This window comes from Rhipicephalus microplus, chromosome X (genome assembly GCF_043290135.1).
Source record: "Rhipicephalus microplus isolate Deutch F79 chromosome X, USDA_Rmic, whole genome shotgun sequence".
NCBI classification, from domain to species: Eukaryota; Metazoa; Arthropoda; class Arachnida; order Ixodida; family Ixodidae; genus Rhipicephalus; species Rhipicephalus microplus.
This window is the reverse complement of record NC_134710.1, coordinates 139905983-140024281: the sequence shown is the minus strand read 5'-3', so window position 1 is coordinate 140024281 and position 118299 is coordinate 139905983. Positions and strand designations below refer to the sequence as shown.

Genomic DNA, 118299 nt, shown 5'->3' with positions numbered 1-118299 from the left:
GACGTGCCCGTGTGTGACAACAGCAGCGTCGCCTCTCAGGACTTCATGCAACAATGCTGCACGTCCCGTGCCAGCGAAAATTCCGATGAGAGGCCTGATCCAAATAGCGCAGATAGACTGCTACATGCCGGCCAGGCCACATACGCCATGAGGTCATTTGGCACGCAGACTAATGAGCGAAGTTCGTCAGTGGCTTTCTTGCAGAGCAAAAAGTGGCGTGAGAAAGAAAAGACCTTAAAGGCACAGAATGAGAGGTTGCGTTCAACGGTTGACGTGTACAAGAAGGAGCTCGAACGCTTGAAGGAGGAGTGCCACGTCAGCAAATTTCTTAACGTCGTCAGAGACTCGGAGCTTGCGTGCACGAAGGCCAAAAGTATTTTGAACCAAGTGATTAATTATAAGGCCAAGAAGCCTATATGGTCAGAAACAACTATTAGGCAATGTACCATTTTACGTCATGGATGTGAGAAGTGCTGTTTCTGGACTAGAAAAAAATTTGAAGACAGGAATAGTCGCATCATCCGACAGAAGCAACGTCAACAGCTCTACTTCCTTCTGCTCTTCCCGGGCTGTTAGTGGAAGTGAAGTGAGGGGCAGCACAGCAGCTGTCTGTGCGAACGCCAAAAGGGCGCAACAAGTGCTGCAAGAAGCTTGCTTGTCATCGAAGCCTTTTTTGCCGACTCCCGATATGGCAGCCATATCACTTGTTGGGGGCTACATAGCTCGCGTAGTGAGCGAAAGAAGTGCGTGTGAGAACTGTGTGTCTTTAGTTAGGAAAGCAAAAGGAAACTCTGCTGTGGATGGATTGATTTCCCACCAAGACAGGGGTGGCCTCTATTACCCAACACAATAACTCATTACAGTTCTTTATGGACTGAAGAAATACGTGGACATAATGCTGTCAGACAGAAAAGCTCTCCTGAAACCAATGAAGCAGTGTTTGCAGCACAGTGTCAGTGCAATCACAGGCTTGCCTGTGTTGAAATGTAAAAGCTGCAATGATGACCAGAGAGAGGCTTTTGTTAAAGTAATATGCAAAAAATTTATGAAGCCCCTATTTTCAAACCATGCATTAGACATAAGTGACAGAAATGCAGTGGCTAAGATGTATCACAACAAACCGCTGTCACGCAAAGTACTGAAGCTTTGAAACGGCATATATTGGTTCTGTTCTTTGATTTTTTTCAGTGAAGTGATTTCTTTAGACTGCAGACATCAACTGTGATAGCAGTGTCATGGATTGGGGAACTCTTCTTCCACCCTATTCGCTCTAAATTGTTAGTTTCGCTAAATATGCATGATGATGCCCCTCGTTTTTTACCATTGTCATTGACAACAAAGTCATTTTCTGCTTTACACTTTCTTTGACTACCAATATTTTGCATTTTTTTTTCTTCACAGCCGAGGTTGCTGCTATTTTGTATAGCTGTGATACTTACTCCTGTGATAAAATATATACACGTTCCCTTTTTTTTTGTTTACAATTTTCTGGCCATTATGTGCATGAACCTGCAGTGTTGATCTTGCTTTACATCAATGTTATTTTTTTTATGTTGAAGCAATATCTATTCGTATTGCGTTATCTGCAGCACACCCCAGCTCCTGGCAGATAATGCTTAGGCTGGCCTTTTGCTGCAGTGAATAAATATTGTGCTATTGTAGTTCCACTTGATTTACTTTTTATTTTTGTTTTTGACTTTATTTTCACTCTGCTAAGCCCTACAAACCTTAAAGGACAAAATTTTCACAAAGATGAGCGCTGCGAAGCTCCACAGAGTGACTAGCGTAGTGACTTTCTGTGGCAAAGCGTAGTGTCAGAAGCTGGCGCTGCCTCGCGGCAGTCTGGTAAAACACGGTGGCCGCAGGTGAACAATAGGATAGCGGCCGACGTGCCAGGCATCTCAAAGTATAAGAGGCGTTGTATAAGTACACGATTGTGTGGTGTAAAGATGCCTCTTCCCAATGTTCCCAATAAGGCAATATGAGATTCCATCGAAGCCGAATAAATTAAATCTGTATGAGACGCTGGCACCAAAAAGGTTTTAAAAAATTGCTGGAATGAAAATTATTTCCCAGAATTGAAGCTGTACCTATGGCAACACGGAGGAAGGAAAACACAAAGGAAAGAAGTGTGGCAGCTTGGGCTAGTTGGTATGGCATGACGATAGTTATAGCGCGGGAACAAAACGACGTCGTGTCCTTCTTGTCTCTGTGTCGTCGTTTTGTTCCCGCGCTATAACTATCGTCATACAAAGGAAAGAATGAGGGCAGTTTTCTTTCTGTATGTATGGCCAACGCCTCCTCTAGAAAGATGCCTGAGGAATGGCTCGCGCTCCCAGCGGAGTTGGCCTGCCTTCAGTTTTAAAGAATCTCCGTGTGGTGGCGCTCGCGACCGACACTATTATCACGGCGACGGGTGGTACCAGCTGAGCGTTTTTCATCTGCGGCTCCTAGGGGCGCGTCAGTCGAAAGTTGTTCGAGACCTGCAATTGTGCTCCCTAGTTGGAGGCTATGCAAAGTGTTGCGTTGTTGCACCGTCCGCCACAAGTGAAGCTAGCGACCGAGAACATTTTCAAAATGAAGGAGGAAAAGAGCGTGGCAGCTGTTTTTTTTTTTTTTTCATGCGGCAGGCATCTTCCTAGAGGAGGCGTTGGTATGGCAATATGATGGCTGCGGCGGCTACCTTACTAGGGGCATAATAAAGTATCGTCATTCAGCAATTAAGAACGGAGCGTTTCCCTCGCACGCCGAACGAGTTAATTGTGGAAACTTTTTCAGATCACATAATGCTTCAAGTGCGTCTTGGTGTTACTGTTTTTTTCTTTAGTAAGCCTTTAATTGGAGGCAAAGTTCTTTGGAGATTCAATACTTGTTTCTGTGCGTTATTTCGTCCCATACTTGTTTCTGTGCGTTATTTCATTGGGAACAACTATCTTTTAATATAGAAATAACGTAGCTTTTAGACCACAATACCAAAGCCAGTTGGTCTCTAAGTGGGCACTACCAGAAAAGAGCATGTTTCCGACATCTTGGCCTGGCAAAAGCTGGCTTCACTTCTGCTGGCAAGACATTGCGGAAGCTTCTTCACTGCAGCACTTTTTCTTTAAACCTCCTGGCACCTTCCTCCGTGCCTCCTGGACTAGCTGGCACTGGATCACTCTCGCAAAGAGAGAAGATATTTTGCGCCGATCGTTTATGCCTTTGTTTATGTAAGCTAAAAAAGAAAGAAAGCTTGCTCTCAGCTGGGGTGTCTTCTTTATATAAATAATCTTCCCATTAAAAATGTATTCTCTGTTTCTAATTTTACTGAGGTATCGTTGCACGCACGCACACGCACACACACACACACAAACATTTGACATGCTACTTTTTTGAGAAAAACAAGAAAAACTGGCTTGACACCCTCTCCGCTTTGTTCTTTTTGTGGGGGGAGAGAAAACTTTTTATCTCTTGCCGAAAATTTTCTGCATTAAGAAAGATATCTCTGGAAATGCCATTACACATCATTGGATTAAATTTTGCACGTACCCTTGGGCACAGCAACTGGAAAGTATGCGAGGCCGTGCAAGATTTCATTGAACAGTCAAACAGATTTACACAAAAACCTCAATTCCAAAGGTTCTTGGTTAATTGTAGGGAAACTGTGAAATATGAGAGACCAGGCTAAGAAGGACACATAAAGTAACTGCCTGGTCTCTTGTATTTTTTCACGCTGTTTCCCTACAATATGTCGTACCAACATACCCAAGCCAGAATAACTCTGGCCCAAGTATACCCAAGCAACCACTTTAGTTCTTAGTTGACCAATGTAGGCCAGAGAAAATTTTCTTCTATATTAATACTATATTTCTATTTCAGTATGAATTAATTCATCTAATATTTTTTTTCCTCAAGAATAATTTCAAATAATTTTTTGTTGTACAAAATGAGAAATTATTTTCTACTCTAGGATTTATATGCATATATATTCTTCCAAGCTACCCAATTTTGGGCCAATCCCCCAAGGTAAGTGTGAGCCAGAAGTTTAGGATTTGCATCTACAAGTCGGAGAGCCATGCAATTTCTTTCTTACTGCAGCTCACCTTTTGAGAATTTTTCAGTATGAAGCATCTAGCTCACAACAGCTTCCAAAATCACCAGCATTCTACTAGCTCTGCTGATACTGTTACTTCTGATTGGAGATTTTGTACACTTCCAGTCCTGGCCATACACTGTGACTTGTTTGCAAGTCATGTAGCAATGCTCAAGGCAATAGTTCCCAAAACATACAGGGCAGATGGCCAGGATTTGTGATAAGTCGCATGCTAAATATCTTCCTGCTTACATGATTTTCAAGTGACAGATGTTGCACCTTTTGTCAATGAAGCTGGTGTAAACTCGTTTCTCAACTGCAAAGCTATTCCAAGTTCCTGCCATCAGTCGCCCTAGTCTGCCTCTAAGAGCACTCGACGGTAACTGCCATGTGGACAATTATAAAGACCATGTGCTGTATAAAGACAAGTATATGTATGGAGACTATCTACTGGAGGCTAGGACTCTACCCATAGATTGGCAAAAGAAAGTAGAACTCACTCAGACTCGCTTGAGAAATATATCTAGTGCTTTGGACTCGCAGAAACTCGGACTCAATGCAATTTTCCTCGGCCGAATTCACTCAGACTTGCGGCTGGATCTGAGTGAGCGAGCCCAAGCAAGTCAACTCATGAGCGAGATCGCCAACCTATGGCTCTACCACACACAACGAATACAGCTGCACGCCTCGTTGCTTCCGGTGATAACTGTTCGTGCAACAGAACATCATGTACTGCAGCAAGTTTGTCGTGTCGCAGACTTGTAATGTTGCTTTTTAGTGAGACCTATTCCCAGGGTCATTGTATTCATTATACAATAGCAGGAGGAACAAATATACAGGACAGGGAGGATAACCAGTTCTAAAATAAAAGAATTTTTGACTGGTTAAAAACTTTTACAAAGCGTCTCGTACTAGCGAAGACAAAGCAAATGAAATGGCCATGCAAGGAGACAAGTTACCTTTTCCAAACAGATGCTTTTGCCAGTCACTTGAAATCAACATGACTCACATCACTTCTTTAGAATGCTTTTATCAAGGCCCAATCTACCGCAACCGCTTCTTCATCGAATTCCTTGTTTTCTTGCTGCACATCGCATTTTTAGACAAAGTTCTGTGTGCTGTGCACTTCTCAGGAATCATTATGTTGATTGTGCCACTGCACATTATTTGTGCAGCAAAAGTTCAGGGCATGCCACAGCAATGCGATTTTCTGCGATGTCACCTTTGAGACCACAGTAGTTCCAAAATGGAGTCAATTCTAAAATTTTGGCTGTTCTTACCAAGTAAACTGGTGCAATACTTTACAGACAGGATTGTCACTAGACTATGTGATCTATACAGCAAACTTGGTTTGCATTTCTCAAACACTGAGGAGCTCTTGAAAAATTTGATTGGAGCATGCAGTCACTTTAGCGAGCCAGCTAGACCTCAGTCCATCTGGTCTTTTAGAGAAAGAAGCAGCTTGTACAGCTTCGAGACAGGTGTAAACATGTGATCGCATGGTGTGTAGATCATATAGTGACAATCCTGTCTGTGAATTATTGCACCAGTTTACTTGACAAGAAATGCCTAAATTTTAGGAATGACAGAACTGCCACATAAAAGCAGAGAACTGAAACCAAGATCCGAGGTGAAAGGCTACATATACTCCATTGATGAAAGTTAGAAAAATGTGATATACTTTTATTTCTTTTTTTAATATTCATACACAATATTCACACCCACACACACGCACACATATGCTACAAGCAGTTACAGGCAATTTAGTACTGCAGAACTTTACAAAAAATATCACTCCCCCTATATCAAACAACCAACCTCTCTCACACGTACATAGCAAACACTTTGTACGAATTCTAACTTCACTGCCTAGCGTGTGGTACTTAGATGGCAGCAAAAAAGGAGGAGGGGTGGAGAAAGGGGCATAGGAAACGTGAAGGAACGTCATACTCTGGCTTGTGTAATGTCCTTCGGATGTTACCATGTTGCAAGCAAGCACACGTGCACACACACAACTTTTAACCGATTGCACTTTGGGGCACAATGCAATGCTAATGACTGCAGACACTGTGGTTGTGCCAACATCACTGAAGTGTGTCCTCGTATGTGGCACATTCACAGAATTATTCTTCAAGCATGTCCCATTATAGACAAAAGCACTGGAAAACCCACAAGAGGCCAAGCCACGGTGCTCCCGCTGAATAGAAAAAAAAAAACCCCAACAAAGGCCAAAATGCATCTGCTCTTTCAGACTAGTGCCACGATGCATGTGCCACAGAGCACGAGACATTAAGGCATCTTCTGTAGCACTGCCATCACAGCACTATGGTCACATCACTGCCAGATAATGGTGCGTCACATCATATCAGCATACCAATATAAACACTCTGATCAAGCAGGCACTAAAGAAGGAAAGCTAAACCAGCTAGTGGTCACTATCAACAAGGCCTGTGGCAACCAACAAACTCTCAGTTAAGGTTGGAGCTAGAGAGAAAAAAAAAGTGGTTGGAGGGGAAGAGGGAAGTTCGAGCTCTGAATGAACTCGTTATCAGAAATGAATCCAACGACACTACAAACAAATCATAGTAACTAGTGGTATGGCACCAGAGATGAACAAAATTATGCATGTGGCTCACTACACTTTGGGCAAATTTAGTACCGGTTACATTACCAAAGGACTTAATATGCCCTGCTGCTGCTCTGCATCTATGTAACTGAAAATAACTAGAGATGTAATGTGCAAATTATGGCCAATGGGCTCAACGTCTAATGGCGGGTGAAGAAAAAAAAAAAAATCGAGACAACTCTACGAGCTCGGTCCCAGATTTGATGCCAACGAACTAAAAATTCCCTACGAAACTTGTAAAAGATAAGCAGCAATTAAGAAAGAAAGCTGTAGAATGTTCACTTCCATTTTTTATGTACATGTATAAAAAATGTGGGGAGTGACATGTGTAGCGTTTTTTCAAGGCGATTTGACAAACGAGTAACAACATGACTCGATGCACCGACAGAGTGTTCCACTTTGAGAAAGCGAGCAGCTGAGGAAAACGGTGCACTGTCTCCAACGAGAGAGCAAGAATACGCAACAAATTTACGAAAGGCAGCAGTTCTGCTGCAGAACATTTACATGCTTCAGGAGGGAAAGTTTGCCATATCAGAAACGGGGCAACACACAACAGCTTATGGATCATCACAGCACCAACGCAGGTTCCTGGAATTCCCTTTCATGCCTTCTGCATCTCATTTTCTCATTTTTATACAAAACTAGAGAATACGTCGCAAGAAACCATGCTGCTTGCTCATCTTAGCTTTGCCCTGGGCTGCTGTGGCTGGCAATCAGAAGACACGGACTCTTGACCACTATGTTGCACAAACCAAGGCACAGCAAATTTCGTAGATATTACTTGCTGTCACAGCAAGAACTGTTCAAGTCATGCAAAAGTTCATGGCTTATCTAGACAGAACTTATCTAGACACTGTTGCAGAATAGTGCATCCAATACAAAATAATTGACAGCAAGAAAAATCAACAAGATGCCAATAAAAACAACAGTTTTACTCTGCCATTCAATCTTGTCTTTCAGGGATGTGCAATGTGCAACTGCGCTCAAACCTAATTTCTCTTTTTTGTTAGTTTGTCCATGGTGAGATCGTGTGGTTGTCATGTAGTAGACAACAGGTCCAGATTTGGCAGCTCCATTGCAGTTCACAAAGAGAAACGTAGGGCGACAGCAACGTCAGTCCAGAGGGTGCTCGGGGCAGGAGCGGTTCACCTCAAACCAAGCATCAATGCACCTGTAGAAGAAAAAGTGCTGCAATTATGCAGGTGGCTAGATATAGTTTCATAATATGCAGTACTAGAACAAAAAGAACTCTTTTCGAACTAGACTCCAGACCAAACTAGAGCAGCTGTTCTGAACTGTTTTCTTTGAGACATCGTCTGAAATGCCACTGAGCCATCAAGATATCACTACATGGCTCTTATAAATTTAACAAATTACAGAAGCCCAGTGTCAGCATTCAAAGTGTCCACAGGGTAAGAAGCTGCACGAAGCTTGCACTGCCAAACTTGCATATAGTAAACAGCCAGCAGCTACCATGTGCACGTGGCTAGCGTTTCCGTGAAGATAATGTCTGCTTCAGGATGGGTTTGTGCTGTTCGGTGTGTAGAAGAATGCACAAGACGCTAGCCTACGCACATTCGTCGGCTAATGACACTTCTTCCCCGCAAGTTGGCCCATATGTTGTCCACCTAGTTGCCCCATCCAAACTGCATTTCTTTTCTATGGTAAGTACGTACACATGCAAAAAGTACCCCAACTTTTGTGTTATGGACATAATTTTGCCACCAAAATTGTTGGTGAACTTATCAAGAAATGTTGCGCATTACAACATTCCGTTACAGTCTTTATACCGCTTTTACCCAGCTTTGCAGTTACTTCCCGCAATAGCTTCTCTGTTTTTCACTGCAATTCCTAACTCGTCTAGATCTTTGTCTCCTGCCATCGATTGGAGAACTAGTCCAGCAAACATTGCAATATTTCTTTGCCTTTATGTTGCACGATGCCACATGTTTCACTTCGTAGACTGGTACTTCCTTTCCCAGCAATTGCAGAGACATCCAAGAACTTAGTGAAAAAAAAATCTTGCTGACAGTGGGTACAAGTTACCGTAGGCATCCATCTTCTCAAATTCTAAAAAAAAAAAATTTACATCCAAAGACTTTAATGACATTCACACAAGAACGGCTACTTGTGTGGATTTCATCAAACAAAATATTATGTTGGCATGCTATCACTTGATTGAGGCTTAGGTCTGGTATGCCAGACTTACTGAGGCAGACATACGGTAAGAGATAGTGCATGTCACTTAGTTCACCTTCAGGGACTGTCAGCATTTCCTACAAGGAGCTTGTTTGGGGATGGCCCATCACGGTGACTGAGTGCAATGTGTGCTCCCTCAGCTTATACTCTAAACGTAATACACCTGTAAAATTTACATATGGTAAACAGCATACATATGGTTTTCATAGAACGGGTCGACCTACGACGCTGTAGATATGAAATGATGAGCGTGCTGGCATTATTCTACAGAGCATACACGCGGGGTGCTTTCAATAGACGATGACTCCGCAACTCCTCAGCCCCAATAAATGTAAGCGTCAGAAGAACTGACCAAATTATCAATCACTGATAATTCTTTTAAAGGAATCTTCCAAGCCTCCGACTTCGAACTGATCACCGGTGATTGATGCTTTTAATTGTCAATTTTGGCTCGGATTTGTTTCTTGTGCATCAGGCCACTCCAAGTGGTTAGCCCAGGCAACAAACTTTCAGAATCGGTTTGAATGTGCCCACTTTGGCAACAGATATTTCTGACAGACCTCTGCGTGAACCAATGTGAGTGCGCTGTTGGTAAAGCAAGCTTGGCTGGTGCACTTGAGAGAAATGCGCACCGCTCGTGGTTATGCCTCAGCGACATCACGGTCCTTCAAACGAACCCTTGCAAGCGAAATATTAAAACTATGGTGCCATCTTGGCAATCTGCCAGTATTGTGCGGTAATAATTGCCCGAAATTTGAACCAGCTAATCACTATAAAGCTTTAGTTTGGAGTTGGAGAAGATTTATTTCACCTCAACTTATTGCTGATCGTTTGTCACACGTTAACGTGTAGAGGCGGCCCTTGCAGCCAGTTTTCAGCCGAGTTCGGTTTTGCTTCTTTATTGACAACCGTTCAGGGGTTGGTTTCATTTACGGCCTCAAGTGGTCTTCTCCGCCACACGCGCATAGCTGCTCCCCTTCATACACTATCTTAGAACTACTCTGGTTATGTGCGAGGTCCACACATTGCTTGACTGCAATGTGTGGACTGTTTGCAGCCGGCTGCAAAGCTTCTGTTGACACCAAGAAGGCAGGCAGCCTGGAGCACATTTTGGCCCAGCACTATGTAGTGACCCAAGATGTTTTACGACCACGTGTCATTTTCTTTTCCCTTTTTTCCATGGCAGTGATGATAAATACTGTCTGTTAAAAAGCATATAAATATGCTTGGAAGCGTATTTGAGAACGCCAACCGTGTGGAAAAAAGGTCGCTCATGATAAGAAGTGATGCACGACAAACTATTGAAGTTCATTGGACTTTAATTTATATAGGTATTATCTATAGCCCAGACCACTGTATTGGAACACCAGCAAGCTTTTCTTGTTAAAAAAAGAAAAAAAAAGTGTATGAGTGCACCTGTGTCTCATAAAAACCAGGAAATGCTTCACTGCGTGGCACAAGCACTAAATGAGTACCTCGTTTAAAGGAGCACTGACATCAAATTTCAAGATCGAGATGTGCTAATCAGTCGATCTCTTGGTATGCATAGGTCTTCTTGGCCAAATTTGAACGGCATCCATCGCGTGGAAGTTACTTAGTTCGATGTCAAACAGGGTAGAAAAGCTAAGGAGATAAAACGGAAAACAGACTGCCCTGCGACATCGACACTAGGTCTACGTGTTTGGTGTGATACATTCCACAAATATCATCTTGAGTGATGATGCCCTAGTAGCGATGATGTGTACGATCGATCGCAGTGTTCTTATCATAGCGCGGACCGGCGCCGAAGCACTCACTCGTTGCGTCTGATCTTCGTCGCACTGGTTTGAATGATTTCATGAAACTATCAAGATAAAAACCGTCTCTAAAAGAACGGCAAAAGATAAGAGCATGATTAAACGTGTGCTTGTCGATCAGCATGTCGGGGAATAGTTGCGAGTTGCAGGTGAGTTGCAGTCGTCTAGTTCAAAGCACGGAAAAAGCGCAATGAGTGTGTATTTTCATATCACGTGTGTGTTACACATCAACACGACACAGCTATCAAAAGTGGAACAGCGTATAGTCAGATATCATCGCTAATAAGTAACCCGCAGGTATCGTTAAAATTTTAATTCATCTGTAGACTCTGCGTCCATGTAAAAGTGGTAATATCGTGTTAACCGCGAAAGGCTGGATAGGTGGGGCCATCTGGAGGCACACAAAAAAAAAAGAACCTGGCAAGCAAGAAACATATTATATTTCTCCGCTGATGCTCATTCGCAATAGCTATATTGCATTGAACCCTCTGTGCATACCTGAATGCTTTGCACCCCAAAACACACCAATATAGCTAACTGAGATGCACGACCGAACATGGCTGAAGCATGCATCCTCGGGCACCTCTGCAGTACTGCTTGGAACGGCGTCCATTTCGGAATCACTGTTTTGCAATAGGTCGATCGAAGCAAAAATAATTTGCAACATCGCAAATTGCGGGGATTCCAAGCTCCAGACTATCGTATTGAACTCGGGTTGACACTTTGTAGGGCGACGAAAGCAATGCAGGTGACAAGGCATGACTGAATGTGTCCACCTAGCAGACGGAATGTTTACGGAACAGCTGAGCCTGATGTCACTCTTTTCTGTAGAGAAGTGGTCAGCTGTGGCGTGATCTGGAGCTGACCACGAGGTAGTGCCACTGCTGGTGCTCCCAGCACTAAAAATGGCAGGATTTTTGCCGGCAGCTTTGAATAGTGCTAGATACCAGTGATATAAATGAATAAAAGTGATAGTTATTCATCCCTCAGTTGCGCTTTAGGTCGCAAATCGCTGCTACGACGTCTATAGCTACTCGCTGACGCAAAAATCTTCGCATGAGTAAATTTGATGTCAGTGCTCCTTTAAGATTTTTTTGTGTATGTTAATAGTAATGTTGTATAAAGCATTTATTAATTATTTATACTATTCCTGGTAGATTATCTCCCATATGCATATTCTGATTTTTATTTGTTGAATGTCTTTGTAAATATAGTGTTCTTTATTGGAGTCTTTATCAGTTGGAAGAAGAAAATCACACACTCAAATTTTATATATTCCATAACATTTTTCTTCCAGTACAACTTACGTTTTTTTTGAACAAGCATTTTATTGTGCATAAGATGGTATTGCAATGCATGCTGCAGTATTTTTTGAACTGGCAAAAAAAAAAAATATTTCTGAGACCTATGAAAAATGACCAGTTTCTTGTGGTAATGAAAGAGTTAGTGTCGTTGTGGTTCACCTTTTTCAGACCAAATACAAATAATCGTAATTATTTGTTTTCCTGAAACATTTATCTACTCAAGGCTCCACTTTAAATGTGACAAATTTAGTGCATTTGGTTTTGGAAGCACTCCTGATGCATGTTAATGCCACGACTTTTGCAAGGCATTGAAAAATGACAGCATGGCTATTCCCAATTTCACAAATTTTAGAAGGTTTACGAAAACTGCTTATTCACACTGAGCTTGTCCTTCCAATGCACATGCTTGCTGGATGAAAACAGCTTAATATAGGAACTGTACTAAGCTGCCCTCTAGAACTTCAGTGACCCCCTCTGAAACAAATTTACAACTACTGAAAACTTTTTCTTAATGTGTACACTGCACCAATAGGTTGCAATATTTGGCATCACACTTGGTTTTTACCGCTCACATCTGTTTGGATAATTTGGAATTAATTAGAATATTTTCCTCACTCCCAAGGTCTTTGAATTAATGAGGATTTGCTGTATGTAATTTGTACAGTCCTCTGCTAGGCTTTATCAGTGTTTTCTGGGTGTGGCAATGGCACACCACATACCAAAGCTCAAAGTTACTAGAATAAACTCCCTCTCGAATCTCCCTATCACCACCAGCGGAGGAGGATGGGCCGAACGACAGTCGCAAGAACTAGCAGTGCTGCAGTTAGATTTTGCGCTACTCTTGGCGCATCGTCTGCTACGGCGGCGGCTTTCTTGTTGTACTATTATAAAACTTGGACCATTCATCATGCTTCCAGTCGACATTCCCATGTCGCATTTATGAGCTGCTTATGTGGATATGCACAAGGTCACCTGTATACATTAGCCCAGATGAGTTGCCCGTTGCAAGTTGGCTGAAAATCGATGTCCTGCCTATATTGCAGCTGTCTGCATTGCGTTTAACCTCAAAGTGTGTTAGGTTCTAGGTGAATTAGCATTTTCAGCGTAGTTTTTATGACGACTGCTACCATTTTAACCAGAGCCATCTTGCCTAGGTGAAAAAGAGCCTAAAACGTCTGCAAAAGCCTCAAACAAGTTCACTTACTGGAATACAAAAATGCTCTAGAAGAATAGTAGTGATGTTTTCTACTAGCTACAAAAAAAGACATTCTTGAAAAAACAGTACTCATGCTTTACAGTGTTCACCTAGAACTCATGCTTTACAGTGTTCACCTAAGTCTTTGCTACAACTATCACAGTGATGGAAGTGACTTTTTACTTTTTAGAGCATACTTTAGAGCTGAAAAATTACCGTTTTGGAGCAGCCATAAGTGTTTTCAGAGCGGAAAAAATATTAGTTTGAAACAGCTATTGGTGTTTTAGGAACAGACACAAAATTTGCCTTACACAAAGGTTCAAAGCATCTTTGAAGCATCTCGTAAATATTTTATATTATAAAATATATTTCTGTGATAACAATCTACATAATTTTCAAGAAGCAAACAATCAAAAAGATGGCTGTTTGTCAAATACTAATATGTATAGCTAAAGTCAAAGCCAACTGGTAAAGCTGAGCACCATATTTTATAAGTAACCAGTCTGATCTCATAACAGCTTGCACTGTAAAAAATAATAAAGCAACACGTTACATTTGTTTGCTATGTGAGCATGTACTGATGAAACTTTTACACAGTGTTCGTGCAGAGGTTATTGAAGTTTCAGTGTCTAATTTATGAAATGAGTTAAAAAAAGTTCATAACTGTTGCCAAATAAGCAGTAGATAGTCGGTATCAGATAAAATCAATCCTGCTCATTTTCACATTTCCCCACACTAGACTGCAAGTCTAGCTGAAAAAAAACAACTATCAAATGAGCTAATTTTTAATATGCCAGTTCTTATTGCACAAATGAGATTAGAGCCAATAATGCTGCATACTAGTACATACTGAAATGACAGAATACAGATTCTTTCAGTTTCTTTAGGACTTATGAGCTGTATAAACAGTAAAAGTTCGTCATTCTCTCAGGACCATTTCGGAACAGGTTTGGATCAATCACTAACAAAAATTGCTGTTTGGAGCAGCATGGAGCAGCATTTCTCTATTTGTTTGGAGTAATTGGAGCAGCACTTCGATCACTGCTATCAATCGAGAGCAGAGTGCAAAATGTTAGAGCAATTTCGCCTTCTTTCTCGCATTTTGCACCTTTTCAGAATGCTTCCGATTGGTTTTCCTGCAAGAAGAAAAAGTAAGGATATTCTCATCATGAGTGGTATAACCTAAAAATGCAGGGGCAATGAATGAAAACAACTGTATTGTATGCAGTGGCAACCGCTCCAACCTTTCAAGCGCAATCCAAAAGAAGTCGCCAACTACAGTATATTTCATTACAGCAGACTTCCATAGTGAAAAGGATTTTGGTCTGTTGTAAAAGGAGTATGTAAAATCTAAGTAGTACTGTTACAACAGACTTTTATAGAAACACTGAAAGGGTCTGTTATAAGCGGAAAGAATCACGATTCATATTGAATTTATTCTCTACGAGACATAAAACAGTTGATTTTTAGAAGCGAAGCTCCTTAAGGCGTGGGTCTGTCCATCCTCCATTATCCTACGTAGCCACCTGTGGCACATACCCGCTCCAGAGCGGGTATGTGCCACAGGGGATGTGAGATGGGAGATACTTGGAGTGTTCACTAGATGGACGCACAGATAGACGGACATACAGACTAGAAGACAGACGGACTCACGGACAGATGGACAGACGGAAGCACAAACAGGTTGATAGATGCTTCGCCCCACTCATCGTAATTCACTCCGTGGATATGCTGTGATTTTTTTGGAAATCATTCTTCAGTGTTTGTAGCCTGTTTTCTATAGATTCCAAAATATCTTCACTGAAAACTAAGTAGAAGTGCTGTAAAAGTTTGTTGCACCTGCTGAGGTGGCGAAAATCATCGTGGAAGTCTCTCTCTCTCTCTCTCTCTCTCTCTCTCTCTCTCTCTCACACACACACACACACACACACACACACACACACACACACACACACACACACACACACACACATGCACACACGCACGCACGCGCACACACACACACACACACACACACACACACACACACACACAAGAATGGCGTTTTTCAAAATTTTCTAGCTCCGTGACATCACAACTGCCCACCACCATTTTGGGCTTGTCGTAAAAGTACTTTGCAAAGAGCATTCAGTGTTCAAAAAGCAGATGTTTGAAATTCATTTGAAGGATTCCGATTGGCTGCTTCTGTCGTATTGCTCCAGTACGCCTCGCTAGTCTGATGCTCGTTCCGGATACGCCTCCGGGATAGCGTCGCCTGCTTCTTGTGCATCGCGAGGTCATGGCTGTCTAAAATCGCACTACTTAATGACATTTTAGCCCTCGTTCTGTGTTCACGGGTTGTTAAAACACCCGCAAGCGGAAGTTCATTCTTCATATTACGATCGCACACCGTACTCGTGGCGAACACCGCACGTGCTTGCTCGAACCAATTGTCATAGCATTGGCTCATTGGTGAGAATATTCTGCTTATCAACGCATTGAACCTTACGATGAAGACCACCGCGGACAGATCTTTGTATTCGCAATCGAGCATGTCGTACTTTGAAACATTGGGCTGTGCTTTCGCTCGAAGTCATGTATAGGCCTAACTCCAGCCCGAACTTGGCGGGCAAGACCGTCGCGCTAGCGGATATGTGAAAGCGAAGCAGATGTAGTGTGTTTCGTCGCAAGCAACAAATCCCATCGACCGCTGGTTCCTTAGAACCGCTAATCTTGCGCATCAGTAGCGGACCCCAGCCATGCTCGGCACGCACCGAGCGCTCGGAACAGGGGTGGCAGCTGCCAGCCATTTCGCACCTCAGCGCCCCAAAATGCGAAATCAAGTGTGCTGCGCACCGATTTTTGGTCGCCGTAGCTAGGCATAACTCATCCCTAACAGACCGGAGATATGTGGCCTTCGTTCTTAAATCGGTACGTCGATATCCAAGGTACAATTCTTGCCCAGAAAGTATGCCAAGCCATGTTTGACGTCAGAAGTTATTGAATTTGGGATGTCCGCGGTAGAAAAGTCTGCTGTAAAGGAGTCCTGACCACCTTGCTGGTATCACATTTTAGTCAATTACTGTATCCGAATGCCCGTTGTACCATAATCCGTAGTAAATGAAGCTCAATCAATGGAACAAATATAGAGGTCCACATAATGCCGCAAATAATACCGTATTTACTCGATTCTACCGCGCCCTCGATTGTAACGCGCACCCGATTTCCACCGCGGAAAAAAAACAAAAAAACGTAAGACATCGATTGCAATGCGCACCCATTTTTCTCGCTGACCTGCACGATCACACCACTCGAAAAAACGACTCCTTTCGGGAGCGTCTTCCATTTAAATATGAGGTACGGGCGAAGCTTGTGCCCATCTGACGTGTAACACAGCATTACCGTCACTGTAGTTTTACCGTGGACCGATGTCAGCACGCAAACTTGCTTCGCCTCCTTCTTCTCGACGGTTGTGGTGCCAGGCATGTCGAAGTAAAGAGGCGTCTGATCGGCATTCCCGATTTGCCCAAGCATGTAGCCGTTGTTGCGCCGCAAGTTTAGAACGAACCTCCGAAAACTGTGAAGCTTTTCATCGTACTCCTCCGCAAAACTTTTCGCATATGCATGTTCCCCTTCGGAGGGAAAAGCCTTTCCTCTTCATAAAGTTAGTTAGCCAGCACCTGCTCGCTTTAAACTGGCTCCGCATTAGACCTTTTTCTTAGAGCAATTGCATAGCCCGCACTTGGAGCAGTTCTGTCGTCACGGGCCGCTCGCTGCTCAAGCACATACTCACCGGGCAGCTCTTTAATTTGCGGAAACCGACCCTGCTGTGGTCCACTGAAGCCTTTGCGTGAAGCTTTGCTGTCGACAATCTTCTGCTTTTGTTTCCGCCGGTCCCGCACGCACGTTTCGGAAACTCCGAACGACCGCGATGCGGCCCGATTTCCGTTCGTTTCTGCACACGCGATGACTTTTCTTTTAAAAGCGGCATCGTGGTGCACTTGAGTTTTTGGAGTCGGCCCTTCCACGCCGTCGATGCTAATGCACTACTAGATGAACTCCTCAGCACACATACGAAGTGCCGCACATGGGAAACACATAGGCAGAAATGGCCGACGCGCCACGCCGACGCACGTAGGGGCGGCCGTTTTGGATTTGCCGATGGCAATAGATTGACCGTAATTTTTTCGTTCGTACTCGATTCTAATGCGCATGCGATTTATGAACTGGCTTAACCGGAAAAAAGGTGCGCGTTAGATTCGAGTAATTACGGTATGTGGTAACCGAATGTCTGTTGTAAGCGGATTCGTTGTAATGAGGTTATACTATGCGGGGCTTTTGTGAAATGCTTCTAGATAGCTTTCTCAATTGCTTTTAATGTAGAAAAAAAAAAAGACCGCATAAGGGATGATGTAAGCAGCCTTCTTGAAAACACCTCATCTGAGTGAGTGCACTTTCGTGTCATTTGGGTGTGGCTGCCCCAGGGGTACTTGTGACTAACGCTAGGCACTATTTGTACGTTGTCACTTATTCAATTTTTCTGCGAATGTACCCCCGGATGTAGTACACTCATAGTGTGTTACTGGTGGACTATGCTGCCCCATGAAGAAGCGACACCAACATTTGCTACACCCTGTTACCTGCTGTAAGGTTGAGAAATGGTAACGCTGCAATTGAGGAAAATACCTGCTGCTGTGATATAAAGCGAATGTAACAAAACATGGTCACTGGTAAAAGATGACCACTTATATACGATTGTGTTGGTTCATAAAAAAAATATATTTTAAAATATAAATATCCACTGCTTTGAAGACAGCGTGACAGGTGACAATTGATCGAATGTCAATGCAATGCAACTCTCTAAGTATTGACAGCGTTGTTCATCGCGTGCCTTTCATCTTGCTGTTCTATTTTTGGCGGCTCCTAAAAACAGGGAAGTAGGCATTCGAGAGATACCATGCGTTTTTTGGGGGGGGGGGGGGGGGGGGGATCGGCACCTTGGTTATGAACATTTTGGCTCTGATACATGGAGTAGAATTGCTGGGAACAAGCGTAGAAGAGTACTGGACGCGAGCTCTCACTTTCTGCGTGAGCTCAAAACTTATTGTCCAGAAAAACATGACGGTAGTCCATTTTCATGTTGTCATACTCAAACTGAACGTCAAAGACATTGTGTTTGGCAGTGATATTTCTATCTTTGTGGCGCAAAGTTTGCTCCCACCTTTTGAATTGCACCAGATTTCTTCGGAGGTCTGTCAAGATCAATATTAAACGGTTTATGCTCTAACCAAGAACAAATTATGGCATGCAAAAGATTTACTTCACCACCGGATTTAAAAACTTGGCTATAGTAACATGGCTCAAATTACATTGTCAAATAAACTAGTGTCTTTTCATTTATAGTTATAATATTTATGCACTGTACATTATTTAAACTCGTTTTGTAGAAATTCCAATGTCTGTGTATTCAGTTGTGAGCGAGAAAACATAACCTTGTCTGTGACACACAAAATCAAGAAACCTGCCAATAAAATAAATAGTTACCCCCGAATGCAGAGATGTTACTTGGCTCGCGACTTCAACTTAACTTGAGCAAGTCGGTGTGAAGCAAGCAGCAGACTTCAAAACGTCCAAGTCAGCCTTCGCGTTTCATAGATGCTCAGGCTGTCTTGCTTGGTAAAGTCAAGAATGAGCTTCAAAGCAGAAACACGCGGCTCGCCTGCTAACGAGGGTAATAATGAAGTTGTTCGCGTAAGGCATGCATTACAGCAAAAAAAGACCACACATTTTAAAATAACTATAAAAACTAAGGGCCAAAAGCATATTCTTGCCATTTTACGGCTAACGAGCGGCACGTGGTGCCTGCCGCCACAGCGATGCGCAGTGTTGCTTCTGTAAAGCGTTCGTTGCCCGCTGGTTTTAGTGGCCACCCAAATGTGGCGCGTTACTCCACGGTTGCTTGTTTGGAGGCGAAACAAGCATCGCGTTAGGTTCTTTCGTCGTTTTTTTTTTTAATCGAATGCCACGGCATGTATTTGTGCTGACCTGGCTCACGAGGTGACGCGATTTTCACGGTATTTGCCTTTCTGTTCACCCGTGTGCATGCCTGTAGTGGGCTAGGTCGCAGTTATTATGAAAAAAAAAAAAAAAATAGTTCTGGGAACAAATGTGATTCGTATCCTTTTGTTGAGCTTGGTAAACAAGAGAAAAAGGGGGGTCAGGACATTGCCCTCAGCAGAATTTTGTCTCGCGGGGTGCAGCAATGTTTCGCTGCATGATGGTGAAGGGGATTGAAAAAACACATAGGGGCACCTCTTTTTATTTGTGTGGAATTTTACGTAGCGTTGTGCTACAAGCGATGCTTTTCTGAGCGAGAAACAGTGCCCTAGACGGGACGTAAGGATAGACGAGGCACACAGACACAGCGCTGAGTCAATTTTGTACCGAAAGAGACGGAAAATGTCGTCGTGTTTTAGAAAAACAGAAATAGCATTTGCGGTTACGGAACACTTCGACGTCGTCACCACCAGAGCTATTAATACGCACGTGTGTATAGTCAACACAACCTGTAACGCCAGGGAACTCAGCCACTTCATAAAAGTCCCGCATAACTATAGAAAGTGCGGCCGGCTGTGGAAAGCGCACCAGCATCGCATATACAGGTGCTTTGTGATGAGTAGCGTAACTTTTCCTACTGCACGGCAAACTGTCGACTACGGAATGCGTACGACATTTCCGGTGACTGTTTCGAATGTGCCAGCGCCTTAAAATCCGAGAGCCATCAGTAGCTGTAACACTGGAGGCACACGCTGTCCTCCGTTGTCCCCACTTTCACGGAGTGGCAACATACCCAGCAGCTGCCGCACGGCGTTCTTCGTGGATCTGTATCGAGCTTGGAATTGTTCCTCGTCGTACAACTCCATCGGATTTCCTCAGTCACGTAAAGCGGGTCCAAGAATCTTCGGCAGGCAGTGCGCCTCAGAAAATGCTACGCTTATGGCGAGGCAAGCAAACTCAAAAGCCGCCACCCTCCGCGCGACGTCCATTCGAGAGGTGGCCATGCTGGAATAACGCATGAAGTCGCTTTCAAGCTAGCCCTGCAGCTGACTTGAAACTTGTCCTGACTACGACCGAGCCAAGCTGCCTTCAAGTAGTCCGCAAGTTCGAGAACGATTTATGGTGACCGGCAAGACTGTCTTGAGTCAAGAACGAGTCAAGTACGAGTCAAGTAACGTCTCTGCATTCGGGGGTAAAGATCTGTAACATAAGTACGAATCGAACCGAGGCTCTCTGTGTGGCAATCAGGTGTTCTACTGCAGAGGCACGCCAATGGTTAAAACTGATTAAAAGAAAAAAAGAGTGTCATGTAGTAGAAAGAATCTCTTTAACACACGCAATATTTAGTGGTAGAAAAGTAGAATTGTGCCAGGCAACAAAACATGTGAAATGCACAACTATTGGGTGTTTTGAAGGCTCCCCCATTACAAAGCGCTCTAATAGTTGTTTGCATGTTGCCTTAAGCACGCATAGAGGGCCCTTCGCAGATTGGCGTAGTTCGCACTTTACAATTGTACTTTCAATAGACATCCTACGATAGTTTGAAAAGCCCAGCGTTGCACACACAGTTGTTTGTTCCGTCATTGCATGGTTGAGGTATACACTGAGACCGAAGCTAGGCTAGTCATTGAGAAGATGATTCGCACAGGGCTCGGTTATACTATCGCGGCCTACTCTTGAAGGCGAAGCTTTGTAAATGCTGTGTTTGTAACTGTTTTGTAATTATTTCACACAGCATACTATACGTACATAATACTCAATGGCGTCACCTCTGCCATATCTGCCAATTGCTGCCGCACGTAATAATAATAATAATAATAATAATAATGATGATGATGATGATGATTATGATGATGATGATGAATTGAAACGATATTTTTTACTTGCATAACTATATGAACTCACGGGTAATATGCAAGGCTAGAGACGAAATTTCCTTACGATCGTCCGTCACAGGGCGAAAGAGACGGCGGGCTACATATATGAGCTTCTTTAGCTGCTTATAGCAGCTTTTATCTTGGCCCCTGCCCCTGTGTAACCATGTTTACAAAAAAAAAAGAATAAATGAATAAACAAATGAATGAACGAGTTGTGTGAAGCAGAGTCATCATTGCGGTCATGGCTGGTGGAGCTCGGCGCAAAACAAGTCCGCGTACCTCGCTGTAGATAAATCTGCTGCTCCTCAGTATGAAGCATACATGACAAATGCGTTTTTGTACAAAAAACAATGCCATGTCATGAATAGCCCAAGAAGTGATGTGTGAATACAGCGTGCCATTCACAGTAACCACTGGCCATCGCCACCGCCGATCACAACAATTCAAGTAACCACTTGCCATCGCCACCGCCGATCACAACAAGGGCGCCGCGAGAGCAAAATCGAACTGCAGTGCCACTAGTTCTTGCGACTGCCACCCGGCCCCATTCTCTGGCGAAGCTTTCAAACTGAGCTTATTCTGGTAACGTTGCCATAGCTTTCATGATGGCACTCACTGCTTAGTGGCTGTAGTGAGCCAAACAACACAATATCTTCCAGCAAGTATTTAGATATTTGGTGTCATGCGAGTTGTAACAACACTGCAACAGCCAAGCACATAGTGGCAAGAGTACAATTCTTCAACTCTGATCACGCAGGACACGCACATGTAGTAAGATAGTAAAACCATTCTTTGAAACAATGCTCCTCAGATATGTCATTGTTTACATTAAGCTACATGTAAATGCCACCATGAGAGATTAACAAAAAAAAGGTGCAAATAAGGTCACCTCTTGTGGTAGACGCAGAGACATGGTAGTCTAGCAATGATGTCCCCTCGTTTAAGCTCCTCCAGACAAATGACACACTCTCCCTTGTCTTCTGTGAGCACATCATCTGGGGGCAACAAAATGATCCTGCATCAATGCACTAGTTTGCAGGATTCAAAGCTGAAATTCAACTTGAGCTTAATATAGCCTAGGAGAGAAATTAGATATGGTCTCAATGAATAAAAAAATGCAGTAGATTAAGAAAATGTTCAGTAGGGCTAGGTGGTTCATGACTTCTGAAAAAAAAAAATGCGTAGCGCAAAACTACGCAAGGACAGATGGGCACGCAGAGTGGCGCTATACTTGACAATGGACTGGTGCTTTCTTTAGATTCAGTGGTAAGGCTATCAACCACACTGACATTAACAAATTCCTCAAGTCCTTCTGTAAAATTTCTCACGTGACACAGAACTTCTGTTTTATCTCAAAATGAACTGGCAATGATCGTCATTCTTTAGTAGGCATGCTAAATGACTTGCATGTCTTTGTAAAGGAGCACAAACATGAAATGTATGTCTGCAGATATAACTGAAATAGGAGAGCCAATCGTAGTGCCTAATAACTTAAAAAAAAACAGAAAGAGAGAGAGAGCAAGAAGAAGAAGAAGAAGGAAATTCCGATGTCAGCGTATCAGGTTGTGAGCGAGAAAACATTACCTTGTCCGTGACAAAAAAAAAAAAAAAAAAAAGAAAAAAAAGAAACCTGCCAATAAAATAAATAATAAAGATCTGTAATATAAGTATGAACCGAATCGAGGCTCTCTGTGTGGCAATCAGGTGTTCTACTGCAGAGGCGTGCCAATGGTCGAAAAGGAAGAGGGGGAGTTGCCAATTGAATTACCATGAATAATGTCTCATTGAATATTGCATTCATAGCTATGGAACCTGATAAAACGTGAAGGAAGGTTGCTCACTCTGTCATATCAGGATGCTTGAAATTAATGGAATGCAGGATCATTGCTCACAGCACTACCATGCTATACACCACAAAAATGAGCATGCATTAAAAACACCACTGACATCAATATCTTCAAAGTACAAGACACTGAATTTGCCGTGCTCTTGGCAAGCATGCAGAGAACTGGCCCCAGTCTTATAGTGGCACTGAATCAGGTTTATACCCAACAGCTCTTGAATTATTGAAGTCGCATCAGTGGTGCAACAAATCAAGATTATTAGCAACATTTAACAACATTTAGGGGCGTCAAAGCCACAGTGCAGCTTAGAGCAAATGTATCCTGGATTTATCTGCTCCAAGATCTTATGCACATTGTCATTCATTGAAATTCAAGGCTGATCTACCCAAATGTCTCTGAAATTAAACAACTCAATGCTAAGACCCTTCACAACCACTCTCCTTATGTGTGCATCCAAGACTATCTCCAAATGTTATGTAACTAATGTATCATTTCTTTGTTTTTAAGGTTGACCTTCTGAAAACGTATGATCAGATCACCTCAAGTCCCCAAATTACGCACTATTTAGAGTATGTCAGGGTGCTTTTCGGCTTACTGAAGTAGCAAGCAAAGTTTTCAGAGGTCAATAAGGTTTAAAGAAACCTTAACCTTTCTTATGTTGATGACCTCATTGCCAGCCCATCACAAAGAATGCTCTCAGACAAAAATTTTTCTCACTGCATTGTACAAGACATAAAAGTGGCTAAACATCCTGTTCTATGCTAGACGAAGTCCTTCCCCCAGGACTTCATTTCAAAGAATCAAGCCTATTATGCATTTTATGGCATAATGGCACAAAGATAGATATGTGGGGTTTAACGCCCCAAAACCACTATGTGATTATGAGAGATGCCGTAATGAAGGGCTCCTAAAATTTCGACCACCTGGGGTTTTTTAACGTGCACCCACATCTGAGCACACGGGCCTATAACATTTCCGCCTCCATCGGAAAGGCAGCCGCCGCAGCCGGGATTCGATCCCGCGACCTGCGTGGTCAGCAGCCGAGTACCTTAGCCACTAGACCACCGCCGCGGGGCCATAATGACACACAGTGGCTCAAATGAATGCTACATACTTCTGGTAGATTTGAAAAGTGTGTTCTAACTCCTGTGTTAATGCAGTTTTTCTTGTTACTGAGGTGCTGTTCTCAAAATTCAATTCACATACAGTAACTACAGTTTGACCCACTCACTACACAAATATGCAGTGTAAAATTGATGCATCATGGCAGTTGAAACAATCACATTTCTGCTGCTTAAAGAATTACTGCAGTTATTCTCATCCAAGAACACTCAAGCGTGCAAAAGCGGTTGTTGCAGTATAGTACTACTGTTAACTTCTTGTCACATTCTTCCTCACCCCCCCCCCCCCTCATCATATGGTGGTTTTGGGACATTAAACCCCACATATCAATCAATCTTCCACACCCCTCGTCATTCTTCATACAGCACCACAATGCCTAGAGTTTCAGAAGCCTTTTATTATAGTATTCCTTCCCTTACATGTATGCAAAAATGCACATATAAAGTCATAGTTGTCACACACAGTTTGCATTATGAGGCAGAAGTGCACCACTTGCTTCAAGAAATGTCGACATTTACTTGCTTGTTTTTAAGGTATACAAATTATTATACGTACAGATGCTATTAAATATAACAAAGTGAGACAGCAAGTATTTTCAATGATGACAGACAGTAAGCACACCGAACTGTCCACCCAACTGATATCACTTGCTTATATTACAAAGAATGGACAGAGATAAATGCAAATGTGGGAAGCATGCTGCTGTGAACCACATAGATGAACATGTAAATTTGTCTCTTGATGATCACACTTACCATAGCAATGCACTACATTCGTACAAAACTAACTCCCTTCAGTCTTCTCAGTGCACTGTTTATAAGAAGACATAACCTAAATGGTGCACCAAGCACCCCCTGCTGACTCCACACATGAGTGCAAATATCGTATTCCATTTCACTCAAGCTGTTCAAAGCTTCATCTGAATCAACCTGGATTGTCTTATTTTTTAAACTGGCAAGTATTAGCTTTTGTAATGCGGTATATAGTGAATACACATAAGAAATGGACATAGGCAGTTATCTGTTTATAGCACGAAGCCACAAGAAAAACCACAGATTTCTTACAAAGAAAGCTTTTCATTTGCCAAAAAATTTGTTTTTGTCTGGGATACAGAATATCGCAAAACAGTTCTGCGGAATCCCACAAGGTAACAGAGGTTTAAGAAAAGAAAATCAACTACCACCCACTTGTACCACGAGGCAACAAAGGGAATACATGCAGATTTCTCGGAAAGACAGCTCTTTAATAACCAAAAAATTTGTCCTGGTGTGGGAATGGCACCCGCGACCAATGCCTTTCCATTAAAAGGGCCCCACAACACTCTTTCAGCATGGTCAAAAAACACTGCTGATCAACAGTCGTGGCTTTCGAATACACGCAAGCCAAGTCTTATGTGCAGCACGCGGCCTACAATTCGCAGTCACTAATTCTCGAAGTCAGCTAGAAATCATTCTTCTCTCGACAAATGATGCGATAAACCTAAATGACTTCGCTATACACCCAAAGTCAACGGAGATTGGCTGATTTGAGCACTGTGAACTGCATAGTTATCGACATAGAGTTTCTTCTAAATAGACTAGAGGGAACTCTGGCGCTAGTGTCTATGGGAGCTACAACGCACGGCACTCCAGCCAGCATGGGAGTGATGAGTAGAACGCGAATTTGTCGAATATTCACTCTTTCGGCTCCATTTGGCTTGGCGTGGCCCGGAGCCGCTTTGTCATGAGACGACAATCAGCAAATGTTCAGCAGTTTCAGTTCACCACCTTAACCTTTTTAGGCTAACAAATTCAAATAGGGTCACGAAGTATGCAACAGTGCGTTCTTTCATTTGAAATGAAACCAAAACACAGCAATAAACAAATTCACAATTGTGGCAAATCTGTGTACTACCCATCATTCCTATGGTGGCTAAACGATCGCAGCACCAGAGTCCCATGGTTACTCACTGTGGGATGCTGCCCCGTGCTTGCGTGCACGTGATCATGTTGAAAGTAAGCCACAAAAAAAAAAAAGTTCTCAAGGCCATGATGAGTGCTAACAAAAGAACGCATTTTCTTGCCTCTTTATCAGTTTCCGTAGCTTTCAGCGTTCTCGCGAGAATAAAAGGAGAGAGAAAGCACTTGAAACGTGTGACAAATCCCTGCGATTCCGTTTGTACCTTTAAAAAAAAATTTCAGCAGTGGATTCACAAGGGAATAAGCTCTTTTTAGGAAACCATTCAATGATTACTTGGCTTGAAAATTGTAACAGGGCCCCTTTTGACAAACGTTACACAGAAGCATCATCAATGTCACTGGTTGTAATGTTAAAGGGTTTCACAGCCCATAAAACATGTGAGCCTATTGTGGCACCATACAACAGCAGTGATGTGATCGACCGAAGCCGCTTTGGCGCACCTTTCAAAGCAGCCAAAACTTTGCTTCGAAGACGCACACCCTTTTGGAGCAGTTACCAAGCAAATATTTTCAAATATAAGCATTTGTCTACCAGGTGGACCAGCTGCACTACATGCTTAACAATATCAATTTATGCACAAATACAAGCACCTTTACTTAGGATACTTAAAAAATATAATTGAGTTGCTTCTCTATTTCTGCTGACAGCCTAAGGTTTTAGAGACATGACTTCAGGGCACCTTGCATTTTCTTAACATGCTCCTCCTATTTGTGAATGAATATGACTTTTCCTGATGCTGCAGTTCCAGTAATGAAAGCAAAAGTATGTAAACTTTCTGCACATACTGTTTACTATTTAGATGACGCTCGCACTGTCAAAACAATCTAGGGCTTCGCTGCGGGGTAAAGTGCTTGCTGTTGCGTTTTCTGGAGACAATACTTAAGACCCTAGTTGACTTATACAGTATAGGCCAGTCTAAATTGTTACACAGTACTGTGCCTAGCAACTACTTCAACTGCGAAGCACTTGCCAATATGTCCCAATGCCTTCTTGAAATTACAGTGTAGCTTAACTTGAATATGATTTCAGCAGGTTTGCATTTTTTTCGGCACATGCTTGAAGAAAGTATCATAACTTGCACCAGTGAATGCTCAATGCAAATTATGAGATTTTTGCAAAAATGTAGCAGGATGTAGCAGTGGTTACCTCTCAGTGCAGTTTGGTGCGATTGGCGAAGCTATTACACCACTGTAAGAGTTATTCTTGCGAGACTGGGAAGCAGATGTTAGACATTCCGATGTATTACTTTTGGGTGGCACAACATTGACATATGAGCAATACACAATAAAAAGGTGATAGTAAAATTCCCCTAAAGAAAATGGTAGCAAATACCATATTTACACAATTGTAAATATGTCGACTCAAATATAGGTCGACCCCTGAGAATGGCAAGGCATAAAAAAAAAAGAGGAGCCCAAGCACATTTCATAAAAATTTTTTTTTGGCCCGTCGTGAAGCTTCTGATGCAAAGGTGGCTTCATGACAGTCCTTGAAAGCTGTGCAGAAAAGCTAGCTTTGCAAAAATACGCGATCATTTTTAGAAAGACTTCACAACCGAAACTCGTTTTCGATTATAAGTTGAGCCGTCAACACTGTATTGTCACATTTTAATGAAATGGTCGACCTACAATTGTGTAAACACGGTACTACACTAATGGCCAGTTCCAAGCATACAACTTCAAGACATTTTTCATGCATTCGAAAAATATATAACTGAAATTGTGAGTACAATCTCCGGGATGTTATATTTCACTGAAACACGCAATGACCTGATGCTTGTAATATCGATCCAGTGAGACAACATGAGTGCACAAGATACTTTTTTTGCTCACTCTGAGTAAAACATTTTTTAATAAATTTATTTAGAAAGAGAAAGAAAGAGAAAAAAAATAAAAAGAGAAAGTTCTTAGTATCTTGCCCTGGCATATGGATGTGCCCCTCTTGCTGGCCTTTATATTATGGCCTCCCTTGAATATGACAAAATTGTGCAAAGTATCCTATGATAGGTGGTACAAGGCTCCGCATTACTTCTACAACTCTTTGTATACTGATATATATAGGTCCTTTAGGTCCTCACACTGTTCTGATTCACACAGAGTGAGTGAGACCAACTAACTGTGATAGAGAGAGAGAAAGAGCTGCTGGTTTTACCATTGTAGCTGATCCTTGGTTTTGTCAAGCATATGACAAGGTGACACTCTACGTCGTCAGGCGGAACAAACTTTGAACAGACGGGGCACTTGATACCTGCATACAAGAAAAATGAAATGGTAGGGGAGGATTGAGAGTTAAACAATATCTGAACTATAAAGTAGGAGAAAATGATGTCACAAGAATTTTATACTACCATCCTCAGGCCCAGTCAAATGTTGCAGATAAGGGCTCCAATGCAACAAGCACTGTAAATGTTTTTAAAATCAATGTTCACATTTAAGATAATGTCACTGCAATATGTGAATGTTTTCTGTCTCAACAACATTAGAACTAGACTGTTGTACTGCTCATATTTAAAATTTTGGAGTGTTAGGAGTAAACGAATGTCAACATTATTCATGGCAACCACTAATTCGCAGAAAATAGGCATTCCCAACATTATCATAGCACATCCAGGACAACACCATGGACAAACAGTGCGAGGTGTAATCGCGGAAGCAGGAGACTTGCTCGACATTCGTTTCCATAAAGCATTGATGCCATAATGCAGCCGTTTTTCTGAACTGGCATTGTAAGATAATGAAAATGCACTGTGAACTTGTGCAAAAAAAAATGTGTGAACAAAATAAACATACCAAATAAACTAAAACAAGAGTTATGATAACATAAACTGTGCAAAGAGACAAACGTAGGCATTTGTGCCTGTCACTTCTCTTGTCCCATTTTTATGCAGTTTGTCTTAACATCAAATGTACCAACAAGCCCATTTAGGTATCTTTTTGCAGCTTAAATTCACCATTGATGGCTCACAAAACAGCGGACTTTCATTTTTCTTAAAGGGACACTAAGTCAGATATTAATTTGATGTTGATTGATGAAATAGCGGTCCAGAAACCTCATAAGGCTGCTTTTGTGCCAAGAAAAGGCTTATTTAGAAATTAAATTACGCTTTAGTGGTCGGCATTGCGTTAACACGCTTCAAATCACCCGCCTCAAAGTAGACACTTTCGCATCACTGTTGCTGTGTACAACGTTGCCCGGCTTTACGGCGGGGCCACTGACACTAGTAGCAGCAGAGCGAAAGTAGCGGGAGCCACAGCAGCAACAACATGCGTTGAACAATTTTCTGCCATAGCCACCGAGATGGCATGACCTGTACAGTTTAACCAAGCCTATGGAACTTTCGAAGCACTTGCACCATTCCCTAAAGTAAGGTACAGCGGTTATTTTTTATATAAATCAAAAATAAACAGACAGGGAGCATTTTATTACGTCTCTTGATGAACGAGAGGTTCTTTTTTTATTGCAGCTAGTTTGATTACTAGTGATTAATTATAACCAATAACGTCATCGGAATCATTTGGCGTATGTCCTTCTTGCGGTGCATGTGTTTCGGTGCATTTGGCTTCAATTTCTTGGTAATTAGGATACTACTGTTGATAATACTGTCATTTAAGACATGGTCATACCTTGCGCTTTCACTCTTACATAAATTTTTATCTGCCTTCAGTGTCCCATCCCTTTAATTCAGTTTGGCATCATAAAAGCATATTTTCTCATTTTTCCATAGCGAAGAGGACCACAAGATGAAACACAAGTGCTCTCTTACATTCAAAGTATACAAAGAGATGCCATGGAGCTATAGACACATTATAGACATGCACTTTAAAGATAACATCTGCTATTGCAATGCTGCAGTTTCTACAACTTTGCTTTACTAATGGGTAAAAATATGTTGAGCACCAATGCACTTCATTCAAAGTTTGGACGCAACCTGGATACAATTGAATTAGTTTCTGATACATTACTAAATATGCATGAAGCGCTACATTTACAGTTGTAAAGATCCTGAATTTCATGACAAACATTTTAAAGTGGAGCAGCATATGTACAAAATGTACACTAATAACTAAAGAACCAGCATGACTTTTCCTATTAGTGCACACATAAAGCCTTTGTTCATGATGATCCCCTAAGCCTTGTCAAAAATCAGTGGTTGGGTTGATTACTGGAATCTCATTAGTAGAATATGGTTACTTTAAAAGTTAACTGGCAATTATAGCACGATGCCAGAGATTAGGAACTGCAATTAATTTCTACAAGTGTTGATTATTTACTCAACATCAAACTTGGAAGCAGAAACGTCCATTTCTGTCGACGCTTAGAAACAACTGCCGATATGCATGCATGTCCACATTATGACGTGAACTGCCATTTTCTTGAAGTAGCAGTAAGCTTGCGATGACATACTATCGTGCTGGCGATGACACACCAGTCACAGGAGCACAGAAGTTCGATTCGCGAGAAAATATCAGCGTCAAATGAAACACAAACAGTTTCAAGCCTTCGCAATAGTATAGCGCGCGCCGTCCACTAATCAGCATAGACTGGCACGCGTATATGAGCCGAGCTGCCGTACAAAATGCGCGCGCCCTATACCATCGCGTGGGCTGGCCGCTGTTCAGGTTTCATTTGATGCTGATATACATGGCTACAGAGCGTCCAGCGCTGTCACATGTCGGCAATGTCGCACTATTCGCTATGCCAGATAAATAAAAAATGGTTAAAAAATGAAAAAAACTTGAAATGTACAGTGACTTGTCAAGATGCCTATCGAAGACTTCTCGCGCTTTTCCAATGAAACCGGTGAAGCCACCAGAGAGTTAAAACAGAGATGAACAGGTAATTGTTGGATCACACTCAGACCTATTTAGTGCTTGTGTTAGAATTCAAATGAAAAATCAGGTCCAATCTGCATGTGACTGGAACCATATGCTTGAGCAATCGTAATTCCAGAGAGAATAGGGAATATTCATAATGCTAGGTGCTATAGCAACACTGGATGCATTGTTCTTTTTTTTTCTTTTTTGCTGGGTGTGGAATCGTCTGAAAGCCTCTCTTTCTCTCCATAAGAAGCGACCATGGACAGGCTGAGTTGCTGTCGTCAGCTGAGCTTTCTTCCATCATTCAGAGCCGAACGATCAGTGAACCTTACTGTGCAGCCACGAACTGACAGGAACGCAAATATCGGAGCTCTGCGCACGTAAAGCCTCATCCGGACGGCCGCTCCACGAAGTGCATCGCTTCACAAAGCCGAATTGTATAAAGGCATGCGATTCCTAACGAAGGTAGGCGTTCAAGTGTTCATTGCAGAGGAGATGCTACTCTCAAACTTCTCTGATAACCTTACCAAATAATACATCTCCTTTGTATTTCTAACTGCGATTACACCAACGCCCGTCATATATAGAAACTACAAACCACGTTCTTTCCGCACAATCTGTGCCCCGCTGAGCTGCATTCCCCTACTGATTTTTTATTCCTTTTATACATCTTTGTATGTGTTTAATCTGAATATTTACACTAAAATTCATAATCACTTCTAGTTTTCTCTTTTGTATTTATTGATTATTGTTTATTTACCATTACACTATGTTAATATTGTTGTTTAATGAACCTTGCTGTAAGCTGCTGCTGAGCCAAAGGGTGTCGCGACTTTGTCAAGGTATCCCTGACAGCTTTTTCTGTACCTCCACCGTCTGTACCCTTACAAGGCAGAGATAAAGAGTTTGAATTTGAATTGAATTTCTTTAGCCACAGGTATCTCAACACCATTCACAATTACCTGTGTCGTAGCTTATCGAAATAAACTAGTCGTAGATTCATGCATGAGCAATGCGCCAAACCAAACAAAAATACTGATCGCGGGTTTTGGTGTGTACCGAGAGAGAGGCCCAAGCAATGCTCTTTTGAAACACAGGGGTTGTTTATATGCCTTGTGGTTGTAATCTATTGTGCGGGTTGTTTTTCTGTTTTTCTAGAGTGCTTAAGTGTGACAACAAAAATGTCCAATGAATATATCATTTCTATGGAGTATGCATATGGCGCACATCGGCAATGAAGCAGAATATTCTATACTACTGTGTGTGCGTGATGACCACTTTTATTGCAAACTTTCTTGTGGTAAGGTGATTCAAACTCCCTAATGACAACTGTTTATAGCTACATGAATTTCGAAACCTAGCATTAATATAAAAGCTAGTTCAGCATGAATGAATCAGCCACTCAGAGCAAAAGCTTGCATATCCCATCTCCCGATGTTTTCTCTTTAAGTGACTTTTTAGCATGAACATTCACGTTTAGCTATGAGCCACCAGCTCAGAAAAATGGCTTTTTGAGTTCTCTTTTGAACCAACTCTCTATGGCACTTGCTATATTTTGAAACAAAAAACGTTTTAGATACCAACTAAAAAAAAAAGAATTGTCCACAAATATGACGTGATTTGGAAATGCTCTAACAGCAAGAACATAAATTGGGAAAAACAGTTTGCATATATTTGTGGTGACAAGTACTTCAATATATTTCTTATCTGCAAACTCCATCGAACAAATCGAATTCCTCCAAGCATAACCCATGACTGCAGTCACTAATAATGTTCATAGTTGCTCTAACGGGCAGTAAATAGTTGACATCATGCTAAGTTGGAAAAAAGTTTATCCACTTGCATGTAGCTGCGACCACGTGAAGGCTGGGGTCTGTTTTCGCTCTCACTCCTAAAGAAAGAGTTCTTTTTAAAGGAACAGTGAGGGGAGGCTGGCTGGCACTTTTTAGAACCTTCCAAATATGGCACATTCAGTGGGGGCAAGTACCTAAATGCACACACAGAACAGATGGGTCTCAACGAGCATGTTTCTCCTACGCTCAGTGCCACATCTATATGGCGAATCAGTATCACTAGTGATCCTCTAGCATATTATCCTACTAGATTAAAAACGAATACCTGTTTGCATTATGGTAAATATTCTAAGACACGGCACTACAAAACAGTGTAGAAAAACGAAAAGTTACACAGTCGCTATTCCATGTAGTGAATAGAGTATTTGAGATATGTATACTAAGCAGCAGCAATGCCCACATGTAGCTGAAGTGGCAACACTTGGCACACTTTATTGAAGTGCACTAAATGTTGCAAAAAAAAAAAGAATGCTGAATTTATCTAGTAGCTTCTTTGCTCACAATATAACCATGAGGAACTATGATAAAACTAAGGGATGATATGCAATAATGTTTCCCAAAGCAACTACAGCCTCCAAGACTTTTTGCATTAACAGAGAGCACATGGTTCACTGAAAATACTGCGTACGTAATTCTAAACAATACACATATCGCTGAGGAACTGTTTTATAAACTTCCAATAAATACATCTCCGCTGTGCTTTTGTTAATAAAGGAGCGTATGACAATAACTTCGACAGTGATAATATGAAATTACGAGACACTCACGACATCTTGAATTGACTTCTGGCAAACATTAACAGCCAGTCGGCCATTATCAGGAACGATTGTCTGGCCTTTTACTTTTTCTGAGAGAGGTTGCACGAATGGGTTGTACATTAACACAGATGAGCTACTCAGTAAAATTATCCAGTTTGCTCAGGCGCATAAATATGCGCGAAGACCATTCGATGCTGGTAAAAAAAAAAAATACTCCGAGACCCCGTGCAGCAAAAGAACACAAGCTTAATGCTACGTCTTTATCGCCGCAACGCAAAACACCATGCCGACATGTAGGCATTGCTGATGGCTGACCTGTTCTTGTTGTATATAGGAAAGAAGATGAGGATGAGGGTGTGGGGACATCAAATAAAGGAGGATGATGTTAAGGCATTGGATGCTTCATTCCTATGCGTTCTAAATACAACATATTGGCGACGAGATTCGAACCGATGCAAGAGCAACGTTCCTGCTGATTTTTGCTGCATCATCACAATGAGTGTTCAGGGATTACAATCACCACCGCCTTTCCTGCCTTCGCCTGGTCATCCGGCTAGCCCATACCAGAGGAACCAGGCTTTTCAGACGTACATGGTGGCTTCTGAAGTGTCAGATCTTCCAGCCGAAAAAGCAATCCTGCTCACTTGTCTTGGCATGGAGGGGCAGCGGATTTTCTTCACATTGAAGCCAGCGGACTTGCAGTCTCGCCCTGCTACCGCTACTCTTCCCAGCTCTTCGCGTACAGGTGACATGGGCTCGACAAAATGTGTATGACTCTGTAATTGCTTGCTTTCGGATCACTTCAAGCGTTTAGTCAAGGTCATCGTGGCTCGACAACGGTTCAGTCGCCGTGCTCAGCATGCAGGTGAGACAGTTGAATACATCACTGCTTTGCAAATTCTCATCCCCGACTGTAACTCTGGAAGTCTCGTTGATGAGATGATAGGTGACCAGCTCGTCTAGAAGACTACGAATCATCAGTAACGTGAGTGTTTACTTTTTGAAGGCTCCTTACTGACACTCTCACAAACTATTACAATCGTTAACCAGTACGAACAAGCCGTGAGCCAAGCTGAAGAATTTTGCGACGACGCTCGAGTTCGTCACGTTAAAAAGACGCAAAACGCTTTTCTGTCTCCAGAACAAACAAATGAATGTACACATTGTGATAAGTGCAAAGCCAAAGCAATGGGGTATCCTGTACAAGGCACCACGAACTTTCGAGCTTATTATTGTTGTGGGGCGGCTGATCACCTAGCAAATAATCCTGCATGTAAGGCTCACCAGCGCAGATGTCATCGCTGTGAGAAAATTGGGCACTTAGACGTTATGTGTAGGTTGTAATACTTTGCGAGAGTTCGACAAGTTGATGACGATGACGACACAAGCTCACAGTGTAGCGGCGAAACAGTTTCTGTTGTCAAAGGACACAAGCATGGCATTTATGCATTCGTTGCAGTGGAAGGTCACACATCTTGTTTCTAGTTGATACGAGATCTTCTGTCACTATTTTGGCTGAAGAACTCTATTATCAGTTTTTTACAAGCACTTGCCCTTTGAAGTCTACCTCAGTGCAGCTTTTTGACTACTCCAAGTCAAAGATACAAGTTTGTGGATGTTTTGTCGCTTCCACTGCGTTTCAAGACAGAACTGCTTGCACTATTCTGTATGTTGTATCTAAAGACACGACTGTATTGGGCTTAAATGCCATTGGAGCACTACAGATAAACATTGAGCGTAAATCATTGCAGTGCCTTGCATTGACCTCCAGCACTCCTACATTTTTGCTAAGTGCATTACGTTTCGAGTATGAACATCTCTTTGACAAACAGCTCAGACTTGCCAAAGGATTCAAACCCAAAGTTAAGGTTTGAGAGTCTATTCCACCCATTGCTAGCAAGTTACAATGACTGCCTTTACCAGGAGAAACCGACCAGGTCACCGACAATCAGTTTGCCGTCTTTCTCCATGTTGACCATGGCAGAATTACAAGCAGTGAATGCATCTGACAATATAATCGCAAAAGTCATAGACTTTGTTTTGTCATCTTGGCCTGGAAAAAAAACTTTTAAACTGGTGCTAATTCCATACTCCCATGTGCGTGCAGAGCTGTTCATTGTGCACATCTTGCTTTACCGAGGTGAAATGATCGTAGTTTCAAGTAGCCTTACTCGTCGTTTGATGGAAATCGTGCATAAATCACAACCGGGGATCAGTCGTATGATAAGTAGACTGTGATAGTTGTACTGGTGGCCTAGAATGGATGACCATGTAGAACTGGTTAAAACATGTCTTGTTTGCCAGTCATGTGACAAATCTGCACGGCTTACTGCAGCCCCTATGCAGCCAGCAACTTTCCCTGACAAGCCTTGGGAGAAAATTGCCATTGATATTATTGGCACCTTTGAGCAAGCTCTAGTCGATTGCTGTTATGCGGTGACACTCATTGATTATCACAACAAATAGCCAGTTTTTTTTTTTTTAAGACAAGTTTCTATGGCAAAGGTCAAGAACTTCCTGTTACTAGCGTTTGCTCGTTATGGCTACCCGAATGAAATAGTTTCTGATCACGAACGACAATTCCGCTCAGCTGAATTTGAGGAGTTCATTTGGGAACGTGGCATACGCCATTGCTTTCTTCTGTTTACCCCCGCAAGCAAATGGACTTGTAGAAAGGTTCAACAGAGCCCTCAAGTCTGTTGTCCAGATGGCAGTATACGAGCGGCGTGATATTCGTGTCACCGTGACGGACTATTTGGGTGCCTACCACTGCACAACGGGAGTTGCACCCGCCGTTCTCCTGCACGGACGACTGCCACGAACTCGCTTAAGCATCGTTGGATTAACGAATTCTTCACTTCACGAAAATCCAGCTGAGTCGTGCGTCAGCGTGTCAAATAAAAACAAGCTTTTTCCAAACTTTATTTTACCCTGACTGCCGTCGTGGAGCCCAGACCAAAAACTTTGCCATCGGCGACTACGTTCGTATGAGAAAGTCGTCTGTTCACGGGAAAATATCCTCGCATTTTTCGGAACTGAAGAAAATTATTCAGCAACGAGGGCCAGCCTCTTTTTTTTTTTTGGTAGCCGGTCGCGAATGGAACTCTAGCAAATTTCAAGCAATACACCCAGACACCGCGGGGAAGCTGACAAGCAGTCAGCCTGGAATGCTAGATTCGAATCTGCCCTCATCTGACGAGCCCTTTCAAGGTAGTGCAACTGCGAGTGAACAACACGACGACTGTCCACCTACGCCACGGCAAGGGACAGCAGCCCAAATCAACGATGAATCAAGGTCAAAACCATCTTCACTGCAGAACAAAATGTCCAGCCAGCCGTCACGGAAGAACCGACGAGTGAAAAAAAAATATATCTTTATTGAAGCTCAGAAACTGTGTGCCACGCAAGCGATAGATTTTTTTTTATCAGCCGGGGAGAATAGGAAAGAAGATGAGGATGAGCACGTGGGGACATCAAATAAAGGAGGATGATGTTAAGGCATCGGATGAATCATTCCTGTGTGTTCTAAATACAACAGTTATCTTTGCCATTACGATAAAATGCGCAGATGCTACCACGGATAAGCATGTCTACGCGGTAGTTGGCCCAATACGATGCAGGGAAAGACCTGTCACGGGCAAACAGCTGTCATCGGAAGCTCGAGCGGGTGCCTGCGATGGCACAACAAGGCATCAAAAGATGCGCGCTATGGAAACCACAACAGCATTGCCGATAGTGCTGGGATGCTGACGCAAGTGCTTTCCCGATGCGTCCTCTCAAGGCCAGACATCGCGTCGCCAGACTGATATTAAAACAAATCAACAGCGACTCGCATAAACTCGGATGGAAAACCGAAAGCGGCTCGCTTTCCTCGAACGACACACGGGGCGCGCGATAAAAGAGAAGCACTTGCCGTTGAATGAGACCAGCTGCACAGGCAGTGAGTGCGCTGCGAAGACACGGCCGACAGGCGTGCTGTCCGGAGTGCTCGAGCCGGACTCTGGCGGCGACTCAGGCGTTCCGAAGCCACTTTGAGAGGCCGGAATGCTCAGGGGCTGGCCCGGGTGCAGGTTCAGCACGCTCGACAGGCTGCGCGCCCGAAGCCTTGCATCCGTGCTGCTGGAGGAGTGGTGGGCACCTGCGAGCAGGGAAGACAGTCCTCCACCTGCAGCGGCGTTCGCCGCCGTCGCTCCTGTCGTATCGCCGGAGCCCGCAGATACGCGCGGGTTAGACGTAGTCGTGCTCTGTTTGCCACCCATCCCGTCGGCAGATCGTCTATCGGAGCAGACCGCTGTTGATGCGCACTAGTGCAGGGAGGCAAAGACCAGCGCTCGCTTTTACGTGCATCGCGCGGCACGGACGCTTAGGGAATGCTTCTCGACTGCGCTAACGAAACGGCAGCGAGGTGGCAGGTTTAGCATTGGGAATGGGCGCCTCTTCTGATCCATTCTTCGCCACCGAAAGAAGCTGTTCGAACGAAAACTACGACATATCTCCCTCAGCTAGCCGCTGCCATGATAGCCTGCCGGAAGAACACTGATCCTATTGGTCATCAAGGCAGTCAGCTGATCGCCTCGAGGCACTGCAAACCTGGCACGTAACGTGCTTCACGTGCACATTTTAAAAGAAAAGAAAGTTGCAGCAATTAACTGCAGACACATAAATAAATAAGAAATTATTTTCATATTAACGCATAGTTATATTTTTTGTTTGTTAGTAGCATTACAGCTATGAACCACGGCATGACTGGCTGCCATAAACAAATCGTAGTATTTAGGAAACTCCATGATAGTAACAAGTTTGTGTGAGTACTGTTGCTACTTGCTGAACACTTGATGGTTTATTATTATTGATCATCATGGGTGTATCATGGTTTTATCAGTCGAAGTTGAATGCGAGCATTGTAAACATGAGTTGGGACAGTAAACATTGCTGAACACTAGGGTGCGCAGGGGTCATTGTGGCCAATGCGCCTGCTGGTGGGGCCGTGCTGCTCGTGTTCGGGGAAACACACCTTCCTCCGTGGGGGAAACTGCTGAGACGGTGACTGGAACTTTGGCTCCTCGGCTTCGCGCTGAGTATGTGCGATGGTGACAAGGTGGCTGTCCCTGTAAAGCTCGACAGACGCGCCGCCAGCGTTTTTACATTTTAGTACCTAGTTAAGGTGCGCGCAAATTGGACTCTCAACGAAATGTCAGCGTCTCAAGTAGTGCCCGAATACGACGTCAAGTTCATTACGACGGACTCATTGGAGGCACAGGGAGTCGGCAACGTGCAAGACGAAAGTTCAACTTCGTCCACATCCAATGGCCATAAAGGTAAATAGCACGCTCGTGGTTGCTCTGTCCTTAATATTTTTAAAAGCACGCGTCACTTATTTATTACTCAAAACTGTGTTCGCGAACAGTGAACATCAGCGTTTTTTTTTTTTATCCTGTTTTAGTGATATCGTAATACAAAGCTGAAGCTGCGGTTTGGTGGGCGTACTGCTGTGATGAGCCTTATCCATGGATGTTATTGCGATACAGTATGCAAACATTCAAGCGTGTTTTCACTTCTAATCGCCCTTCATTGCAATGACTCCCTCTAATATATTTCGATAGTTGTTATTATTAAGTAACGAAAACGACGCACTTTAGCGTTTGGCGTGTGTTTGCCAAGTTTCAGAGCGTTCAAATACCTGTGGCGCTCTTGTCATACGTCACGTTCGTATGTCGAGAAGCCGATTCGAAGTGTCATTGTTCTGTTCTTCTGTTAAGCGCATTGATTAGCCATGTTGGCAAAGAAGTCAGTGCTGTTCGACGTGCTTTCCCATTGTTGGTTATCAACATAGTCAAACTAAACTGATAAGGGACAGTCTTGGCTTCAAATGTGTTTGCAAACAGTGTGGATACCGGTGTCCTAAAAATTGTCATTTGGGTAATAGCAACTCGCAAGCATGGGACGCCTTCAGCCTATTCGACATGCGTGCTGCGAGAGAAGTTTTTTACAGTTGCAGAGATTGTCAAATTGTGAGCATAAATGAAGGGCACTGTGGTCCTTGCCTTAGTTCACCTAATACTAGTTCTGTGCTGCCTACTGATTGTGTGGTTTACAGTAGCAGCACAGCAAACACACCGCTAAGAGCCAGGGCTAGTGCTGATACAATGCTGTGTCCTGAATTTCCGATGGAGGCGGAAATGTTGTAGACCCGTGTGCTCAGATTTGGGTGCACGTTAAAGAACCCCATGTGGTCGAAGTTTCCGGAGCCCTCCACTACGGAGTCTCTTATAATCATATGGTGGTTTTGGGACGTTAAACTCCACAAATAAATCAATGCTGTGTCCTGAACAATCTCTCACTTCAGATGTCGCAGTATATACTCTGGCTGACTGTAACTGAAGCTGGCATATAAAAAGATACTCTGCTTAATTGTCGACCTGGGCCTGAACAACAGTACTGCTTTTACAGAAGTAGTGGATTGCACCAAAGGCTTCACGAAGCAGACTGAATGATGCCCAGGAAAGCAAAAGGGGCTTTCTTGTTATAAATGGAACATAGTTATTATGATGTGAAGCAAAGTGAACTGATGAGGATGAAAAATTGCCTTGGAATAAGGGAACACAATTTCTAGACATTTTCTTAATGTCTGAGATTAACCAAATATGCCAGCAGTATTCTCATAGATCTTTGAAACCTGTGCTAAGCTTCTAATCAAAGCATTATAAGTTTGGCTGTGTGTGAGCACAAAATGAGTGCACAGCTTTTGTGCACCGCTTACACATCTTTTAGATGTAGCTTATCCTGGTGTTGCAGTTTGCACTCTCACTGAGTCTATTTTTATAAGTCCAAGTATGGTCTCGGAAGGCAATACGAAAAAACGTAACATAGGTATTCCTTGTATTCGTTTTGTATCTCATAGCTTAAAAGAAAAAGTGGGGAATAGGTACGGCATTAATGTTGTACTTACATCTCCCAATAAGCTATATAGGTAAAATTTGTGGCACTAAGCAGAGAAAGAATGAATGAATAATAGACAAAAAGCGAACTGACATTCGTTTCGTATAACACATTCACTGTATGCTGTGCTGGTGGGGTGTATAAGGTTCCTTTTGGCTCTGGCCGCTTCTTTGCTGGACGTCCGGGGCGCTGTGTGAAACAGAGATTATTGAACATAACAGATGGCTAATCGTATGCTCAGCTTTTAGTCTGTCTTTACATTGTCGAGAGTGTAAGGGCATGCCAAAATTTCATGAAGGCGCAGTTTTGTACAGGCACAAGAATGAAGACACGCAATGAGTGTGAGTCAACTGTCGATTAACTTGCATAAAAAAAGAAGTCAAATGCCTTAACAGTTATCATTCATGCAGACCCTCTCGCATGCCAGATTCACACAGTCTCCTATTGCCTGGGCATGCGCAGATAATTTTTCGTGCATTTCTTCTTTTCCGCCATTGTGCGCTTTTGTAGTTGATAGTCTGTGTTTGTATTGTCTTGACTTCTTTCTTGCTACCTTGTTTCTCAGCTTTTTTTTAGAATGAATACTTGCCAACTAGCTCAACTCTGTTGTTCTAAGTAAAAACAACCTTCTGGCGGGGTGTACTGACCCCCCCAGCATTCGAAATATTCATCTGATATTGAGCTATTGTCGTGGCCATCACCCTTTCTGCTTCATTGGCTATATTTGTACGTGTTCTCCTGAGAGGGCTAGCCATGGCAGCTAATTTAGAACATTCTTTTCTTTTTTTTTGACAACTGGTATCGTGTAGCATGTTGAGACACTAACTGGCTTTCAAAGGTTGGGGATGTGTTCCCCACAGGCGGTAGAATTTTCCTCAATGCAGATTTTTTTCTCAGTATCTCATAATTACTGGGCTAACGGCTACTGAGGTGCCCCCTTTTGCTCTCGTGGGCTTTACCTATTGGCATCTTTAGAGATACTTTTAGAGAAACGCGCAACAAATTGCAACTGAAGGTCGTATTTCCGATTATTATTTTGGTTTCATCACAGTTAAGGCATAGCTTATTTTTATCAGTATTTAGTGTTTGTGTACTTTCAGTGTTGGGTGTAAAAGGTTTTTTAAAGCACTTTTTTTCCAAGAACTGCCATTCTATATGTAATACTAGAACATGTCGAAAATAGTTAAGAGGGGGAAAAAATATATAAAAAAACTTTAGTCCCAATAAAAGAGGTTTTTAGTAGCACTCTACATAGACAAAATATAGGTGAAGTTTCAAGTTTTCTTATGCAATATCAGTAAATAGGACAATGTTTGCATATATTTAGGTTAGCACAACTTCTAGATTTCTCAGGCTTTCATTCACCCTACTGCGTTTACAAGAAAACTGTTATATTTTTCACTAGTCTGTATTGTGTACATAGAATTAGCTAGTCTGACGAGTAGACATCTGACATTTTACAATGTTTCCTCCAGGTTCTTCCTGGATCTCTGCTGTTTTCCTCATCATCAATGCTGCTCTTGGAGCTGGTTTACTGAATTTCCCACATGCCTTTGACCAAGCTGGAGGAATAGCAGTGGCTCTCTCTGTGCAGGCAGTAAGAGTTTTATGACAAGCACTAGCTATATACACGCACACACATACTTTGGATACCATGCAAAGCTACTACTTTGAACAGGCATTAATAATATCTGTAGCATACTTTTTCACTAGCTATTACAAAGTTGCATAAAGCACGACTGTTTGAACAAACTATGTTTTTTAAAAAATCTTTAAAAATCTCTCTTTTTTTTTTTTAGCATCGATGATCAAAAGAATTTTCATTTCACATTCTAATTTAGCATTAGCAGAGTTCTTTGTGTCTATATTTCAGTTTGCAATTTGAACCTCTTTCAGGATTTTTCTTATTCTCATCCGCACTATGACCTTGGTCTCATTTCCAAATCATCTAGCTTGCTGAAGTCCGTTTTGTTGCCTCCACCTCAATTTAAGGTCGCAGGATCGAATCCCGGCCGCGGCGGCTGCATTTTTGATGTAGGCCAAAATGCAGTAAACCCGTGTGCTCAGATTTGCACGCACGTTGAAGAACAACAGGTGGTGAAAATTTCCGAAGCCCCCCACCAAGGCGTCTCTCATAATCATATGGTGGTTTTAGGATGTTAAAACCCACATATAAATCTACCTCAATTTGTGTACACTACATCTGCTGTAATGTATGTGTTACTTTGGCTATTAAACACTATTAATTTTTCGTGGTTGGTTCACATACTCCTCTCACTGGTTTCTACAGGGCCTTTTAAAAAAGAGCATAAAATATGCCTTCAGTTGAGGATAGGCCTCACAAATTTGTATAGAAAAGTTGTTGGATGCACTTTATAAGAGGTGTGCTAGCCACTCTGACTTTGCCACACTTTCACAGCCTTTCCTATTAACTTAGTAGGCTTGATTGTTGTATATTCCTGCACTGGGCTTTGAAGTTCATGTGGTATTTTGTGCCTTTGTGCGACCCTAATTTCTAATCATTGGTGAAATTTTGGTTTCATGGTGTAAAAACTAGTAGCATTTCTGTGTATCCAGGCTCATGTTAGGAACTCCCAAATGTGAAATTTTGAAAGTGATTCGTGCAACTTTTACTGTTTGAATTCTGATTGATTTGGAGAATTTGCCTCTCATTGTTGCATAGCTGGGGTGACAGCACTTCCGTAATAGTTTGTGTGAATAAAGAGCAATGTAAATTAGAGCTGCAGTTCTGCGGAAGAAGTTTTCTGCACTTTTGGGTCATCAACCTCTTATCTATTGCTTGTTCCTTCCATTCTTGGCAAATTTAAGGCCTGCCCACTTTGACATCGCCTATGCAACAAAACATTCACTACCGGAATGTGTACAAGATTTTGCACATGATGGCATCTTCGCCAAGATGGGCGAAAATTGATTGACAAATCTTTTATGATGGTTGCGATTGCCTAGTGAAAGATTGGTTGTTGACAGCCATGACATAGTGATGGTTCAACAAAATAATTATGGCATCCCTTTAACTTTTGTTATAAAGAAATTGTAACTGTAGTTGGGCAAGAAGTAACTTTCAGAGCATACATACCTAGCTGAGGCAGTTTTGTTGACATTTCTTTTGTTCTCTTTCTGCACCGCTCCTATTGATAAAAGAACAAGTTAGCTACGTTGCAGTGCAAAGTGCAATTACGTACTGCTCATGGTACCAAATAGCCCTCTCTATCTTAAACAAATTTGATATGTAGATTGCTACCTGCTCGCATTGTTTGCATTTAAGTGGAAGCTTTTCATGAGTCAAATGGGGGAATAGCAGGAAAATAACTCGTGAAAAAAGACATGGTGCTAAGCTTGCAGTATCCAATTTGGTGCAGGCAAGGCACGTATATTTGTTCACACCATAAGAGCAGTTTTTATATTTTTTTGATCAGTAAATTGGAATCAAGCTGCATGATATAGGAGGCTTTCTCTTGCTGACACTGTTCTGGTTTACGATGTAGTTTTGCTTCTCATGTTACCCCGCCGCGGTGGTCTAGTGGCTAAGGTACTCGGCTGCTGAGGTCGCGGGTTCGAATCCCGGCTGCGGCGGCTGCATTTCCGATGGAGGCAGAAATGTTGTAGGCCCGTGTGCTCAGATCTGGGTGCACGTTAAAGAACCCCAGGTGGTCGAAATCTCCGGAGCCCTCCACTACGGCGTCTCTCATAATCATATGCTGGTTTTGGGACGTTAAACCCCACATATCAATCAATCAATATCTCATGTTAAGATATTCTAGCTGCATTGTATCCCATGAGACATGAAGGGGTACTGACACAAAAATTTTGGCCTTGCGTTCTTTTTTTTTTTTTTCTGCAATGTGTTGCTGGAGAGCTCTGTCATAACACGGCACATTGTTTACTGCAGCGTGCGACAGGTAATTAGTTGCAGACTCCTCATTGCTGACCAATCTCAGTTGCGGTTTTCAGAGAGCCCCAAAAACAAGTCGCTGAGTAAAGCTATCACCACCTAGTGTGTGTAATTTTCAACCACGTCAGCACACATAACTGTGACACACTTCTGCGCAGTCCATATCAAGAAGTTTTTTCGAACAGGAAAGAGGGTCAGCAGTGTCGCCAAACACAAAACTTCCAACGCGTGCGCCGCTGTCACAAACTCTAGAGCAACTACCGAGTAATAGTCTGCTGGTGCAAACGTGACAAAAAAAAAAAAAAAAATGGCGGCTATGACGTCATGAAATGTTGCAGCATGGTCTCGCGAGGGAAGGAGGGGGTCAGCAAGGGTCAGCTTTCAGGGTGTCAATAACACGAGGTAGTTGATCGCTCACTCAAACTTCAAAACCAATTTTAAGTACCCTCCAAAGAGTATTCGCTGTTGATATTTTGCAGACGATATACGCATGTTTACGAGAATCGATACGGCAGGCTATTTTAGCTCGTGTTAATACCACTTTAAAATTGTAGATTAATCATTTGTGTTTTGGATGCAAGCAAAACGTAAATAATAATTGCTGAGACAGTTCTTACAAGATTGCATGTTAACATCCAGAAAGCATCTTGACAATTGCTTTTGAAAATATGTTACCGTTGAACTCCTTTATAAGAGACATGCATTGGGGAGCAATTGTTGTCTTTTATATGAGGAGTCTCTTATAAGCAGGGTATCACATATGAATTTTATAATCAATCATTTTTTTTCCTGTGTAGACGTACTGGTGTCTCTTATGAAGAAGTTTGACTGTATGAATTTAATTAAAATAATTACTCAATGGTTAAGAAAATCTGGCTCCAAATATGCCCCTTACTCAAGGTTTCTAATCTCTCTAAAATTAACAAATGCAAGAAATAATAGTATGTATGTATATTTGGCCATATAATATCAGTGAAAGTGATCTCCATGGTATGCAGAAAAGCTGTGGCTTTGCAGGTTTGTGCACAGGGCACCTTTGGTGTGTTTTTATATGTTTGCTTTCTTTTGGAAAGTAGTGTAGTAGGTATGGGAACTGTGTGTAACATAAATCATCGCCCATGTGGCAGGTGCTGCTTGTCTTTGTGGTGGGAGCCCTGCTTGTACTGGCTTACTGTGCCAGGCAGCATGATTGTGCCACATACCAAGAAGTGGTGCTGCGCGTGTGTGGGCCCCGTTTCTGGAGCTGTTGCTTGCTGGCTGTGGCACTGTACTGCTATGGCACATGTATCACCTTTCTAGTCATTGTGGGGGACTTCTCAGATCGCAGTGAGTACTTCTGCAGCTGCACTTCATAGCAACAATGATCTTCCAAAACTGGACAGTGAAGAATGAACACAATTTGATGGCATATTTTAGCTGATGATAAGTGATCTGTAGCAGGGTATGTTACTTTTTGAGTTAATAATGGCTAGTTCTTGAATCTCTCATAACCATATGGTGGTTTTGGGGTGTTAAACCACAAAATATTATTAATAATGGCTAATTTACTGGAGCAACAGGAGGCACACTGAACGAAGAAAGATATGCAGGAGGAGGGGACACATTTTTTTTTTCATAATGCTGCACTGGCCATCGGCAACTAGATGCATGACTGGCATCATTCGTGAAGTGCTACATTTTGGCAAAATGTACCTTTTTGCATAATTGCTAAAATAAACATATTCTGTACTAGAGTGTTTTATAATAAGTGCATTTGCTATTTTTAAGGAAACAGAATTTTAAGATTCTGTGGAATAAAGAACCACAGAGTGCCCATATAAGATGTCTCAATGCAGTACTCAGAAAAGTTGGTTGAGCTTTAGGAGAAATTCCTAATTAAGTGTTTATACAAGTATATTAATTACCTTTCTTGTGGCGAATGTGTACAGAATCATACTTGCAAAACAACTAGGAAAAATACATGCACTTGATGGATTCCTATTTCTGTCCTGCATTCAGAAGTGGCATACGGCTAGAAACTGGCTGGATTTCTTTAACTTTTTTTCTGGTTGTAGTCAAGTTTTTGATCGAGCTTTATAAATACATTTTCGTGTTTACTCGATGACATTAAGCTGTTCTCTGTACCATTTGATGTAATTGCCTTTTTCCTCTAGTGTTTCCGTGACACAGCTGTAAAAAAAATCTCGTGGCAGCTTCAGAACTTGTTCATATATAAAGATTACTTTGTTAGCATGTATTTCCTAGAGTGAATTTTTAGACAGGCTTTTAACTTCCTCTTATAGCATTCTTTGTAAACAGGAAATGAAATGAAATACCAAGGCATTAATTATGATAGAAAGTTAAAGTAATAAACTTTCTGCATGTAATGTCCCACCCTCATACTGTTCTTGTGCTATAAAATTTCATTGTTCCTGCTAAACCTTATTTTTATTGCAGTTCTTAAGTGAAAATGGGTGATATCTGTGTAAGTAACTCGCCCAATGGCACATCTAAAACATTCCTTCTACGTTGTCCTAATGCACTGTTATATAATGTAGGCATTATATTATAGAATTTGCAGGTTTTTATAAAGTTCATAGAATTTTTGGCAGTTGCATAAACATTTTCGCATGTCACTTTGCATGATTTCTTACAGTGCTCAGCTGTATAAATATTGAAACTTTTTCTTTTTCAGTTTTTGCATCTTTGTACGGGCCAAGCTACTGCATTCACTGGTTTATGCATCGGGACTTCATTATTGTCACGACATCAATTGTTCTCATCCTCCCAATGTGTTTTTCACGGAAGATAGATTTTCTCAAGTACCCCAGGTACTGGACTAAATGGAAGTGGCACTGATTCTTCTGAAACTCTTAAGATAGTCATTACTTCAGGCTGCTACTCATTGGTATTGTAACATTATTTGATAAGATGCATTGCATTTCTGGCCTATCTTACAACCTACCGTTGGACACTCTTCACTAACAGATTGCCTGCATACAAATTATTGCAAAGAGTGTTGCATAATATAGTAGTTTTCAGAGCTTCATTGAGGGAGTAGTGGGAGGTGAGCATGGAGTTAAAGATAATAGAGGCCTCTTTCAAGAAAGGTCTCTTGGTGCGTTATCCAAGCGGCAATGCTCAAAAATGCCCACAGAAATCCCATGCACATTTGTGCAAGTTATACTTTGTTTCTTTATCTTTAAACTTTCTTCAACCATCATTGCTTTGTTCAACTAGGTGTTCGCGTGAGACTGGCAAAAATGGTTGTTCGTATAAGGTTCAAAACAAGTTTAAACTGGAAATTAGAGGATAATTAAACAGAGAAAAAAAATGCCTCTGGTTCATTTAGTTTAACCTATGATATAGGTAACAATTGGGCGCGAGGTGTTGCGGAGTAGCTTTCTATCGGGTGCGCCATGCTTTACTATAGCAGCATCGAGACATGAATGTAAAGCAAATACAGTTGATTGTTTAAAACTTACAAGTCGCACAGTATACGATGACGACTCAACAAATTTGAGGTAGAAGGCCCGTGCTTTGAACCAATCATGGCTTGGCTTTAGTAAATCATCTGGTGCAGCAGCGACACTGCACATCCCAGAATGAGATGGTGGTAACTTGCAATGGTTTTCATTTACAATTGCTATGAGCTATGAACTGATGGTAGTGATATATTTTTATTGGAAAATTTGCATAATATTGCAGTCTTTGCAAATAACATCAAAGGGTCTGCATTTCCGATGGAGGCGGAAATGTTGTAGGCCCATGTGCTCAGATTTGGATGCACGTTAAAGAACCCCAGGTGGTCAAAATTTCCGGAGCCCTCCACTACGGCGTCTCTCATAATCAAATGGTGGTTTTGGGACGTTAAACTCCACAAATCAATCAATCAATCAACATCAAAGGGTTCCTTACTGCTTAAAGGTTTCTGCAGCACTTTTTCAAGTAATTATTGAATGGCTTCACTAAAGGAGTTTATTGCCTCTTGAATTGACTGCCGCAAAAAAGTTTTAGAATCCGTTTGGTACAAGCAAAGTTGAAGATTTTTCAAGCACTGTAATTGCTTTCTCTCGTCTCGAGGAATGCACTGAAAGCTAATAGGGGACGAAGGGCACGGAGAAAAGATGCTGCATCACATGGGTATCGTGACTGAGAGCTTTGCATTTTTTTCCCCTTCGGACGTGCGGCTTACTTTACTTTCGAAGGGGTTGCAAATGGGTACATGGTGGCCTCTCATGGCGGCTGCAGTTTCTATGCAACCCATGATGCTTAAACCAGCCAATGGCCATGATTTTTGGTATATGACTTGGTTATATGGATGTATGGCATCATTTGTAGAAAGAAGAGGGGACAACTTTTAGCTGACTTTGAGAATTAATTGCAAGTTCCAGTCATTAAGCTGTGCTATAATGTTTGGCTCACATGTTCTCGGGAGCCGCGACTACCGATTAGCAGTGTCATGTGACCATGTTGCAAAGTGTTACAAAGCCCTTTTAAGGGGGTATGGTAGGGTAAATCGTATGTGTCAGTTCTAGCGTAATATCTTAGAAATGGCTGCTAGTATTCCCATAAAATTTTGCGTACTCACAAAAAATGCCACTGAGTATCAAGTGAGCACCTTTTTTATGCCTAGGCTGCTTATCATTCCTATGGCCCACACCCAAATTTTAAAGAGGGTTCACTTATTCACTGTACCTTTTGTCTGCAACTACCAAAAGGAATGTAACCATTATCAGCCGTGTTGTTGCAGACTCGTAGGTTACATCTGAACTAAAAAAAATATTACATTTCTCATGAAGTTCTTGTAACAACAAAAAAATACTGTTTGTCCAATGCCACGGAGGGGGCATATTGTTGTGTAATTTTTTTACAGCTTCACTTTTTAGGAAATCGGCAAATTATTCAGTTCAGATTGTTTCTAACTTTCTGTAGCTCACGTATACTAAGTTTCATCAAAATTGATTTCATACTTTTTGAGAAAAGGTAATTTGAAGTTGAAAAATTTATAGAAAATGCAATTTGAGAAAAATGAAGTTTTACGTGTGTATACTGCTTACGCCAGAGGATGCGCAGCGTACTTCGATGCGGCATTTAAACCGCTTGGAGCGGCCGTTCGACATCGGGCTTCCACAGGTTTGTTTCTCAGAGTACAGTGTTTTTCTTTGTGTCAAAATTGCAAATTCGATATTTTAGGGACTTTACGCTACCATACCCTTTTAAGATCTCTGAGAACCAACAGTAATGCCATATTGAAGCAGTACAATAGTGTTGTAGATGTAGAGTTGAACTGGTGGTTATGTGGTTTGCTTGGGTTTTAATGATTCCTCTAAATAAGATAAAGAAATAACATATAGCAGTTATTTGCATAAGCCACACAACTAAATAAAGGAATGAGGGACAACCATGTATTCGTGGACAAACAAGCTCTTGTCATATTTTAGTGTTAAGGCATTAAGGATGCCAAAGTAAAATATGGTAAATGGTTCTGCCACTTGTGTACCGAATAATTGTTCTGCTTGCCTGTAATAGCGCACTATTACCCACCACAGTTATTGTGGGCTCCGCCGCAGTGGTCTAGTGGCTAAGGTACTTAGCTGCTGACCCGCAAGTTACGGGATCGAATTCCGGCTGCGGCGGCTGGATTTTTCATGGATGCGGAAATGTTGTAGGCCCGTGTGCACATATTTTGGTGCATCTTAAAGAACCCCAGGTGGTCGAAATTTTCGGAGCCCTCTACTACGGCGTCTCTTCATATGGTGGTTTTGGGACGTTGGTTTTGGTTAATCTCATTCAGTGCATTATGCGATGTCTTTATTGCAGTATGTTTGGTGTGCTTGCTGCCCTTTATTTGGTTCTGCTGGTCGTGGTGCAGTACTTTGTTGGAGAGTCGAAGTCGCCTGGCACCAGAAGCTCTCCCAACACTCTGGAAGATGTCTTGACTGCTGTTCCAGTTGTATGCTTTGGCTATCAGGCAAGCCAGTCCTTATCATGCTCTTTCTTGATGCCCTGGATTGGTGGTGGCTACATTTGTGTACCCAACATGATAGTCTGGTTTTGTTAACTTGTGGCAAAAATACAGCAGCACACATGGCTCATTGGATGAATTGAACCTTCCGCATAGTCAGTATGTCTTGACCTCACTGTGCTGCATGTGACTATCCGATCACTTTGGTGAAGGCACTACAATGTTTGACATGCCACGTTCCAGAACCACAAACTTGTTACTTTTTTTTTTCTAAATGAATACAAACTAAAACATATTGTGCACACATTTGAAGCCAATGATTTCACTCTTTTTATGTCAAAATAAAATGTGAGTGACTGTAGAACACTTCACTATTTGATGACATGCTAACTACAATTAATTATTGACTCATAAAACACATTGCTTTATTTCCTTTTTTTTAATGTAATATTGAGTGTCTTGGAATTGTTATTTTATGTCAGTTCGACTCATCCTTAAACAGCGCATCATAATTCGCACCTAGAAGGGTTATGCACTGTCACATTTAGAACTTCCTTGATGTAAGATGTCCTTTTTTTCTGTTTTTATTAGAACTGTACGAATAGCGAAATTTTGGGTGTGAAGTGAATTTTAATATTTAAGCGTGAGTGTGAATTGAAGAAAATATTCCTCGAATATTCCTAAAACACTTTTGAATACATCGAAGTGAAATTGCTGAAAAAAAAAAAAAAGTTGGAGAGGATGCCTAAGCATATTATTATGAGTTAGCAACATGAAAGTGTTTCTTTTGGCTAGGTTGATGAAGCACTGGTGGGGTGGTGTTTCATAGTTGTGTTATCAAGAAAGAGGCATTGCAGAAGCCTAGTTGTATTTATGTACGCACATTATTTCGTGGTTTCATATGGTGGTTTTGGGACGTTAGGCCCCACATATCAATCATTATTTGGTGCATCAAAAGTGTTGCTGACAACAATACACGTGAAAGGCAAAGTTGCTATTCCCTCAGCCTCTCCTCTTCTTTCAACTTGTGTGGAAGCCCAACTGATGTGGTGGATAATGTCGTGCTTCCTTTCAGTATGAAGTTCCAAATCTGCCGCATAGACTGAAATATATAAGAACACATGAAATTATGGATGCTAAAAATTTTTGGCGTGCGATTTTTCAGACTTATTGCCCAAATTTCTGGTGCATAACAGGATTACATGAGCCCCCACCTCTTCCGCATCAATCATCTCTGATGAAAGCAGCATTTTCTCAAGCCAATACATTTGCGACTTCAGCAGAGCTTGAAAGGGAGCTTTGCCACAATATTGTGGGGAGGGGTGAAGCATATTGAAAAATTTGAAGGGGCCACTGTCAATCGGACATTGATTGTATTTGTCTTCGGGGAAGTTCGAATAGTCAAAATTCCAGTGCAAATTGAATCAAATAGCAAAAAATATTCAAAATTTTGAATATTTGCACACCCCTACTTTTCATGCTTTGTGCGGTAGCAAGCTGTATTGCCAAGCGATTGAAGTGAGCCACATGGTCTGTGTTCTTGTAAGGTGATGCATTTTCTTCAGAAGAAATACCCCTGGAAATGTGAAACTGCAACAATGCAAAACAACAACTATAACAACAACAATAATAATAATAAAAGGGGCACCGGGGGGTCAACAGTGCAAAGCAGACCTGTGGCCTGATATAGCATACCAACACAGATCATCTGCATTTATTACCAAGGAATTTGTGCATCTGGTCGCTCAGCCAGGTGCATTATCTTTTAAGGGGAGATGTGGGTCTTAGAACAGTAAAAAATTATCAAAAAATCTATTTTTTGCAAAGCTTATTTTCGAGGCGTTTGTACTTCTGAGCACCTACTTTCAAATTGCTAACGCTAAATTCGGGCAGGAAACGCGATAAAATCTGCCTTCAATGCATTCCGGTTGCACTAAAATGCCCCCAAAAGGACGAAATTTGTTCGAACTTCCTGGGCACGCCATGTGCATTGCGGCGGACCGAGCACCACCATCTAGGGCTTGATTTGAAGCCGTTTTCTTTGTGCACCTTTTGCGCCATCTCAAAATGATGTTGCTCAAGCGGAATGGCTGCCGTCGCGGATTTTCTGAAGGTCGTTTCCAGATCACCGATTGGCTCTCGGGCCTTTATTGTCTCCCATTGGCTGGGATGACTGAAGTGTCTTCTTTTTTTTCTTTATGTTGCGTTCGCCGCCGTGGCTATCTGTTTGTGTGCATCTGCTCTTGCAATTGTGCATGTTTATCGACTCACGGTGTTTCCGCTTTGCACCGGTACTTTTTCACGGCGATCAAGATGCCTGGAGACTCTCGTCTGAAACCATCGAGGCGGCGAACTTTCGGAAGTCGTAAAAAACGGCCTTGGAACAAAGAGGCACCTGCCACAAGTGCCCTTTGGCAGCTAGTTGCAGTCGTGGCCGGACTCGTTGGATTCGCTAAAAACTTTAACAGCAGAGTTTCTGACGATGCCGAGGGACCACGTTCAGCAAGCGATACACTTCGGATTGATACTGCGTGATTGGAGCAGGCACAGCGAGTGGAGAAATCTGCGCGAACGAAGACCGTTCTGTCAGGAAAGTCGCCTACCCGAAAGTTCGACTCCTTGGAGTCGGCGCTTATAGCTTTTGCCATCTTATTTTCGGTAGCGCCTACACAGCCAATGAGCTCGGAGTTGACGCGAACACTGATGACACTGTCATCAGTGAACAGCGAAAACATGACGTGTAGCTGAAATTGAGGCAGACATCTTCGTGGGCAAGCGAAATGTCGTGCAAAAGAAAATACTTTTTTTGGGCCAACGTGTTGACCACTGAGCTGGCACCGGCCAAACAGATTTTTTTGTTGTGACAAACTGCTTTTTTCAGAGCCACTTAAACGATGCATTTACAAGATTGCAACGAGAATTTTGTACTAAAGCTATGACCCTCTGTGTCAGCAAAAAATACCTATAAAAAAAGGGATATTTTTGCGGGCATTCGTTTTTCTGAACGAATGCCCAATTTTCCGGCCATTTTCATGGTTCCTTGAGGGTCTGGAACACGGAAACTTATTACCAAGGACAGCATGCTGCCTAGCAGCTAGTTGTTTGAGCCTCATACCTTACAGCTTTTCCAGAACCCCTGAACTGCTTGTCATGGTGGGGTTTTGATAATGCTTTCCACATTGGGAAATTTTTTTAGAAATGATTTCGAGGGTGGAATAAGGCTTATTTTGTTTTGTTTTACAGGGGAATAGATGGGGAACATGTGTACGAAATTTGGGGTAAAAGTTCCTCATAGAAAGTTTTGCAGTGCATGTCGAAATTTTAAATGCGATTTTCTCAGCTTCAGATTTTTTGCCAACCTGACCAGCCTTACGGTACTTTTCATCATGTTTTTGTGAAGCAATGTTTTAAAATGCTATAGCATTTAACTTGTAAGAAATTGGACTGTGGAGCTATGCTATTTTTTTTGTGGCTAAGAGGGACATATGAAATGTTATGAACAATAATCTGACATAAATAAATTTTCGTATTATGGAGCATCAATGCAAATGAGAATTTTTATATGATGATGTATCTCAGTGACAATATAAGTAGCATAGCTCTACATGGAAGGTCCTTGGCTACAGCTGCATCCTAAACAGAACCTAAAAATATTGAGGGAAGGTGCCTTAATGACCCATAAGAAATTACACGGACTTCACTTATACTCTCACAATTTGATAACTAGTTGGTGTACATTAAAACTAGTTATATTTTTGAAAAATTGGAGGAAGAAATTCATATACACATCTATATTCATTATATTACCTCCAATATTAAAAATTTTTATTTCAAGACCAGCGTCTTCCCTTGAGGTGATATGTGGCCATGTGTGCCCCACTGAATGCCACTTGGTTCTCCAAGGCTGAACTTCAAAAATTCTTCCTGCCAGTTTTGATTAAATGTCCATGCAGTCATGGTTTTGATGAGAAATTACATTCTCCTAATTATTGCGTATTGCTTTATATTGCTTTAGCTCAGAAGAACACAACAGAGTAATACTAAATTGGTTTGATTAGCAAAGCACTATTTTGGTCCTGTGCTTGTGTTTTTCTAGAAAATGGTTCTTCTGAAGAAAATTAATGCCAGTTTTTCTTTCAAAGCTTTGCATCCAGGCAGTAGTGACATTGCTAATATCATAGACTCATAGTAGTATTTTTATATGTTTGGGAAATTTTTGGGGTGAACTTGTTCTCAAAACTCTTAGTTAGGTCTTTATTTAACTTAAGAGTTTAATCTAATCCTTGTTTACCTCCGAGTGATAAGTAACGAGACAGTTTCAAAATTGATGACTTGACAGGAAGGTAGTGCCGGAACGTACTTTAAAAGTGACATTGGTGCTCGTCCTTTGTTTTGGTTTTGTCTATTTTTACAAGCCTCTGTTCACAGTTACACTGACTTCCGGTCTACATTTCAGAACTGCAATTTACTAATTAAGCCAATGAATAAACTTTTTTCAGGTCTATATTGTGGCCATATATTTTTTATCAATAAACTGTTTGGATTATTATACGTCATTCCAGGTGCTCCGGAAGTATATCTGACGTGTGGGGGCGTCGTCTTTCGACCCACGTCTCATTATATATGTGTGCACGCACGCTCTCTCTCTACCTCAACAACAAAATGATGCTTTGAGAATAGAGTTATCACTAATGAGGATGCAGTCTCTGAGTAGCAATATGACACGACTTTCACATGAAATTATTTTCTGAAGTTTGTTTCGGCTGCTGGGAGAATAGAACTTCCTATTTAGTTCACTCCCAGCGTCTTTAGCCTGTATTATATAGTGTTTTGTGCCTCATTGGAGTCTGTCAACCAGATGACACTGATATTATCTCATGTAGCCACCATAACATGGTTATGTGAAACATAAACGCGAAATCTTAGCTGTATTAGCAAAAAAAAGGAAGTGTCGTGGTACTCTACCACGTAATTGAAGTGCACATTGAAGTCTATGTTCGTGATCCCCCTTCTCTCCTGAGGTAGTGAATAAAACATATGGGTATAAACTTTTTCTGGTGTAACTTCCCCACTTGGGTGTCATACGTAAAGCCTGTTAGGGACCTTAAAGGGACACTTGCGAGACGCATGATGTTGGGCTGAAATGAACAGGGGCGATAAAGAATTCGTGCAGCTTTCGTTGGAGGTGAAAAGATAACTTATTAGTGGATATATTTGTAAGGGCAAGATGGAATATTTGTTTCTCAATTTCTGTCACTCCACACCTGTCTCGCTGTTCGTGCCTCAATGAACGCCACAACTGACGTCTCTTCAAGCGGACTAATGGCCTACCCTTTCGTCTTTCTTGTGATGGGGTAGGACCTGTCCTAGGCTTACGCAATGTTGAACGCTTCTGCTTCTTTTTCTGTGATGTTTGCGAACCACCTCGATGGTATCGTTGAACTGCTAAAGCGTGACGTTATTGCTCTCATCAGCCACTGTGTTAACCATGCCTACATTTGACGACGTTGAAACGTTTTCTTGAGGCACGAGGAAGATTTCCAGCTTCTTACTGAGCCCGTTAGGGCTGTTGGAACCAACCTCATTCACGCAAGGATCGTCTTTCGACATCGTACGACCAGCCAAGGCGTCGCTCTCGACATGCTCTCTAATATCCTGAATGATGGTATCCTTCTCTAACTGCTCATTAGCTAAGTTATCCCTGTTTCCACTCATAACTAAAGTGAACCTGTTTGATGCAGGCAGTAGTAACGCTCACTCAAGTTCATTATCGAGAGATTCTTTCTCTGGCTGACCGATCTCTTCGTCTAGCGCTTTATGACGCACCTCAATGTCCAGTGCTTTGCGACGTGCCTCGCTTTTTGACTCTGGTCTGAGTCTTTCTTTTTGCTCACAGAAGTTCCAAACCTCCTGTTTAGCTCTGCTTTAACAGCTTGTAGTTGTTCGCGTTCTGCTCACTGAGTAGTGCAACAACATTTGCTGCCTCACAGAGCAGAACCGTGAGTAGCATCTGAGACCAGGTGTCTTGCTCACACGACAGTTGCATACACTTTTTGTTGTACAGGCCCATATTCCATGATACCACATATGGCTGCATGTACCTAGACGTCTCGAACTCTGCCTCCTTGTCGAGAAGGGGTCCTCGCTGAGGTACCAACCTCTTACTCAACTCCATATCTTGTACGCAAAACTCGATCTCGAGCTTTCGTCTTTCATTTTCTCCGTTTACTTCTACCTGAGCTGCTTTTAACTGTCTTTCAATGATCAGGTCCCATGCTTCACTTAGTTCCGCATCATCAGCCCCCAAATCGTTAATCATCTGTATGATTATGGGTTTTCGTGCCAAACCCTTCATATCGATCCCCAATTCCTCACACAACAGCAACTAGCCTAGCTTCTGCAGTTCCCGTCAGTCCATGATTGTACTGAGTGCTCGCTACTTCTAAAGATAACTTCCCGAAACAACGAAACTGAGTCTTTTGGCAAAAGTAACTACTAGTTCTAAAATTTACCCTCTTTTAGAACCTGGTTCACTCAAAGGAAAAGCCAAGCACTTACCCATACATGATCCATGTCTCGAGACAGCTGCTTCTGGGGGGCCGACTGTTGTTGTCACTTGTAGCTTCAAATCCCAGCGCTGATCACCAGTTGTTGTGGACCGAGGTTTCACCGACGCGTCCCCCGTTGACGTGGGTAGCCGAGACGTCAAAGTTGCGTTCGACCCGAACTTCTGTGGTAGCGTGGCGCAGCTTCAGGTGGAGGAAACGATGCTGACAAGTTGGGGAATGAAAAACAAACAGGCTGACCGGCACTATTTACAACTATTTAGAGCATATAGGTTCGGACTTCAGCAAACCACGAGCGTGTTGGGTAAACCATTAAACCATAGTTCAGAGCCACGTCTAGCACTTTGCAGCGTCGTTTTTTAGCCCTGTCAGGCTCCTCTTCCTTGATTAAAACACCAATCACACACAAGACAACGCCCACTAGGGCATCAGTCAATAAACCACGGTCGCCGAATAGTAATTACACCTCCTGTTGCAACGCTCCTCTGGTCAGTTTCATTGAAGAGAGGGGAGGTGGGTTCCTTCCCGGAACAAGTTGGCGGTTGGGTTTCTGCTGCCGTCTTTCCCTGGAAATGCAGCAAAGGATTAGCGACCTTTAATCACTTAGACAAGTGTGCCTATGTAAATTGATTGAACGTTGAACTGATGGATTGATTTGATTGATATGTGGGATTTAACGTCTCAAGACCACCATATGATTATAAGAGGCGCCGTAGTGGAGGACTCCAGAAATTTCGACCACCTGAGGTTCTTTAACATGCAGCCAAATCTGAGTACACAGGCCTACAGCGTTTTCACTTCATCGAAAATGCAGCCGCCACAGCCGGGTTTCGATCCCACGACCTGCGGGTCAGCAACCGAGTACCTTAGCCACTAGACCACCGCAGCCGGGTGAGTGGACGTTAAACTAAATAAAGCTAAATTTTCTTCCTCTGTGTGCATCATGAAAAGCCTGTGCATGCTCCAAACACAGAGGTAGTTGCTCTAAAAACAAATTTTGCGTGCTCCAGTGGCTGCTCCAAAATGCTGGAAGGCATTCCGACCACCGATACTTTCATCTACGGTTAATTTTAACTTGGGTGTTTGCTTCCTGGTTCTTCCGAAGATCAGACAGCCAACTTGCTCACTTCCTGGCTCAGAGATTTTATTTTGGCCAGATATAAATATTTTTTACATTTAGCACATGCGCTCAGAACATTCTGAGCAGTTGCAGAAAGTATGCTTATTTATTTTATATAAGCGCATGTTATATATATATTTTTCTGCCACTCGAGGGTAGTGCATATAGTTATTAAAGCAGATGTGACGGTTCTGGAATTTGCTTTTAATTATCATGAAAAACCTGGAAAAGTCAGGGAATTGAGAAAAATTAAATTGGTAGGTGCCCTGAAAAGGAAGGTAATGCCCCAAAATGTCTTTCTAGCTTTGCCCCTGGATAAGTGCATGGTTAAAATCGTGCTTATGTGAAAACTGGCTTACACTGACCTATTCGGATAGGGCTTGGATAGGAGTAAGGCAAAATGTAAAGAACGAGAGGCATCCTAAAGACGTGGTGCTCTATTTTGCGAGGGCTGCAGGATAGAGCACCAATCTTTATCCCCTCAAAAACAATTTCAGGACAGAAAATACGTTGAATCAAAAGAAAACAGTGATTTTTATGAGGAAAAATCATCGACAAATAGTGTGAGAAGTCTCAAAGCTTCGAGAAGATTCTATTTCATTTGTTGAAGGAAAGGAGCACTCTTCAGCTAAAGAAAAGGAGTCTCTATTCCTTTGCCTCACAGGTGGTACCTAGGGAGAAGGCGAAGAAGGGGGTATATTATAACAGCTTTTAGTGTGGGGATATGCCTCCACTGGTTTTTAACCTGTTAGAGCAATTGCACCCACTGACATTCCTGTTCCGGAGCCCCTGTGTCATACCTAGATATTGCCAAAATGTAGCAACAGTAAATAGCATAACACTGCCAGAAATACAAGTTGGGGAAACTCCAGTATTGGGTGAACATGAACCCTGTGTAAAGTACAGGTCATGTTGGGCAATCTTTTTATGCCACTAAACTTTTATGGCTCTGAGCCATTGGTGGCTCATATTGTCGCGACGTGAAGACAGAGGTCATATTTGAAGACGCTGAGAAAACAGTAGAGGGTCGGTCTTTTTATTAACCGCGCGCACCAGAGAGAGTTCCTTGTCTTTCTCGTTGTTGCGTTCTGCATAAAAGCGTGCGGATGCGCGCATGTGCTGTCGCCTTCGTCTTTTTCGCGGTACGCACGTGACATTTGCCTCCCTCCAAAAATGGCATTGTCCCGATGCGCAGCCACGGCGCTCTACTTATAAAATGCACATATGCACCGGCACCCACAGGACAAACGAGAGTTAGCTGGACAAGTAGGGTTTCATCCGGATGACATGCACGATCTCGGGCGAGCGGTTTCGACGACTGGAACTGCAATCGTCGTCGGGAGTAACTACGTAGTTGATATCGTTCAATCGTCGGGTGACTCGATATGGGCCGAAGTATCGTCGTAATAGCTTCTCTGAAAGTCCGCGTCGACGTATTGAGATCCAGAGCCATACGTTGTCGCCTGGTTTGTAGGTTACCAATTTTTGTCGTAGGTCGTATCGTTTTGCATCTTTGTGTTGCTCGTGACAAATACACGCGCGGGCTAGCTGTCGGGCTTCTTCGGCGCGCTGACCAAATTCTTCGGCGTCAGCATGAGTGTCGTCACACTTGTGTGGTAGCATAGCGTCCAACATTGTAGTGACTTCACGCCCGTGTATTAAACTAAACGGCGTCATTCCGGTAGTTTCCTGCCGGGCAGTATTATAGGCGAAGGTCACATAAGGCGAGATTTCGTCCCAGTTTTTGTGTTCTGTGTCAACATACATGCAGAGCATGTCTGCGAGGGTCTTGTTAAGCCGCTCTGTTAGTCCGTTCGTTTGTGGGTGGTACGCCGTTGTTCTCCGGTGAGCTGTACCGCTGAGCCTGAGAACCGACTCCAAAAGTTCTGCCACGAACGCAGTTCCTCTATCCGTGATGAGAACGCAGTTCCTCTATCCGTGATGAGAACTGTTGGAGCACCGTGCCGATGTTCTCCGGTGAGCTGTACCGCTGAGCCTGAGAACCGACTCCAAAAGTTCTGCCACGAACGCAGTTCCTCTATCCGGGATGAGAACGCAGTTCCTCTATTCATGATGAGAACTGTTGGAGCACCGTGCCGAAGGACGATGTTTTCTATGAAGAAATGAGCCGCTTCTGCTGCTGCGGCCCTCGGCATGGCTTTAGTTTCTGTGTAGCGAGACAAGTAATCGGTGGCAATAATGATCCATCTGTTCCCTGTGGTAGAAGTTGGGAATGGGCCCAGGATATCCATTCCGATTTGGGCGATTGGCTTTGCTGGTACTTGGATGGAATGTAATAAGCCTGCCGGGTGGTGCTTTGCATCTTTGACACTCGGCACATGTTTCACAACAGCAGGTAGGTTCAGCCAGTAGTAACTGTTCTGCAGACGGGACAATGTTTGAGTGTAACCAAGATGACCGGAGGTGACTTCGTCATGGCAGGCTTCCAGAATTTCTTTTTGCAGTGATGCAGGGACGACGAGCAAGTATGGGCTGCCAGTTGGAGAAAAGTTTTTCTTGTATAGGATGTCGTTCCATAAACAAAAAGATGGCACTCCTCTCTCAAAAACTCGCAGCACGTCTTCACGTCATCCTTCTAAGAAGTCGATAAGTGGAAGCAGGTCAGGGTCACTGCGCTGCTCTTGTGAAATAGTGGCCGTGTTGATGACTCCCAAGAATGCAGCGTCCATAGACTCGTCATTAATTGCGGCAGGCTCGACAGGTAACCGCGAGAGACAGTCTGCGTTGGTGTGCTTCTTCCTTGATTTATAAATAATGGTCATATCAAACTCCTGAAACCGAAGGCTCCAGCGTGCTAAACGGCCAAATGGGTCTTTCAAGTTAGTGAGCCAGCAAAGCGAGTGGTGATCACTGACGATTATGAATGAGCGGCCCTACAGATACGGTCGAAATTTGAGAACGGCCCAAACCACGGCGAGGCACTCCTTGTCGGTAGTCGAGTAGTTCTCCTCCGTGTGAGAGAGAGCTCTGCTGGCATAAGCTACCACTTTCTCGTAGTTATCTTGCCATTGTATCAGTACGATGCCCAGACCTACATTGCTTGCGTCGGTGTGAAGTGCTGTTGGCGCTTCCTGGTCAAAGTGCGCAAGAACCGGAGGTGTTTGGAGGCATTGGCAGAAAAGGTGACGATACGTTCTGGAATGTTGATGACAGCACCGTACTCTCGCAGAAAATCCATACCCAAATCAACTCTTTACAACAGTCCGGTAAAATGACAAAAGTGGCGACGAAGCTTGAATCACCGATTACAAGCCGAGCGGTGCATTTACCGGTTGGCGTCATTTGGTGTCCACCAGCACTCCTTATGCTCAGCCCACTCCACGGCGTCTTGACCTTCTTAAGGCAGTCAGCGAGCTCTTGTCTCATAATAGAGAAGTCAGCACCAGTATCAACCAGTGCTGTTACGTAGTGTCCGTCTATAATAATGCTAAGGTCGGCTTGTACAAATTCATTGGCAGTAGTACTCGTGGTTGTCGTTGTCTTCGTCATCACCGTCGTCACGTCGTCTTTGTATAGAAGCAAGGGGGTCTTTTTGGCGTCTCGGCGATTGGCAACCTTGCCCCCGGAGGTCGCGGCAGTTAGTTTCCCTGGCACGGGCTTGGGGAGCGGTTTCTGATGGCATAAGCGTATCTTTGGAGATTTGGGGAAGTCTGACCTCGTGCAGGTGAGGGAGACCGCCAGCGACGACTTGGTGAAGACTCTTGGTTGGTTGGCAAGTGATCAGCACCATGGTCACGAGGCTCTTGAAAATAAAATGAAGCGGGCCGAGAAAAGTTTCCAAACCGTGCGCACCAGAGAGAGTTCCTCGCCTTTCTCGTTGTTGTGTTCTGCATAAAAGCGTGCAGATGCGCATATGCGCTGTCGCCTTCGTCTTTTTCGCGGTACGCAAGTGACAATATTGATCTACGTTAACTGTAGAATGCAAATAACTCTCCGAGAAGTCTGTATAAGACATTTTAATGGACAAGATTGTATAGCGACAATCCTTGAAATCTTCAGCCCGTACTAATTGCTTACTTTAGGTTTGTAGTAATTCTACAGGCAATGTCAAGCTTTAAAGGATGTACTTGCACCTTTCACACGTTAAGAAATGTGTGGGCAAAATTTCATACAGATTGAGCTATCAGAAGACCATAAACTTGAGGCCCGAATTGTGTTTAGGGCAGAAAGTTGCCCAAAAATGGATCTTAAGAAAACTGCATTTCAAAGGTATAAGTGAAAGCTCATGTGTGGGGAAAAATGTTTTTTTTTAAGGGGGATGGGGCAATGGAGATACAGGAGTGCTACAGCTGCGCCAATTGTGCCAATTTGATTCAATTCCCCATTTTTTGTGCCGAGCTGTGCCAAAACCACGAAATTTGCTGAAAACGCACCACACTGCGCCAAAACCTTTCAAAGCGACTTACCTTTCAAACCGCAGCCAGTACGCTAAAATAAATGATGCTGAATCTGGGGAGTTCGACGTCTACTCAGGTGTACCGGGAGGGTCTGTGCTAGGCCCCATTGTATTTTTGATCTTCGTTAACGACATTCATTCTTATGTTGAACCTGTTGTAACGGTCACTTTCTTTGTGGATGACTGAGTCATTTATACCACAGTACGAATGAAAAGCGATCAAAATCGGCTCACTAACATTTTGATATGGTGTCACGATTGGGGAATGGAAATAAATGTAGCAAAAACTTGGTACATGCATATTACCCGAAAGAGGGCACCCTTGAAATTTGTGTATCAACTAATAGGGCTGCGCGTAGCTGAGGCTGCTTCAGTGAAATACTTGGGCATTACCATCACGAACACATTAAAATGAGACGATCATATTGCACAGAAGCATACAAACAGCTTAATTATCTTTGCAGAAAACTTGCTCTAACACCTGTCAAAATTGGACTAACAAGTTATAAAACCCTCATACAGCTAATCCTTGAACACGGCAGCATTGTCTGGAACCCACACCAAATTCATCTTCTTTGCCAACTGACATCTTCTTAGCCAACTGAAGGGAATTCAACATAAAGCGCTTCGATTTGTGTATTCCCAGCATTCACGTTGTGTTAGCATATATGCATTACGCAATAGGGCAAACATTCAGACTTTCGCAATCTGGCATCACATTGCTCCCTTAAAATTACTGTTTCTGCTTTATTATGACGGTATCAATACAAACAACCACAAGTACTTAAAACCACTATATCAGCGCTCGGCAAGAACAAACCATGACAAGAGTATCGGGCCTTTTATCTCCCATTGCAACACATTTTATTCCTACTTTCCATCGGTCATTGAACTATGGAATAACCTCCCACATTGGTATAGTGTCCTTAGAATCTGCTCATTCATTTGCTGCTGATCTTAAAATATATTTTGATCAGTAAGTAGCGACATCATACATAACGGCGCAACTGTTCATGGAATCTACTTCTTTGATTCTATGCCATCCGCAGTTTTCATTCATACAGTTGTCTAATGTGTGCTCTCCCCTGTTAGTCTGCTGTGTTTTTTTTTTTTTGCAATATGATATGTAGTTTTATCAAGTCATCTGTGCAGTTTAAATTTCTATTACCTTTGTCACTATTATTTTGTTCTTAGGTAGATGTGTACTTATGGAGTAACCAATCTGTATCCTTTTGGACCCACTCCTGTAAGAGCCTGTTAAGGCTTACAGTATGAATAAATCAATAAATAAAAATAAACTCCTGGCCAGCTTCAAAAATTTCTCGGTTGCGCTAATTTCAGTGATAAATGAAGGCCACGTTGGCCACCTGTAGTTTGCGTCTTCAATCAATCCAGGCATTCAGGTGCTCCGACCCTTACTCTAAAGCACGGCAGGACGCTCGTGAAACACAATCAACCAGATAAAGTAACAACGCCGCATACACGCCTGTACACTGATCGCAGCAGATACGACGCGACTTTAAGACGTATGTCGCTGGTACTGCGCGCAAACAAACTTGACATGCTGCGAACGCCGGCGTTGCCGCCAATTATGTTGGTTGCCATAGCAATGGCACATACGATAGATGTGCGGTGCTGTCTCTGGGCCACAGCCGCGTGCCAGTGTTAGTTTATCTAGTCAAACGTACCCTGCAAGCGAGCCAAGAAATTCTGCACTAAACCCAATGCCGTGAAAAAAAAAGGGGAGGGGGTTGTAGTGTTTAGAAAATTTCTTGGCCTTGCTCCAACCATGCAAGACGCAGCTTAAACTACCTTCACCACAATACACCGATGGCCTGTGAAAAAGCGTTTTAAGATTTGGAAGGGGCTGTTAGCATTAGTCACGTGACACAGCACAGTTTGTTCAATTACTTCATGTGTGTATACGCTGCATAACTAAGTATAGTATGATTACCAACATCTGTAAAAATTACTGGCAATCATTACGAGCACTGTATAACATTTGTGCAGCCCTAAAAAAAAGTCAAACTACATGCCAGTTTTTTTTTTTTTTTTTTTTTTTTTTTCACCAGCCCCACGGTCGCCAGCTTGGCAGATCCACATTTGAATCCTCGGCGTCTGTCAAAGAATTTGACTGGCGTGGCAAATGCTGATGTGGACTTTATCATTGCTTGCTCAGTGGGTTGTTGAAAATACTTTCATTGAAATAGCAGCACTCATATTCACTCAGCACGATTTAGGGGATGTTGAATGGTTTGTGCAGACTTTTTTTTTTTTTTTAAATGTAAGCCTTTTGTGACGTTATTAGGGGCAGGACTGCTTCAGAAAGGAACCGACAGCACATCAGTGCACAAATACACGTTCACACTTGTATTAACCTTTCATACCACACATGGACAAACATGCAATTACTAAGGTACACGAGCTATCGAATCAAGTTTTTAAGGGGGGAGGTGGTGTTGAAAAAAACTCTTTGTTTCTTGACTGAGAGCAATGAAATTTGGCATACATACTCATAAGTGTCTTGAATAGGGAAATATGCAGTTTTATCATGATACCTCTAGTAGTTCTCGAGTTACAGCATGCTACATGGTTTGATTTATATATGGTCTGCTCATGGAAAGCCTAGCGTTGTAACAAAACATGCCAGGAAGCTGCAAATAGTGTTGATTTTTACTCAAAAGAAGACTATAGGGTATGACAATCTCAGACTTTTTTATCGCTTCTCTTTTTTTTGTAGAGATCATGGCTGCCTACACACATTACTAGTCATCTTCTAGAAAAAAAACTGAGCCATAAACAAGAATTCAAAGATTGTCAGATCCTCAAGAAATGTTTTGGGATTCAGGAAAAAAAAAAACCATCAAAATCAGTCCAGTCATTCTCAAGCTACACTTTCCACAAGCAATGTACCTTGTGAGAAAAAACTTGTTGGAGTTTTTGACAAGTTTTTTTTTTTTTCAAATAGCTTTCTCGTTTCTAGTTGTATATTGATGAAAATTGGCACAGACACTAATAATGGCTTCATAGTGCTTCCATAGGAATTTTGAAGTGATACCACCAATACTTAATGAGAGACAAATTATTTTTTATTAAACCTTGTGTAGGGGCTGGAGGATCTATAAAATGCCAAAATAGTAAATGTAAGGCTTCTGTGATGTTATTAGGGACAGGACTGATTCAGAAAGGATCAGACAGCACATCAGTGCACAAATACACATTCACACTTGTATTAACCTTTCATACCACACATGGACAAACATGCATTTACATAGGGTACACGAGCTATCGAATCAAGTTTTTAAGGGGGGAGGTGGTGCTGAAAAATTTTTGTTTGTTGACTGACAACAAATAGTTGATAAGTACTGTACGCACAGCCAAATGTATATATAAGGGGACTGAAACTTGAAGCACGGTTGAAGGAGCGTTACAAAACAAACGGAATAAAAATCTGTTAAGTGGTTGCCAAGATATCTATCTGCTCCACGAGCTGAGCATAATGCCAAAAAGGCAGTACATTGGGAAAACTGCGTTTAAAGTTTCAACTTCTTTTTACGTGACTAAAACGCCTAAAAATTGTGATCTCAGGTTTGTCTTGTGGTATTTGACTTCTCAGGCATGTGGCCTCTGCCCAGTGTGCCTTTGTTGCTTTTTTTTAACAAGTATGGATTTAAAACCAAGTTTTTGTACGAAGGAGTGATGTTATGTGCATGACAGAAAAGATTGTAATTGAATAAGACCATATACTGAAATGATTACACATCTTTCTTGTGTTCAAGCTGTCATTTGTGTAACTTAGTACTTGATTTCAAATAATCACTGACCATTTTTTATATAGGAAGAGGCTTATTGCATTAGAAAAATGGCTCGCACCATGACAGCCTATGCCTTTTTTGCAAACAACCAATTTATGGGTGGGAGACTGGTGGCACAGGAATGTTTTAGCAGTTTATTTAATGACGCGAAACGGGCATTTGAAAATTTGTGCCCCTGCGTAATGCATGCTCTTTTGCCACTCTAGCTGTGAAACGCATCATCATACTGCCAGTCGCAGAAACGCTAATTCACGAGGCTTTTATTGTCTCGGAACATTCATAGACGCTCGTGGCGATAGCAAGCACGGCTCCAAGCACGTCTGAATCGCATCACAAAAGCTTATTGACAGCACTACATATGACCGTGAAGTGTGTGGCCAAGTGGACATTGCAGCTGGTGCGTGATGCACTTGGCGGCGGCGTTCAGCGATGATGCGTGAAATGTATAGCTATCATGACGAAAAATCGATGCGGGCTGTGCTTGGTATCGAATTTTCGAGTGTTGACGTGCAAAACTGCTAGCCGCTGTTCTGAGCAATCCTTGGCAGTGGTGTGTGTGTGTGTTGTGGGTGTGTGTGTGTGTGTATTTATTTGTGCGTGGCGAGTTTGATTGAGAGGTTTGTTGCCGATGCGTAAAATGCCCATCCACGGTTCCGAAGAGCTAGCGAGTGATGTGCTTTGTTGCTTGCTAAGAAGCACGTCACCACGAATGTGCTAAGGCTTCGTTTTTGCCCGCAGTCTCGCCGCCGTCAGCGGAGTTAGGCCTAAAGACGACTCCGATGACACGGCGCACTTGTAGACCACGCTCATAGTAATCTGATCGTGCATACGCTTAAATCTTCTTATGTGGTTCTTAAAGGGAAAACAAGAGAAAAGTGAGCCCCGTAACTGTCTGCATCAGGTACGACATTTCAACTGTAGCTCACAAGGGATGGGGGTAAGCAGGGATTAAAAGTATAGGCTTAAAAGGTATATATAGAGAGAGGAAGGAGAGAGTGAGGCGCAGGGGCAGCGAGTGACAGAAGTAAAGAGAAGATAGAAAAGATGGAAACGATCGCAGGAGTCCGAGGACGAGACATCACTCGATGAGAGCTTTTGTCTAACTGAAGCATAATTATATCGTAAGTGATCGTCTAGCCGTGAACACGTCACGAAGTAGCGATTTTCAAGAGCCCTGTCCTTGCGACGCACAAGCAGCAGACAACGATCTCCCGCAGCGAGCATCGGGCCAATGGCGAGGCGAGCTGAGGCAACATGGCGGCCACGGCCAATTAGGGGCCTCGAAAGGACCTTCAAAGATTTGCTTTTTGTGGGCTTGTTTTAAAGAGAGGAGCCAGCTGAGGCGAGAAATTGGAACACTGAAAAATGCTCTTTTCGATGAGCCCAAGAAGCTGGCTCCCGGTGGCGCCATCGCGAAGCTATAATTTTTTGAAATTCGCTGCTTTCTTACGATTTCCAGAAAGTTTCGCCAGCTGGAAGGGTGAAACAAATTTTTCGAAGCACTTCTGCGCAGTTTTCAGTGTGGATATTTTGGAATCTGATAGAAAAAGGGTTCCAGAAATTGAAAACTTGATTTTCAAAATATCGATTTTTTTGGCCATTTTTGCGATCCCAAACCCGCGTCCCCCCTTGCGCGAAAAGTTCTCTCGCCATGTCAGTGACGTGGACGCTGGTCTGTTGAGGACTGTTGAGGCCTAGCTCTCACTCGTTATCTTCGACTTGGGTCGGTCCTCTCCTTGATTCTGCCCTCTGCGGTAGCAGCTGCAGCACTTAGCCACTTCGTCTCATCCCGGCAGCACCCTTATGTCGTGCCAGGTTGTCGCCTGCTCCCGGGCCAGTTCAGTTGGCCAGCAGGAATGTCAGCTAGTCGACGTCGGTTGGCCTCGTTCGTCTAAATCCACCAGGACTAAATTCACCGCTGTGGACAGCGGCGCGAACAGCGGGCCTTGCTTGCTCCCTGGGCCAGTTGCTCAGCTCAAGGAACACCCGCCGGACCAACCACACAAAACCTCACCCATGGGTCAGTTACCCAGCCAGGCTCCTGCTTGACCACGAATACTGGTTGATCTTGAACCCGACCGTCCAGCACCGCCGAAAACATGGGTCTCCCGCTCGCGAGGCTGAGCTTCACGAGCTGTCGGTGTCATCTTCCTTACCACCACATGGCACATACGCACACTCAGAAACCCACTGTGCCACCGCACGACACTTTTGGCTTCAGTTTCTGCTCCACGTACCACGTCATCACACCTTCTTTTTGATGCTGTTCCAAACTTGGTCTTTCGTAATAAAAAGATTTAATTCTATCCCCTGTAACCCGCTACAAATTTGAATCTTAGTGCTTCAAAAGTAATATTTTGCTTCTCCGAAATTGCTCCAAATTTTATTTCAGCTGTTGTGCCCCTGGGAATTGTAAATTTGGTATAAATGCTCAACTATTTCAATTTTATTTTTTCTGCAATCCTGAGACCATGTTTTACATAACGGTGATTCAATATAAGTGGTAAAACTTGGGAAAAATACATCTAATTACGGTGCTATCATCATCACCTATGGGAAAATTGGGCTTTAGAAATTGCAAATCTGTGGCTTTCCCTTGGCACAGTGCTCCCCTTATTGGCGGCATCGTAAGGGGGACAGATTGGAGCTCAAGATAGTCTCAGAGCTGCATTTATACAATGAAAAGCAAAGCCAGCTTCCTTCTAAGTTCTGTTTTCTTAGCTTCTAGCTTCATTTTCTTCAAGCTCCATTTTCTCAAATTTTATTTTTTGAGCAGTTTCCGTCAATCATCGTGTGCCATTTCACAACAAATGATGATATAACCATTTCGTTTTCTGGACTTAGATGCCAAGATTTTTGTGAGTGCCATATTTGTGTGCACATCATATAAATCTTTATAATTGACTTTTCGTGAAAGTTATTAAAACAATGTGTACAGGACACTTAAAAAAATTGTGGGCCTATTTGAGTATTCAAAGTAAACAAATAGCATTACGCACAAAGTGGGCCCATGTGCACATCTCTATGCAAAAATTTTGACGAACCTATGTCTAATTCATTATGTTGGGATGATGCTGAGAGTGTGTTATGTTATTTAACTTTAAAACTGAATTAAATCGCTTAGAACTGATTCTAGACATGACATCAGCATAACAAATCACATCTGCATTCTAAATTTCATCACTTAAAAGTAGTTTTCATTGCTATGTCCCTCGTTAAAGGGACCCTGATACACTTGTTCAAGTAACCATGGAATGGATTCACTAAAAGAGCTTATTGCCTCGCGAATTAAATGATGAAAAATTTTAGGAATCCGTCCAGTACAAGTGCAGTTGCAAAGGATTGTTGCACGCTTTAATCGTGTTCTTTCTTTTCTCGTCCCGGCGAAAGCGCTGGAGGCTAAGCACGGAAGGATGGCAGTGGTAAAGAAAATGCGAAAGTTTCTTGAGCAGTTTTTCTTTTTTCTTCAAATACGCGGATTTTTCTGTGTGATCGCGCGCGCTTGAGTGGACAAGTAGCAGCCTTTTACGGCGATCCCAGTAACGACCGAGCACACCATGTTAAAATCAGCCAATGGCTGATAGATGGCCTTCTACGTGGGATTTTTGAGCATCTTTCTTCATTTCTCGCGAGAAGAGAACAATTTTAGTTGACTGATAAAGGCCGCGTGCTGCGCTATAATATTTGGCTTGCGTGTTCTCTGGAGCCTCTACTACCGATCGACATTGTTTTCTGACCATGCTCAAAAAGTGTTGCGGGGCCCCTTTAAGATGATTTCTTTCATCATAAGAGCTTGGCAATCATGGTTATTTTGAGCGTGTATTTTTAGTGGACTCCTCATGCGAAATGCATCGGCAAGCAGTCAGGTGACAATTTCTAGAGCACTCTAAATAATGAGCTCTTTTTAGTTTTCAGTAGCTACCTTGTGTTCTTTAAAAGTGATCTTAAGATACTTCGAGTATAAAAATCTTGTTTTTTTCTTGGGAAAGTAGACAAACTAAACTGGTGGAAACATATTAAAAAGAAAAAAATGTGTAATTTGGAAACAACACGTTTTTCGACTCGCATCTCCCCTTAATAACAACACCAAGGACAGTCATTGGTCGTCGAGTCTAATCGGTTTGAGTTCACATGGTACTGCTAGGCAGGACTGGGCAGTATCGAATATCCATGCATCTTAGATACCCTTTGTGTATTTTGTTTCTGTACCGCAACACGAGTATTGGTGTCTGCATTTCCGCTACAGTCGATAAGACATCATTTTATCTTAAGATACAAGATACCACGATTGCAACATACCGTGCAAAACATTAATCGCTGACTGAACTCTAAGCAGACATAACACAATGTCACACGATATTATAACTCTGACCAGTCTGCATGTGCTCTTTTCAACCATACTCAGGATCGCTCTTCAAGAGATCCTTCTAATATCTTTAGTTGTTTTACCTTTTACCCAAGACTGGTTTGTAACTGCTTTCAAGATGTCGCTGCAAACTTGGGAACTTCATAAGAGTTTCGAAATGGGTGTCTGCATTCATTGATCACATGTATTCAAGAGTGCACATTTAGGATTCACGACATTTTTATGTTGGTTAAAAGTCCAAAATCTTGGCATGTGTTACTATAATTGATGTTACAAACTGGTTTATTACGGCCATGTAAGAAGTTCCATTTTGTCATTACGTTGGTACCATGTTGTCCTCCCCCATTTCTATTTTCCACAGTGCCATGTGAGTTCTGTGCCTATCTATTCATGCCTTGAAGACCGGAGACTATCTACATTTGCCAAGGCAGTCGTGAGTGCCACCGTTTTGACTGCCTTGCTATACACTGTGGCAGGGGTGTTTGGCTACCTGACATTTGGTGAGGGAGTGGCTGGTGATATACTGGAGCTTTACGATGCCCGTCAGCCACTAGTATTGGTTGGAATCTTGGCCATGGCACTCAAGATCATCACTACATACCCCATCCTTATCTTCTGTGGCAGGTTGGCCTCATTTTTTCTGTATTTTGTCAAAATGCTATACAGCGTGCAGTTGTTTGAACTTGGCACTTTGTTTTTCTTCTGTGTGTGTGGCATATTGATTTATTGCTAATGATCGATAGAAGTTATTACCAGAAAATTTATTTATAATAGTAAAATGTGATAGTCATTTCAATTAAAACTGTTAAAATTAAAAAATTAATAGCTAATAAAAGCATGAACTCTCATGAAGTGAAACGTGTGCATGCACATAACTTTTCAGGAAGCCTGCCTTGTCTGTGCCAATCTGTCGCGAAAGTTTATTATTGCTTGGATATTTCCGCTACATTGATGCAGTTTTTTTAGGCATACATTGCAATTTTATTTCTACAACGAATGGCAATACAGGCATAACTGTCATGCCTTCTGATTATGCATGCAAATTCTTGTTGTGTGGAACAAAGTTTGAGAGACTATCTGCTTTCCTCAATAAAGGGGTATTTTCATTAGCATTATGGGTACACACTCACCCAAAGTAAAAAAAAATGGATTTTTGGTAATTAATGTTGCTGTTTTCATCTGTAACTACTAAATTAATGGTACTGCATTACACAAATGCACATGAAAACTTGAGTAAGGATGCATTTTGCATTTCGGTGCATGTTAATTTCACCTCTCTACATACAAAGCACAAAAATAACTCATTTAGAAGCCCAAGATGGCGACACACGTGAATCCTAAATAAGACTGACAGTTACGTTGACTGACATGCTTTCGGCACATTCTGGTATGAAAGTAGTGAGTGGCAGTCACATTTCATTGCTGTGATGGGTTCAAGAAGAAAGTCTTGCCTTTCATATTTAGTTTATTTGCTTGTTTGTTATAAATTTATAGTGGTAAAATTGGGCATTACTGTAGGGGCCTAATTACACACTTAATGTTGTAATAAAATGTCATATTATCATTCATCTTGATTCAATGTGGAATTAATTTTTCACTATGGGTATTACTGACCTTTCAATTGTTCTAATTTTTAATTTCACTAATGTTTACAATATCTTAATTAGATCTCCAAACACAATTTGATACTCATGCACTTCTGTGAAAGTGTCCTTATTTTTCAGTATGTTTGCTGAAGAGCAACAGCATCAAGCATTGTTACCAAACTTCCTCCTGATATAATGAAGTTTTTTGTTATGCAAGTAATCGTACAATCAGATTCGTGGAATTTCAAAATTTCAGCATGGTTGACATTTTGAACCCAGGAGTAAGAAAATGAATTGGAAGATTTGAAAAGTATTTTACATTGACATAAGACTAGTCTCCCATGTTTGTGATACCGTCCGTATTTTTGCACGTATAACCTGCCCCTGCATATAATCCGCACCCTCACTTTCAGCTCACCGAGAACGAAAAAAAAAATCCTCGCGTATTGCCCGCACATTTGATATACAGGAAAGGCTGTACGAAAGCTACTGCTCAAGCAACATAGCACATATGTAGACAGAAAAAGCTTTATTTAGCAAGCAGAATACGCTGTCTGCAAGGCCAGTCACAATTCACTCACTGTCGCTGCTCTCGCTAGAGCTATCATTTGAGCCGCAGTCCTCACTATTATGCACAAGGTCATCTTCGGTTCCATCCATGTTGTTTGTGATGCAGCATTTCTTGAAACTTTTTCGCACCATCTCACTTGGAATGGCCTCCCATGCCTTGACAAATCCACTTGCAGAATAGGGCAATATCAGGCCTTCGGACTCGTCCTGTCGGCGTCAAGTCGTAGCAGCCTTCGGCCATCCACTCGGCGTAATAGCACTTGACATGCACTTTGAAGGGCTTGTTAAGCGACACATCTAGAGGCTGCAACATTGACGTCATTCCACCGGGTATAACAACTAAGTTGGTGCCGTTGCATGAAAGGCGGTCCTTCACTTCCTCAGTTGTGTGGCCGCGGAACGAGTCAAGAACGAGCATGGACCTCTTTGCGAGCATCGCACCGGGCCTCTTCTTCCATACCGTCTTGATCCAGTCTACGAACAAGTCACTGTTCATCCACGCGTTCTCGTGTGCGCGCACCACCACACTGGCAGGCAAATGAACCTTTGGTAGAGTTTTCCTTTTCAAGATGACGTACGGTCGCAGTTGCGTGCTGTCGGCGAGGGCACAAAGCAAGACTGTGATGCGCAGTTTCGTGTTCCCGCCAGTCAGCACGCTCACCGAACTGCTGCCCGTCTTCTCAATCGTTGTGTCCAACGGCATTTCAAAATAAACAGGAGTTTCATCCGCATTGCCGATTTGTGCGAAAATGTAATTGTGCTGCTTTCGCAGGCCAATTACATATCTCTGGTACTTGAGCAGCTTCTCCTCATAAGAAGCCGGCAAGCGTTGACATATTGTAGTCCGCCGTCTGATTGAGAGCCCTTGCGGCTTCATAAAGCAGTGCAGCCATCCGCAGCTCGCACGGAACTCGTGAGGTAGGCCTAGCTCCCTCGAAAGTTGCCGCGCTTCCACTTGGGCCATCTCGGTCAATACGTCGTGATCCCTGCTTCTCACATCTTCGATGAACTTTACTAGCTCCGCCTCCAGCTCAGGGTAGGCACTGCTCTTGGGGCCACGAAATGACCTACGGTTGCGGTGCGCGGCTTGTAGGCTCTCTTTCTTCTTTCTCCACAGTCGCACGCAGGACTCTTCCACATCGTGCCGTCTTCCCGCTTCGCGATTTCCAAATTTCTCGGCGACGGCGATGATCTTAAGCTTTTGCTGTGGCCGTGAAGGCCTGCCGCCATACGCTACTCATGGTGACAGAACAGATCGACTTAGGCTTGGTGAACAGGTCGATGTAGAGAACTAGTGGTATCAGCGAGGTAAAGAGCGCTCACACTCGGCGACAACTTGGCAGCACTATCCCTTCTAGTACACTGTAACAGCACCCTGGAAACAGAACCGAAATGCATGCCTGCTACCGCGTTAAAAAGCAGTACATTAATTTACTGATAATATATCTATAGGCACTATAACATCTCATTTGCCTTGCTGAAATAAATACTGCTTTATTTATTATGGAACTTTCTTAGACAGCACCACCTTTTCGGCAAGCTCTTTCCAAAAGTCAACATGGCGTCCGTGACGTAGGGACATGTGGAGGGTAACTGAGCGGCGGCAAACGTCCAAAAAATATACTTGTGGTGTGACAGTGAGATTTTACACTGAACGATCAAATTGTCTCTCCCCAAATGTTTTTCTAAATGCTTTAACGATGCAAGCAAGCGAAACCAAAATCAGCCGCAAGCTGCCGTGCTACTTGTGGAGCAACACGAATTTGCGGAAACTGCGTCTGTAGCCTTCGCTACACTGTTAAGGGGCTTCACAGCACAACACGCATTGCTGTGAAGCAGCACTATAGGAAAAACCCTGCGTATTATCAGCACGTTCACTTTGCCACTGAAATTTTTTGGTTTTTTGGTGCGGGTTATACAGGCGAAAATACGGTATTTCTGCACAGTATTACTTTGTAAAATGAACTGCTGAAGAAATATTTCTCTTTGAATTTTCTTTATTTATGAAGTTTTTTCAGAAATGGCAGCTTTTAAATCATATATTTTTGATATTCAGAGATTGCACAATTCACTGAGTATAGCTGACGAGGCCTGCTGTAATTTTTATTTTTGCTAGTAGGTGAAACTTTGTTTATGGAAACCCATTTCAGCATTCTGTTTCCTTGTTTTACAAAAATTCAACCACTGTTGTCTGTTATGATAGATCGGTGGTTACTGTGTTCGACTTCTGTCCCAAAGGTTGCAGCTTCATTGCTGGTCGCGACAATCGCATTGCTATTTAAGTGAAATGGTAGAGGCCTACATACTGCGAGATGTCGATGCATGTATCAGAACACCAGAGGGTTGAAATTTGTGGGGCCCTCCACTACAGTGTCCCTCATTGTCATATCATGGTTTTGAGACATAGAAAACCCAGATGCGTTCGTTGCTGCTGTCATCGACTACTCTTACTGCTGATTGGTTCAAACTTTTTGTGGCCTTTACCACAACCTTTTCTTGCAGTGAAATTTGCAGAGTAAGTCATTCTCTTTTACAAGTAGTGCAAGTATAAGACAAAGCATTTGAAAAAGCTGTAGATGACCTGCCTTAGTGGCTACAGTTTCCACTGCAAGCTACAAGGTTGCGTGTCCAGTTACACTGGCCACATTTCAATAGAGGATGGGAAGTGAAAAAGGGCATAGATGTGCAGTTGCAATCAATATGAGTTGCGACATGCTGGATATTGTTAATGTGACCCCAAACGTGAACAATGTAACTGACAAATAACTTGGTTCAGAAAGTACCGCTAATTGAGGTAGTTTTATTCACCACCTCCTTTCTATGTAGGTGCCTCATTGCAGTGTTGATGTCATTTTGAGTACAGACAGTGTCTTTCAACTTATATTGTACGCAAATATACATAAATTGAGGTGCTCATTCTCCAACTTCAGGGGGCAAGGCGATTCAAACCTCTCCAATGCATGATCTCCTGTAGCCATCCTGTATGTTTTCAATACGACTCTGGGATGTTAAATCTTGTGTTGGGATATAAAACTGCACACACCAGTTTTAGTAACAGTTCTTCTTCCATTATTTTTATAAATATCGTGTGCTTCATCACGAATGCCAATTGAGAGATCTTCAAATATTAGGCTAATATCAGTCTCTTGTGCACTGTTCATAGGACAGCAGTGGATGACCTTTATGGGCAGTTTCGGAGCCTTGATGAAGATGCTAAACGCAAACGGGAGCTGTTTCGACGGATAGCAATTGTGTCAATATGGTTTTGCACCACAGTTGTCCTGGCCTGTCTGGTGCCTAACATCAGCATTGTCATCCGTACCATTGGCTCCCTTGCTGCCACCTTCATTTTTGTCTTTCCTGGTATGTGTGTTCAGATCATTATCTTATACCCGGGTTTTGATTGCAGAAAATTTGCTATATACGGTTTCGGTGTTTGTAAACAAACTGGCTTGCGCCGAACGGCCTACCCCAGTAGACTTCCAGTGCGGCACTTCAGGCAATGATTTTTCAATGGTTCCGGCGGAGTATTCGTGGTGTGTTTGAGTTTGCTGCTCAATTATTTCTGGCGTGTTACTTAGGATGTGTTTGGAGCAACGTCTGCAGGCAACACGGCTCGCGTGGCCAACGGGCGCCGCGCCAAGTATCCGTCGTGGCCTTCTGATGAGCACGGCCCCTTGCTCCGTTTTAACTCTGATAGTGGTCGTGCCTATACAAACAGAAAAAGCATAAATTGCAGGACAAGTTTGTCAGCAAACTTAATTGGGCCAGTTGGTTCTGTATGTCGACGATGTGGATGCGCTTTGAAGACACGGACCGGGCATTGACTGCACACACCTGTCTTTTCCCTGTCCACGTCTTCAAAGCACACCCACATCGTTGATGCGCAGGAGAAAAGGGAAGTTGTTCAATTCAGCTTTTTTGACTAGAACTGAAAACCTTCCTCCTGTTGAACCCCGAACATATTTGTATTTTCGTCTAAGCACACAATCTCAGGATTAAACACTTATTTCTGCGCCTGCGTCACACCTCACACCGGTCACTTTTTAGAGAGATCAGCGGGGATCGAAACCGCTCACAATCCGAAGTGTTCTTGTGACTGAGAAATTATAAAATTTACTGATGTGATGACGTAAACTGTGGCTGCAGGGTTATGCTAACTATTATGTTTTACTCACAAGTAAGCTATTCATGAACCAAATTTTCAAATTGGACCTACCTAAGCCGGCAGTTCATGTTCACACCCAAAAAATAAATGAGCTTAAATGTGGCGATGTTCATTAGTTCTTTGCTCGCACAGATAAGAGCCCACTCGCCGGTGTCGCTTAAAAAAAAATGAAATGCAACGACAACGAAACGTGTACACCATGACGTACACGTGCGACGATCAATGTTAAGCGCGGCTACTTTGTGTACCGTGCTGTTTAGAACAGTGCGCATCATTGATATAGCTCAAACTATACAATAAAACACCTTTGCGATGGCTTTTCAGTGTTAGCTTCTACGTTTTGCTACTCATTTCCCGCGTCAGTGCGCTTATCTGCCACGAATGGAAGATGACAGTGACTGATGTGTTCCCGGTAATGGGGCTTTCGACTAGTCCAACGTCTGAGTATTGCCTCTGTGCCACTATTCTGTGCTGAGCTTTACATTGCCTTTGATAAAATGGGCAGAACAAACCTACATGCTTTTGGTGGGAATCCAGTTTTCTCGCATGATCGCTGCAATGCAGGCACTCTTTCTATCATCGGTCAGGAAACAGCACATTTTGACTAGCATATAAAATTAATTCAGGCATGTAGACTGCATCCGGGATTGATGCAGCTGTGCTTGGGCTGCCAGTGATTCATCGAAATAATTTTATCCGCATAAAACCTCGGAACACAAGCAGCCGCGGCCAGCAACAAACGCTAAGACCACGCAAAAAACAAGCTAAACCGGATGTTGATGTTTCCGGGGGTGGTTTCCTGGTGAATGCACAATGTTGCCAGAGACCAGCAGGCTGTGGCGAAACCTTCTATACAAGTTCCCAAGGTTCTGTACGATTTAACAATGTTGTACAGTAAAATCTAAATGATGTAAGTTCTTATAGTGTCCATAAAGTATTCATATTATATTGAATTCATGTAATCTAAAACAAGGGCACTTGTACCTAAGCAATAAACACTAATTTAATTATGGTCACCTAAGCCTATACAAATAACCCATAGTACCCTACTATTTGCACTTTTCTGCTCTCAATTTCTGTGATAAGCACATTAGCGGAATTATTCTTGAGGGCACCTTGTACCTAATGTGTATAAAAGATTTCCAGTTTTCTTTCTTTCTTTCTTTTCTTTGTCTAAGAACTGCATAGTCCAAATAAATATATTTCTTGTGAGTATACGTTGAACTCCATAAAAAAAAAAAATTACCTCTGCTGACCATATGTAGCAAAACCTGTTCCTTGATAAAAGAATGAATTTCACTGAATGTGTGGCTTATAATTGGTTAGTGATTTTGTTCACTAAGTGCAGAGCAAGTTTGCACAATGGAATACGTTTTTAGATGAAAAACATGGATGGTACGAGTAAAAAAAAAAAAACTTAGTTCGTTATTACGAACATGCTGATGTACACATATAAATGTGTAGTTTCATATCGTGGTAAAACAAACCAAGAATGTTGATCATTTTGGTTGTTTCGTGCTGTGTATACTTAAATGTTTTTTTACCTTTTCACTAGGTTTGTGCCTGTTGTTCGTCTCAGTGAAACTGGACAACTATTACTATTTCGCAAAGACCAAGTGGAAGCTGGCAACAGCGGTCCTTTGTGTGGCACTGGGCATGTTTGTATTTGGCCAAGTACTGACGATGTCGGTAATGGACGCCACGTCGGGTCATGAGCGGGCTGCGGACGTTCAGCTCTGCACAGTGCCCAAGGTGGCTCGCTTATATTCCTACTTCTAGTAGACGTTCCAGGGAAATGTGGACACTTGAAAAGCACAACAGAATGTCGTAGATGATGAATGATTGAATGGCTTTCCAATTTGTACTTTTTACATAATGCAGCCACTTGGACTAATTTCAGGCCTTGGGTAATGCTGTGAAATGAGTAATGCTCAGTGCTATTTTGTTGAATGCATATATAGTAGTAGGGTATGTACATACTTTGTTGCAGTCATTGCGAATGTGTATACTAGTCTATGTATGTATTCATATGTACCTTTCAAATGATATGGCTGCTTTGTATCTTTGTGATAGTCTACTTGATGTAGTTTTAATAGCGATGCTTATTTACTCATGTTACATGACTGAATGCTCTTTTAGTCGTGTTATGGACTTATATACTTGCCGCTGCAGATTTCCTTGAGATTTTATTTTTTTATGTTTTATTTTAGTGACACAGCTTTTAGTGACGTTGATACTTATTTTGTACTAAAAATATATAATTTTGCATGAGCCTACATGTCTTGAGATTCTGGTACTAGTACTGGGGTGCACAAAGGTACCCATAGTGGGTGTAAATCTTTTTTGCAGTGTTCATCTTATTTCCCTCAGTACCTTTTCAGTAGCTTTGTGTCTGCTTCATACAAACAAGCTGCAAAGGCTTCAAATGCTCAAGGCAGACACTGAAATTATTCAACTAGGAAAGAAAGCGGAATATTTACAACTATTTTTTTGCTCTGTGAAATGCAGACATTGATAAATTGATGTTTCTTTATGAAATGGTTGATTTTTTTAATGAGCTAGAATTTTTTTGCTGGGGGTTAATATGCACCCACAGCTGTTTTTAAATCCCACTCTCATCAAATGCAGTTATTGTAGCTTGAAGAGCACCATAAATCATAACAAAATTGATGGGTTTTGGTTACACATCTATGACTTCTATTACTACACTGAAGCCAAAGTTAGTTTGTCAAATGTTTATCTGCTGTGGTAGTTCCTGTCTTTAAAAATGGCTCAGATTTGGGTGCACGTTAAAGAACCCCAGGTGGTCAAAATTTTCGGAGCCCTCCACTACGGAGTCTCTCATAATCATATGGTGGTTTTGGGACGTTAAACCCCACATGTCAATCAATCGTCTGTAAAAATGAAATCGAGGTCCAGGTTTAAGCAAGCGAACCCCAGGTGGTCAAAATTTCCGGAGCCCTCCACTACGGCGTCTCTCATAATCATATGGTAGTTTTGGGACGTTAAACCCCGCAAATCAATCAATCATCAATCAGGTTTCAGCAAGCTGGCATTTTATGTCCTGATAACTTTCTCGGGGGTACACATCAGATATCAGTGTAATGTTGGCCTAGACATGGTCTAATGTTGGCTTGGTGTGTATAAATGTTAAATTATTATGGTTGTTAACAAAGGTTGTAGGAAACACTTTCATTCCTGTCAAATAAAGCAAAATTGAAGAATTTTTTCCCTCTACCTAATTTTTGTGCCACATTATTGACATGGTACATTTACATATAGAAACATACTTTCGCTCATACGTAGCTTCTAATTTTGTAGCCACAGCCGAGGGACAAAAAAAAGGAATGTGTGTGCCTCATAGTTCCAACGTCATTTGCTAGCTGTAGCTTATGATAGATAATAGGGTGTAAAAAGCCTATGTGCAGTGTTTTAGTTGTAATATAAAAAAGAACATTTTCTTAAATAGATAGTTATCAGCCGAGTAATTATGGCTTGAAACTTCAGTTCATCAAAGCTACAACAAATACAGTTGAGCCTTATACTAGCTATTTTGTATTAGAGTGAACTGCTTTTGTTACACTTTCCTATGAGTCTGTGTAGTTAAAGTTGAGGAGGCTCAATTCCTGGCCATAGGGGCTGCATTTTGATGGGGATAAAAATCAAGAACATCTATGTTGTCAGATTTAGGTGCACGTTAAAGAACCTCTGCTAGTTCAAATTCATTCAGTGTTCCTCCTAATGGCATGATGCCTCATGATGCAGTTGCGGCTTTTGCACATAAAACATCGGCAGTTATTCTTAGACGTCCGTGTATTTGTTCACTGATATCTAAAAAAAAAAAACTAAATTCAGAAACACAGGAGGACCTAATTTATAATAATTGAGCAAAATAAAATACCACACTAACTGTGGTTTCAGCCTGCTGTACCAGTTACTGCAACAATTTGTACATGCACTTACTGCCTTGATATGTTATTGTGGTCGCCATAGTTTCTGATTGGAGAATCAGTGCCAGCATCTATACATGTGATTGCTGCCTGTGAACTTGCATTCCAGTAGGGACCAAATTGGGACTCAATTGTGCAGAAATTTGCCGAATGTGATGAAAATTTTGTCATGATTGTAGAAAAAAGTCGCAGCTTTGCCGCAAACGCGAAGCAATGAACGCAGTAGGAACAAATTGGAAGGTCATGCAAAGCAGATCAAAACGTGCCCGCGTTGCTCACGCACAAATGATGCACGAAACGTACTCACAGGTGCAGAGGAACGCGAATAAGTGTTCGTTGTTATTTCGCTGAGTCTGAAAAGCACACCCTTTTTGCAAACTGAGACTGTGCAGCAAGTGCAGTGACCTTTGTGCGCCCAGTAACTACAACAGAATCGTTCCGGTGAAAGTCCAAGGCGTACGATTCTCCCTACCATGAGATAACCGCATCCATGCGTGAGCGTCCACTCTCCCCCCCCCCTCTTCGTAAGGCAAAGTACGCGTTGGAGATGAGTATGTGTGCTGCCGCGTCTTGATAATCTGGCGACAGCCGCTCATTGCGCCATCTCGCTGGTAATGCTGAAAACATGATAGTTCCCTGGAGATGGCCTTTGCCAGCAGTAAGTGGTAGATATCAATACCTTGCCATTTCAACATAGAGAAGGTGCTCCTTCGTGGCTCAGTGGAGAACGCCTCGCACTCACAAGCAAAAGGTTGGACGTTCCATTCCCCGTGCCGGAGTCTTTTTTATGGATTATTTTTCTTGCATTATATATATATATATATATATATATATATATATATATGTAGATATTCAGTGAATGACTGCAATGCCAATGCCGGCGACAAAATACAGTCATAATTGCTATCGTAATAAAATGAAATCATAAGCTAAAGCTCGAGTTGGAGATAATGAAGGAATGCTGGTAGTCAGGCTGGTTGGTAACTCTTTCTTGACGAAATTCGCTGCACTCAAACAGAGGGGTCATATCATACATAGCGTAGCATGTTGCATTTCCTCTGCTACATCTCATTGATATGAGTACTGTAAATTTCATGAAAATATTGGTATTGTTACGGTTACATTGAGTTTAACTGCGTTTATTTACAGCCGAGATTAGACGATCGGCGATAATGGCAAACATAGGCCGAACCAACTAACTTCCTCTTCATTTTTGTCCCAAATCATGGCCTGGCTCATACCGTATCATTCCCCTGTTCACAGATCAGACGAAGCCTGCTGGGCGAGGCGAATCATTGGCGTAGTGTGGGATGGAACTGCTTGAGACGAGCTACATGCGCCAACTGTGTTTGGCTTGACCGTGAACTGTGTTTGGCTTGACCACGTAGGTCAAGTCACTCAGGCTATTTACGATAACTAATGGACCGACATAGTGCACTAGAAATTTCTGGCATAAGCCATGTTTCTGCTGAGGAGTCCATAACCACACGAGGTCCCCTTTTTCGAATGAAACGGTGTCGTGGCGTTGATCATACCTCTGCTTGGAGCGATCTTGCGATGCCAGTGTGCAAATATGGGCAATTTGGCGGGCTTCTTCAGCTCGGAACAGTGTTCTAGCAACTGAATCATCTGTATGGAGCTCAAATGGAAGTATTGTATCGAGGCAGCTGCGGGATTGTCAAGCATAGAGTAGGTAGAACGGAGCGAAGTCTGGGGTTTCATGCTTCGCTGTGTTACAAGCATAGGTGATGAATGGCAAAATCTCATCCAAGTTCCCGTGATTCGAGCATATATACATAGCCAGCATATTAGTAAGCGTGTGGTTTGTGCGTTTCAGAAGGCCATTCATCTGGAGATGATATGGCATTGAATGGCAAAACTGTGAAGTAAAGAGACGAAGCAATTCCTCTACAGTGTCGGCGACGAACTGGCGACCGCGATCACTGATGATGACACGAGGTGGACCATAGCGAAGAACGATGGATCGTAACAGGCAAGAGTCGACGGAATCCGCTGTTGAAGATGGTATCGCAGCGGTTTTCGTATATCTGGTAAGGTGATCGACACAGACTATGATCCAGCGGTTGTTGTTGCAAGACTGCAGAAACGGTCCTAGCAGGTCGATACCAACTTGTTCGAAAAGTGTTGTGGGCGGCGTAATAGGGTGATGGAGGCCATGCGGACTACTTGTAGGACGTTTATGGCATTGGCATTTGTCACAACTGGAGGCGTATTGCTTCGTACATTGTCGCATTTTAGGCCAGTAGAAGCGCTCTCGAGTTCGATGCAAAGTGCGGATGAATCCAAAATGGCCTGATGTCGGGTTATCATGCATGAAATGGAGGACGTCGTACCACATACCGTGCACCATTTGCAGAAAAATTGACCTTGTACAGCAGTCCATCGCGAAGACAAAAGCGACCACTGCCCTTGGGGCTTTTGACAGTGGCGAATAGTCTAAAATCAAGTCTTTGCGCTGTTCCCGCTGGAACGTGGTGACATCAGAAAACACTCGTGAAACAGTAGCAAAGCAGATGTCGAACGTGTCTGTATTGTCGTCAGTTGTAGACAATGAAAGGTGAGAAAGACAATCGGCGTCGGTATGAGGCCGTTCATTTTTATATGCAACATTAAAGTCAAATTCCTGGAGGCATAGAGCCCAGCGTTCAAGGCGTCCAGAAGGGTCTGAGAGTATAGGGAATGATGGTCTGTTACAATCGTGAAAGGACGCCCATACAGGTAATAACGAAACTTCTGAATAGCAAATACGGCTGCCAAGCATTCTTGTTCGGTCACAGTGTAATTTTTTTCAGCCTTACTGAGGGAACGACTTGTATAGGCAACGACATGCTCTCTGCCATTATGACGCTAAACAAGAACGCCTCTAATGCCAATACTGCTTGCGTCGCTGTGTACTTCCGTAGGAGCAGATGGGTCAAAATGACTGAGAATCGGCTCTGATGTCAGCAGTAGTTTGAGTTGACAGAACGCAGCGTCACATTCAGATGTCCACTCGAATGCACTGTCTTCGCAAGAGGCTGGTCAATAGGTACAGGATGTCCGCAAATTTAGGCACAAAGCGTCGAAAATAAGAACGTAACCCAAGAAAGCTACGAAGTTCTTTTACAGACGTGGGCGGCTTAAAGGCGCTAACTGCTTCAATTTTCCGAGGGTCAGGCCTGACCCCATCTTTGTCTACCAAATGGTCAAGGATCAGGGCCTGCCGTTCACCAAGCCGACACTTCTTAGAGTTCAAGACCAAGTCAGCCTTTTCCACATAGTTCAGAACGAGGCTTAAATGAACGTTATGTTCTTCGAATGTGCGCCCAAAAATGACATTGTCATCCAGATAGCACAAACAGATCTCCCATTTCAGTCCGTGAAGAATAGAGTCCATAAATCTTTCGAAAGTTGCAGGCGCATTGCATAGCCCAAATGGCATCACATTGAACTGATATAGTTAATCGGGTGTTACAAATGCCGTTTTCTCCTTGTCAGCAGGGTGCATGAAGATCTGTCAATATCCTGATCGTAGATCGAGTGAAGAAAAGTATAAAGCAGAATTTAGACAGTGAATTACATCGTCGATTCGAGGCAGTAGATATACATCCTTTTTAGTCAAGGCATTCAATCATCTATATACACCGCAAAACCTCCAGGAACCGTCTTTCATGCGAACCAAAATTACAGGTGCTGCCCACGGTCTGCACGACTCTTCAATAACGCTCTTCTTCAACATGTCCTAAATTTTTCAGCTATAACTTTCCGCTCGGATGATGACACCCTATGAGGTTTTTGCCGAACCGGATGGGTAAAGCCTGTGTCAATGGTATGCTGCGCTCGAGAGCATGGTAAAGATAGTCGCTTACCCTTTCGGCCGAAGTCAAACACTGACCCATGTCGTTGTGATAGTTGGACCAATTCTTGTTGTTCATGTGACCGTAGCGTCTTGCTAACCATGCTCAAAATGTGGGACTCATGGAAAGCACTCCGTTTAGAGGTGCCCACAAGTTTCTCACTTTCCTTGTCGTTGATGGCAACAATAGAATTTTCCGTGACACCATGGAACAGTGGGAGCTTCATTCCTCGAGGAAGGATAATCGGCGCAGACGAAGAATTAAGTGCCCACAAAAACCCCCAGCCATTAGTAATTTAAATAATTGAATGAGGCACTATTACATCTTTCTTTGCACTCAACCGTGAAAGGTTGAACGACGGCATCAAAGACTGATACTGCAACTATCGAAGTAGATATGGCTACTGAACTCAGACCTTGGTGGCAATGTCAGCTCTTTGGAAACAATCAGTAATTCTTCCGGAGGCAGCGGCTGCTCAACTAGGGCAGGAAGGGCATCACCACCGCTAACAGAAACTTCACCCGTACCGCAATCGACGAAAGCGCCACACTCTTGGAGGAAGTCAATGCCGAGAATAACATCATGTGTACACCGTTTCAGAATCGGGAACTCTTTTGGGAACGCCTTTCCCGCCAACAACACGTTGATGGCACATACTCCTATGGGTTGAAGTATGTCCCTGCCCACGCCACGAAATCTACCAAAATCCCGATAGGAAAAAAATAACTTTGCGGCCTAAGCTATCTTTTAAAGAACTGCTCATAATAGAAACTGTGGCACCAGTATACACTAAAGCCATTTCACACAATCCATCTATTGACACACATATCTGATTTTTGTCCATCGTAACTGGCCGAGGTATATGAGGTGAATCCTGTTGTGCGACCTTACCCCCATCGGCTGCACCAGCTAGTTTCCCGGCGGTGGTGGTGGCGACCGCCGCCGTAGAGATGAAGAAGAGCGACGCGTTCGGCCAGGCGAAGGTGTCAAGCTGCGGTCAGAAGCAAAAGAGATTCCATGCCGGCTCTCGTAGAGTGCTATTGGGATACGTGGACGACCAAGGATTGTTATAACTGTGGCCACCGCGAGGAAGTCTTGACGATGGCTCGTATCTTGATGTCATCTCTCTCTGCCGAGGGCAGAACCAAGCAATGTGTCCTGGAGAACCACAGCTGTAGCACATGGGGTTGACGATATGCATTTTGGAAAGCATCGCGAGGATGTGGTGACACATGTGCGTATTCGCTCGGGTTCTGATAGGCGGCGGCCAGGCGTCGAGCGTAACTGAAGCGGCGCTGGTGCCTGGTGTCTTGATAGTGACTACGCTCCGGCCTCGGTGGTGTTCCAGAAACGTAGTCATACTTATCAATGCCTGCTGCAGCGATGGAAACAGGATGCTGATGCTGGTTAAGAACTGGCAAGGGTGTAGCTTCACAAGGCATCGCGTGAGTGTGTCGAGTGAGTTCTTCGCGCACGATCTCGCGTGTTGAAGACGCAAGATCAGAAGGCGTGTAGTTGTCAACACTCGCTACCGTGGTCACCTTAGGTAATCGACCAAATTTAGGAGCACTACTGTCACGGGGGTGAGAGAATGAATGAAATATATTTACAAAATATACAGGGAGAGTCAGAGGCAGCTGCAGCCAAGATGGAAGAACAGCAGCAACAACAACACGAGCACGGTCGCTTTCGTCGTCTTCGCCGTCTATGATGCTCTTTCGTTGCCGATGTCGTGTAACATATAACCCCCGCTGCTGGCAGCGCCGTCTCGGCGCCTAAAGGAGAGTAAGATCATATGCGGATATGTACGGTTTGAGGCGGGTTACGTGGATGACGTCAGTAGCGGGTGCGGACGACGATGACTGACTGTCCAACGGAGAAATCTCGTATGTGACATCGGTAAGCCGGCGTAAAACCTTGTAAGGCCCTGAGTAGCGAGACAGGAGCTTCGAAGAGAGGCCAACGTGGCGGCATAGTGTCCAGAGGAGGACCAATGAACCTGGAAAGTAGGAAACTACTCTGTGATGGCTATCGTAGCGGGCCTTCTGAGAGAGCTGCGAGCCAAGAAGACGTTCCCGTGCGATTTGGCGGGCCACTTGAGCCCGAGCAGTGGCATCCCGGGCGTACTCTGTAACCGTTTGCGTAGTTGATGGGAGAAGAGTCTCGAAGGGTAACGCTGGATGGCGGCCGAACAATAAATAGAAGGGGGAGAAGCCAGCGGTGTCGTGGCGTGACGAATTGTACGCGAATGTCGCATAAGGCAAAGTACTATCCCAATCAAGGTGATCTTTGGAAACGTACATGGAAAGCATTGTTGTCAATGTTCGATTTAGGCGCTCGTTAAGACCATTCGTTTGTGGGTAATAGGCCGTAGTGAGCTTGTGACGCGTCGAACACGAGCGAAGGATGTCACTTACTACTTTTGAAAGAAATGAGCGACCACAATCAGTCAGCAGCTGTTGAGGAGCGCCATGGTGAAGAATTACGTCATGAAGCAAGAAGTCTGCGACGTCAGTGGCACAGCTTGTCGGTAGCGCTCGTGTGATAGCGTATCTTGTGGCGTAATCAGTGGCTACGGCTATCCACTTGTTTCCAGTGAGAGAAGTAGGAAATGGTGCAACGAGATCAAGACCGACGCGGTAGAAGGGAACGGTGGGTATGTCTATTGGTTGGAGCGGACCAGCTGGTGGCAAGGTGAAATGTTTGGAGCGCTGGCAGGACTCGCATGCAGCAACGTATCGGCACACAGAACGGTAAAGGCCTGGCCAGAAGAATCTATGCCGCATGCGATCGTACGTGCGCGTGACCCCGAGATGTCCCGCGGTTGGGGCGTCGTGAAGCTGTTCAAGTACAGCGGAACGGAGTGTCGCAGGAACTACGAGTAGTAGCTCTGGTCCTTCGGCGCTGGTGTTGCATCGGTAAAGAATGCCATCGCGTAGAACGAACAAGTGTAGCGACGGGTCTACGTGGGGCAAGCGTAGACTCTGCACGACAGACCGCAAGTAGACATCGCTAAGCTGTTCCTTGCGTATGTCGGTGAAAGCCGACATGGCGAAGACACAAGGGTCAGAATCATGTGCTGAAAGGTCAGGTGGGTCCACGGGGTGACAGGATAGACAGTCGGCATCCTGGTGCATTAGGCCAGATTTGTATGCCACGTCGAAGCTGTATTCTTGTAGTTTCAAGGCCCAATGGCCAAGTCGTCCTGTTGGATTTTTAAGGGACGACAGCCAGCACAAGGCATGCTGATCTGTAATTACCGAAAAGGTGCAGCCAAACAAGTATGGTCGAAATTTTTCGACTGCCCAGACTAGTGCGAGGCACTCGCGTTCTGTAATGGAAAACTTGCTCTCCGAAGGAGAAAGGAGGCGACTGGCATAAGCAATGACGCGATCCTGTCCTCGTTGCCGCTGGGCGAGAACAGCACCAATTTCATGTCCGCTTGCATCGGTACGAACTTCAGTATGGGCTGACGGGGTACTCGGCTGCTGACCCGCAGGTCGCGGGTTCGATTCCCGGCTGCGGCGGCTGCATTTCCGATGGAGGCGGAAATGCTGTAGGCCCGTGTGCTCAGATTTGGGCGCACGTTAAAGAACCCCAGGTGGTCGAAATTTCCGGAGCCCTCCACTACGGCGTCTCTCATAATCATATGGTGGTTTTGGGACGTTAAACCCCACAAATCAATCAATCAATCAATCAGTATGGGCTGACGGTTCGAAATGGGCCAAGATGGGTGGGGAAGTAAGTAATGTTGTAAGGGTGCTGAAGGCAGTTGCTTGGTCAGTACCCCAATAAAGAGGCATGTCCTTGTTCAGTAGCTCCGTAAGTGGTCGGGCAATGTTAGCGAAATTCTTCACAAAACGACGAAAGTAAGAACAAAGGCCGATAAAACTTCGTACATCTTTTGCGGAACGTGGTATGGGAAAATATTTGACAACTCGAATTTTGTCAGGATCGGGTTGCACGCCTCGAGCACTGACAAGGTGGCCTAGCACAGTGATTTCCTGACGGCCAAAGCGACATTTGGAAGAGTTGAGCTGAAGTCCTGCTTTCTGGAAAACCTCAAGAACAGCCGTTAGGTGGCTAAGGTGGCTTTCAAATGTAGGTGAAAATACGATGACGTCATCGAGATAGCACAGGCACGTGGTCCATTTGTATCCACGCAGGAGAGAGTCCATCATCCTTTCAAATGTAGCTGGCGCATTACACAATCCGAATGGCATAACCTTGAACTGGAAAAGTCCATCTGGTGTAACGAATGCGGTTTTCTCACGGTCTCAATGATCGACAGAAATCTGCCAGTATCCTGATCGCAAGTCGATACATGAAAAGTAGGCAGACTCATGTAGGCAGTCGAGAGCATCGTTAATCCGCGGCAGTGGATACACGTCCTTACGTGTTACTTTAAGTGACAGTAGTCTACGTAGAAGCGCTAGCTGCCATCCTTCTTCTTGACTAGCACGACCGGCAATGCCCATGGACTGCAGGAAGGTTCGATGGCGTCTTTTGTGAGCATTTCTTCAACTTCCTGCTGGATAACTTGCCGCTCAGCATTAGACACGCGATAAGGACGTCATCGGATGGGGCTAGCGTCTCCAGTGTTAATCCAATGAGTTACAAAGGATGTCTGACCCAAAAGGCGGTCATCAAAATCAAAGATGTCGCGGTAGGATTTCAGCAGGTGCCGGATGTCAGCTGTCTGTGCTGGAAGAAGGTCCGGAGCGATCATCTTGTCGATGGTGGCATCCGCTGCGCTCTTCGAGGATGAAAACGGAGCAGAGGACGAAGAAGATTCAGCAACGAACGCCGAAATGGCAGCATCTATAGAAAAGACTTTTGCCAAAGTCATACCATCTGGGATAACTTGAGCGCGGAGCGCACCAGCTGAAGTTTAGGATCGGAAGAGATGCTGTATTTCCCGTGACTGTCAAAAGTGTGTGAGCCACGGCAACATTTTTGGCCAGCAGAACGTCAGCAATAGGTGTCAACATGTAGTCACCATCGGGAATAGGAGGGACAGATCTTAGGTTCATGTAAGTAACGGCTTGAGGTGCTAGGCGAACGTGACCTGCAGAACACAGACGGGGTTGAGCTGGTGTTGGGTCGTCATGGTAACACGGTAAATCAAGTTGAATCATGCCGGTTCCACAATCAATAAGGGCAGAGGGGGCGGATAAAAAGTCCATGCCGAGGATAAGTTCATGGGAACATTTCTCGAGCACGGCAAATAGCACTGTCGTGGAGCGATCAGCCACACTTATAAGCGCGGAGCACATTCCAAGCACGGGAAACGTGCCGTTGTCGGCGACCTGGATGAGTGGCGCTGTGGGTGGCATTAAAACTTTCCTAAGGCGGCAACGAAGTTCTGAATTCATCACTGATATGTGAGCCCCTGTGTCCACAAGTGCAACGACGGGTGTGTCATCGACTTCAACGTCAATAAGGTTGCGTCGAGTCGGCAGCATGGTCAGAGGATTTGGCGGGCAAGTGGTCGATGCAGCATCACCTCCGGGAGCTGCATCATCTAGTTTTCCCGCGGCAGGTGGTCAGTCGGCGAAATTGGGGCGAGCGAGACGATGGGCGACGGGAGAGCGGTGAACGGGACTGGTGAGCATGCGGAGATGGAGAGCAAGGACGATATGGCGGCATAGAAGGAACGTCTTCACTGGTGGCCTGAGGTGACTCCCGGTAAGTTTGAAAGCGTCCATGATTCCTCTCTGGCCGATGGGGGTACCCATAGGATGCCTGATGCCAATACCACCAAGTGTTACAATGGCAGGCCACGTGTCCAATACGGTGGCAGTTGAAACAAATCGGGCAATCGTCAGCAGTCCTCCACTCGGCTGGATTGTGAGGGCGCGCCGGAAGGTTTTGGCTTTGGGCATACGAAACAGGGGGTCAACGACGGTTGATCGGCTGAGAGGGAGCTGTAGTGCACTCGGAGGCCAGTCCAGCATTGGAAAGCTCTTGTCGCACAATGGCATGTACCAGTGGCACTATCTGAGGGCTAGAGTCACAGGCATGGGAGCACATGGACGCAGGAGACAGAGCTTCAAGTTCACGTCTGATGATCTTGGTCACGTGCTCTGCAGTTAACGGCGTCTGTAGCGCAGGCCTGTCTTCGCACGACCAGGTTGCAGCTGTGTTTAATAGTCGAGTGAAATTATGGGCGATTCGTCGACTTTTTGTGGCCTCAAAACGCTGGCACTCCTTGATGATGGCATTGACCGTGTTGCAGTCCTTGCATATGAGAAAGTTGAATGCATCATCTGCAATGCCTTTCAATATGTGAGCTACTTTTTCGGCTTCTTCCATACCGTTGTCCGCTTTTCGGCAAAGGGCAAGCACGTCCTGTATGTAAGTCACGTAGGACTCTGATGACGTTTGCGCACGAGATGCCAACTCCTTCTTGGCCGCTGCCTTTCTACCCACAGACTTGCCGAAAAGGGCGCGCATCTTTTCTTTGCACGTATCCCAGCTTCCAATTTCATCTTCGTGGTTCTCGAACCACACTTTTGCTGTTCCTTTCAAGTAGAACAGGATATTGGCTAACATAAGAGTTTCATTCCAGCGGTAATTCTTACTTGTACGTTTGTACAACGGCAACCATTCTTCGATGTCGACATCATCCGTGCCACAGAACGTGCCAGGATCTTTTAGCTGCGGAAGGACAACAGTTGTTGTTGTAGTCGCCTCGGCGGGAGCCGGTCCCTGGTTTGCCATGATAGAAAAATCCAAGCGTAGGCCACTGCGGAGCTCCGTTATATCGTGTTGTACCCTGCACCACCACCAAATGTCACGGGGGTGAGAGAATGAATTAAATAAATATATTTACAAAATATACAGGGAGAGTCGGAGGCAGCTGCAGCCAAGACATCAGCAACAACAACACGAGCACGGTCGCTTTCATCGTCTTCGTCGTCTATGATGCTCTTTCGTTGCCGATGTCGTGTAACAGTAGGCCTTATCTTCAGCGTCTCAAAAGTGCGACAGTGCCGTATGACATCGGTTGCTGTACCAATGCTGTCTTTGCCGATAAGAAAGTGATGAATGTATTCTGCGATACCCTTTAACAGGTGGCCGACTTTGTCCTCCTCGGATATGCAAGAGTTAATGGTCTTGCATAGTTTCAGGATCGCCTCGATATACATTGTGCACGTTTCACCTGGGATCTTTGCAGCAGCGTTTGTTTGGCTTGCTTCCTCTTTTCCACGGTGTTCCCGAAACACTCCTTGATTTCGGACACGAAACATTCCCACGTTGTGAGGGTGTCCTCATGGTTCTCATACCATGTGAGCGCCGTGTCCCTCAAAAAGAACAAAAGTCAACGTTTGGGTACCAAACGTTGACACCAGAAACGTTGACACACTCTGGTGTCAACGTTTGGTACCCAAAGTCTATCTTTCGCTGTGGCTCTCTTCACAGCCGTGGCCCACCTCATTTTTCTTTCTTCGTTTCATGGGAATCAATATATGCATCATGCCTTTCACGCTCGAGTTGGGAAAGCCAACGGCTGAACAACAGACCATAGTTTATCAGGACAAAAATAAATGGGTGACCGCGCGCGCGAAACCCGAATAATCTGAGGTTTGAGGCAAAGCGGTTCGCCGTCGTCTGCTCTTTTCGAACTGGAAGCCGGCTGCAGACGACGCATCCTACAATCCCTCGCTCTTTTACTGGTCACCTATTGTTTCTCTTTGTGCCCAACAAGACAAGCTTCGCATGTGTGCAGCTGCGTGGTTTAATTTGATATGTGTTTGCGATTCCCCTTTGGCGCACTTGTGGTTACAGCGTACGTTAAACTTACGGCAAGCTGCATTTTGGATTATGTTTGAGAAGTGAGACGTGCCACGGTCCCGAAGGCGCCACTGCTCCGAACTCCGCCGACACGGTCACCAGCCGTTTGGTAGCGTGTGTTACTCACTCGCGACTGCTTCTGCACAGAAGAGCTGATAGACGAGCGGACGAGACGACGGTGAGTTAACGCAAAGTTTATGTACATCAAAGAAGTAGAGGCATTACAAATTCGGCACTGAGGCCGACAGTTTAGGGACTCGAAGAGCCGAGATGTCTTCTCTCGCACGCTGTTACGAGGTGCACCGCCGACAAGGTTACGATGGGCGCCATGAAACTCGCCGCTGCCAAGGACACCGGACGCGCCGACTACGAAGGGGCTCGAACCGACGAGAGGCTTCTTTGACGCATAGGTCGGCTACTGGCGACGCGTCGCTGGGGTTTTTTTTATAGGAATCGGGTGGAGTCTTTGAGTAACCAAATGTCCAACCAGAAGCGCCGCTGGCCGTGATGTCGGAATCCTTCAATGGGGCCCACCGCTGGGCGTGGTTGCACCAAGGACGAGGGATGTGGCCACGCATTGCGTAAGACTCGCCAGACTCGAAGGCGCCGATTGCTGTGCGTGGTTGCAGCCAAGGACGAGTGACGTAAGACTCACCAGACTGGAAGGCGCCAATAGCTTCAACGGGCTCGCGGGCTGAGGGAGCTCGCGGTGCGTTGCGTGACAGACCGCCGCCGCCGCTCGATAACGTCGTTGAGTTGATCGCGTCAGGCGGGCTCGATTGCTGGCCTTGACACAGATTGCCTTTTGCAGAGGCATTGATGTTTGGTGTGGACTCGCAAGTGTAACAGTGGTCATCGTTGCTGCTGTCAATGTCGTCATCTGGGGCTGCCTGGTTTTGTCGGGAAGGGGCCCGTACGCTGGCTGCAGTCCCCTCTGCCTGCAGCTTGCTCACTGTTCGGCGTCGCCTGGGCTCTGTTCGCGGCTTGGCGGGGGCGTCCGGAACATGAAAGAAGCAGCACCACTGGTAGGTATTCTGTGGCAGCACCAGATGTCACGGAGTCGTGACGTAGCTGAAGGGAGGAGACTTGCAGGTTGAAGATAAAATTGTTTATTAGGACTGAACATGTGGCCAGGAACCTGAAGGTCAGATTACAGCAACGCACAGGCACTGGTAGTGTCGAACATAGCGTTTGTCCCTGTTATCCTGGTGCAACCCACCATGGGGGATCAGCCATGAAACAAACGGTGTCTTGATATTTAAAAGGAAATGTTCATAATTTCAAAATGTTAAGTTTTTAATGAATATGCTTGATTTTGATAATTTTTTTAACGATGAACTTAGTATTCTATTCTTCTCGTTTCCCGAAGGAAATCGCAAACGGCTTCGCAAACACTCCTGTGGCTAAAACCCAGCACGGTAGCCCCAAAGGAAAGTAGAACCGCCGGCGATCAACTGACTGCACGTGCCATCGAATATTCCAGCATTATCGCTAGTGGCCACGTAGGTTCGAGAATAATCTGTAATGTTCTCGCAGTGAGCGTAATCTTGATGATGACGATGAGCCTTCAGCTTTGCTGGCACTCGCCCACAAAGGGGGATCGGCCAAGAACCGGTCGGCAGGATCACCAAGTGTGCTAAGTCAGGCATTCAGGTAGTCTCGTAGCCGTAAATAATAATAACAATAGAATAACAAGGTAATCTTTTTTTTGCCATTATGTATGCACACACGGCAGAGTAAACCTCCCTGTGGCTATAACCTAATGTAATCCCTCCGAAGGATAAAATTACTTCCATGTTTATTTTTAAACCTAGCTTCTCAATTGGTTCGACCAGGTATCTTTTCCTTTGATAGGAATATCGTTGACACGATAAAAAGAAATGATCTATTGATTCTGATTCCTTGCAAAAGAGACATAATTGAGATGCTGTTAGTCCAGCTTTATGCAGGTAGTAATTCACGTGCAGAATTCTGCATCGTAATCTCGTGATTGTAATTTCTAACTGCCGAGATACACACCACTGTTTGTTCCAGAAAATCTTAGGTGTGCGAAGTATGTAACTTTATCTAATGATAATTTTCCCATTTCCTTGTGCAAACAAGCATTTCTATATCTGAGTGCTGTTACATAGGCGAGATCAGGTAAAATAGGTAAGAGTGGTCCGCTTAAAGATGCTTTGGCTAACGAGTCTGCCATCTCATTTGGATAAATCCCACAGTGGCCAGGTATCCATAGCAAGTGAAATTTTTTCAGGTTTGCTGGTAATAAACTGCTAATCATACTCAATAATGTCAAATTTTTTGCTGTAGATAGTGCAGTGCATACTGAGAGAGAATCGGTAAGTATGACCGCTTCTGATCCGCTTGCAAGAAGTTTACGAAGCGCTAGAATTATAGCAAATAATTCAGCGATGAATATAGGCGTGTAATCTGGTAATCGAACTGAAAAAGACCAGTCGAGAGAAGTACAGAAGATGCTCACTCCAGCCTTTTCGTTCAATACGGATGCATCCATCGCAATAACGTTGCTTATTAACAGATGAGTCAAGTAATCTTGTAACCAATTATTTAAATATCGAAGGGGCAGTTGTTTCGCATTAGAGGGGGAAATATCATCAAATTTAATTTTAAGTTCTGAATTAGGCATCTTCGTTATGGCAGTCTGATGAATATTTACATTTAGAGGCTCTAGAAGCACTTGGAAGAACCTAATCTGAGGGGAGTGTAGTCTAGACCATTGTGTTCCGAAGAATGCGGATGGTTCTTGAATAAAAACGCAAGACGCTTGTCTCAGAGGCGAATTGTATATTTTTAAGAAAGTTTGAACTGTAAGTATTCTAAACCTAGTTAACAAAGGTGGAAGACGCACTTCCACTTACAAAACATTATTTGCCACAAATTTGGGGAGTCCAAGACACAAGTGCAAAGCTTCTGTTTCTAATAATATTAACTGTCTCATCTTGTAAGCCGCGCTGCCTGAAAATAATACGCACCCGAATTCCATAATATGCCGCACTACATCTTGTAAATCATTATCAATGAACTCTTTCGCAATCCTATTTTTCTGTTTCCCAATTTGCATAACCATCCCAAGGCACGTGACGCTTTACAGCCAACCTCGTCTATATGGCTTTTCCAATTTAGCGTCCTATTATATACGATGCCTAGGTATTTCAGGAAATCGACCTGGGGAATGAGCTCGTTACGATACATCAGGGAAATGTTGACAAGATCCTTAAAAGCGAATGGCAGAAGCGCACTTTTTTTGACGTTCAATGACATATCGATATTGTCAAGCCATCCTTCTAGCATGTTCATGTAATTCTGTAATGCCTGATACAATGAGTGCAGATCACTGTTTGTTGTAAAGAAAGTAATATCAGCTGCATACACGTAAATTTGGATATCCTGATGAGTTGGAATGGAACTTAGTAATACGTTGAATAACACAGGGGATAACACTGAGCCCTGAGGTACACCTCGTGTCTGCTTATATCTTTTAAAAGAGCATCCATCCAAGAAGCAATAAAATTCTCTGTCTTTCACAAACTCTGTAATCCATGCTGTTATATATTTTGGAAAGCGATGGTCTTGCATCTGCTGGATTAGGATAGGATACTCCACTTTGTCATACGCCTTAGCTAAGTCTAGAGTGACTAGTGCACAGTATTCGCGGCGATGCCGAGCCAGCTGTATGCGACTTTCTAAATCCACATGTGCACACCAAAGGGGGTATCCCGATCTAAAGCCAAATTGTCTGGGGTTTAATATTGTATGTTCATTGATATAGTTCATTATACGGGCATTCAAGACTCTCTCTACAAGCTAGACCAGGTTAGACGTCAATGAAATAGGTATTATGTTGTCTAGAGTAAACTCCATTCCCTGTTTCTTAGGTATCGGAATTACTTTGGAAAGCTTCCAATCTGCCGGAATCCAAGAATTTTTCAGTGAATAATTAAATATATTCCGGATTTCATGTGGGGATATTTTGTATAGCACTTTTATCATTGTAGAGGTCACCCCATCAGGTCCAGGAGCAGCGGGCGGTAAGCTCTTCATCACATCCGCCAGTTCAGCTAAAGATACCTCCTGGAAATCACAATCCACCCTTCATTTCACCATGGACTTTGGCATAATTGTCGTAAACCTGGTTTGCAAGCATTTAGCAATATTTTCCAAGAAATCGGAGAGTTCGTGAGGAGACATAATGGTGGAATGAATGCTTTCTGTCTGTGGAATCATTTTTCTCGCACGTAAAAACCTAAAAAGCACTTTCTTATTTTTAGTCTTATACAGATAATTATATTTATTCATATCATAGTCTTCTTTTGCTTTGCGCACTATACGCTTAAAATCAGCGGCCATGAATTTATAATCACTCCAACTTTTGGGGCATTGATTAATTAACAGCTTTTTCCAAGCCGCTTTTCGCTTTCTATACCCCCTGACACATTCTAGATTCCACCATGGGCTAAAAGATCCCGCTGTGTTCGAGTTTACAGTAAACGTTGGAATTTTTTAATGATCGTTTCAATACCGCACATAGACTCATAGCCCTAAGGTCTTCCTGCGTTTCTTCACGAAAAATTAACATAAATTTTAAGTCTTTTTGTAATTTAGCATAATTTACAAATGAGCCAGTTTTCCCTGCCAAACTAAACCCCGGGAACATAATTTCAAAACAAATGGGAAGGTGGTCGCTGTTTGTAGCACAATCTAATATATTCCACGAGGATATGCCTAAAGTAGAACTGGAAAATGTTAAATCAATAGTCGATTTAGAGTTACCTCTTACAATTGTAGCAGCGTGTGAGTTCAAGCAGGAAAAGTTATTATCAAGCATCCATTCCCGCAAACGTCTTCTACATACATCAGATCTGAAGCCCCAAGACACATGGTGTGAATTAAAATCACCTTACAGTACTATTTCTTTTCTGCATGAAGCTACCATAATATCGAGGCATCTCGTGTCCTGACCTCTTGCAGGAAAGTATACATTTGCAAAAGAGAAAGGCGAGCAGTCTGGTAGTGTTATGTCTAACACCAGAATTTCGTAATTCGTATCCATACACTGATACGATATCTTGGCTCTGTGACTAAATTTCGTTGATATTAAGAAAGGCAGACCGCCACCTCTACTCGGGCGATCCAGCTGGATTAATCAATAGTTTTTCATGTAAAATTTTTTACCGTTAGCAACTTAGGTTTCCTGAATGGCAATTATGTGTGGAGAAATTTGCGAAGAAATATATTGTAAATCTGTAGTTGCCGACCAAATAGATAGGCAATTCCAATGCAGAATTTTTAGGGTACCTATTTTGATGCTATACCAGCAGAAGAAACTGCCTGATCCAAAATATCTTTTTTCAAGAAATCATTTTTTGAAAGGTTCTCAAAGAAGTCTTTCTTTGACAGGTATTTCTTGGATTTTTGGTTCTGAAAAGACTTTTTAAAAGGGGGAGATCTGTTACGTTTCAAAGTATTTTGAGATTCTGTGTCGATATCTGTAAAGTCTCCTGAATCATCTGTCATAGGTTCTGACTCAGCCTGAACTCTATTTTTAGAAGGACCTGCTTTCGAAGAGATAGATCTATGATTAACTGTCAATATTTTCCTCCACTGTACCTCTTGAAATCAACAGAGCCTACGAGTCCCGATTTTGCACAGAACTACCAATGATTTGTGTCAGCTGTTGTGTTAACATATCAGCCAAGGCTTCAAAAAGAGTAGCTGCCAGACGCTGCATTGCCTTTTCAGTAGCCTCAGTTATAGACTTTGCGAGCGATGCATCCATTGCCGCTGTGTGCCGGGATGTTATGCCTACATAACATTTCGATCTTTCATGCATTTCTGCTACCGCCTTCCTCCTAGAGCAACGCCTGCGTTCTATGATTTCTAGAACACCCATTTCTATTTCTTTTGCACCACATTCAGCAGAGTCTGTAGGGTGCGCTCCATTACACAAGCAGCACTTCTGGTCATCAGATTTGCAATCGCGGCTGTCATGACTCTCTCCGCACAGACGACATCTAGCCTGTGATCTGCATCCTTTCATGCTGTGGCCAAGTTGCCAACATTTCGAGCACTGCAAAGGTTTCGGGGAAAGTGGCTCTACTTTATTTATTTATTTTATTTATTTTCATACCTCAAGGGCCTCCTAAAAGGAGGCATTACATGAGGGGTGGTACAAGTGACAGACTAGAACAAAAAACGAGGGTAGGGGTGAGGGGGAGGTGTGCTACCAACATAACTATATACAAGACCGTTACAACAATAAATGAGTAAAGAAGCATAAAAGAAACTACATGGCCGGACACGCTACATGTTTTACATTGGGACCAATCAGAGTTTAAACAGCTTGGATAACCGCGCTTTACAGCAGTACAATGGTGCAAACATACAAGTCAAAATGCAAACAACGGCAATGAGCTAGGTAGCTATAAATTTGGTAAAAACAGAAAACAATATGATGTCAGAAGGCAACTTAGTAGATTAGTGGCCATGCCTTAATTTCTGTTGGTCTGACTCTCCTACTATAACTGATTCAGTAGGCGATTTTGTTTTATCAGTCGTTCGGGTGCACCGATAGACTGAAACTGCCCCAGCTACAGCAAATAAGTCCAGAATTTTTTTACGTGCCAGACTCGTATCCACCCCACGGACTATGCCCTTCGTACATGCAAGACGAGCGGGAATAAACGGGCTCACCGGCTGTGCAGCAAATTCAGAGCAATTCAGAAGCTCTCGGACGCAGTCCTGGTCTGCAGAGCAGCACAGGATACCCCCTCGGCCGAACTGGCGGACCTCAGTGATCTTCTGGAAAAGCGACGAGGCTTTCTGAAGCTCCACTTGTATCACTTTCGGATTCTTCATTGGAATGGAACCCCCATTTGTAGGAACCAGAGCCACAGGGACGTAGTTATCTCCACTGCGTAGCAAGGTATCAAGCGGCCAATCCTTGACCGGTAGTGAGGCCAGCCAAGAGGAGTGCCCTTGACCAGGTGATGAAAAAGACAGAATATTCCGACTTGCCTACCTCCAAAGGGCTGGAACAACGTTTCAGTTGAGAGAAACTAACAAGGAATACGAGGAATCAAAAGCAAACCAAATCTTCGCTAAAAGGATCCTGCCGCTCGAGCTTAAGCACCTAGGCTGTCTGTAATCTTATCGAAATGATCTACTACAGTCCAGGAGCTTCTCTAACAGTGCATGCACGGTTTGTACTGAGAATTGCGTAGAGTATGGCGGGGTGATAGCAAAACTTGTCGAAGAGACGTGTCAATATGATAGTTTTGAGACGTTAAACTTCAACAATTATTATATTAATAAAACCATGATGTTATTGTTTGTATCTTACACCGTAATATTAACTCAATGGGCAAAACTAAGAAAAAATAAACAAATCTACGGGCGTCTTCTGGGCTAAGCTCGACTTTTAGCCTAGGTACAGTACACTCTAGCCTAGTAGGCAGGTGTTCTGCAACGTTTCTAGACTAGGTAGTGCCTTCTCTATAAATTTCAGTGCCTGCCGGAAGGGGAGGAGAACAATAGGCGGCGGCCGTCGAAGCGAGTGCAGCTGCTCACCACCAGGCGCCGTCACGTAAACATGGGTCTCTCGTGTTGCCGGTCGCAGCTCGTGCACTCGCGCATCACCTGCGCAGATGCGGTTGCTAGTCTCGTTTCTTGGATTCTGGTTGCCTGGATGCTCATAATGACCGGTAAAGCCACAAAAAGGCTTCCTCGACTGGTAAGCTCTCGAACCCGCTCGCGACAGCGTCTCAATCAACCAGACAAGGACAAGACTTGGCAAAACCAGGGGTTGCTATAGCGTCCCACAACGAAACAAGTTTATCCCAGATATCTCGTGAAATCGCAGTGAACCAAAAATGAAGTGCGTTCTTCAGCCTGGGGTGCACCCTACAGTTCCCCAGTAGTAATCGGACCACAAGAAAAAAAATAAGAGTAACCTACTTTACAGCCTTACATATGTTGGCCTACAAATCGAACGTTTGGTGACAAAAGAACAGAGTATAAACTAGAGAAGAAACAGTATTTGTCACAGTCCTACGTACACTGGCCTAAGGCTAAAATATTTGATCACAAATAAATCAAATTGCACAAGAAAACAATATTTGCCCAGTCTTACTTACTGGCCTACGACAACAATAATAAGTACACTTGGCGACGTGAGATCATAAAATGTCAAGGGAACATTTTTTTCAGTGTTATATAAGGTGGCCTAACACCAAAACATTAGGTTTTCTTGTTAAGTCAGTTTGACATACTGGCCTACAAAAAAAATAAGAACAGAAAAACTTCATGACAAAAGATCACGAAATGCACAAGGTAACACCATTTTTTTTTTCATGGTGTTGGAAGACTGAAGCATTTGGTGAAAAAAAAAATCTAACTGCACAAGAAAGCCAGTTTGACACACTGACCTATAAAAAAAAAAGAACTTGGTGACAAAAGATTATAGATTGAACAAGGAAACGCCATTTTTCTTGTTACGTAAGTTGGTATCACATTAAAGCATTTGGTGGCAAAAAATCAAATTGTACAAGGAAGCTAGTCTTACATAATGGCCTAAAAAAAAAACAACTTGGTGACAAGAGATCATAAATTGCGCACGCAAACAATGTTCTTCCAGTCTTGCATACTGGCCTATAAAAAAAAAAACTTGGTGATACAAGATCATAAATTGCGTTGGGAAAGCAAATTTTTTTTCACAGTGTTATGTAAGTTCGTCGAACATTAAAACATTTGGCGAGCCTTGTTTCCACCAATTTGCTGAAGCCTGTCTCACCACTGGTGGTTCCTATGTAATTAATTAGACAGTGTTGTTCTACTTGGAAGTTTTAAAAGGGCCTCACCTTGCATGTGCTCATAGGCTTTAGTAGACAAATGTCGAAGGAACACACACCTACGAGTTGTCTCTTCAGACCATGTTGGCCTTTTCCTCCTGAAGTTGATAATTCGATCAAGAAGAAAGAGTTCTGCTGGCTGTTGTTCCATGGCTCTTGATATAGGAGATATCTGCTACCATGGAATCTTGCTGTAGTTTCTCAAGCTCCAATTTGTATTTGTCAACTTTCCTTTGCAGTCTTGACACTTGGTTCCTGAGGTTGCTTTCTTTTCTTTTCCATTTGGCTTTCTCCGTGGCCAGCAAGCTCGCCACCGCTTGTCTACTGTCCACCTGAACACATCGGTCACATGCTGGAGGAGTCTCGGGCGGAAAGTTACTGCGTTGGTTGGTATCGCTGAAAGCATCGGTGATATCCATGGGCTCTGGTTCTTAAAGTTCGTGGTTTTGTGGTGTCGGTACTGCAGGTGGCAACGCCACATATGCAGCGGCACTCGTCACATGATCACTTTTCTGTTTCAAAGGAACACAAGCTCGCTTTACGATGCTTGCTCTGCTTCGCTCGGCGCTTGATTTTGGTTGCAAGTGCGCAGGGTAATCTTTAAAAACTGAAGGAACAACTCCTTTTTTCAAAAACCGTCGTCGTTTTCCTTCCACAAAGTCTTCGGCGCGAAAATGACGGCTGCATACCTTCGTGTAGCAGGACGTTGAATTCGACGACTAGTTGTCACGTCGAATAACGGCCAGCCACTTTTCTCATACGTCGGCGGCAGAAGGAATCTCGTGAAAAGACAGTCCCGGCATTTTCTTTTTCTCGTCAGACTTGCACAGCAGTACGCAGCAGTACGACATCTTCAGTCGCGCTACACGCGCGGCTGAAGCACAGGTTTAAAAAACCAGTATATATATATATATATATATATATATATATATATATATATATATATATATATATAGTAGGAGTAATAATTCAATGGGCCCGTTAGTCTTTGTGAAGGTATGGGATATGGCACAACGGGAGCGTTGTCAACAAGGATAAATATATTTATTTCCCAACAGTTTCGGGAGGGGCCCTTCCTTCATCAGGGGATGAGTTATATACTCATCCCCTGATGAAGGGAGGACCCCCTCCCGAAACTGTTGGGAAATAAATATATTTATCCTTGTTGACAACGCTCCCGTTGTGCCATATCCCATACCTATATATATATATATATATATATATATATATATATGTGAATACACTTTATAAGCGACCCCAAACCATCCACCGCCGTCGGCGGCGTCCGCAGTCTTCTCTCTCTCTCTCTCTCTCTCTCTCTCTCTATATATATATATATATATATATATATATATATATATATATATATATATATATATATATATATATATATATATATATATATATATATATATATATATATATCGGGGTCAGTAACGCGCCTTATATCCAGATGGTAGCGTTGCCTCCAGGACATCCATCGCACGACCCGCTCTCGACGGGAGACTGAGAGAGAAGGCGGGCGCGCGAGAGAGAGGGGTGAGCGCGCAGCTGCGGCGAGCGAGGAGAGCGGAGGAGCGACACCGATATCAGCGTCGCGTCCGTGGCTTATTCGGATTCGCTCGCAGGATTTCAAGCTGGACGGTTGTGCCCTTGCGATCTCCGACGCCAGCGTAGCTCCAAGGAGGTTATACTAAATCTTCTGGAGTGGCGGTCCCGCATACCCGCCCATGTCTCGAAGTGAAGCCGCAGCGGCCATATTGCTCAGGGCAGAAGCAGGCGGCGCCTGCTTTGAAGCGCCGTGATGCTTGCCATGCGTTTCGTTATTGCTACAAAAGCACCTGTTTAATATTTTTATATACTAGGCGAAGGAACACGGAAAGGACTGTAATGCACATCTGCTTTAAATTTTCTTGGACACTTGGCGTTTCAAGCGTGTAAAAAAAAAGAACATGCCAGACCTGCAAGGAACGCGCAGCACAGTCACAGCGAAAGCTGGGGAGTGGTCTTTCAGAGCCTTCTCTAAAACTCTTTGGGATGCTACAAGGGCACTGCTGGGTATCCACAGTGCCTTAAATAATCATAAATTTTCTGTAGTAGGCCAGCATTCACTATGCTATCCTTCGCCATTCTTTGGAGAATCGTGCGCATTATTCGCTACACACTTGTTTGAAGTTTAGTGCATCTTTTTATGCAGTGGCTGATGACGATGAAGAAATATGCGTGAAGTGGTTATGCACCACAGTTAATAGGTGATCAAGAACAAGTTATTTAATGGATGGGAGCGTTGGGCGACCAAGTCGTCACGAAATTCGCATTGTGTGACGCCTCGCTGTTCCTTGATGGTCTAAAACACTTTATTACTCATATTAATGCGACTCGTTTCCAGACATCAAGCCTGCCTAAAACCAGTTTAGAAACAATTTCCAGCGCTGGCGCGCCTCAGTGGTAGAATGCTGGGTTGGCACGCAGCGGACCCGGGTTGGACTCTCATTGTGTCATTGATATTCTTAACTTACCGAGTTTTTTTTTTTTTTTTGTTCGATACTAATTACGAGTGGCGGCGGCGGCGGACACGGCTCTACGCATGACCCATGTTCTGATCTCGTAACACCTTTCACTATAAAAAGAAAAAAAAAACTTACTCAAGGATATGACACACACACACACACACACACACACACACACACACACACACACACACACACATATATATATATATATATATATATATATATATATATATATATATATATATATATATATATATATATATATATATATATATATATATATATATATATATATATATATATCCTACAAAAACATAGAGCCTGCAAAAAATTATTCTTGGCGTCATTGTGCCCCCGGACGCCAAAAGAAAATCTATGAATGCAGTCGCATAGTCGCTAAAATATGGGAGAATAAGCGAATGAGCGAAGCATGCCTACTTAAACATCGAAAGCTGAGCCCAGTGTCCGCTTCACACGATTCGCACAGCCAAATACTACCCAAGAGCTCAACATCGTCGCCTCAAAATGTGATCACATACGTGTTCAGAAGCGTCTTGTTCAATTAGAAGCATGATACGCAACATTACTAGCACTAAATCAACACGAAAGCCACGCACGCTAAACTGCGCCCATCCGTTTTCTGCCCTGATCAATATGGCGGTGTCGGCTTCAGCCGCGGAGCCTCTCCGCCACTCCAGAAGCTTTAATATAACCTCCTTGCGTAGCTCCCGCCGACTGGTTCGCCCTCCGCGGTCTTCTGACGCCGTGCAGCTCTCGCATTGTGGCGCCCCGCCCTTGGACTGCTTCGACCGGATCCCCACTTTCCTATCTCCTTCTTTTTTCCGTCGCTTGCCTGTCTACTTCTTCGTCTATTCTCCTTCTATTCTTTTTATCCCTCCTTCCCCCCACCCCTATAAGGCACTGCGCCATGTCGCCTGAAGGCAGACAAAAATTAGGTGCCTTTTTCGTCTTCCTTCTAACCACTACCACCACCGATGGATGGATGGATATGGCTGTACCCTCTATATCGGGCGGTGGCTAGCGCCACCAAGCCGTAATACTTAATGAACCCAAAACTATATTTATTTTTTTTCCTTAAAAAGTGAGTTTCAAAAATTCGTACTTTGCAGTGAAGAGTTTAATTTTCACTCGTGCCTTGACTTTAGCCACCAATCAGATAACCTCCTTCTAGTTAAGTCTACTTGCTTAAAGTCTATTTTGCCCTCCCTCTCCCCAAACCCCAGTTCTTTGAAAAACTCTGCGCCATCATCCTGAACTATAAGGTGAAGCCCTTTACAGAACATTATCAAGTGTTCGGCAGTTTCTTCTTCCTCTCCACACGCACTACATACTGTGTCTACCCCTTCGTATTTGGCCCGATATGTCTTGGTTCGCAGTACTCCCGTCCTTGCCTCAAACAGTAGAGAACTACCCCGAGTGTTATCATAGATCCTTTCCTTGACAATTTCCTGCTTAAAAGTTCGATAGATCTCTAGTGCAGACTTCTTAATCATGCCCATTTTCCACATGTCAGTCTCCGTTTCCTTCACTTTCTTCTTAACCGATAGTTCTTTTTGGTTTGGCCACCTGCTGTTTTCTAAGTATTTACCAGTCAACTTCCTGGTTCGCTTCCTCCATTTTGTATCCACATTCTTCATGTACAAGTAGCTGAAAACCTTCCTAGCCCAACGCTCCTCCTTCATTTCTCTCAATCGCTTCTCAAATTTTATCTTGCTGCTAGCTTCCCTGCCCTCAAATGATGTCCATCCCATATCACCTTGTACTCCCTGATTTGGTGTATTCCCGTGAGCTCCTAAAGCAAGCCTACCTATTCCACGTTGCTTAATTTCTAATCTTGCTTGAACTTCTGATCTCATGCACAAGACCGCATTGCCGAACGTCAGCCCAGGAACCATGACTCCTTTCCATATTCCTCTCACAACATCATACCTATTGTAATTCCACAGTGCCCTATTTGTCATCACTGCTGCATTCCTGTTACCTTTAGTCGTCACGTATATTTCGTGTTCCCTCAGGTACTCGGTCCCACTGCTTATCCATACGCCCAGATATTTGTATTTATCTGTTATCTCTAGCGTGACCTCCTGTATCCTAAGCTCACTACCTTCGTTGTCATTGAAAATCATGACTGCTGATTTTTCCTTACGGAATCTAAAATCTAACCTATCTCCCTCATTACTCCAGATGTCCATCAATCTCTGCAAATCTTCCTTGTTGTTGGCCATTAGCACTATATCATCTGCGTACATTAATGCTGGTAGTGCCTGATCAATAAGTTTTCCTTGTGAGACAAGAGAGGTTGAAGCCCAGCCCACTTCCCTCTAATTTTGCCTCTAATCCTTGTAGGTACATCATGAATAATAAGGGTGACAGGGCGCACCCCTGCCTAAGCCCCCGTTTTACCTCTGCAGGCTTGGATACCTGTTTTTCCCACTTTATAACTACCTTGTTACCTTTATAGATACCCTTTAAAAGATTAGTGACTACATGTTCCACGCCTAGTGGGTCCAGTATTCCCCACAATTCCTCTTGAACCACGCTATCGTACGCTCCCTTGATATCCAAGAATGCTAGCCACAGGGGCCTGTGTTCCTTTTCTGCTATTTCGATGCACTGCGTCAGTGAGAACAGATTGTCTTCCAACCTCCTGTGTTTCCGAAACCCATTCTGCAGTTCTCCCAGCACCCCCTCATCTTCTATCCATGCCTGCAGTCTTTCCTTTATAATCTTCATCGCCAGCCTGTAGACCACTGATGTCACTGTTATAGGACGGTAGTTGTTTATGTCAGCTTTGTTCCCCTTTCCTTTATAGATCATGCTCATCCTGCTAAGTTTCCATCCATCGGGAACTTCACCATCGATTATTATTTTGCTCACTGCCTCTCTCAAAGCCTGCTTAGACTTCGGACCTAATGTCTTTATCAGCCTGATTGGAATGCCATCTGGGCCTGTTGATGTACTACTAGGAACCCTTTTCTCAGCCCTTTCCCACTCTCGTTGTGAAAATGGAGCCATTGCACCACTTGATTCGTCCTTGTCTATTGTGGTGCATAAAGTACTTTTTTGTTGAATTTTTTCTGTCACCCTTGCTCTTATAAATTCAATAGCTTCGTCCCATTCTAGCCTGGCACCTTGGGCTGTAGTTATAAAACTCTGCTCTAAGCTCATCTCATTTCTTAGGGAGTTCAGATGGTTCCAAAATTTCGCAGCTGCCTTTCCATCTTCTTCTTGTACTCCTGCCAGCCACTGAGCTCCCTTTCTTCTAATCTTTTCATTGATCAGAAGGAATGCATCCCTTCTACAGCTTAGAAAGGTTTCCCATTTTCTTTCAACATCATCTGTCGGTTCACCTCGCTGCTTAGCATGTCTGTGTTCCCTAGAGGCTTCCTGACGTTTTGCTATGGCTCTCTTAACTTCCTCATCCCACCAACTTTTGGGTTTGTGTCTTCTTTTCCGGGGTGACTTGTTACGCGTCTTAGCAAGCTCTAGCTCAAAGAGTCTAATTAGATTCGTGTATGTCCACACTGTTTTTATTATCCTCCGTGATTACTTTCTCAATTTGTTTAGTGGCTATTTCAATTTGCCTTTCTGAATAAAAATTTTCCTGTAGTTGCTCATCTTGTCTCCTTCCCACTTTCACTGCTCTTCCAAAACTTAGCTTGATACGTTTGTGATCACTACCCAGACTTCTGGAGCCACCTTCATCTATGTGCATTCCCCTGAGCTTATCATACATCCTATGTGACATCAGTGCATAATCTATCGTCGACTGCAGCCTTCCTACCTCCCATGTTACCTATTCGGTAGAGCGTCGCGCTGCGGCCCGCCAAGTCCTCTTTCTTTTAAAGATAGAGAGAAGACTGCGGACGCCGCCGACGGCGGTGAATGGTTTGGCAGCGTCTCGTGCGCCGCGCGGCGCTCCAGCCATCCCCACACAGAACTGGCTGCTGCGCCGCACGGAAGTGACGTCACTTTAAAAAAATTAACGTAAAGCTATTTAAATGTGCAAATAATTACTTTATAATGCAATAAACTTACAAAATTGTCATTAAACAAGTGTGTAACGTGTTTTTTATAGTGCATAAATTAATTATTAACGTATTGAATAAAAATATTTGTTTTTGTATATTGTTTTTGTAATATTAGTATATATTGCTCAATTTAACAACCTAATAAATTATTTGTTGGTTTATAAGTATTATTAAAAGGAAAATAAGTTGATTGTTTGTTCTGTGCTCGAGGGTGCAGTGGGTTTGCCCCTGGTTTCGGTTTGGAGCGTATTTTGATCCTACGACTACCCTAATACAGTACATGTGTACAGTATTGTACACATACAGTACACATACGTACAGTATCGCACACAATATTGTACAGTACATGTGTACGTTCTACATCGCAATGTGCCATGTCAACAGCATTCGCCGAACAGGGTGTGATAAATCTGCATTGCAACGTCAACAGAGTGTTTCTTTGATAGACCGAGAGGAAATCGGTGGTCTGGCGTCAAATTAATGTGCATCCTTGCCTGTCGACAGAGTGTTTCTTTTGTAGACAGAGAGGAAATCGGTGGTCTGGTGTCAAATTAATGGGCATGCTTGCCTTTCGTTCGCGAAATCAATGCGTCCAGTGACGCTGTTCTGGTACCACGTCTACTGCGGCGCGTTTTTCTGTCATCAGAGCCTCAATAAATAGCGTGAACAGCATTGCTTACCCAGTGGCGGAGGAAACGATGCAGTCAGTTGCATCGTTTTCGCTTACGGGCCTGGAGTTTTGTGTGTCCTTGTACGTCTCGGCAAGAAAGTGCATCGATTGTTGAACAAGCGTATAAATGTCCTATTCTGCGAGGATAATCAAACATTCGAAATCAAAGGAGGCGGCATTCAGGAAGATCAGTCCAATATGTGCTTAGGAGAAACTTGTTAACTTGTGTCGCAGACAGTACATTGTTGTTATTGATTTCAGCAGTGCTCTGAGGGACGAGGATCTTTCAGTGCGCTGCTAAAATCAAGAATGCGATCCAACTTGCGTATGCAATTTTCAGTTTTCATGCAGCACATTATTGATCGCCTTATATGAAAAAGTTAACAAAAAGTCATTTATGTACGTGCTATGCATGCCACGTTAAGCTTCTGTGCTAACTATACCCTTGCACTGGATATTAAAATGTTTACATGCTTACACTCTGAGGAAGAGATGGTCCGCTTATTTCTTTTAAACAAATCTGGAATGTTGGCCATGTTGTCGCTTGTGCCTCTAGACCAGGTAGTCGTGTCTGGACCACCAAGCAAACCAGCTTGACCTTCCTCATGCCCAGGGTTACACATCTTAATTCATGCGGCTACGATGTGCTGCTGCACTTCCACTAAGTATGAGTTGAATATGTTCGCAAATAGACTGCCATATAAAGCACTTGCAGGTGCTCTTCGGTTTTCTTTTTTAGCGTGTTATAGTGCAGCGATTGGTTCGCAGGTAGAACTTGCAAACCTTGTACAGCTATGGACAGGGCTGACTATTGTAGCTTCGTATGCATGTAGAAACCTTTTCCAAGTAGAAAGGTTATTATCATCAACATAAGAGAAAGGTATACAAGCTGTTTTCATCCAACCTTTCTTCACAAATGAGATAAAGATGACTAACCCATTACTACTTGAATTACCAGCCATACTGTACAGGTTGCCATCAATTTAATTAATGCAACACCCAACATTAAAACCACACTAATTCATTAATTTCACCTGTGACGACAATGTTAGTACAATCAGCATTAGGCCGGCAATCGTGGCACTGCACGAGAGCCTCTTTTAATGTTGCCTATAGCAGCTAGATTAAAAAAGCACTACAATTTTGTCGAAAAACTCACATGATCTACGAAGTCTTCACGTCTCGCTATTGAGGTGACCAGGGCATGGTTGGAAGTGCTGCGATCATATGTCTGACTAAGGAGCTGAAGTGCTTGCTTCATGTGTGATGCCTGTATTGCGTTGATTTGCTTGCATCGGATCCATGCATTCATTGTGCACGATGACCTAAACTGATACGACACATGCATTTTAATCTCTCATAACATAGACAGATTAAGAGATGCCCTTCTTGGCTACTTAGTTCATAACTGAAGCTCAACAGTGGCAGGACAAAAACATGTGGGTCTAAAGGACCGGGCAAAATCCTCCTGACCTTATATGATGGTCTACTGACAAATTTTGTCGCCTCCTCACCTACGCCAAATTTAGTGTTAGTTATAAACGTTCGGCGATTTTAAACTTCCAGGCTTCAGTTTTGTCACTTTATCTATCTTGGCTAGTGATAAGGTAGCCCATGCCTTACTATAAAAGCTTGTTAAGACTTTCGCCTAACTCAGTTTATCACGAAGCCTATACAAATTGTAGGTTCTGATTTTGATGAGATAAACCTTGAAACTTCTTTTTCTGAGAGCCTTTTAGCTCTATGTTCTCCCCATTTTTTTAAACAAAATTAGACGCCGTTCAAAACTACCCGAACTCATGATATGACACATACCTGTTACAAAAGTACGGTGTAGTAAATGTGCATTTTTGCCTCAAAGAGCCAATAAAAAGAAGAAACAAAAATGTCTGTGTAGGTCTACACTGTACCCTATTAATCCTTGGGAATTCAACAGCAAGTGATATGGATTACAGAAAAATGCTCAAAGCCTCAAGCCGTCAGTTGAGGTGCTGTGCACTATCATCATCAGCCTGCCTACGTCCACTGCAGGACAAAGGCCTCTCCCTTGTTCCGCCAGTTAACCCAGTCCTGTGCTTGCTGCTGCCAATTTATACCCGCAAACTTCTTAATCTCATTTACCCACCTAACCTTCTGTCTCCCCCTAACCCGCTTCCCTTCTCTGGGAATCCAGTTAGTTACCCTTAACGACCAGCAATTGTCCTGTCTATGCACTACATGCCCAGCCCATGTTCATTTCCTCTTCTTGATTTCAACTATGATATGCTTAACCCCGTTTTGTTCCCTGATCCACTCTGCTCTCTTTTTGTCTCTTAAAGTTACACCTACCATTTTTCTTTCCATTGCTCGCTGCATCATCCTCTATTCAAGCTGAACCCTCTTTGTAAGTCTCCAGGTTTCCGCTCCGTAGCTAAGTACCAGCAAGTTACAGCTGTTATATATCTTCTTCTTGAGGGATAGTGGCAATCTACCTGTTATAACATGAGAGTGCTTGCCAAATGTGCTCCACCCCATTCTTATTCTTCTAGTTACTTCAATCTCTTGGTTCGGCTCCGTGGTTATTACCTGCACTAAGTAGACATAGTCTTTTACTAAAAACTCGCGCTCAGCTTGACGACTTAACTCATCGCCGCAGAACTGCCCGCCTTTCGCTTCTCCAGAAGCTCTATCATCACCCATACCTTCACCGCATTTTCGAAGCACCAACAGTCATCTTTCCACGCACAGACCATATCTTCAAGATAAAATGTATAACTTGTCACTCAGCTCATTACGCTAATTCCTTCATTCCCCGAACAATAGTTGCATGGAATAGCTTGCCATCCCACATTGCCACTCAAGCAGATTTCCCAACATTTAACGAACTTTTACTCAACATTTCCGATTAGATATCCACCGCGCGTACTCTCATTAAGCTTCTTCATATGTACATCAGTGTTTATTTTTCTTGTTATCATGTGTTAATGTTTTTCACGACCATTGTACACGCTTGATTTGTATTATTTATGTGTTAATTACGAACTTTTGTATCTTAAGATCATGCCATCATTTTAGTTTTTTTTCCTTGTATACTGTATTTGTTAGTGCCCTTAATTTATGTTTCCAGTATTCAATATTTCATCTCTACTCAATTTTTCTTGTTTTCATAGTATCTGATTTTGGTTGTTGTTGTTGCTTTTTGTATTTAGCTCGCTTTCATTATTTTGTTTAATCTTGTTTTTAGACTGTATAAGCGTACAAAAATTTGTTTCATGTGTTTGTTCCCCTATGTAATACCCCTTCGGGGGCCTTTAGGGGTATTATGAAATAAAAATAAATAAACAACTTGAAGTGCACTATTAACTATCTTGAAGCACTGCTCTCTTCCGAGGTTGTTGTACATTACTTTCGTTTTTTGCAGATCAATTCTAAGACCCACCTTTCTGCTCTCCTTGTCTAATTCTTTAATCATGAGTTGGAATTAGTCCCCTGAGTTACTCAGCAATGAAATGTCATTGGCGAAGCGCAGGTTACTAAGGTATTCTCTATTAACTCTTATCCCTAACTGTTCCCATTCTAGGCCTCTGAAAACCTCCTGTAAGCACGTGGTAAATAGCATTGGGGAGATTTTATTCCCCTGCCTTACACCCTTCTTGATTGGTATTCTGTTGCTTTCTTTATGAAGCATTAGGACAGCAGTTGATCCCCTGTAGATGTACTCCAGGATCTTTGTATATGCTTCATCGACGCTCTGATTCCGCAGTGTCTGCATGACTGATGATATTTCTACTGAATAAAACGCCTTCTCGTAATCTATGAAGGGTATGAATAGTGGTGTCCTTTCTATTTCAGCGCAATTTTTTACCTGAATAGAATGAACCAACTAGCCCCTCAAGACGTCCTGATCGTATGAATAGTGGTTGGTTATATTCTGAGCATTTCTCTATTATTTGATTGATAGTATGAATGTGGTCGATTGTTGAGTATCCTGTTCGAAATCCTGCTTGTTCCTTTGGTTGATCGAATTCTAATGTTTTAATAACTCTGTTAGCAAGTACCTTTGTAAATAACTTGTATACTACGGACAGCAACCTGGTCGGCCTGTGATTCTTTTAGTCCTTGTCATCTCCTTTCTTATGTATTAAGATGATGTTAGCATTCTTCCAAGACTCTGGTACCCTTCCTGTCAGGAGACACCTCGTAAATAGGATGGCTAGTTTTTCTAACACAATTTGTTCTCCATCTTTCAGCAGATCTGATGTTACCTAATCCTCACCAGCAGCTTTGCCTCTTTGCATGCTCTCCAAAGCTTTTCTGACTCCTTCTATCATTACTAGTGGGGTGTCATCTGGGTTACTGCAAGTTCTTATAGTATTAAGGTCGAGGTTGTCCTGGCTACTGTACAGATCTCTGTAAAACTCCTCCGTTATTTTAACTATCCTATCCATATTGGTAGTTATTTTGCCTTCTTTGTCCCTTAGTGCATATATCCAATTTCTCCCTATTCCAAGTTTCCTCTTCACTGTTTTGACGCTTCCTCCATTTTTCAGAACATGTTCAATTCCCTCCATGTTATACCTTCTTACATCGAATACCTTACGCCTATTAATCAACTTCGAAAGTTCTGCCAGTTCTATTTTGTCTGTTGTACTTGAGACTTTCATGCTTTGACGCTCTTTAATGAGGTTATTCGTCTCCTGGGACAGCTTGGCAGTGTCCTGTCTAAGTACCGTACCTCCAACTTCCACTACACACTCCATAATGATACTCTTCAGATTATTATTCATTGCGTCAACGCTAAGGCTGGTTTCCTCGATAAGAGCCGAGCACCTGTTCTGAAGGGAGACTCTCAATTCCTCTACTTTCCCTCACAGTGCTAGCTAATTGATTGGCTTCTTGCGTATCAGTTTCTGTCGTTTCTTCTTCAAGTCTAGGTGAAATCGAGACCGTACCATTCTATGGTAACTGCATCACACCCTGCCAACCACTTCCACATCCTGCACGATGCCTGGGTGTGCACTCATTATAAAGTCTATTCCGTTTTTACTTTCCCCATTAGGGCTCCTCCATGTCCACTTACGGTTTCCTCGTTTTTGGTAGAAGGTATTCAAAATACGTAAATTATTGCGTTCTGCAAATTCTACTAGTAGCTCTCCTTCGGCATTTCTAGTACCGATGCCATAATCTCCTACAGCCTGGTTTCCAGCCTATCTTTGCATTAAAGTCTGCCATCAGTATAGTATAGTGTGTTTTTACCTTACTCATTGCTGATTCCACGTCCGTCTTCATAGAAGCTTTCAACTGATGCGTCATCGTGGCTGGATGTAGGCGCGTAAGGTTGTATCCTTCATCTTGTATCTCTTATTGAGTTTAATTACCATACCTACCACCCTTTCATTAATGCTATAGTATTCCTATATGTTGCCAGCTATGTTTCTGTGAATTAGGAACCCCACTCCCAGTTCTCTTCTGTCAACCAAGCCTCGATAGCAAAGGAGGTGCCCATTCTGTAGCACCGTATAGGCCTCATCTGTCCTCCTAACCTCACTGAGTTTTATTATATCCCATTTAACACCCTCTAGCTCCTCGAGTAGTACAGCTAGGCTTCCCTCACTAGATAAGGTTCTAGTGTTAAACGTTGCCAAGTTCAGGTTCCAATGGTGGCCTGTCTGGATCCAGAGATTCTTAGCACCCTCTGCTGCATTGCAGATCTGACCGCCGCCGGGGTCAGTCGCTTCGCAGCTGCTGGGGACTGAGGGCCGTGAGTTATTTGACGTATGCATGTGGGAGGTAGTGGCCAGATACTGCACCCGGGTGGCTAATCCATCTCTGGTGAGAACCCCCCCCCCCCCCCCCTTAGCTCGGGTCCGTGGTGTCACTACACACTAAACGCCTGCTTATGCAGACACCCCTGCGTGTCCACTGTGCTATGTAATAAACCCTGGAGATATTGGAATGTAATATAAGCCGCATTTATATCCTGATCCATCTGAACATTGACTAGCTGAATGGCGTCTATTCTGCCTATCTTATTATAAAAGCGTTCTCATCTGTTTTCACTCTTGAAATGGTTACTCCTTTTCGAATCTTTAGTTCATTTCATGATTTCTCTATTCTATGCAATAAATTTGTAGTCGTCAGTAAAGATGGTATTTTTTCTTTATTTAGAAACAATAAAAATGCTGCAAGTATAGATCTCCTTGTTTTTAGCCACGATATATTAAAATATATTTGGGAGCATTTTTGAAGCCTTTACTGCACTTTTTTTATGGATCATTATCCTTTTGCTGCATTCCTCATCACTGGTGTGAAGCCAAGTTATGCAATGTTCTAATCAGGCACCTGCCCTGATTCTCTAAACTACAGACTCATTCCTTTCACTTACACTTTTTCCAAGCTCCTCGAAGGCATCATTCAAACTCAAATAAATAATTATTTCAAAGATTACATCATGTTTAAATAGCACAGTTTCTGTAAGGAATTTCCTTGTGATCATCAGCTGACATAGTTTACTCATGGCTTATTAATAGACACTGGCTTTCAAGTTGAAACCTTGTTTCCCAGTTTTTTCGGTGCACTGATAGGGTCTCCGACCATAGGCCTGTATTCACTAACCATCCTCGGTGTTACCTCAAGTTTTTGTTATCGGTTGTAAGCCTTTATTGCGCTTGATGTACAAAGTTGGCCAGTATTCGTGAACCAGTCTTGTTGTAGTTTTTTACCTCCTTACCATTTTTGTGCCTTTATAACACAAGTAGAGGGTACAAAAGCTTGAGGAGAACTCGAGGAAAGGCCAAGGTTGGTTTGTGAATACGGGCCATAGACTCTGTAGTTAACACAACTGAACATTCACACACACATCTTAGTATACAAGGGTTCCTCTGATATCGCAGTCAATTCACCTCTGTTAATGGCTCTTACTCTTCGACAGCTCAAGTAACATTCGGCACTCCGCAGGGAAGTTTCCTTGGTCCCCTGTTCTTTTCTAATATTTGTTAATTATTTGCCTGAATGTATTTTTTCTCAAACTAGACTTTTTCACTGATGACCTCATTTGTAGTGTACTGAGCCATGAAAAGTAACTCTGGCTATCAGTTATTATAAAGCAACCTCTGTTCAATTACAACTTGGTGCTCATCATGGCTACATTTCTAAATAAGTGTAAGGCTCAACTTGTCACGTTTACAAAAAGTTTTATGCTGCTTTCTGAACTTCACATACTCCAAATACATAAATGTTGATTCAGCTTGCACTGACAACTATTTAAATGTTCATTCTATGTTTGACCTGACATGGAGCCGTCATACCTATTTCGCTTTGTAGTTGCCACTACCTCTCTGCCTCTCAAATTGTAATCTACAACATGCTCCTGCACAGGTGCTTAATCTCACCCACTTTACTTTAATTCATCCTAAAATATAGAGTATACTTCATAGATGTGGCACCTGAATTAGGCCTACATCATAGGCAACATCGATCTCTCCAAAAAAATGCAACAGATTTTTTTTTTTTTTCTGATTACTACCATTTCATTGGTGTGTCAGTCCTAAAGGCTTGTGCTGGTCTTGATAACCTTTACCATCATTGTACACTAGTTTCTTTACCTCTTTTTTATAAAATATACTGCCACTCATCACTTCATTTTTTTTCCAATCATATTTCCACATCACCATCGTCCTTTCAAAATTAAACACATAGCTTGCTGTACTTCCATCTTTGCTAAATCATTCATCCCTAAAACCATTATTGAGTTGAACTGGCTGCCTCCTTATATTACAACTAAAATTAATACACTTAAATTTAATAAACTTATTAAAAGTATTACCCATTTGTAGGCTGTCTCACTAGAGCTTTTCTATTTTCAGAATTGCATTTTTGTATATTTTGTTTGTTATGTCACACTTTTTTAGGTGTTTGTTTGATGAGTATTGTTGTTCTGCTGTTTATTGATGCTACAGCCTATCTGTTTTTCCCTCCTCTTTATGTAATATATCCCTACAAGTAAGGGCCTTGAGGCATTTCTTGCAAGAAAATCAGTAAATGACAATTCTAATGTACCAAAGTCTCCTTCCCGTTTAAATGAAACTGCTTTATGAATTTTTAGGCTAGTTAGTCATTATCAATAAAGTTTGTGAATGTCTTTTTTATGCCATTTCTAAGCCTGAAGAAAAAAATAGCAAGAAAATACTTTAGCCACAAAAAAATCATTTTTTATTCAAGAGAAGCATTTGCATGTATAGGCTGGTGCACATGTATGCACTTATATTTTCAGAGGTGGTGCCGCTTCAGTGGCTCATACAGTACTCGCCTACTCACCCAATAGATGCAGCTTTGATTAATCCAGGCACCATGGTTGCATTTCTGTAGAAGTGAAATTCTAGAGAACCACGTCAGGTGGAATACTAGGGCACAATAAAGAACCCAATGGGGTTCAAATTGTCTGGAGCCTTCCAATACACTGTCTCGAAAAGGTCGTACTACTTTGTTAAAGTCTGTAACCTAAATTTAGAGGCAAAACTCTAAAGTAAATGATAACAGTACACTGATGAAGTCATGCAATAAAAGTTTGGACACAGCATGGTAGAGTTGACGTGTCAGAATTAATGGTGTGAAAGTATTTGAAAAGTGCAAGTAATATTGTGCAGTACCATTCAATTTGGTCTTTTGTTTGAATAACTCTAGGGGAATATTTTTTGATTGTTTAAAATTACAGCAAAATCTCAATAGTATCAAACGAACACGAGATAAAGGTATGATAAATATAATCCAAAAGGCCAGAATTTGTTAGATATAGACAGCAATCACTTATACTTTTTAAGGAGAGTCACCAGATATTTTAGGCCCATGGCAAAGTAGCTCCAGTGCGTTACATGCCACAAAAGTGCTACTGACATTCTTTTGGGCCCCAAATCTGAACGAAACATCGTAAATAGTGTAGTGCACATGTGTGAGTGTATGTGTTATGTGTTTATCACTGCATATATCATAGTTATCACCCAGTATCTGGAGTAACATGTCAGGCGAAAAGCCAGACAAACATCTACAACTCTCCACTAAAATGATACTCACTCTTCAACAGCTTTTTGCAAAATCTGGCTAAAAAATCACCAAATTTTTCTTTGTGTTTAAAACTTGCTCTGCTTGCTAATTTCTGTAGACGAAAATTTTCTTGCCTGTTCGTGCTAGTTTATAGCTTTTCGCCGACTCAGCTAGAGAGTATCAAACAACAATTTTCATTCAAAGGATGTCTATAGGATGCACTCGATAAAATGGTGTTTATGGCAAGCTAATGAGATAATGTAACTGTAAATAAATTACTTTTTTATGTATATAAACTCATTAAGGGATTTTGGCACGAGCCAAATTGAATAAATTTGTGAAATTCAATATTCACTGTAGAAGCATGTCAAAATAAAACGGCACAAATAATATGTCATAGCAGCCTGTTCAACATGCTATGAAGTAAAAACGATTAAGGTGCTCAAGATATATCGACTGAAAAATAAATTCCAATTTCGCTTTTTTTTTTAGAAGAAAGCTCAGTGTCACTTAGTGGACTAAAAGTATTCATAAAGTTATATATATTACCTAAAAATATGTGAAGTTACAGGGAAGTATTGTTTTTTGAACTCGAGAAATACTTTATTTTTTTTCAATTTTGTAACACTGCAAACTTTTTGACGATGTAATGCAAGTGGCAACACGCGTTCGCAACAGCCGTCAGCCCCAGCCCACTGATCTGGGATGTA

The 118299-nt window shown here is 42.9% G+C and overlaps 2 protein-coding genes across 2 annotated transcripts; one reads left to right on the top strand and one right to left on the bottom strand.

Annotated features, from left to right (window-relative positions):
- Positions 1-7609: 7609 nt before the first annotated feature.
- Positions 7610-38026, bottom strand: LOC119176556 (E3 ubiquitin-protein ligase ZNRF1). The gene is made up of 4 exons (XM_037427905.2): positions 37372-38026; positions 28182-28277; positions 21995-22100; positions 7610-7869 (listed from the first exon to the last, which is right to left on the bottom strand). Exons 1-4 carry the CDS (start codon positions 37715-37717, stop codon positions 7812-7814), a joined length of 606 nt encoding a protein of 201 aa, XP_037283802.1. The 5' UTR covers positions 37718-38026; the 3' UTR covers positions 7610-7811.
- Positions 38027-38380: 354 nt separating this feature from the next.
- Positions 38381-79136, top strand: LOC119176555 (sodium-coupled neutral amino acid transporter 7). The gene is made up of 8 exons (XM_037427904.2): positions 38381-38776; positions 41873-41994; positions 45438-45636; positions 46985-47120; positions 50113-50263; positions 70903-71165; positions 75861-76060; positions 78421-79136. Exons 1-8 carry the CDS (start codon positions 38650-38652, stop codon positions 78642-78644), a joined length of 1422 nt encoding a protein of 473 aa, XP_037283801.2. The 5' UTR covers positions 38381-38649; the 3' UTR covers positions 78645-79136.
- The last annotated feature ends 39163 nt before the right edge of the window (positions 79137-118299 follow it).

Coding starts and splice junctions, on each gene's coding strand:
- LOC119176556 (XM_037427905.2), bottom strand. CDS start 37,717: ATGGGTGGCAAACAGAGCACGACTACGTCTAACCCGCGCGTATCTGCG. Junction 28,278..37,371: donor GCAGCTGGTCTCATTCAACG/GCAAGTGCTTCT, acceptor TCTTGTATGCAG/GTATCAAGTGCCCCGTCTGT. Junction 22,101..28,181: donor ACCAAGGATCAGCTACAATG/GTAAAACCAGCA, acceptor TGTTGCCCCCAG/ATGATGTGCTCACAGAAGAC.
- LOC119176555 (XM_037427904.2), top strand. CDS start 38,650: ATGTCAGCGTCTCAAGTAGTGCCCGAATACGACGTCAAGTTCATTACG. Junction 45,637..46,984: donor GGGGGACTTCTCAGATCGCA/GTGAGTACTTCT, acceptor TTTCTTTTTCAG/TTTTTGCATCTTTGTACGGG. Junction 47,121..50,112: donor GATTTTCTCAAGTACCCCAG/GTACTGGACTAA, acceptor TCTTTATTGCAG/TATGTTTGGTGTGCTTGCTG.